Consider the following 101,726-nt stretch of genomic DNA (forward strand, 5'->3'; position numbering starts at 1 on the left):
TAAAAATTAGTGCACTTTATCTTATATAAATTACTTCCCTATAAAGTTTACATTAAAGTTTTTTTAAGAAACTACATAGACTCTCAAATGCAGTGCTCAAGACTCCAATCACTTGTTCATTTCTTCACTCAATAAATATATTGAGTGTCTACCATGGTTTAGCCTCTGTGCTGGGAGACAAGGATACAGTGGTCACAAGGATAGTTCTTGAGGGCCTGGATCCATTGTCCAGTCTGGAGGAGAGTTTGTTTAATCAAATCATCAAACAGAAAATGGCATCATTACAACTGTAAAAATGTTACAAATAAAATTATGTGGGATTATGAGTGTTTAAAATAGAAGTTGAGGGGCCTCCTCGGTGGTGCAAGGGGTTAAGGCGAAGCACTGTGAAGCTATCCACAGCCACTGCAGCACGAGTCCGATCCCCATTGAGGAAGTAGACCCACATAGCGCAACAGACCTCTCCTGTCTCTCCTGCTGCTCCATCAGCAGTGTATTTCAGTTGATCTGCCTGTTCTGCTCCCCACTCTGACTCTGGTGAATCCTCTCACCCCCACACCTCTGACATGCACCCCGGTTCTTGTATGCATACATAAATCTTTAAAAAAAATAAAATAAAATAGAAGTTGATCTACTTGACACCTAGGTTATTGATGACAGTTTAGTTCTAAGATCTGAAAAACAAAGAGGAGTTCATTTGGGGGTGTTCCCTATAAAGAGGGAAAAGCATGTGCGAAGAGACTATTCAAGGATCTTAAGGCACAGCAACATGGGCAGAGCAGCTTGACCAAGGGTGTGGATGAACAAGATGGAAAGACTGTGAGCACTTTCCCACAGAGCCCAGGATCTTGGTTACCCTCTGAGCAAAGGGACGGTAAGAACGTCTTGAAGCTGATCCTATTAACTCCTCTATAATAGGATCAGCTTCAAGACGTTCTTACCATCTCTCTGGCGGCATTGTGGAGAGTGGTTTGGAAGAGAAAAGTAACAAGTTGCAAAGGGATAAGCTAAGAGGTTACTGCCAGAGAGTGAGAGAGAGGCAGGGCTGTGTTCTCTCTTCTTTGGGTGGCAGAGGAGCAGGGGGGGGACAAATCCTACAGATATAAGAGGCTAAATCTGGAGAAGAGCGATGAAGGCAAGGAAGTAGAGGAAGTTGGGTCGTCTGGAAGACCATGAGTGCCGTTTCAGATATAAGAAACTTGAGGCTTTTGAACCATCAAGCTCTTTCAGACTTTCTGGTCTCTGAAGTGGCCTCCCTCCCTCTAAAGTGGCAGTTTCTGAGGGGAAACCTGCATATCTCCAAGGAAATCCAGTTCAGATACTATTGTCTCCCTGCTTCCTCACTTCAGATTTCATCATTTTTTCTGTATTACCTGCACACCCAGGACAAAGGCCTCTCTTAACATGGAATTATAAAACTCTACCTCCACACTTGTGTCCCCCACTGAGTTGTTAGCTCTCTGTGGGCAGGGCTGTGAATTCATCTTTGCACCACCATTACTAGTACATTATCACCCATGAATAGCTGCTCTATAAATACCTGAGGAACTGAGGTGTATAAAACATTTCATCTATAAAACATTTCAGATTTCTATGGTACCTTTCTCCTAGAGAATTCAGTAAACCACAGCAGACATAAATATATGTTTACAAGTCAAATGTGTGAGCTATTGCAGGCATTTGATGAGCAGTGGGAGAAGAGAAATTTGCCCTTTACCCAGTCACAGTATCAGTTAGGAGCACATTTGGCCACAAGGAACAGAAATCGATTTCCAGTGGCTAAAACAAATGGATTATTTTTTTCACATAGCAAAGAGTTTGAGGTGGGCTGTTGCTGGCTTTCGTTTGAAGGCCCAGCAGCACTTAACGGATGCTATTCTCCATTCGGGCATCCTGATTACATTGCTTTTTTGGCTTCATGTTCATTGTCTTTTGGTTGCAAGCTGGTTACAACATCACTAGGCATCTCATTTGCATTCAAGTCACAAAGAAAGTGGGTAAAGGAAGGGCAGAGCCAGCAAAAGTTTTCTCAGAAGACACCAGTCAATTCTCTTTCCACTTATCAGCAAGAACTGGATCAAAGTCCTCCTTAGCTGCAAGACAGGCTGGGAAATCATGAATGGGATTGTCATGATAGTGTTGGGTCAGTCACGATCTCAGTTTTATTAATAGGAAGCAAAAGGAGAATGATTTGGTTACTGGGAAAGCTACACACGATGTCTGCCACTAACCAGCTGTCATCTCCCTGTCCGGCAGTTACGTACATCCTGGCGGAGCTAGGTGGGAACAGATTCTTCTCTAGTGTCCATAGAAACAACACACCAATGACTGAGTCACTTCATGTGGATATGTGACATTGGACACCCAAAGTTTTCATCCCCAAATGTCCCCCATTTTCCAAACAGTTCCTTCATTCATCATTTCCCATTCCTTCCAACCAGTAGCATTTTTTCACAAATTATTTCTACCAAGCCACACATATCTGTCCCTTAAGATGAATAACAACCTTTCCATTCAACTAGCTCCTGCTTGGGCCATTCAGCACATGACATGATGGGAACTCTCTGAACTCATGAAAATGTGCACAATTTATCTTCATTTCCTTTTTGTATTAGAATACTGGTAGTATTGTGTTTAATGAGAACAAGCATTAGGAGTCCAGAAAAGGAGAGAGTCTGGGTAACTCTCCAAAAAAAATTTTTTTTGGAAGTAATCACCCACGCCAACTGGTTTATGAATTTCTGGTTGAACAGTTTTTTAGGTTTCATGCCCATGATCATATATTACGGTTTGAAAGGAGGAAAAGTCAGGAGGAGCACAGGACAAACACATAGGAAGCAAGTTCCTCGTGACCACACATATACCCTCGTCACTTAAATCGAAATCAAAACCACATGATCTTGATAAAACAGGAGTGAAAGACATCAGTAGTAAATTATTTATCCTTGCTATAAACATGACTATCCTTGTCAGGATATAAGTATGATTAATTAAAAAACCAGCTAAATGCTATTTGGGAACATGCTTTGACAGCACCTGCTACAGAATCTGAATCTAGGGACAGATTGCAGCCCAGCAACTCCTTGCCATTAACTGCTCCCTCACCTGTGTTCCCTGCCTTTGCACAAGCTTCCCACAGTGCTGAGAACAGGTCTCTTTTCCAGGCTAGGCAGTCGTTCTTGGAGAGCCTGCCTCCCTCATCAGCACACCTGAAGGCCCTGCAGAGCCCCTACCCTAGGAGATACTCAAACATGGCAGGACTGCCTGTCCAGGAGTCTCCTCTTAGCTCCTCCACTACCAAGAATGCCCAGCACCTGGGAGACACAGAAGCCCCACCAAATCCCCATCACTGCACCCAAGGGGATACATCCAGCCTGCAAATACTCTGTTCCCCCAAAGGGCTTGAACATGAGGTGCAGCAGGAATGTGTCGGTCACATCATGCCTTTCTGGCTCCTCAAACTTACTTCAGTATTCAGTCTCCTTTCTTTCACTTTCAGCTCCACCTGGGACTCGCTAGCTCCCCTAGGCAACTTGTCACCAGGAAATTCATGCTCCTCCTTCAGTTTCTTTGAGACTTCAGCTTCTTAAAAAGCCTTCCTGGACTTCCTTCAAATCTGAATCAGGTATACTCTCTAGGATCACCCCCCCGCCCCCTCCTTGGTTCTGGATTCTGATTGCCCACCAGCCAGTTTCCTTTTCTGGACAGTGAACTAGAGCTCGAGAGGCTGTAGTTTTCTTTTATCCCCATTGCTATGCCACAGCCTGGAGCAATGGGAGGGGTTCAAAATATTTTGCACTGAAGGACGAAGGGGTGAAGTACCCCCACAGTAACGGTGCTGGACGGAGCGCGGCCCGCCCCACAGCCCCTCTGATCTGGGAGACTTCAGCCCCAGGCCCCGCTCTCCGGGCGCGCAGACTTGGGACTCTCCGCCCGGGAGGCGCGCCCGGCGCGCAGGACCCGCCTTCCCGGTGCCCGGGCGCCCCCGCCCGCCGGCCGCGTCCCTGCGCGCTGGGCGGCGGCGGCTCCCGGCAGGAGCCGGCGGAGCAGGTGGGGGCGGCGGCCCCGCCTCCGCGTCCCGGCAGCACCAGAGCTGGCGGCCGGGAGCAAGCGGGGCGCACGGAGCGCAGCGCCCAGGGTAGCGCGGCCGCCGCGGAGCCGCCTGGAGCCCCGGCGCGGTGGGGCGAAGTCCGGAGCCGGGCGGCGGCGCGAAGGGGAGTCCACCCGAGCTCGGACCCCGGCTCGGCCCGGGACCGGCCAGCGACAGGTAGCGGCTCTGCGCGCGTGTCCCGGCGGGTGCCTGATGGGGGGAAAGGGACTGTGGCCGCGGCCGCTGGAGCCCACGCTGGGGTGCAGAGGCCCCGGGCCGGGCCGGGGGTGCTGTGCGCGCGCCCGGATCGGGGGGCTCCTCGCCCAGGGCAGGCGCCCCGGCGCTGCGCTGTCCTAGCGCCGCTCCCCGCCGCCCGCCGCGCCGCGCCGCGCCTCCCTGGCCGGGCCGGAGCGGGACCGCGCTGGGAACGCGGTCGCCGCGGGGTTTCCCGGTGACTTCCCGGGACCTGACTCTCCAATGAGCTGCCCCTGGCGCCCCGGCAGCCGGGGCCTGGGCCTCGGAGAAGCTCCCCCTGCCGCTCTTCCCTGCTTCACCCCCAGAACAAAAGGCTGGGGTCTCGCTGAGGAGGGGGCTGACGCGGGAAGAGCTGGGGCGGAGTAAAGAAGAGCTAGGAAATTGCAGAGCTGGAGATGGCTTTGGGGGTGCCGCAGCAGCCCCCAGGGAGGAAACCAATTTCGGAGATGTGAAGTGACTTGCCCAAGGTCACACGGCTTGCGGTGACCGCCTGGGGCAGGAGTGTAGGTCTCCGGACTCCCTTATTTGTGCTCATCTCCTCGTTCGAGGGTAGTAGCCACAAATGGGCTTTAAAGACACAAATGGGCTTTAAAGTCCTTGGATGTCCTGGACAAGGTAGCAGAACCTACTATGACACCCTCCCCCTTTCCGCAGTACACAGCAGAGGCTGGACTGGGGCAGGAAGGGACAGGATTGGGGAAGGGGGCGCGCACTTGGGGGTGGGGAGAGTAGGGGGGGGCCCGTCCTGCCCTGGTGGACAAGCGGGCATTGACTTGCAGGAACAGCGCCTTCTAAGCGTGGCGTGCCAGCCGCGTGGGTGTGCCCACGTAGGAGCGGGGGCGGTGTGGGGACTGGGTGTGCGCAGCTTCCTGGAGGTGCCGGGTGGAGGGGTGAGAGTCCCCGGGGCCCTGGGACACACTGGCACCTTCCTGGATGCTTGGGATGTTTTGCTGACCAACTACGTTTAAAAGGAAAGTTGCTGTGTAAGAAGTTGGACTGTCACTGCCTTCCTGAGCCTCGGGATACAAAAATGAGGATCTTGTTGGGCAAGACCTGTGTGAATTGAAAAAAAAAAAAAAAAAACCTGTGTGAATTGGTCCTTCTCCTTTTCATAGTCTTTGATCTCTTCAGAGGGAGGTTTGAGAGTACATTTCTTGTGGTCAGTAATAGTTATCACTGCAGCCTTCCCAGAAAATTGTTTAACTTTAGCAAAGCTGGTCTTGGTGATAGAAAAAGGGGTTGCCTTTGGGCCTCGTCTCGGTGGACAGGGCATAAGGGGGGTTTCTGGGGAGCTGGTAGTGCTCCACATCTTACCTAAGTAGTGGTTACACAGGTGCACTCATATTGAAATCTACCAACTTATTCATAGAATAACGTTCTTGAAATTTGTACACTTGACTTAGATCTAAGTTTTACCTCATTTGAAAAGAAATAAAAATTTAATGTCAAAATCCACTTACTGTGGTAGTATACAAATTAGTGACATTTTCCAGTTAATGCATTTTAGATACACATTTAAAAAAAAAAAACCACAAAAACAAAACCCTGGAAAAAGGGGCAGGAGAGCAAGAGAAAGTTGAGAAATAAATGGGAATGAAATAAACACTATGGAGAGCTTTACCAAATGCCTTTACATGCATGGCCTACTATGAGTCACAACAATTCTTTAAGGGAGATAATGTTGTGACTTTTTCAAGATGAGAAAATAAATGGTCACAGAGGTTAAATACCTATTTATGGCAGCCAGAGTGAAGAACTGGTGCACAGACTTCAAGTTCTGGACATATAACCATAAATGGCAATTTTCAGCCACTGAAATCAGGGCAGGTGACAGATTCTTAATGCTGGCTTCTTTGTGCACCTCTTTTTTTGTTCCTTTCCAGGAGTTTCTGTTATCTTCATATAATTGTGAGTGTGTGTCACAGACTGAAGTTAGCCAGCAGCAGAAGGGCTGGAGGAAGCGTATGTGTGTCTAAGAACATACAGTTATAGGCACAGGAGAAAGCCAGCTGGCCCAGCCTGGCAGCACTCTTTTTAGATTTATTGTTCAGAAGCTTTGTAGTACAGGTTGTGATTTTGCAGTCATTCAGACACACAGAGAGAGCATTTTTTAAAAAAAAGAAAACCTAGAAAAGATTTGAGGAGTCAAATATAATATAGAATGTATGGAATTTTCACATGTTGACATGTCAGCTTTTTCCTACATTCTGGAACTTATATGTTTATTCATACTTTAAAAAAACCTACAGAAACAACTCATCAGAAAGGAAATGTGTTTTCCAGCAAATGTTTTATAAATATACATTAAATTTGATGCAAAAATAGGTGAAATGTTAGGGTACAATAATATTATATGTAAAAGAAACTCTGAGAAATTTGTCCTGGTGTGTGGCCTTTTGTGATTTTATACTTCTGCGTAAAATTCAGAACTTAGAAAAGTAAAATGTGTTTGTTTTCCAGTCCAGATTTATATTGCTTCTTGGAATCATGAAGTCTTGGTTTATAAACCTAAGTTAAGTTGGGCAGCTGAAGAGGTGTCTCTGGGTGCCTGTGCTCAGCCAAGTGCCATCAAACATGACCATGCATCACCGAGTTATCTTTAGGCAAGTTTTGCCTTGTCACAGTGGTGTTCCTGCCATCTAGCTGCTGGAATATTTAGAAAGGAATTGTAATGTTTGACTGACTTTGCTGATAGAATGGCAAAACAGACTGGGAGAGAAACTATTAAATATGAGTTAGGATTGTGAGAAAGGGATTAATTACTTCTTATAACCACTGCCCCAAACTCTGAAGAGACGCAGCTCCAGCTGAGGCTGTGCAGTGAAGCACATTTTCTCAGTAGCTTCAACTAGCAGTGCATTTGAAATCCCCCTCGCCCTCTTTGCAGTTCTGGTTGGGTCTTTCCTTAACCTGTTCAAGCGGGAACCAGAACTGTTGCGCAGCAGTGGAACTCGGTGGTGAACTGCCATGTTTCAGTAAAGCAAAGCAAATGTGACAAAAATGCCAGTGGGCATTGTGTGGTCCAGGCCCTGGAGGAAGCTTTTCAAGTGCATCTTTAAGGAATAGCCATCCAGTGTGGGCCATGTGTCCAGTGAGATTGAATCTAAGATGGTGGCATCCAGAACACAGTACGAGGCCTGCCCATGGACTGTAAGTTAATCAGCTCCTAGGGGAGACTAGGAGACAGTAGCCAGCCTCAAGTCTTGAGATTCTGAGGACATGTATCCAGATGCCAGAACAAGGTGCCCAGGCTACCGCCCACTGTGCCTGAATGAGCCACTCAGTGTGCCTGACTAGGCCAAGAGATTCATCACAATAGCCCTAGCAGGGAGCTGAGGCTTCTTACTTCCATTATCAAATGGGACACAGAGGCCAAGGGCAAAGTTCCTCTCAGAATGATCTTGTCACACCAAATTCTGCTCTCCTATCAACCCAATCATAACTCGTTGGTGCCCTTTACCTGCCTGACTGTCCCTTATTGCACCTGAGCTCCTGGAAACCAGCAGTGTTGCTTCATCTGTATTCCCAGCACCTGTACCATGCATGACACATATGGGTGCTGAATGAATGAACAAATGAATGAATGAAAACCTTTATGTTCCTAGGTCAAGAGTCAATTACTTTTGGATTATCTGTTAGTTTGACTCTTTTCCATCTAGTTTCTCTTTGCTGATATAAATCACCAGGCATGATTGTGTGAACAAGATAACAGATCTCATTTAAACTAATGAATGCTGAATTCAGTATATAAAGTCACTAGGGCTCTGCTTCTTTTAGAAATTACATATTATTAGTCTTTTGTATAACATAATTCAGAATACATGGGATTGAATCTTCCATTTGTTACTCTGTGCCTGAGTATTTTCATCTGTAAAATGGGCATAATAACAGTACTTCACTCATATTTAGGTTAAATAAAATAGGTTCAGAACTCAGGACAGGCAGGGCTTCACTCATAGCAATGTTCAATATATTGACTATTATTAATACTACTATTATTATAATTATCCCATGCTTTTAAATATTTCTTGATTTAAGTGCCCCCTGTACCATAAAGCATTTGCAGAGTTTATAAAAATAGATAGTAAACAACACAAAAATAATAGGTAATGAAATTGGGGTAAAGAGACCATACTGATTAAAAGTAAGGTAAGATCAGAGATAAAATTGAGAGAACAAGAATGTATCATACTTTTCATGTGCTTTCTAGAGATGTAAGGTCTAGAGTAGTTTCTGGAGATTGGACTAAAAATTATCCGAGCTTCCCAATAGCCAAAACAAAGAGGAAAACACAAATAGTTGTCTGATCCACAGTGACCGTGAGATCAGTTATACAACTTTTCCTGGTCTTGGAACCTGGGATAACTTTCTCCTGGCGGGTCTTCAAAGCTGTCACTGTTGCCATAGAAATCTGTCTTCGCTCTGGTCCCTGCCTTGAAGACAATGGCAGTTTTGTGGTAGAAGGCAATAATAAGTGTTTCCTAGAATGTGTCTGACTGCAGTTCCGGAGACATAATCCCAGAGGCCAGCCCAGCAAAAGGTCTTCTGTGAAGGGACAGTACACTATGGTTCATGATGTTATTTCCTTAGCTACATTTACTGAGTGCCTGGGAGAGTAGAATGATTCTGTTTTCCAAAGATATAATTCTTGTGATAGTCGGGTGAACAGTTCCATCTTTTAAGACTATTCATTCTGATGGAAGCTAATTAAATGATTCAGATCAGTTTACCTCATCCAGAATAGTCTGAAGAATATCGTCAGGCACATATACTCATTAAGAGTTGCAAGTGTATTTATGAATTTTGTTAGTAGTGGTATTCCCATCATCTCCCTTTAGCTGCAAAATTTAGCTTACTGTTTGGAAAAAAGAAAAATCCAGTCTCTCTTACTAATCCATTCTACTCTTAAAGCTCCTTCTTTCAGTCCTTGTTGGTAATCAGAATAAAAGATATTTTATTCTTAAGTAATGATTTTTTTTAAAAGTAATTGCAATAATAGTCATATATTTTTAGTTTTGTAATATATATATACACATATATATATACACACACAGATATATATATATATATATATATATATATATATACACACACACACACACATTGGAATCTGATTGAAACAGATACAAGTTCATTTGTCTTATGAAACTGGACTCTAAAGCCCATCTTTCCACTCTTTATGAGACTGTGAAATAAAGTTCAAACTCCTTGCAGGAGCTCCTACTTTGGTATCAGAGAATTAACATCTTCTCTCTTCCTTCTTTGCTGTCCTTAGTCTGCAGGTCCTTCCTCATCCTGAACCTGGCTGCCACATGGTTACAAAATGGCTGCTGCAGCACTGGGCTTTCATCTGTAGTACAGGCAGGAAGAAATGAAAAATGTAACTAGCTAGAATGACGACGACGCTTCTATCAGAGGTTTGCCTTTTTATTCAGAAAAGTGATGCTTTTCCCAGGGAATTCCAGTAACATCTCATTGGCGGGAATGGTGTCACAGAGTTGCTCTAAAGGTGAAAGAGTCTGAAAAACCAAACATTTTAACTGAGCAAGTTGCAACTTCCACTGTCCTCTCAAATTGGGAGTTAGCTATGAAGAGGGAATGGTTACTGAGGAGGACACTAGTGGTACGACTCACCTAACTTATTTCTATCACTAGCCATGTCCCTGTCTCAATTTGAAACTGCAGACTGCAATTCAGTAATTTAAAATGTTATATAATTTTAGTTCTTTGTACAATTATTATTAGAAAATGGAATACACCCAGATGTCTTATGAAAAGAGTCCTAAATGCTATGAATTTAGGACCAGTTCTGCTTCTTTCCCTATTTCATATCTAATTTTCCATTTGCCAAAAGCATGTCATATGCTTCAAATTAAATTCTTATCTCCTTACCCTTCCCCCACCACATACACACACACACACTCTCTCTCTCTCTCTCTCTCTCTCTCATTTTCTCTCTCTCTCTCTCTCTCTCTCCCTCTCTCGCTCTCTTTTCTGCCTTCCTTGTTTAACACAGTTGCCTTGACAAGAAACCTTGGGATTATTATATTATGGTCTCTTTCTAATCCCCCACCCCAGCCTTCCAATATAGTATCTTCCTTGGTTCTATCCTATTCCTATTCTTCTAATCCTATTCTATTCAAATAAATATTCATCCTCACTCACGTGGATGCTCAAATTGTTCTGTTTGCTACTTCTTGTTATAATTCATGTTCCACATATGGCCTCCAGGGTGCTGCTTTTAAGACACAAATGTCTAGCATCTTCCTTCCCTTTAAAAGTCTACAAAATGAAGCTCAGACTCCTTGATAACGTGGCTCCGTGAGCATTACACTCACCGTGACTCGTTGCCAGCCCCCTCAAGTGCACACAACAGCACTTGAGTCAGACCATCCCCACTCCTTCAATCCTCAAAATCCTAGCTAAGAGACTTCTTTCTTATGGTCTATAATAGTTCATTAGCCAAGAGAACTGTTAAATGCCTTTCCATTCAAGTTTCCAAAACATTTGATATTTCTGTTAACATTTTTTGCTTTGAATTCTGTTTTGTCTGTTTTTAATCATGCTGCACCACTTTTAGTTTAATAACAGCCAGATTGAGATAGAGTTCACATACATAAAATTCACTCTTTTAAAGTCAATAGGTAAGTGGTTTCTTTGATATTCAGTCACACTACCATTATCATCTCATTCCTGAACATTTTCATCACCCCCCAAAGAAACCCACTCACAGCCACTTCCCAACCCCTTTTTCCTCAGCCCTGACAACCACTCCTCTACTTCTTCTATGAATTTACCTAGTCTGGGCATTTTATATAAACAGAAGCCCTCAGAATATGACTTTTGTATCGACTTCTTCCACTTAGCGTATTTCTGGTGTTCACCAATGCTGGAGCATGCACCAGTACTTCATTCCTTTTTATTGCTAAATAGTATTTCATGTGTGGCCACACTGTGTGTTTTTCCATTCATAAGTTGATGGGCATTTGGATTATTTCCATAGTTTGGCTCTTATAAACAGGGCTACTGTAAGCATCTGTATGTAAGTTTTCATTCGAGGTTGTATTTTTATTTCTCTTGGATGAGTATCTTGGAGTGGAATGACTAAGTCTTGGAGATAATTGTTTAACAATTCAAGTCATTTCTAAATTTTTCCAAAGTGGCTACATCATTACACATTCTCGCTACATATGAGGGGTCTGTGCCAGTTTTTAGTGTCCATTTCAGGTATTGCTCGCTTTCTTCTATTTCAAAGTTTGAAGCATCATTTTGCTTTAGCTGCATTTCTTTTTTAGAAGATAAAGTTGATTTTTTCAAATATCTCTATCTTTTAGTGTGGGAATTTAATAATCATTTATGGTTATTGTGATGACTTATATGTTAGAAGTGATCTTCTGTTTTTTAAATATGCCATAGACTTTATTGCTACCTCTTTCTCCTTTTCTGCCCCTTCCTAGGAAAGTGTCTGGCAATAGCCCCCTTCAATAAATTTGTCAGCATTACTGTAAGCTATCATATGTGAATAGGAGCTTTTATTTACAGGTTTATTCATGAAGTATTTATTGAATACATGCTATCCATGTTACAGGTTTGCTTTATTTGTGTTATTGTTTTGCTCATAGTATACCACCTAGTATATACATGAAGCTCAGTAAGTATTTGCTGCATTTCGTTGCTGTGGGATCAGCTCATTTGAGGTGGGTGTGGTCTGTTCACATCCTAGCTATTTGATCTTGGGCTGATGAATTTACATCTTTGAGTCTTTGTTTCCTCATCTGTGAAATGGGGATAGTAACATCTGTTGTATAAAGTTGTTTGGGTGGCAGGAGGTATGAAAGGTAATTATGAAAATAATAATTAGCGTAGTTAGTATAGGGAATTCGAATCACTCACCCAGCCATATATGTCTTAAAACATTAGCCATGTGTGTCTAGTGAATAAACTTAAAATCAAAATTAAATTGGCCCTGTGTACAGTATAAATTATTACTGCCCTAATAGAGCAGGGGCTATTTTTCCCCTCATGTTAGAACCAAGGAAAAGGGTCAAGGATATACTTTGTACTTCCTTTTAATGACAGAGAAATAGGATTTAAGTTCTAGTATTTCTTATTGTTTATTTTAACACTCTTAAAATTTTGAATAAAACATTTTTGTTCAATAATACTACTCTCTTAAAAGTCAGAGGAAAAATAAAGTAATTTCAGAAAGAGGTAAGATTACTGCCTAAAATGAGACAAACAGGCAGTGTTCCTGAATTTAAATCAGTTTCCGCCCACATCTTCGCAACTTTTGACTTCTTTTTTCCTGGTTTATATACCTAAATGTTTATGTTTACGGTTCTAGAAATTCATCTGCACATTTTTAAAAGGAAAGCTAAAGAGAGACTGGGTTTATGACTGGGATTGAGGCTTGCTGGCATTCATGATGCTCTGTGGGTTTTAAATGATGATGTTTGACCTGTAGTCATTTTGACATTATCCATATAAACAACATATGCCTAAAAATTATGGGCCAGGATCCTTGTCCAGAGGGTTGGTGCTGCAATGTTTTATGACTTCGGAAAGCTTCCAGTTGTTATTTCAGATCTGTGCAACCTAGCCCCAGCGCTCTTTTGTCTTCTCACATTTAATGAATATTGGGGATCAGTTACAACTGGAACCAACTCACAAATGATTCATGCCGAGCAGATAATCATGTCTTAAAACTGTTCCTCATTGTACTTTAACCTCATGTTAAAAGAACTTGAGGGAATGAATTGGTTTATTTTATTCTACTCTTGCCTATTTTGCTAGCACACCTGCTCCGTCACCTTTGACCCTTGAGAATGCTATAGGGATGGCTTCAGCTGGAGTGGAAGTTTGCATGCCTGGCCAGTCTATCAAAGCCATGGTCAGTCTATGGTCAGCTCTCTATACTGCTGTTCTGTATGGACTTGGGAACTGCTCACGTGGACCAAATTATGAAATTACTTATTTTCTTTATTTACTTATATTTACCTTTTAGATGTAGAGCAGTCCCCTAATTCAGGGAGTACAGAACATTTTAAAAATATACTTCATTATCAGTGAAGGCAATCCAGAACTTTTTGATTTTTAATTAAAAATTAATTTAATTAATTTTTGAACAGGTAATAATGCACATAAAACATACTTCAAAACATGTGCAAAGGATGTGCAGCGGGAAGTAAGTCTTTCGATCACTCCATTCTCAAACCACCTAGTTGTTATACATGCTTTCAGAGATATTTTATACATATGTACATATAAGTGTGTATATGTGTATGTATAAGTGTGTATATGTACATGTATACACACCTCTGTATATATCTATAAATTTATGTTTACACATAAAATACAAATTTTGCACCTAACATAACTTGGAGATCATCCCATATTGACACATATAGGGCTGCCATATTCATTTAATCACTTTAGCAACTACCTAGCACATCGTGGTATGGTAGACCATTCCCCTTGAGTAGGCATATAGTTTATTTTCAGCCTTTTGCTATTAAAAACCAGTGCTGTGATGAATGCCCTGTACAAGTTATTTCTTACAGTGTGAGTATTTTAGTAAGATAAATTCCAGGAATTAGAAACTGTATTTAAAAAGTTGCAACGGGGCTCCATGGTGGTGCAAGGGGTTGAGCACAGCGCTGTGAAGCTGTTCACAGCCACTGCAGCATGAGTTTGATCCCCAGCCAGGGAGCTACCCACATGGAGCAGCAGACCTCTCCTGACTTGCCTGCTGCTCCCCTCAGCAGTGTACTTCAGTTTGTCTGCCTGTTCTCTTCCCTGCTCTGTCTCTGGTAAATCCTCTCACCTCCTGAACCTCTGGCCTGTACCCCAGTTCTTGTAATCATAAATAAATGAATCTTAAAAAAAAAAATTGAAACATGGTTCATTGCCTTTACTGAAAGTTGTACCTATGTTTCCACCAGTCACCAACATTGCCACACTCTCTCCAGTACCCGTTTATTGAGCTTTGGATCTTTGCTAATCTGCTAAGTGAAAAATGGCATCTTAGGGTAGTTTTGACTTGCATTTTTTCATTATGAATAAGGTGGAGCATTTTCAAATGTATTTGAAATGCCATTTGTTTTCTTTATCTGTGAACTGTTTGACCCATTGTTCATTTTCCTGTTTATTGGGTTATTGATCGTTATTATGAGTATATGGGATCACCTTTCATAGAAAATAAAGGAAAACCTCCATTATACTGTCATGTTTTATAATAACTTTCCCCCAGTCTATAGTATGGCTTTTTTGTTTTAGTGTCATTTTTCTTCAATGTATAGTATGATGTATGACTTTTTATTGTGGGTTTATGTGTGTACTTATTTTGTAGAAGACTTCTATAGCTTTTAGAAAAAATTTTTTGACTTTGAGATTTTTTTAAAATTCTCCCATATTTTGTTTTAGTATGTGTAAAATTTCCTTTTTTAAAAAGTTTAGGGCCTCCCCTGGTGGCGCAGCAGTTGAGTGCTGGGCTACGAAGCTGCCCGCAGCCTCTGCAGCGCCGGTTCGATCCCCGGTCCCTGGAGAGGGTCCCACATGGCGCAACAGACCTCTCCTGCCACGCCCACTGCTCCCCTCAGCAGTGTACTTTGTCAGTCTGCCTGTTCTGTTCCCTGCTCTGGCTCTGGTGAATTCTCTCACCCTCCCGGGCTTCTGACTGTACCCAGTGCTTGTATAAATAAATAAATAAATCTTTAAAAAAAAAAAAGTTTAAGAGGGGCCTCCCTAGTGGTGTAAGCTATTGGCAGCCACTGTATCATGAGTTCGATCCCAGGCCAGGGAGCTAACCACAAGGCACGGCAGACCACTCCTGTCTTGCCTGCTGCCCCCCTCATCAGAGTATTTTAGTCAATCTGCCTGTTCGGTTCCCCACTCTGTCTCTGGTGAATCCTGTCAGCACCCACCCACACACACACACTTCTGGCCTAAACCCAGTTCTAATATGCATAAGTAAATAAAATAAATCTTTTAAAAAAATTAAAATTAAAGGTTTGATCTATTTCAAATTTATTTTAAAGTAAAGTGTGAGATCCTTTCATGATTACCTAATTATATATTTTCCCATTTTGATACCCAAATTTCTCAATCATTTTAGTAGCTAATCTTTTCCCCACCGATAAGCATCATCTTTCTTTTTTACCGGAGTCAAAATTTCCTAAAATATTTAGGTCTATTTTTGGATCTCATTTCCATTTCTATTTATAACTTTTTTTTCTCCATTTACCAGTAGTAAATTGTTCTAATGAATATGGTCTATAATTTATAATCCAGTAATTTTAGTTTTTCTCTGTCTTCATTGTTTCTCAGTAATGTTTTTAAAGTGTTTTTCATGCCTTTCAGTGCTTTGTTAAATTTATACTTAAATATCCTTTTTTAAAATTGCTATTCTGGGCCTCCCCGGTGGCGAAGCGGTTGAGCACTGGGTTGCGAAGCTGCCCTCAGCCTCTGCAGCACCTGTTCGATACCCGGCTGCTCCCCGGCTGCTCCCCGGCTGCTCCCCGGTCACCGAAGGAGGGTCCCACATGGCGCGCAGACCTTTCCTGCCGCCTGCTGCTCCCCTCAGCAGTGTACTTGGGTCCTTCTGCCTGCTCTGCTCCCCGCTCTAGCTCTGGTGAATTCTCTCACCCTCCCGCGCTTCTGACTGTACCCAGTGCTTATATAAGTAAATAAAAATAAATCTTTTAAAAAACAAAAAGTTGCTATTGTGAGCACCATTACTTCATAAAGTTTTCTAACACATATTGTTTATATACAGGACTAGTTTTACATTTATTTATTTAGTTAGTTTGTAAGTCATCTTTTATTTATTTATTTATTTATTTATTTATTAGAAGATTATTTATTTTATACAAGAACCGGGGTACAGGCCAGATAAGTGGGTGGGTGAGAGGATTCACCAGAGACAGAGCGGGGAACAGAACAGGCAGACCGACGAAATACACTGTTGATGGGAGCAGAGGCCGCGACAGGAGAGGTCTGCCGTGCCATGTGGGACCGTTGCCGGCAGGCCGGGATTGAACCGCAGAGGCTGCTGACAGCTTCACAGTGCAGCGCTCAACCACCTGCGCCACCAGGGGAGGCCCTTATTTATTTTTTTAAATTAAACTTTTTTGACATTGTATTGGTTTATAACAGATGTAAAGCTTTAGTTCAGCATCTGTATATGCTACATCACGATTACCAAGAAGCCTGGTTTCTACCAGACTCTGTATCTGATTCACTCATCTCCTAGCCCCCTTCTACTCAGGTAAATATTATTCAATTCTTTGTATCTAAGATTTGTTTTTGTTTGTTCTTTTGCTTTATTTCTTTTTTCTTTTTTTTTTTTTTTAAAGATTTATTTATTTATTTATACAAGCACTGGGTACAGTCAGAAGCACGGGACGGTAAGAGAATTCACCAGAGCCAGAGCAGAGAACAGAACAGGCAGACTGACGAAATATACTGCTGAGGGGAGCAATGGGTGCAGCAGGAGAGGTCTGTGCGCCATGTGGGAACCTCCTCTGGTGGCCAGGAAGCAGCCAGGGATCGAACCCGTGCTGCAGAGACTGCGGACAGCTTCGCAACCCAGCGCTCAACCACTGCACCACTGGGGAGGCCCTGCTTTATTTCTTTATGTTCCACACACGAGTGAAATCATATGCTATTTGACTCTCAAAGCATCATTTTAAAATTTCTGTTTGAAATACGTTTTCTATTTATTCTCTTAAGTTTTCCTTGTATGTTTTACCATATCATCCTGGGGTGGTGGTGGTGGGGGAATGTTAATTGAATTCCCTTCTTTCCAACTGTAATATATTTTGTTTCTTACTTTTAGCTAATTCAATTGACTACTGATTCTAACATCATAATAAATACTACTTGATATTGTGGACATTCTTGTCTTGTAACTGACTTTAATTGGAAATTTTCGGTCTTTCCCCATTTATCATGATTCATTTTAAATTATGTTATAAATATTTGGGGGCAACTATAGAGATATCTTATGACTTTCTTCATTTATGCTCCTAATATGGTTAATTAGAGCAACAGATTTTCTAGCTTTGGAATATCCTTGCATTTAAAATCTACACAATTGATGTGTATTATTTTTGTGTTTGCGGAATTCTGTTTATTTATGCTAATTTTTTCCTCAATATTCATAAATGAGACTGGTCAGTCGTTTTGATTTTTGCATTGTGTCTTCCTCAGGTTTGAGTCTCTCTGCTCCTAAGAGGCTGAGTGGAATTCAATCCACAATTGTCTAGCCTTCAGGCTTCTTGCTGCTGATCTTTCAAAATTTTCTTCATTGTTTCTGTTTAGATTTTTCTGCTTAGAGTTCTTGCTTTGTTCAGTTTAATAATTCATATTTTCCTAGAAAGTTGTTCATTTAAATCTCAGTTTTTTATTTTCTTTCCCTTGACCCGAGTACAATCCTTTAGTGTATTCTGTATCTGTTGTTAGTTTCTCTTTCTCATGTCCTATTTTGTGTAAGGTGCTGCCTTCTGTACTCACCCCCTTTTTTGGTTGACTTAGATAATTATCTTCTTGTTTTTATTTTTGAAAGAATAACCTTTTGGATTTGTTAGTGCTATCATTTATCTTTTTTTAATGCCTAAATATCTGTTTTTAAATTCATAAATAAATGTTGAGATTTCCTTTGAATTTATATTGTTGTTTTTCCTGCTTGTGAGTTCTTTATTCAGTTGTATAAATGTAATTACTTCTAGCCATGACCCTGATATACAACTTCTTGGTGGTCTTGGCTCCCTCCTGATGCTGTCCTTTGCCATTATTCTAAATACATACTGGTGACTTTTCCTTGGTGAAAGGCCAGTGCTTCATATTTTGGAGAATCATACCATTTGGGTGTCATCTGAGGTCCACAGCCACAGGCATACCCTCTACCACATCTTACCCATCCCTGTATTAGGTCATCCTGGATATTATGCTGTTCTGCCTCATTTACTGAACTTCAACGCTGCAGAAACCTAGTTTTACTTTTAAAATGAGTTTATATTTCTGAATTTCCTTTTCATTCTTATTTTTAAATGGTTTCCAAGAAAAGGATGGAAAAAAGACATTTCATTGAACCATCTTAAAATTAGAAGACCTTCTTGAACTCAAATTTAATTTTGAAAAGTATGTTTCCTAATTTAAGATTGAAACTTCCTCTGCTGCTCTTGAGAAAATGTTTCCATTTCCAAGAAATCTTTTTGCTGAAGAAAATTATATTTGCACAACTTTTGGAGAGGATCATATACTATTTTTAATTTAATATTAATCTCAAAGCAGTGCTTCTTTTTATCCTCACATTTTTACAAATCGAGAAAGAAGGAATATTCCTTTTATTCATTGGGCTGCAATGTCAAAACTGGAGCCCAGTTCTGTAACTCTCAAACTATTGGGTTGTCAGAAAGGCCATGTCATATTTTTTCTGTTTTTCAAGCAAAAATGCATCATGGCTTTTCCAACAACCCAATATTTCTCTTTGATTTTATTGTTTATAATATGTCACATGAAGCTTTTCTAATGGACACTGTAAACTTTGAGAACACAACATCCAGAATATACTTTACTCCCACACTAAAAAATTCTACAGTTGGACCGGGATTTCCCCCACTCTTTTTTTCCCTTCCTGTTTTAGTTTCTAATATTTTTCTTTAATAACCATCAAAATGGTTATTTTATCCTCAAACTCATAAAGAACTCTCCTAGTGTGCTGTTGGCAAGGTGTCTCATCTTTGTCTTGAGTGATTATCTCAGCCTTTGTATTTTCTTTGTATGTGCAAAATGACTATTTTATAACATTATTATGGGTTTCCATTGACTAATATACTCCTGTTTTATGCTTAAGTTATGCCTCATTTCCCAGAAGTGGAGCTGCCATTTTTCAGAAGTATAGTTGTTATATAAAATAAGGCTGACTTATAAATGTGTGATTAATATCATGTTTTTTTAATAAGCTTAGTTCTTCTTTTAGTGAATTCAAAGGCAGCAAAAACAACAACAGGAAATCAATATTTTCTCCTTTCACCCTTGGGAACCGTACGCACTATTTTTATGGCATTTAGCCATTTAACCTGATTCGATGACAAATATTATTAATATCTACATTTTCCCCTTCACCAAATACTATTCAAATATCATAATGAATTTAATGAATCATCTGGGAAGCAATTTGTATTTCAGTAAGAGTCTTATAAAAAGAGAGCAATTTAGGAGCTCGTTGTGGGTGTGACTTACTAAGCTTCATATTAGATTGTGGTTAAAGTATGTCTTCATTTTAGAACTCACATAGACAAGTATGTGTTAATCCTTTAAACATTTCAGCAGGTAATTAACTATAATATCTGGTTAAGGCTAAGCAGACTCCGTTTCAGGAGCTGTTTTCTGGGCAGATGATTCTCAGGTGTCAAAAATCCTTCATATCACCTTGTGAGAGGTGAATGGACACCTGACTTGGTTTCTCTTTCACTTTTGCATATCAACTCCATTTCTAAGGACAGTGTGCCATTTCCATGGACTCAGTCTGCTGAAATTCAATGAATCCAAAGAAAATGGGTCTTTTCAGTAAAGGACATAATTTCTAACTGTATCAGCCACTGAGTTTCATCATCACCCTCAATATTCTAGAACATGACTTTTCAAACTTTAGAAGGCATAAAAATCACTTGTGATAAGATACTCCCAAAGATTCTGATTCATCAGGTCTGAGGTGGAGACTGGGCCTTTCTAACAAGCCTCCACATTCGAGAGCTACTCCCCATGTGGTTCCAGACCAGCAGTGTTGGTCTCACTGGGGAGCTTTGTCAGAAATACAGATATTCTCAGTGCAGCCCAGACCTAGTGAGACAAAAATCTACATTTTTGGTAAGACTCCCAGTGATTTGCCTTCCATTAAAGTTTGGAAACATTGTTTTAGGTCACTGCTCCCCAAAAGTCAGAGACTAGTATCACCACGGAAGCCTGAAATGAGTTTAGATGGTACATAAGCCAACATTTTAATTTTAATAATGATTAAATGATTTTATCATTACCTTCTATGAATGGCAAGTGATGTTAGTTTTCCACTCATTGTAATACTTTGCAAAATCAACTTATTTAACTAAAAGTATGTTCAAGTGGTTTGTGAATGTGACAAAAATTATAAAGCTCATATGTGTACAGGTAACTTGTTAGTAAGGTGCTTAAGAGCATGGATTGGGAAGCCAAATACCCTAGCTTTAAATGCCAAATCCTCCACTAATTCCTTGTGTGTCTTTTTACAGGATTCTTATCCTCTTTCCACCTCAGTTACCTTATCTGAAGAATGGAGATAGTAACACTGTTGGTCTGAATGGGGTGTTACTGAGCTTAAATGGTTTGGTATATGAAAAGCTCTAAGAATATAGTGCCCACACATAGGAAGAACTGCATCAGGTCTAATTCACTTTAGTATTATCTAGAACACAAGTGTTTGAGGACATTTTATCCTGTGTTTTTTCTTTCTCTCTATCCTAGCCTTTGTTTCCCTGCTTACTCAGGCCAACATGCTCCAGCTCCCCGCAAAAGCTAAATATTCCACAAATTTTGTACCATTGAGGAAAGAGAGAGCAGCAACTTTGATTTGGCCAATAAGAGACTGACCTGAATGGAGAGGTGGGAGTCGAGAAGGTGACCTTTAGGTGGGGATTCCCAAGAGACAGCTGTGTCCAGAGAATTGGCTCACTAAAGTGATAGCAGGAAGTGGCCAGTCATAATTTTCACTGTTACCTGGCAAGAAGCTTTTTTTTTTTTAAAAAAGATTTATTTATTTATTTATACAAGCACTGGCTACAGTCAGAAGCGCAGGAGGGTGAGAGAATTCACCAGAGCCAGAGTGGGGAACAGAGCAGGCAAAAGGACTGAAGTACACTGCTGAGGGGAGCAGCGGGCGGCAGGAGAGGTCTGCGCGCCATGTGGGACCCTCCTCCAGTGGCCGGGCAGCAGCTGGGGATCGAACCAGCACTGTAGAGGCTGCCGGCAGCCTCGCAACCCAGCGCTCAACCACTGCGCCACCAGGGAGGCCCTGGCAAGAAGCTTTTTAACATTTCTTCATTACTTTACTTATAGCTTTAGAAACTTTACTACATGTTTTTTGAGAATTTTCTTATGTGGGCCTTACATGCTCGTGGGCTTTTGGGTTGTGATTTTCTGGCCATAGAGCAGTCTTGACAAATACATGACTGCTCTGTAGAGGCCTTGGAGCGACCATCATGTGAGAGTAGGTTGTTTCATAGAGTTCATTCTCATTTATTAGTTCAGAGGGGAGAAACCTCTGTTCTTTTCTCCCTGATGTTTTAGCCAAAGAAACAAGGGACTCAGTGGGGCAGTCAAAACATAAAGCTATATGTGCACAGAGAACCTTATTTTCAGATTTCTATTTAAATGTATTTTTAGAGCCAGCAAAAGATGCCTTTGTCAAATAGTAACAGCAATTCTTCTTGCTTGTATTTTAAAAATAGGCCTGCTTTCTGTATGTGAACAGTTGTCATCTGACAGAGTATTCTTGGGGGAAAAAAGTGAGTATATAGTTTTGTCAAGAGCAACTGGTGTGTAAAATCCTTTGCCATGAGTTATTTCTGAAATAACTCACAAAGCTCAGTTGGTATACACACAAATATAACCTATATCAAGATACGCAAACCCAGACCACACCCATATCTGAAGGGTGGAAAAGGCAGCCGCAGAGGGTAAGAGTTCAGTAATGAGGTTGTTCTTATCACCCTGGGTCCTCTATGACCTGCAAACATGTTCTCTTGGCTCCTGATTTTTAAAAACATGTTTTGAATTAATTACCCACATTTCAGAACTGGATTTCATGTGAAAATCTAGATTTGCAGCCTTTGGGGGGCAGAAGTGGGGAGATCTGGCCAGTACCTGGCTTACATTCCCTCTGAATATCAATTGGCCAGAAGTGAGAGGAGGCCTCCCACCCCATAGCCAGGCTTGGTCTCCGTCAGCCCTCCATGCAGTGTTCATCTGCTGTTTCCTTACCTCTGAATTCCCTGCCTTCAAAGGGATGCCGGAGAAAGGAGTTCCTGACTTCTGGCTGGAGGAGGTGGCCTTACCATGTGAGAAGTTCCTCAGGCATGAGAAAGTATTCAAAGAACACAGGTCCCAGTAAGACAGAGGCCCACCCCTCAGCAGGGACGGGAACACTTGAGGAATAACACGATGCCATAAGCCCCTCTGTGGGGCAATCTGCAGCTACTGTAGCATAAGTTTGATCCCCGGCCAGGGAGCTACCCACATGGCACAGCAGACCTCTCCTGTCACGCCCGCTGCTCCCCTCAGCAGTATATGTCAGTAGACCTGTTCTGCTCCCCACCCTGTCTCTGGTGAATCCCTTCACCCCCCACACCTCTGGCCTATACCCCAGTTCTTATATGCATAAATAAATCTTTTAAAAAGAAAAGCCCCTCTGTGATTCCAGCCTTTCTCTCTTCTCTCCTATGTGTACAGAGCCTCCTGGCTTCTTATGTTCTTCCACTTTTGCATTTCAGTCTCTGTGCTACTCCTTTTCATTAGAATGGACTCCTATAGTCACCTTTCCACCGTGTTGAAAAATGCAATTGCTACCAACCGTGTATGTATTGTCCCCTCCTCCTGGTCGCATTAGCATCTCAAGCATACCACAGCATACTACTCCTCTTTGGAGGGCATTTATCCCTCTGCACCTTTTATTACAGTTGTAGCAATGGAAATGGTGGTGGTAATTATGATAAAAATGGTTTCTATTAATGCCTGCTGTGTGTAAGGACCCATTTTATATTCTTTATATATATAGTCTTTGTTTTAATCCTGATAATGAAGTGAAAATTACACATTATAGCTATTTTGCAGATAAAGAAAATGGGGCTCACTGAAGTTGAGTGACTTGACCAAGGTCACACAGCTGGTAAAAAGCGGAGGCTGAAGTGAAACAGGTCTGCCTGACTCTAACCCAGCATCCTGCCCTGTGTCATGTCTCACGTGGCAGAGCACTAGGTCTGTTCCCCTTGTTACCCTTCGCAGATGCTTGAATATATTGAACCTGTGTTTCCATGCTGTGTTTGAAATTTATTTCATGATTTGAGGGAAAATATAAAAAGCTTTTGAGAATCTGGGTTTTTTTAATCTTAAACATTTTTTAATACATCACAGGGCAAAATAACCTTTTTACATGTGTTGGGAGAGCACAAAGCATCAAAGAACCCCTGGGTACAGCCTGCGACTTCCTGGAGCTCTGCATTCAGAGCTGTCAGATTTTAACAAATAGCTCTCTAGATAATTGCTTAATTATTATATCTGTCAAGAAAAAGCCTTCACAGCCGTCAAGTGCTGCATTTAAAAATATCATTTAATTCTAAAGTTTGAAAAAAATCTCTCCTGTGATGTCAGCAAGACAGGAGAAGCCCACTGGCACCTGATCATTCTCAGATTTATAAGCATAAAAACAGACACAGAGAGTGGAAGCTCAGGTGAGGGGAGAGCAAGGGGAAGCATTGTATTTTCTTCCATGAACACCCCCTTCACTTGATTATCTTTCAAATATCTTTTAAATCTCCAAGATTCTATTTGACATGAAAAAAGTTCTGAAAGTACATTGTGATGATAGGTGCACAACATTATGAATATACTTAATGCCATTGAATTGTATACTTTAAAATTGTTAAAATGATAAATGTCACATGTATTTTGCCACACTTAAAAAAAAATCAGATTGAAGAGAAGCTGGACTTTTGAACCTGATAAAGCCTGGCTTCTAATCTCACATCTTCCAGTTACCAGCTGAGAAACTACTTAGTGTTTCTAAATGTCATTTTCCTTACCTGTAAAACTGGTAATAAACTACTGACATTAGATGATTGTTGTATAAATTAATGTGATTAGTCTGTCACATGTAGTCATTATGTAAAAAGGTGAAGAGAATGAGCATATATTAAATAAGGAAAAGCCAGTGGACTATATTAAGAATAAAGTACCATATTGCATAATTGCTTTTTGCCTCTAGGAAATAAGAATATTGACATGGAATAATAATATAAGCGCCAGAGGGTTTTAACTTTGAAGAAACAGAGGCACAGGCCTTCCATTGACTTTCCAGTGATTAAGAGGCTAAAAGGAATGCAAAATCACTACTGCCTGAATCTGATGTTAAGTTCTGTTTCTTTTGTTCTGCTTCCTCGTTCTTGTAAATTGTGGGATTTTTCTTTGATATTAGTTTTAAGTCTTTGGAACACATCTTGATATGGATTCTCAGACACACATACGTGTGTGCTCACATGCTTTGTATTTATCTGGAGATCAGACATCCTACAATATTAGCTATTTGAAACATAATCCTGTTTGCAGAATCATACCCCAGACCACTCTGTATAGCAAATACCAGATAGAAGTCTGTAGAGATGTGTCCTGCCCCCACCAAGATGTTGGTACAAAAACAGCAACACAAGAAGAACAAGAAAAATAAGAGGTGACAGTAGAGAAAGAAGCAGGAAAGTGACTAATGCCCTTTGTGAGTCTTGCTTTCGGCTGGCGTCATGTGTAACGTTGAGTCTTCATTGTTCAGAAAAGGCTAAATTTCATCCCTTTGCTCTTCTTAGGAAAATGGAGTTGTGTGCAAAATATTTTTGAAATGTATGGGAAATGATGAAACTAGAAGTTTAATGCTGGAGAGGTAGAATTCAGTTATTTGGAAAAATCATTCTGGAGTGAAGTATTGCTATGTTTACGTATTCTATTTATATTGAGACATGAATAGCTGAATTTTGTTTGTTTTATCACCCAATCTCTTTTTTCAGATTCCAGGACTTGACACAATGCCTGCCTCACCACCGTGAGCACGCAGTATTTATTGAAAGAATGAAACGCTCTATAATATGAACTTGTCTGCTTGCGTGAATAAGGACATGCATGTTTAAAACTATTCCTTTTCTATTTTTCAGAGCAGAAACCATTCTCTCGGGACCATTCTCAGATAAGAGACACCAAAGCTGTGACCTATGCCAGTGCCACCACCACCACCACCACCACCACCACCACCTCCACCTCCCCCGCCTCTGGGGGCTCCGCCCCCTCCACCACCATCAGCACCCCCGGTAAGACCTGTTTTTCAGGCGGGTTTACTGTCAAGTATAAGCGACCTTGAGTATACCTGAGCAGAAGGTTTTAAATGTCCAGAACCTGCCACCATCTCACTCCCCTATGGCAAGTTAGGTAACTGGCTCTGGAGCTGCAGAGTGATTCCGATGCAGTCTGGCCCAGATATTTCTCTCCCCATTCCTTAGCAGCTCTATCCTCCACCTCATTGTTGCCTGCAGAGATCTACTTAGTTTCTCTTGTAATTCCTGCTGCTGGTACAGGCTGCTCTGATGGACTCTTCCCTCTCACTGCACTGCACTGTCAGGTTCCAGTGTGTGACTAGGCCGTGCTAATGACAGCGTGGACTTCAGTCCCTATTTCCAGCTCAAGGTAAAGAAGTGTCCTCTGGAATACCACAAGGAAATATCACTCTCTAAATGAAACCTCTGTATCTCCACAAAACTGAATTCCATCTATTTCACTTTGTTTTTCCATAGCACTTTCTCTGGGTTGAATAGTTTGGTTAGGTTCTAGGGAAGGTGGTTATTTTGTTTTATAACAAGGATTCTCAACCTCAACACCCCTGGCATCAGAAGCCAGATCACGTTGGTCGTTGAGGGCTGTCCTGTACATTGCAGGCTGCTTAGCAACAAGCTCCCCTCTTGTACTCTGTTCCACATGCCACCTTAGGGAGCGCGGTCTAGCACAAAACTGGAACAGCAGCTCCTGTTATCCGTGGAAGATGAAAGATACTGGCAGTAAGGCGATGGTGCACACAGAGCTAGGGCTACCCAGGGAAGAAGCCAGCAGTAGAGGTCCTGCCAGCCTTCCCCAGGCACCCTCCTCTCAGATGCAGGGGTGACATGGTGGTTGTGAAGAGAGGGCCTGACACCGCCTGCATGGTACAGGTCACAGTGTGAGTGAGAGTCTGCCTAGGATGTCACTGAACGCACAACGTTAGCTTTGCTGCAAGCCCACCCTATCCCGTAGGCAGAGAGCTCCCGGAAACGTGGCCCTTACCCTTCAAGACAGTTGAAGAAAACATCAGCATGAATTTCCTCTGAAAACTATAGAATACACACAGACACAGACACACACACACATATGTATGTACTAATGTTCTTACTATATAGAAAGAATAGAAATGAATATTGAAGTCCCACTGCTGAACTTGACTCCACAAGGAATAAAGGGGATGAACGATTTATAAATAAAGGGAAGACCCGTAAAATTGAGAAGGGCAGCTTTGTAACCTCAGATAGCATGAATTCAGACACCGTAAACTTAGTCTGAGTAAATAAGTTTATCAAAGTCAGTGTTGTTGGAGATTTGGGGAACTAAGTCCTTTTAAACACTGCTGGTAACATGCAAACACCTGGGACTTGATAACTTAGGGAGGCTTTCTATATTGTTCTCTGGTAATGGAGTAGTTTTAATTTTGAGACTGATTTAAGAATTTTGTTTTAAAGGAACCAAAAGAGTTTATACAAGAATGTGCATAGCAGTGCTGTTTATTCTAGTAAAAGATTAGATCTTAAATGATTTATGAAAATAAATGAAATGTATATCATCCTGTTTATTAAAAATTGTGTTATGCCATAGTGTTAATTAAAAATTTTTATTTCTACCTACCCTGTTTCTATAAAAGTAAATATGAAATGATGGAATAAAAACAGTACTCACTTTTCACTTAATGGAATCAGCTACATAATATATGTGATTAATAGAAAAAGTTTGCCAACACCTATTTATAAGACTACTGGCTTCATTTGGCCTTCCTGCCTTCCCAGCAGCTGTGATCTTGTGTATTCACTCAGGTTGTGTCCTCCCCTGACCACCTCTTAACTGTGGGTGCTCCACCTACAATATCTGGCCCCTGCCTGCCTCTCAGACCTCAAGATATGTGTCTCTCCCCATGTCTCCCTGGCACAGCTGTTCTTTCTACCCGGAAAGCTCTCTCTGCTCAGCTCACCTCCTGGAGACATCATTGCATCATACCCCACTCTGGTTTTTATAACACACTTTTAAACCCCTCCTTCATGTCAGATTTTAATTTTGCTTACATTTGACTGGGGTTCACATTTTATGTTTTGTGGAATGGATGAATGGATGGACAAGTGAGTGGACAGATGGAACGACGGACAGACAGATAAATGGATGGATGATATATCTGTGTAAATAAGATTAAGAAATGCAGTTAAGTCTCTTATTAACCAGTGTTCAGGATTTTGAACATCTATATTCATGGGCGAGCATGTCCAGTTTCATTACATTTTGTGGGTTACATCTGATGCTCTAATGAAAAGCAGCCTATCAGACTTTATCTGAGCTCTGAAAGATCTGAGGATTAGACCAGGGCCACCTTTTTTTATTTCTCCATCCTGCCTCTCAACCATCCCATCCTGCTCCTTCTCATTCCCATCTCCTCTTTTCTGAAACAGGGGAGTGGGTCAGAGACACAGCTGATGGTGATGGCTGGACCAGGCTTTACTGAAAGCAGACCACATCCTCCAGCCTGTCTCCAAATTGTCACGTGCCTCTGCCTTTGGAGTTCTGTGACTTTGTTTCATCCCATCAACATCAAAATTGCCCACGTGGTGCCTTGGCCCACTTTTAATTAAATTTTTATTGCTTTGGTTGCAAGAGGTAACTTTTTAAAAAAAATCTAAAGTAAGTACAATAGATTTGGAGACATAAAATGCAGCCGAATTTTATCAAAATTTTGTTTTCAAATCTTTGCTAGATTTGATAGTATTTTAGATGACAGAATAAATGCCTTGAGAGCCTAAACTTTCGGTTTTCACAATCCCATCAAACTACACAGGAGGAAGGAAATCATGTGTCTCTGAGTGGCAGATAAATTCTTTGGTGTTGGGTGTCCGGACAAAGCCTGACAATAGGGTTCATGGCCACAGCTTGTGTGTTTATTTAAAAAGTACCCTTGTAAAGCTTTGTAACATTATTTTTTAATGTTGCTAGTCAAGCTTAAACTTAAGGAGGAAACAGTTCAGCCATGGGAGGCTGTATGGTACTTTAAAAACAAAAAGGAAACTGGTTTGATAATAAATGATAATCATTTATTTGCCCTGAAAAGCAAAACTGTAACTAGGAAGACACCATGGTGCCATATATTTCTGCCTTCCTGTTCCAGGGTTAACATTTAATAAACTATTGAAGGGAAATTACAGAGAGAACCCTATTGTGGCTCCTCACTGTTCTGTTCCCTCATTACTGTTTGCCAGAGTCTTTGCATTCAGGAAACTCGGTGAGATAATTGTTCTCCTTGTAGTCTAAGGATTGCTTGATTCGGGGAGGAGGTAGACTTTCCAGTGTCAGGAAACATCAGCTGTGGCTTACAACGGGAAGTTTTCCCACCATCTGTAGCGCACAGGGGCTCTCATGGCATAGAAAAGCACGTCAATCTGTGAAAGGAAACATGGAAAATGGGGTGGTATCTGAAGTCCCATGAGACCCTCTTTTGGAGTTTTGTGTTTGCTGTGCTTAAATAAAGCAAGCAGGAGTGAGGAGGCTTAGTGGAATTGCATGTTACCCTATATTCTAGAAAAAAAGTAATTTGCATCTTTACTGGTACATTTGGAATAATGAGAGGCTTAAAAAATCTTAAACTCTGTCACTCACTTAGGTTCTCCTGACACTGGTGCTTTGATTAGTGTTGTTAATGAGGGATGGAGGACAGTTCCCTGGGGTTGACCTGGCCAGTGGCACAAGGAGAAGGCTGTTGCATGTGGCCAACTTTATGAGGATGGTATTAAATTGACATTTCGTCTCTGCTTAACAGTTTGCAAAACTATCCCTCTGTCTTCAATTAACTTATAAAACTCGATTCTCCCTCTCTTTGCCCATTTGTACCCACCAGCGGTAACACTGCTTCAGTGTGAAAAGACAAGCTAGTCTTTGCTGCAGATGTACTTGGTCTGTAAGAGAGAGAGGTGTGGCAGGACCTGCCACTCATGTTTCCAAAGGGCCATTCAGGACCGTATTTAAATGTGTTTCTTTTTTCACAGCTGTTTGGTGGGAGGGGTGGCGGGAACAAAAAGGAAAAGGCTGGCCGTGGTGTGCTGCAGACAGCGATTATGCACTAATAATGCCCAGAACTTGGCAAGAAAAGCCTGCCAGGGCTTGTTAAAGGCCTTTATCAAATTTCATAGGAGTCCATGAGTGTCAGCCACTCTCACACTGAGTCTGAGCCAAGGGGCATGGCAGGAAGGTGTTGTGGGGTATGAGGCCGTGGGTGACCCTCCAAAGCCGCAGCCATCTCTGTTGCAATGATTACTGCTCCAAGCTTTATTTTACTCTGGAATCTGCTGGCTCTTAGGCTTTGTAAGCTTACAGTCATGGTGTAATGAAGGATTCCTAGAAATTGCCTGAGAACATTCCCTTAGGTTTGTCCTTTCATACAGACACTGTTGTAACTGGGGGGGCCCACCATGGTTTGGGATCTTTGAGGCCCTGTACACCTTTCCCAAATTGCTCTTTTCTGCCATAAAAATGAAAAAGCCCACCAAGGTCAGATGGATGTTGGCAAGGAGATATCCAGTCCTGACAGGGTAGACAAAGCTACAGGGGTGGGGAGGGTGTTTGGGGAGAGGGTAGGGCAGACAGTAGCAGCTGTGTTTCCTAGAATGTTGAATATGAAAGGACAGGTTAGAGGAAGTGAAAAGAGCAGGCTCACATAGGTGTACTATATAAAACTATATAAAACCAGCTGTATAAAACAAAGCTGTGTCTAGAAGCTTGCTCCTACATGCTGAGATAAAGGAAAAGAAATAAAAAACATACCTGTCCTCGGTTACTGGGGGCAGGATGTTGTCTTTTATGTATGATTCTGTGTTTTTTTTCAAAAATCTATATGGGGCATATGCACTTTTATTATTAGAAGAAAGGTCTTAAAATTTAAGAGAAAAGAGTGAGTGATCACTTACCAATGGACCAAGCTGGTCATATAGTGATTCTGTACAATGATGAGAGCAGACATCTACTGAATAGCTCTAATTCACATTTTCAACAATGCAATGAGGTAAGTGCCAATGATGTCATTTTATAGACGAGGAAATGGAGGCAGGATTGGTTGCTGAGATGCCCAGTGTTGTATAACCAGTGAGTGGCGGAGACTGGTTTCCTCACCAGGTTCTTTGGGATCCTAGCTCTTCTGTGCTCCGCTGCTTCCAAATGTGTGTACAGGTGGAATGAGGGCTACTAATGACTCCAGCATGAGATGCTTATGTAGTGCTTACTGTAAGCTTTGCATTTTTTCAAGTGCTTGACATATAATTGAGTTCATCCCTACAATAACCCTCTGTTATTCTTGTTTTATGTTTGAATTAACTGGGGCAGGAAGGAGGAGGTGATGGACCAGGATTCACACAGCTGGTCACCAGCGTGGTTTGAATGCTAGTAGAATGGCACCAGGGTAACTGCTCTGAACCACTAAGCCACTACCCTGTGATCTAGGCCTTCTCGGGGCTTGCCCTTCCTCTTAAATCTAAAAGCCAGAAAGGTGATGGCTTCCCCCTTCCCACATCTAGGACAGAACTTCCAGATTCCTTCCTGTATCACCATATCTCCTCCTATGATTGCGCTTTCATTTTTCTCTTTCGTTCTTTTTTCCTCTGTCGTTCCATCATTTTTACTTAATTGCTTGTTGATATTGATCTCTGTTTAATAGAAAATGCATTTTTTGAGTTGGCACCCTCTGAATAAAACTTATAGTTCGACAGCAGAGAATCAGCACTTAAAAAGTAGGCATAATACAAGAACTCAGTTTTGTCTTGTCTTTAGTTTACAGTTTGGCTGTAGATGGGCTGTGGAGGGAAAAAACAGGGTCTCTTCTACTAGATATTTGGGCCCACAGTGTGGACAAGAGATGCTTCTGATTTCAGTGACCACAAACCATGCCCTTATCCTTGGTCAAGCCTTCATGCAGATTTTCTGAGCCTTATCAACACAGAATTATTGGCACAGAATTTGCCTCTGAAGAGTTTAGAATATGAATCCAAAGCAGCCTGACCTCGTCACTGATGGCTACTCAGTCATGGGAGACTGAGAGGGAGAACAGCAGGGTTATTCCCAAAGCAGAACTCTGTCCCAGGGGTTGCTTCTGCATTATGTATTTCCTGCAGATGAGATCCTTGAAGTCTCATCCTTAAAGAGCCCTGTGGCCTCTGAATTAGTCACCTCTCATCTTGCTAAGCCTGCTTCTCCAAGCATAAGGCGCTGCATGCTTCTTGCTGATACTTGGAGTGCCCTCCTGGCCAGTGGCGGTGAGAGAGGAACAGCACAGCCATTGAGTACCTTGTTGGTGACTGGGACAGGCAGCGTCTGCCTAGGTCCGTCTTCAGCACATAGCCCACGCTCAGGCCTACCACACTTCCTGAACTAGTGAGTTTAGCAAGGACACTCTGCTTCACAAGGCAACCCCTGTGAGCTCACAGGCGCTGTTAATATCTTCCCCCTGCCTAAGCCTGGAGAGCCAGAACACGTGTCTTGCTTCCTGTCAGAACAACTGCACCACCTTCAAATCTTGTGAGAATATTTTCTAAAGCAAACGCAATTACCTGACAAGTAACACATTTAGTGATAGAAAAGGTTCACACCTGGGTGTCGTTTTAAATGCCATGCAGTGTCCTTTAGTACAGCCCTTCCAGTTCTAGTTTGTTATTATTGTCAATGAGAATAAGCCCTGTGCTTTTGCTTCGCAAAAATGAAAAGCTCATGGAAAGCAACATAGTGTTGTACATGGTAGCCATAGATTTCCATTTTAATAAAATTTGTTTACAAAAGGGTTTAAGATATGTTTTCAGGTTGCTGAAAGAAGGCTTCTACTTGTTCCATATTCAGTATTTAAAACACAAAGGTGTGAAAGATGTCTGTGTCCTGTGTTACCCAGTCAGCACTCATGCCAAATTGTCCATTTCTTTCAGTGGGGACCACAGTGGAGTGTGGAATCACACAGACTAAAAACTGAATCCCCAGGGATCTCCCCTAGTGGCGCAGCGCTTGAGCGCTGGGCTGAAGCTGCCTGCAGCCTCTGCAGCGCTGGTTCGATCCCCGGCCACCGGCGAGGGTCCCACATGGCGCGCAGACCTCTCCTGCCGCGCCCGCTGCTCCCCTCAGCAGTGTACTTCAGTCCTTCTGCCTGTTCTGCTCCCTGCTCTGGCTCTGGTGAATTCTCTCACCCTCCCACACTTCTGACTGTACCCAGTGCTTGTATAAATAAATAAATAAATCTAAAAAAAAAAAAAACTGAATCCCCAAAGGGCCACTGATCAACTAGATGATGGCATGCATTCACTTCATGGCTCTAAGGCTATTCCTCATCTGTCCATGGGAATAGTAACTGCAGCTTCCTCGGGCACACTGCTCCTAGAATAGAAACTCCACGAAGGAAGAGATCTTTGTGTGTTACACTCACAGTGCAACCTCAGTATCTGAGCAGGGCCTGGCACACAGTAGGTATTCAGTTAATACATGTTTGCCTAATGCATAAATCATCAGGTTGTAGTGAGTATCTGTAAGATAACAATAGATGCTCTAGTTTACTAAGTGCCTGCTTAGTCAGTGGTAGCCTTGTGTTATTTCAGGGCCCCCTACCCCACAACTGGGCAAATAACCAAATCTGGAAATAAGTTGAGGGCACAGAGCCCCCCTGCAGTAATGCAGGGCAGGAGGTAAGACCCCAGAAGTCAAGATCAACATTGGAAACGTGAATTATTCAAAGTGGGCACTCAGGCCAACAGTCTGAAAATAGCTCAGGAGAAGGCTTTCAGGGTGTCCAAATCCACTGTGCCAGTACCTACGCCTGTGGCACGATTCTGAGGAAATAAGTGATTTGCCTTCTCTCCTTTCGTGACTTGTTCTAAGCTGGGTCTAGCGGGCGTAGTGGGAGTTCCTGGCTCAGCCCCAGATTGGAGTCGCGCGGGCTCAGCTGCAGGACTGAAGCTGTGAGCCAGGAGTCCGTGGAGATGGGGGTGTCCCTTAGGATTCACTCTGAAATGGAACCGGGTTCAAGTATTTCAAACATTTAGAGGAGGTTTTGTTTTCTCAGCTGTTGTTTAGTTTGTCATTCTGCAAGCGCCTTCAGCAGACCAAGAGGCTGCCTAGGGTAAGGGTGCGTGTCCCTGGGAGGTTTCATTATGATGCTCGAACAAGAATTCTGAATGGCTGACCCTGAACATCATCTAATGCAGGGAGGATGTTCTTTGGACCTGGAGGCAACTCCAGGATGCTGGCATCAAAGTGCTGCTATGGCTTCTTTCTCTGCTTGCCCCACACTATCATTTAAAACTCAATTGACCAGGGAGGTTTAAACACTGATGGAATATGGGTTGACAGAAATTACAGTTAATTTTACTGTTAGTTTTAATTTAATTTAATTTAATTTTAATTTTATTTAAAAGTGGGTTGGAATAAAGAGAGATTAGCTGTCAACAGATAATTGTTTAAGTTGGATGGTGACGCCTGTGAAGTCACTATACTATTCAGCTTTCGAATGTATAACAATTGCTCTTAACAAAGAAATTGTTAGTGCACATCAGCAGTCTGAAAATATGTAAAATTGGGGCCTCCCCTGGTGGTGCAGGCGGTTGAGCACCATGCTGTGAAGCTATCTGCAGCCTCTGCAGCGCAGGTTCGATCCCGGCCAGTGAGGGTCCCCCATGGCACGGCAGACCTTCCTGTCTCACCCGCTGCTCCCCTCAGCAGTGTATTTTGTCAGTCTGCCTGTTCTGTTCCCTGCTCTGTCTCTAGTGCATCCTCTCACTCTCCCGTACATCTGGCCTGTACCCTGGTTCTTGTATAAATAAATAAATAAATCTTTTTAAAAAATAAATAAATAAAATAAAAATATGTAAAATCGGAGTGATTTAGCAAAACCAGGGAAGGAGTTATGTAGCATGCTTTCACTAATTCAGAAGTATGCTTCAAAGCAAATATTACTACATGCCTTTTAATTTGAAAAAGTAAGACCCATGTAGATATAGGATGTCTGCTTGAAATCCCCTATATCACTGTGAGTTGTCACCTCCTCCTCCTTTGTGATCTAGCTCCTGTTTTTCTAGGGATTAGTGTTAAGATCTTTAGCACTGCTTCCTATAGCCAAGGTGACTTGTCTAATCATTGAGTGATTTATGGGATGGTTAGGGTTTTTTTTTTCCTGGTAAGCAGAGAATTGATACAAGTGCCTTAGAATGGGAATGTCAAGGAAGCTGTGAGACAGGCTATCACAATCTCTTGCTACTATTTTTCTTTGAATAAACCTTAAACCAGGTCTGAACACCAGATAATAAGCAATGTTTTATGAAATTGTTGCATTTCTTGTTCTCTGCCCCTTGGTACAAGGACATCTAGTTCTAGTTGGTGTTTTTCTCAGAGAAAACACAGAGAACGTTGTGAGAATTATTGAAACCAAACTTTCCCAGCTGACCACTCTTCTCAATGCCAAGGTCACCCAGATATGGAAGAATTTTCACCTTCAGCGTACTCTCCTCTCTGAGGAAATGCCTCTTGTGACTGCATTGTTAAAAGATTTCAAAATGTGGTGAGGGGAAAGGCGCTTTAAGATCAACTCAGACAAAACCTTTGGGCACGGAAATGGCTTGAAAAGTGAATTCAGTTAATTTTTTCAGGTGATAACAGTGTATTATGGTTGTAGAAGAACATCATCTGGACTATTTGAAACAGTCCCTGGCTGTGCTAGCATAGGTTAATATATGTTCCAGAACAGAGAAATGACAGCTGATGGAGTTCTTCAGGAAATCAAATCTAAGACAATGGCCGATTATTATGTAGGAGCTAAAGGACAGCAGAGGAATGGTTTTTATTTTCTTCTAGATTTTTAGGGCTTGTTTTTTGTCAGAAGAAAAGATATGTCTTTAAGGGTAAAGAAATAATTACCTGGAAATTAAAAATTTCTCAGGAAACACGTTCATATTCCAGCCCTCAGAAACTATGTCTGTAGTAGAGTTTGCTCAGATGGTTATGCTTCAAAGAAACTTGTTTTCCTGTTAATGTGAAAATGTTAGTTTAGTAGAAAGTACCATGTTTCTCCCCATAAATTTTATCTAGCATTTTTGTTGTTCTAAAAAAATTATTATTCATAGGAAATTTCCTAAAGAAAGAAAAAAAATAAATGCAATGATTAAATTAAAGAGGTTGGTTTTGGAGAATAGAGGAGAAAGTTTGGAAGCATCGCTCAGGGGGTTTCCAAAAGAGCACATCAGAGCTGGGCTCTGTCAGGTTCATGGGTAGATAAGCAACAGATCTCAGAAGGTCATGTCACAGCCTCTGGGGTCTTCCTCAAGCCTCACAGCCATCATGGAGATTGAGACCCACCCAAAGGAGCATGCTACCCCTCTTTTCCCCTTGAGAATCACTGTGGAGAGAGAAGGTTGGGACTGGGAGAAGTAAAGACCCACAACCAGTAATTATAGTGACTCCAGGGAGGCCGAGGGCACTGGACACACACACACCACCCCTGTGTGCAGGGAGGACTTCTGGACTGGGGAGAAAAGGATTCCATGTCAGTGGACCTTAGTGGTTGCTGGAACCTGGAAAATTCCTTTTCTATGGGAAAATCTCATTTTCTCACCAGTGACGTGGAAGTAATAATACCTTTGGAGTGGTTCATTCTTATGAATTGAAGCAGTGCTTTGGAAACATTAGCACAGTGCCTGACAAGACAAGTGGCAGCCCCCTCGCAGCCCCCAGTCAGTCCTCCTGAATTTCACACCTTCTCGAGTCACATTCAGCTACTACCAGGTCCTGCCTTGTCTGTACCACTCACCTTCATGGGATTTGATCAAGGATCTTTCTGTTTTTGTCCCAGGGGAAGAGCCACCCCTGGAAGATATAGAGAGTGGGTTTGGAGGACAGAGGTCAGCAATTTGCCTTTTCCCTGCTGCTCTCAGAGTGCAGAGTGAGGGTCATGTCTTGGTGGCCAAGATTTTCTCTTTGCCACACTGGTTTTCCCATTTTCCATTCCAGTAATGTCTCACCAAACTCACACATCAGCTCCTCTTAACCTTCTTGGGGTTGTCCTTAGTCCAATCTCCTCTTCCTTTCTTTGATGAGATATTTTCATTGAATCATCAATTCTTGACCCTCTTTTGTGAAAAACCATGGCTGCTTCTCATCGGGACCATTCAAGACCCTCCCACCCTCCATCAGCTTATATTAACATGAATAGTTCAGTTTTGTATTCATGACTTTTTCATTAGTTGACAGCACCAGACTTGGCCTGTTAGGCTTGGATAAGAGCAGGAGTCATGTCATTGACTTGGAAGGCTCCTTAAACCCTACAAAGTTCAATGGTGTTTCTCCCTGCCGCACTTTGAAATGTGGAGGTCTGTTGTGAGACCAGGTGTAAGTGCAGGGTGCACTGGCTCCGAACAGGAGCCCCAGGAGCTTAGCTGTCTTTACACCTGCCTCCCTAGGTGTGTCCTCTGTGGCACCTTGGACTTCTCTACCCTTCACCTCTCATGCCACCCTACAGAGGCCTCCCTATAGGAAGAGGTAGGGAGGGGAGCATTGTGCATTTTCCTTCTATTTCGTTTTGCCTTTATTTCACTTCATTTTAATCATTACTAGGGAATGCCTGAAGAGAAAACTATTCTAAAGCTTTAAAAATCTTCTTCAAAGGCTGAATTCTTGAGTGCAAAATGGGATGGGTGGGGGCAGGTACGGGGAAAAGGGGGGATAGGGCCAAACCACACCAGCCTCTTGGGGTAGATATGAGGAACCAATGAGATCTTACATGAAAAATCTAAAATTCACACAAAATCACACACATCCTTGTCTTAGCTCTCAGGTGAAATGGCAGCTCTGTTGGGACACATTATTCTGGAATATGTTAGTTTAAGGCCAAGACCCCAGGAAGAACTAAGACCAGCAAGAATCGCCCAAGCACCTAGTTCCCTGATTCTCTGCTTTGACATCCAGAGTACTAACCTTCAGCCCCCTGAGCCCCGCCTGCTGTCACTTCTGTGTGTCTCTTTCCTGGAGATGGACACTTCATCCTCTTTACTTGAGGAATCAGTGCATTTCACTGAACCTCTGGTTCTCTTTGCTGCCACTATGCCAGACTTGGACTTTTTAGCACAGACCTGGGATGTCTGTCCACCAGCTGCTGTCTCTCTCCAGCACTTGCAGCAGTCCTGCAGGGGAGTGTTTTCCCATTTGAGAAGTTCCCTCTGGCAGAAACCAACAAGCAGTTAGTACCTCCAGCACCTGCTGTAGTTATACTTATCACTCATTCATGCAAGAAAAAACTGAGGTACAGATGCCTTAAGTCCTTGCTCAGAGACATTCTGTAAAGTCTCTGGACTCCTTCACCTGCATTCTGTCTGTGGCACCACATCTTTTCCAGGCCTGTGGTCATGGCAGAGATGACAGGGTCTCCCCAGTACTGAAGAAGCCAAGGCGCAAGGCCTGAGAGCAAGAGTGGTAACAATGGCCTTTTCTGATAGTGCTTCTCACATTTTGATGTCTACAGAGACTTTTGTATGACTGATGTGGCCCCTTCTTTAAGAGGCAATATAACATGGTGGCTAAGACGTAACAGCCAAACTTCCTGTGTATCCATCCTTGAAATGGTGTGGTCTTGGCCAAATTAAACTTTCTGTGCCTCAGTTTCATTCTCTATTAAAATACCATCTGCATCATGATAATTGATGTGAAACCTAAAGGAGATAATACACACAAAGTACTTAGCATGGAATAACAACCATTAAAGTTAAGTTGGTGTTATTGTACATCGCGATGTTGTTTATCCTTTTATTAACATTGTCCTGACTTAAAACTCATGTGAACTCTCTGCAAAACAAAGGTCCAATTTCATCACTGTGTTCATGACTGGGAAGCATCTTAGCACCTTTAAACACTACTGTACTTCAGATGATTTGTTTACTGCCATCTTCTCTGCGCGTTGATAAAACTCCTTAAGGATGGAGATCGTGCCAGCCTTGCCCTTCAGGAAATGATCAGGCAGAATGCAATGCAGGACCTGGAGAACTGCTCAGGAAATTCGTGTTTGATGAATGAGTGCACACCCTCTCTGGGAATCTCTGGTGACATCAAAGCTCATGTAACATAGCCAGGCCACCTGCCGGAGCACCACAGACATGCTCCTCCAAGAATTTTCTCTATATTTATAGAACACTATTCTGAGGCCCTCAAAAAGATTTTTCAGCTGTGGCTTAGTTCTTTAATCCTCAGTGAGATGAAATTGGAAGCTAAAATATGGAGTGTGGCATTCCTGTATGCAGTATTAATATCCATTTAATTATTAGCATTGCTGTGTTATTATGAATAACATAATGTGGTAACAGATGGACTAATTTTAATATCTATTTGACCTTGACACCCTTATAAAATGGGTTGGGATCAAATTAGGTGCCCTATTTTACAGATTAAGAACTCAGGCCCACTGATTGGTGCAGAGGACCCCCGGGAGAACTGACCTAAGTTGGTCTTGTTTTTGTTTTCACAGTCACCAAGTTCTTTTTCAGTAAATGTCAGAGGCATTAGTCATGGAAGGTGGTGGGTGATGGCTATGTAACCTTGTCACACCAAGTCACATATTCAACCCATTATGGGCTGAGTTATGTTCCCCTCCCCTCCATTCATATATTGAAGTCCTAACCCCAAGACCTCAGAATTTGGCTGCTGAAGTCTTTCAAGAGGACAGTAAGGTTAAATGAGGTCATTAGGATGGGCCCTAATCCAATTGGTGTCTTCTTCACAAGAGGAAATTAGGACTCACGTGCCAGTAGACCTCATGAGAACAGCTGGCCATTTGCAAGTGAAAGAGAAAAGCTCAGAAGAAACCATTCTGCTGACACCTTGATTTTGATCTTCAAACTTCCAGGAGGCTGGAGAAATAAATTTCTATTGATTAGCTGCACCTCCCCCCCACCAGGCTATGGCTATGGCAACCCCAACAAATAAATACACACCACTCACACCATCAGCTCAGTGCTGTCCTTGCTTCCAACACACAGTGAGGAAAGGTCACTGGGGCAAATATATTTCCAGGGTCAACTTCAAATACAAAATAGGTAGGCATCTCCTATATTCATGCCACTACTACATATGTGCATTCTTTCCCCCAAGTTTTTGTGCCTAATTCGTTTTGTTCTTCTTACTTGTTCTGTTTTCTCTTATTTTGTCTGCTGTTTGGAAAAACAGAATCTCTGACTGAAAGGGGATTTCTGCCTCCAGGACTTTGTTTAAAGGCCACTGAGGACTTTGCCTCTGATGACGTAAACTGTTGAGTATGCTGTAGGAGTAATGGATTTCAGAATCAATGGGCAGACAACTTCTATTTCTAGACGCTCATAGAGAGTTGTGTTTACAATCTAGGTGGTTTCGGCACCAGTGTAGGAGGGTCACTCAGTTATCACACAGCAAATTGCCCTGCTCACATGCTACGTGATAGCAGTTGACTCTCTTTTTGGGACCTGGTAGTGAGGAATGGATTCTTACGGAAATGGTGGAGCCCAGTTCTGACAGGTGTGGAAGGGAGACTCAGGGTAAGCCTCAGGAAAAGCTAGGACAGAACTGTGGTTGTAGACATACCATAAAACACAGAAGTGAGTATTATCCCTTTCTTCCCCTTTGCAAGTCATCTTACTCCTTTCCTTGTTTTAGGTTCCTTCACTTTTTTCACCCTTCATTCCCATTATAACTTTATCTCTGTTGCTGGAGTTAGCAAATAAAAATACAAGATGCACAGTTTAACTTGAATTTCTATTATATAACTAAGCAACTAAACTAATTAATCAACTAAAGCAAATCACTGTTTAATCAAATAGGTAGCAAATGTGGGCACGATTGCACTAAAAAGTTATTTATTGCTTATCTGAAAATCACATGTAACAGGACATTCGCATTTTTTTATTTTTTAAATATTTTATTTTATATAATTCTTACATCATTTTTAATTTTTGCACAATGTATGCATTTTCATTTTGGTTATATTCCCAATACAATTGCACCCCCCTCCCCGCCTTATTTTGACCCTAGTGCTTCCTCTCCCCACCTCTCCACCCCTCCCCCATAGTGTGTCTCTGGTTTATAGTTTATTGTTGATTTTGATTTTTACTTTGTATTAATTAGTCTTTTTCCTGGTCCCTTATATAGGTTTTCTAAATTCCTGCAATGAGTGAGAACATCCGGTATTTTTATTTTTATTTCTGACTTATTTCACTGAGCATGATCCCTTCTAGCTCCATCATGTTGCTGCAAATTGCATGTGTTTATCTTTTTTGATTGTTGAGTAAGGACATTCGTATTTTGATCTGGAAACCCTATCTCTGTCTCTCAATATGACTGCCTTTGTTTCTCATCTGTGTATGTAAGTAGGTGCAAATGCAGGCTATATAGACAGGTGTATGCTGCTCTTTTCCACTATAAATCACACACACACACACACACACTATATTAATCTATATGTACAGTGGTAGTTGCACATACTTCTTCCTCCTTTGTTCATTCTTCTACATCCCTTGCAATCTCATAAATCTTTCTTCTCTATCCTTAAAAACCATAGTTACCCTCCCCCTTAAATATTTTCATACTTAAAAACTTTTAAGTTTCCCTCCTACTTTAATATTCTGAGAAGTAAAGCACTTGACAGTATTATTTTTAAAAGAACACTAATATAATGTCTTTGTCAGCCTTGATATTCTAATTTACTTTATGCTATTCATATTTATTTATATATATTTGCCTTGATGGATCACTGACTCTTAATAGAACATGGGTCAGACCCTCAGGCAGAAGGTTGATGACAGAATACCCTGGTCACTGAAGGTTTACATGTCCTGTAAGAACCTCATGGGCATAAGAACTTTGAAGAATTTTTTTTTAACTTCTATCACTCTCAGTCATAAATCTTAAAATCTACTGATCAAGAGATAGAAATTACCCCAGAACCTATCTGGTGGTTGCTTGTTTGCTTGTTTGGAACTTTTTTTTGGTCCACAGACTGACTATGTTAGGCTTAAATTTTCAAATCAGTGAAGCATATTGTTTTCTACTCTTAGTAAGACACATGAGAAGATGAGAATACAAAGAAATATGTATTCATTGCAGCCAAAAATAAAAAGTGCCAGTGGGCCCTGAGCTGAGTGACAGCAGAACTTAGTCTGGGTTAAATGAGTGCCTTCCACCCAGGGCAGAGGCACTTAGGACACTGCTCTGGGTATTTATACACCTCAGTTTTGTGCCTTAGAAACTTCCCTTGCCACACCCTCACCCCTGCCCCGGTGATACAGTACAGCTAAACTTCGCTCCCTTGTGACCTCGCTCCCATTGCAGAAGCTAAACTAAGTTTTTTCTCTTTCAAAAAAGGACGATACCATTATTTAAGAAAAACATAATAAATGACTTCTTTTTCTTGAATGCAGTGTTCTCCACTGCATTTTACAAAGAGTTAACACAGCCGTTTTCTAAAATTTTGCTTCCACAAATATTTCCCAAAAGCTTTATATAGTATTTGATTTCTGCAGATTTTTTTTCTGGTTAATCAGGTGACTAATTCATTTTTTAACAAAACAAATCAAAAGGCTCAGTGCAGTTTACCACACATTCAGTGACAAACAGCCCTCTCCAGATGCCCAGCCTCTGGGGCCAGCTGTGGGTCCATGGTGTTTTCTATGCCTTCTACCACTCCTCAAATCCACCCTGTGCTTTTTTTTTTTTTTAAAGATTTATTTATTTATTTATACAAGCACTGGGTACAGTCAGAAGCACAGGAGGGTGAGAGAATTCACCAGAGCCAGAGCGGGGAGCAGAACAGCAGACTGACGAAATACACTGCCGAGGGGAGCAGCGGGCGCAGGAGAGGTCTGCACGCCATGTGGGACCCTCGCCAGTGGCTAGGGATCGAACCAGTGCTGCAGAGGCTGCATGCAGCTTTGCAGCCCAGTGCTCAACTGCTGTACCACCAGGGAGGCCCCACCCTGTGCTTTTAATGAACACCATGCCTTAATATCATGATTTCCCTTAATGCATTTCCATGTAAACCCGGGAATGTATCTCTGTGCATATGTGAATTGATATTTTTAAATAGGTTTTATTTTTAAAGCAGTCTTTGGTCCACAGCAAAATTAAGCAAAAGTACAGAAAATTCCCATGAACCCCTGTCCTTGCACATGCATGGCCTCCCCTACCGTTAACATCAGGTTTTTCATGAAGACTTAAACTCTGTACTTTGGTGCAGATTCATCAACTTTAAAACCATCCCTTTAAAAAAGAAAAATACTGGATGGTCTCACTCATAGCAGGAATCTAGAAAACCTAAATAAGGGACCAGGAAAAAGAATAACTGTAAGAAAGTAAAAATCAAAATCAACAAACAACTATGAACCAGAAACACTCTATGGGGGGTGGGGTGTGGGGAGGGGAAGGATTGGGGTCAAAATAAGGGGGTCACAATTGTATGGGGAATATAAAAATTTTTTAAAATTAAAAAAAAAAACCACAGATTCTAACTTAAAAAAAAAAAAACCCCCTTTAATGGTGCCATTACTTAAAAAGGAATAAAATAAGTACAAAAGCTTATTAGGACTTTTTCAATGTGATTTTTTAAAATGTTTATGTATTAAATTTTTGCACTTATCTTACAGTCACATACCATAGGCATATCTTCTGCCAGCATGAGTATCAATATTATTGGTGCAGGGAATGAAATTAAATGTAATAGAGATCAGAGTATTAGCTGGCAAATATGAGTCTTATGACTCCAGGTGCTTCGTCATCTGAATAGTCTTTAACCTGAGAGAACAGCTGGCAGCACTTTTGCCAGTAACCTGGTGTTCTTAAAATGGCCTTTCCCTGAGCATTACTGTGGCCTCCTCCTGAGGGAGGTGACTTCACTGAGATGCCAAAGAAACAGAGCTCCACCAGTGCAATGGGGGAACAGTGAATGGGGATGTATCTTAGTTTGCAGGAGCAATGGTTGCATCAGCCTACACGCTCTGATTACATGTAGCCTCAATCAGCAAGTCTAATTTTAGGAGGTGTAAGACAAAAATACAGTTGAGAAGTGAACTAAAAATAGCCACCCCCCCTTCTATTACAATTCACTTCCTCAGATGATAACTCTATTTCATTTAAGCAAAATTCTTTCCCTGTCAAAATTGTCATAAAGATATCTTGATGGTTACTAAGAACAATGAAAGCCTGCATTTTATTTTGATTCATTGCAGCTGTCATGACCTTCAATTTATTTCTGCTCTCCCCTAGCATTGCTGGCATTCAGTTCAGCAGATGCTACTGTTTTTCAGGGAGTGTTTGAGGTGGCCCATTTGATTAAAAATATACAAGAGTGCCATTCATGGGAGTATGCTGTATGAGTCACACGTAGGGGCTCTGGTGAGTCCTTTCTGCAATTCTTAGGGCAAAATTACTTGCTTTTCTTTTCAATTCACACTGTATTTTCACATTAAATAACTAATTTTATATCCATGAATTTTTTTGAGTGTTTATTATATATTAGACATTGTGCTGAACACCGGAAGTGTTGATTTAGACATCATTTCTGCCTCAAAGAACTTACTTGGGCAAGACAGATGCACATCAAGATGTGAAACATATTATTTCAGCAGCTGGCACTGGAATTATTCTTGAGAGACCTGTCTTTGGGAACAGATCTTGATAAAATATGCAGGAGTAGGGGGGTAATTTGAAAGCAGGGAAAAGACCAAAAAAAAAAAAAAAAAAGCCTGAACTACAGGCCACAAAGCAAGGAAAAGGCTTGCTGTTTTCCTAGGAGCTTGGGTAGAGCTTGGGTAGAGCTCTTCCATGTTGGGATGATCAAAGATCATTTGAGGCCAGGAATGGCCAGCCTCAGTGGGAGGTTCTTGATGATACTTAGGGTGGAAGGCCCTCTTGTTCTGCATCCACATTTCAATAGTTTACTGTGCTCATGAATGCTTAATATTTTGAGAGTTGTTTTAAGGGGGGTGAAGGAAGAAGGGGAAGGATCAGAGAAGGCTTTGACCTGTGGTTTTTTTTTTTTTTTTACTTTTACAATTTATATTTTTTTATTAATTAAATTTTTTTCTTACATTGGTGTAGTCCCCATAGTTCTCCCGCCACCATTTAACTGTGTTTCTGTATCCAAGAGTAGAGAAGAGAGAGGATGTATGAAAGTAGGAACCTGGAGCAAATATGCCCATGTGTCATAAACTCCCCCGAAATTACAGTCATTTCTGGGAGACTTTGGGCTTCCCAAGGGCATCAAGTAGGCCCTGGGCCAGGCTCCTCTAGATATGAAGGACTCAGGAAATCCTGGCTGATATCTGCTTATCTGGGTTGGTTTTCTGCATATATGGCTCTTACACAATGAGTGGGTAAGAGCTGAAGTGCAAAGAAGAATGCAAGGTTTAATTCTAACCCTTGAATTAATTAGAGCTAGGCCTTCAAAGGTGAGTGTGGCTTTATTTGGCAGAACTGGAGGAAAAGATGCATTTCAGAAGAGGGAAAGCTTGAGACTTGACTGTGATACACGGTAACATATAAACATGTGGGTAGAGGTGGAACCATGAACTATGATCAGATTCTGGAAGGCCTTAAACTTCATGCCAAGTGAATTTTGTTCTAATTCTGTGAATGTCTCACCATGAAAGTTTAACCGAGTGGGGATTTTGAAAGCAAGAGGCCTGTTAGGAAATCATTTAAATCTGTGACTCTGAGACTTCCCGCTTCCTCCTACACACCTGAGAGTTGACCTGCTCCCACTGCTAAGAATGGAGACTGGTTTAAGTAGTGTGGGTGCCAAGGGAAGAGAATGTGAACACAGAAAGTGATGGAACTCGTGAAGGAGGTGGGAATTAGAGATATGCTATGGAAGTAGAGTTGATAGACGATGGTAAAATTGACCGACAATTGGATGATGAGAGTGTGAATTCTTGGTTTTGAACCTGGTTGACTTGAAAGATAATGTTGAGATCCATTTAAAAAATGTCAGGTGTGCAAGTGGGTTGTGTGTGTGTGTGTGTGTGTGTGTGTGTGTGTAAAGTATAACCCGGGACTGCAAAATTGACTCCTCCTAAAGTGACCTAGCTAGGTTGCTTAAATGCCAGCCAGGCCCAAAATTCAGGAGATCTTTCTGCCCTGCATACACATTCTTGAGTTTTGCACAATAGGTAATAGGTGGCAGGGTGGCTCTATAGCCCCCCACCCTCTTGCCCCAACTCTGTCCTTTCCTGTAGGTGATGCTTGTGGAATATTTGTTGTTGAATAAACAACAGCAACAACCTCCATTTTGCAATGCCAGGACTAGGAGACCAGTTCGTACTTTTCTTGCAAGTTATGGCCAGGAAGTCCTGATTTCCTATATTTACGTAAACTTATCTGTCACCGAAATATATGGAGGTATAACAAGTATTTTCCTAATAAGAGAACTAAAACTTTACAAAAGAGATTTTAAAAATGTGGAAGTAAAGAGGCAAATGGGTGGGGAATGCATCATATAGTCTTAGTCCTGCCTTCCTGCTTTATTTCCCTTTTTCTTTGTCTTGACTTATTAGTGTAATGTTTTATACTATTTTCCGTAGGTCATTTATTTCAAATATTGCTTAGCTAGTTTTATTCACTGGAGATATTGCCTCTCCCTCCCAAAGTGGGTATATTTAAGAGATCAAGAAAGTCAAATGTGAATTGAATTCCTGGTATTCCTGTGATCCTGGATTTATTTGATGAAAAACGAAGGAACTAACATTGACCCACAGGGTTACTGTGAGCACCCACATCATCATGTTTGTGGAAAGACTTGTAAGCTGACAATGTTTGCTGTCATGAGACTGCAATGTTGTTATAATGATTTTGAAAGGCCAGGTAGGCAAGAAGATGACCTGTTAGGGTTTTCAGAAAGTGCTTCACGGAGATGGTGTATTTGAACCAGCAGAGCCTTTGTACATTCTTACCAGAGGAGGAACTGATGAAAGTGATATTTGGACAGGACTTGTCTGGCTGGAGAGTATGGGATGATAGGACTGGACGGAGAATACCTGGATGTGTTTTGCAGTGAATCAGTCACGTAGTGAAGGCCCCGCGTCACTCTGTCCCCAGAGGTTGTACTCAGCGCAGTTAATTCTTACCAGAACATGCTCATGTTAACTTCTTTGTCCACAGTAACTCCTGACCCACTAACCTTGCTGCAGATCTTCAAACTTCCTCATATTGTGAAAGGCTCACTCTAGGGCCGTGAAGTGATAAAGGGTCAGAGAGACCCTGGGGCAGTAGACAAGGATGGCCACTTGGACAGGGGAGGACCTGATCATTTGTTGCCCTCAGGATTTGTTAGAATCTTGGCAAGCGACACAGAGGGCTTATCACCTCAATGCAAGCCTGTGGTTAAAAAATGAGCTAGTAAAAAGTCAATAAAGAGAGCCGCAGCGAGAGTTGAGGTTCAGTTTTAATGGTGTTCACTTTTTCAATCAAGGTTGTAGAAGAGATGAGAAATTTGCCCAGGTGTATTAAATTTATGGTGCAATCTCTAAATAGTAGGGTAATACTGTTTTTTCTTTATGTATTACAAGGAGAAATCATCTGCTGGCATATTGTGATGAGAGATGAGGACTTGGCTCCTTTACATCACTCCTCACTTCCTCTTCCCCTACCCTTCACTTTATTTTTGATATGTGTATCATTATCTTCACTGCCTTTTGTGGTTACCTTTGAGTATTACTCAGGGTTCTCCACAGAAATAGAATCAACAGGATATATATTTGAGGAGAATTTTTGTAGGAATTGGCCCACACAATTATGGAGGCAGAGAATCACAATTTGCAAGTTGAAAACCCAGGAAAGCCACTGGTATAATTCATTCTAAGAGCAAAGACATGCGAACTCATGTCCAGTGGCAGAAGAAGATGGCTGTCTCAGCTCAAGAAGAGAGCAAATTTGGGCCTCCCCGGTGGTGCAGCGGTTGAGCACTGGGCTATAAAGCTGCCCGCAGCCTCTGCAGCTCCGGTTCGATCCCCGGCCACCGGGCAAGGGTCCCACATGGCGCGCAGACCTCTCCTGCCACCTGCTGCTCCCCTCAGCAGTGTATTTCGTCCTTCTGCCTGTTCTGTTCCCTGCTCTGGCTCTGGTGAGTTCTCTCACCTCCCTGCACTTCTGACTGTGCCCAGTGCTTGTATAAATAAATAAATCTTTTTTAAAAAATGATTTAAAAAAAAGAAGAGAGCAAATTCAACCCTCTTTTGCCATCTTTGGTCTACTCAGACCCTCAGTGGATTAGAGAGGTCCACTCACATTGGTGAGGGTAACCTTTACTCAGTGTACTGATGCAAATGCCGGTCTCATCAGAAACACCCATACAGACACACCCAGAAATCATGTTTTACCAACTATCTGGGCATCCCTAAGCCAAACAAGTTGATGCCTGGAATTGACCAGCACACTATGTAACTGTAGAGAGTGTGTTTAAATTCCTTTTGTTTTGGTCAACATTTGACATTATGCTTGGACCCTTTGCTCTCTCTCTCTTTTCTATCTTGCACTTCCCAAATGTTCTCAGCTGTATTTATTTTTACTTTTTAATTAACATAACAGCAAGATTGACTTTTACAGGAGAGGAAACAACTCTATGAGTTGTAGCACACATAGGAATTTATGTTACCAGCATAAGTATGGTTTCATCACCTCCAAACCTCGCTGGCGTCACCCAGTTGTAGTCACACCCAATCCCATCCTTAACCCTTGACAGCCAATGATCTGTCTATTCTCTATCACTCTAGTTTCACCTTTTCCAGAATGTCTTATACATGTAATCACGCAGTGTGTGACCTCATGAGCCTAGCTTCTGTCACCTTAGCATAATGCATGTGAGATTCTTCCATATCGTTGTATATATCAAGTGTTGTTCTTTATATTTTCTTCTTACTCCACTGCTGAGTAATATTCCACAGTTTGTTAATCTCTTTACCCATTGAAGGACATTTGGTTCATTTAATGACTTAGTGATTATGGATAAAGCTGATTAAACTTTTATGTACCTGTCTTGTATGACCATAAGTCTTTATTTTTCTAGGGTAAATACCCAGGAGTGTGATTACTGGGTCATATGTTAAGTGTATGTGTGTGTGTCTGACTTTATGTGAACTGCCAGTTTGCTAAAGTATCTGTACCATTTCACAATCCCATCAACAATGTTTGAGGTTCCATTTGTTCCACATTTTCTCCAGCATATAGGTTTGTCAGATTTTTGTTTTGTTCTACTTAGCTGTTCTGAAAGGTATGTGGTGGTAACTCATCATAGTTTTAATTTGCATTTTCCTAGTGGTTAATGTTACTGGACATCTGTGCTCAAATCTGCCTTCTATATATCCTTTTTAGTGAAATATCTGTTTAAGTCTTTTCCCTTTTTATTTTAAACTGGGGTTTTTGATTACTAACTATTGAATTTTGAGTTCTTTATATATTTGGGATACACATTCCTTGTTGCATGTGCAGTTTGAAAATATTTTCTCCCAGTATGTAGTTTGTCTATTCACTGTTTTGACAGCATCTTTCCCGAAACAAAAGCTTAACATTTTTGACAAAGTCCAACTTAGTAATTTTTTTTTCTTTTATGGGTTGTTCTTGAGGTGTCTTGCCTAAGAACTCTTTGCTTAACCCCAGGTTTTAAAAATGGCATAGTTTGGGCAGCTCTTCTGCCCTCTGTGACTATGCGGGTGTTTCTTTTCACAAACCTTTTCCCTTTTCAAAAAAAGCAGCGGCAGCTCTTTCAACCTGGAGTGCTGTACAATTGTCTATTCTTTCCTTTTCCTTATAAGCCTGTCCTTTTAAAATTTAAAAAAAAAAAGTTATAGTTTTAGGTTTAGGTTGGAATGTATGGTTCATTTTGAGTTAATTTATTATGAAATATGAGGCTGCGCATTAATGGTGGTGTGATTGGCTTATGGATGTTGAATTGTTCCATAAGCCTTTCTTCACTAAATTGCTTCTGCAGTTTTGTCAAAAATCAATTGACTGTGGTTGTGTGGGTTTACTTTGAACTCTCGTCTATTCCATTGATCTGTGTATCTATCCCTTTGTCAATATAACACCGTCTTGATTAATGTAGCTTATAGTGAATCTTAAATCAGTTTGAGTACTTCAGCTTCATTTTTGCAAAATTATTTTGGTTATTCTGGTTCCTTTGTCTTTCCATATAAATTTTATTATCAGCGTAACTATATTTAAAACTCTATTATAATCTTGATTGAAATTGCGTTGAATTTGTATATAAGTTGGAGACTCCTCACCTTTACTCTGTAGAGTTCTCTGATTCATGAACACAGTATCTTTTCATTTATTCAGGTTTTCTTTCTTTCGTCAGCATTTTAGTATCCATCTCCTGTACATATTTTGTTTGATTTATGCATAAGTATTTCGTTTGTACTTGGAGCTATTTTAAGGTATTGCGGAGCTTTTAAAATTCCGGATTGCAGTTATTTATTGCTAGTATGTAGAAATATGATTGATTTTTGTGTGTTGACTTTGTATCCTGTGACCTTACGAAACTCACTTATATTTGTTCTCGGAGTTTTGGGGTCTTGAGATTGTCTACCTAGAATATCATGTTGTTTATGAAAAGGACAACTTTATTTCTTTCTTGCCAATCTGTATGCCATTTATTTCTTTGCTTACCTTATCATACTTGCTAGGGCTTCTACTATGGTGTTGAATAAGAGTATTAAGTAGGAATATCCTTGCATTGTCTCTAATCTTAGGGGGGAACTATTTCATCATTAAGTACAGTGTGGGAAATAAGGGCACTGACCCCACACACAGTTGAAAATCGATATATAACTTTGACTCCCCCAAATATAACTACTAATAGTCTGCTATTGATCAGAAGCCTTATTAATGACATAAACAGTTAGTTAATATGTATTTTGTATTTACTCATCAAGTGGAAGTGGATAATCATAGAAGTCTTCATCCTTGTCTTCTTGTTGAGTAGACAGAGGAAGAAAAGAGGAGGGCTTGGTCTTGTGGTCTCAGAGAAGGAAGAAGGGGTGACAGGAGAGGCAGAAATATATCACTATTTCTGTGGGATACCTTTACTTTTTCATTTCTCTGAAAGTGTTTATATACAGTTCCAATCTTTCTTCACAGTTTGTTTTAGTTCCAGTGCCCATATCCCAGAAAGGTCCATATTGTAAAAGAAATCAAAAGCAGTCTTGAATCATCAGAAATCTACTAGATTGTCTAATGTCAATTGTTATCAGCTGGCATTGCTTCTTCTATTTTCATCCTCGTCACCTGGCACTGGTTCAGAGCACTATTTTGCATTAAGTCATCTACTGTTAATTGCTCTGCAGTGATGTCTACCCACTTCTAAGTGGACACAGGAATTCCAAATCCTTGTTATTCAAAGGTCAGTTGTTCAACTGTTAGCAGTAGTGTCCTGTTGATGACCTTTATTAGGCCGATATTTCCTTCTTTTCCTACTAAGATGAGAGTTTTTATCATGAATGGATGCTGAATTTTATCAGATGTTTTTTCTGCATCAATTGATGTGATTGTATAGTCTTTCGTCTCTAAACTGTGAGAATGGTGCGTTTTCCTGCTTGCTTTTCCTATATTGTTTTTTTTTTTTTTAATAAATTTTATTGTTATATTCCCCATACAATTGCAGCCCCCCATTCTGACCCCAATCCCTCCCCTCCCACCCCCTAAAAGTGTCTCTGGTTCATAGTTTTTTGTTGATTTGATTTCACTTTCTTATAGTTATTCATTTTCCTGGTCCCTTATTTAAGTTTCTAGATTCCTGCTATGAGTGAGACCATCCGGTATTTTTCTTTTTCTTTTTGGCTTATTTCGCTGAGCATGATCCCTTCCAGCGCCATCCATGTTGCTGCAAATTGCATGTGTTTATCTTTTTGAATGCTGAGTAATATTCCATGGTATATATGTACCACATCTTCTTGATCCAGTCATCTATTTTTGGCATTTGGGTGTTTTCCAAAGCTTAGCTATTGTAAACAGTGCTGCTATAAACATAGGGGTGCAGGTGTTCTTTGGAATTGATGTTTCTGTGTCCTTTGGGTAAATACCTAGGAGTGGAATTGCTGGATCATATGGAAGCTCTATGTTTAGTAGGTCCAGAAATCTCCATACAGCTTTCCACAGTGGTTGGACCAGTTTGCACTCCCACCAACAGTGCAGAAGAGTTCCTTTTTCTCCACATCCTCGCCAACATTTCTTTTTGCTAGTTTTTTAATATGTGCCATTCTCACTGGTGTAAGATGGTATCTCATGGTAGTTTTGATTTGCATTTCCCTGATGACAAGTGATGTTGAACATTTTTTCATATGCCTGTTGGCCATTGCATTTCCTCTTCAGAGAAGTTTCTTTTAAGCTCTTCTGCCCATTCTTTTTTTTTGACTGGATTATTTTCTTTGTTGTTGTTGAGTCTCATCAGCTCTTTGCAGATTTTTGTGATCAGTCCTTTATCATTAGTGTTGGGTGCAAAAATGTCTCTCCCAGTTGGTGGGGTTTCTCTTTGTTTTTGTTATTGTCTCTTTTGCTGTGCAAAAGCTCTTTAATTTGATGTAGTCCCAGCTGTTTATCTTTGCCTTCACTATCACTGCTTTGGGTGATGTGTCTGTAAAGATGTCTTTGATGTGCAAATCACGTAGTGTTTCGCCTATATTTCCTTCTATATATTTTATGGTTTCAGGTCTTATGTCTAGTTCTTTAATCCATTTGAGTTGATTTTTGTGTATGGTGTGTGTGGTGGTGGTCAAGCTTCAAGCTTCTTCTTTGCATGTAGCGACCCAGTTTTCCCAGCACCATTTATTGAACAAAACTTTCTTTGCTCCAATGCATATTCTTTGCTCCTTTGTCAAAAGATTAGTGACCATAAATCTGTGGGTTTATTTCTGGATTTTCTATTCGATTCCATTGGTCTGTATGTCTGTTCTTGTTCCAATACCATGCAGTTTTGATGATTATGGCTTTGTAGTATAGTTTGAAGTCTGGGAGTCTGATGCCTCCATTCCCTTCTTTTTTTTTCAGGAGAGCTTTGGCTATTCGGGGTTTTTGGTGATTCCATATGAATTTCATCAATAATTGTTCTATTTCTTTGAAGAATGACATTGAAATTTTGATTGGAATAGCATTGAATCTGTATATTGCTTTTGGTAGGATGGCCATTTTAATAATGTTATTCTTCCAATCCATGAGCAGGGATGTCTCTCCATCTCTTTGTGTCTTCTTCTATTTCTTTTAACAGTGTTTTATAGTTTTCTTTGTATAGGTCCTTTACCTCTTTTGTTAGATTTATTCCCAAATATTTGATTCTTTTGTTTCAATAACAAAAGGGATGTCTCTTTTGATTTCTTCTTCTTCAGATTTATTGTTTGTGTATAGAAGTCTACTGACTTTTGCGTGTTGATTTGTATCCTGCCACTTTACTGAACTGATTGATGAGTTGAATTAGCTTTTCTGTGGAGTTTTTGGGTTCTCTATGTATAATATCATTATCGTCTGCAAATAGTGATAGTTTGACTTCTTCTTTTCCTATTTGGATTCCTTGGATGTCTTTCTCTTGTCTTATTGCCCTGGCTAGGACTTCCAGTATTATATTGAAAAGCAATGGTGAGTGGGCCTCCCCGGTGGCGCAGCGGTTGAGCGCTGGGTTGCGAAACTGCGCGCGGCCTCTGCGGCGCCGGTTCGATCCCCGGCTGCTCCCGCCACCGAGGAGAGGGTCCCACATGGCGTGCAGACCTCTCCTGCCGCCCGCTGCTCCCCTCAGCAGTGTACTTCGGTCCTTCTGCCTGCTCTGCTCCCCGCTCTGGCTCTGGTGAATTCTCTCACCCTCCCGCACTTCTGACTGTACCCAGTGCATGTATAAACAAACAAACCAGCAAACAAATAAAGCATGCCTCTATAAAAAAAAAAAAAAAAAAAAAAAAAAAAAAAAAAAGAAAAAAAGCAATGGTGAGAGTGGACATCCTTGTCTGTTCCAGATCTTAATGGAATTGCTTTCAGCTTTCACCATTGAGAATGATACTGGCTGTTGGCTTGTCATAGATGGCCTTTATGATGTTGTATGGTATGTTCTTGTATCCCCAGAATTTCAAGGCTTTTATCATGAATGGGTGTTGCACTTTGTCGAAAGCTTCTCAGCATCTATTGATATTATCATGGTGGTTTTATATTTCTTTTTGTTGATGTGTTGGATAACGTTGATTGATTTTCGGATGTTAAACCATCCTTGTGCCCCTGGAATGAATCCAACTTGGTCGTGGTGAATTATCTTATGGATACATTGTGGATTCTGATAGCTAAAATTTTATTGAGGATTTTTGCATCAGTGTTCATTAGGGAGATTGGCCTGTAGTTTTCCTTTGTGTTGTCCTTGTTCGGTTTGGTATTAGTGTAATGTTGGCTTCATAAAACGTGTTTGGTATTGTCCCTTCCTCTCTCATTTTTTGGAGAGTTTGTGAAGGATAGCACTAATTCGTCTCTGAATGTTTGGTAGAATTCATTTGTAAATCCATCAGTCCTGGGCTTTTGTTTTGGGGAGGTTTTTGATTACCATTTCAATTTCGCTAATTGTAATTGGTCTGTTTAGGTGTTCTATTTCTTCTTTATCTAGCTTTGGGTGATTGTAGAGTTTAGGAATTTGTCCATCTCCTCTAGATTGTTAAACTTTTTCCATATAACTGTTCATAGTAGTTACTGATTATTCTTTTGATTTCTGCTGTGTCCGTTGTGATTTCTCCTCTTTCATTGATGATCCTGTTTATTTGTGCTTTCTCCCTTTTTTCCTTTGTGAGCCTGGCTAGGGGTTTGTCTATTTTATTGATTTTTCAAAAAACCAGCTCTTGGTTTCATTGATCTTTGGATTGTTTTTTTATTTTCATTTCATTTATTCTGCTTTGGTTTTTATTATTTCTTTTTCTTCTACTGGTTTTGGGGTTTTTTTGTTGTTCTTTTTCTAGATCTTTGAGCTTCGAGATGAGGTTGTTTCTTTGCGTTCTTTCTTGTTTCTTGATGTGAGCTTCTATTGCTATATATTTTCCTCTTATTACTGCTTTTGCTGCATCCCATACATTTAGGATATTAGTGTCCTCCTTGTCGTTCAATTCAAAAAATTTTTTAATTTCTCTTTGATCTCCTCATTAGTCCAATGGTCTTCCAGTAGTGTGGTTTTTAATCTCCATGAGGTAGGAAAGTTCCTCGCCTTCTTTTTATGGTTTATTCTAGTTTGATGCCTTCATGGTCAGAAAAGATGGTTGATATGATTTCAATCTTGGTGTATCTGTTGATGTTTGTCTTGTGCCCCAGTATGTGATCAATCCTGGAGAATGATCCGTGTGCGCTTGAGAAAAATGTGTACTCCGTTTTTTTGGGGTTTAGTGTTCTATAGATGTCTGTTAAGCCCAATTGCTCTAGGTCCTTATTTAGAGCTTTGGTTTCTTTACTTATTTTTGTCTTGTTGATCTATCCATTGTTTGATAGTGGTGTGTTGAAGTCTCCCACGTACGTATGTGTTTCTCTGATGTCTGTTTTCAGAGAGGACAACAGTTGTCTGATATATTTTGGTGCTCCTTCGTTTGTGAGTATATGTTAATGAGTGTTATTTCTTCTTGAAGTATTGTCCCCTTGATCATAATGTAGTGACCATTGGGGTCTCTTTTTATCTTTTTGAGTTTGAAATCTGTTTTATCTGATATAAGTATAGCTGTTCCTCCTTTTCTTTTTTGGTCCATTTTGCTTGTAGGATTGTTTTCCATCCTTTAACTTTGAGCCTATTTTTATCTTTTGTAGCTAAATGTGTTTCCTGGAGACAGCAAAAGGTTGGGTTTTGTTTCTTAATCCAGGCTGCCACTCTGTGTCTTTTTATTGAAGAGTTTAGTCCATTTACATTTAGAGTTAATATTGATATGTTAACATCTGTATTTGCCATTGTGTTTGTCTTTCCTTTGATTTTATTTATTTATTCTTTTAATAACTTTTTTTTTTTTTTGGCCTTCTTTCATTGTTATTCGTCCCTCTGAGGTTCTGGCTTTAGGACTCCTTGTAGTATTTTTTGGAGTGGGGGTTTAGTTGCAATGAAATTCCGGAGTTTCTGTTTGTCTGGGAAGGTCCATATTCTTTCTTCAAAGAGTAAGGAGAGCTTTGCGGGATAGAGTATTCTTGGTTGGCATCTGTTTTCTTGGAGCTGTTGACTATGTCCCTCCACTCTCTCCTTGCCCGTAGTGTTTCTTCGGAGAAGTCTGATGTCAGCCTGATTGGTTTTCCTTTGAATGTTATCTGTTTCTTCCCTCTTGCCAGCTTCATTATTTTTTCCTTGTCCTGGATTCTTGGGAGCTTTACTATTATGTGTCTTGCTGTATTTTTCCTTTCGTCGTGGAAGTTTGGTGTTCTTCTTGCTTCTTGTATATCATTTTCAGCTCCTTCTTCACATTTGGGAAGTTCTCTTCAATTATCTCTTTGAATATTTTCTCTGTTCCTACATCTCTCTCCTCTCCTTCTGGTATTCCTATAACTCTTATATTTCCTTTCCTCATGGAGTCAGATAGTTCCCGAAGTCTTTCTTCGTTCTTTTTCCTTCGTACTTCTCTTTCCTTTTTGTTTTTGGTTCTTTTTATTTCTGTGTCTTCAAGATTACTTATTCGTTCTTCCATTTCATCTATTCTGCTTTCATTGCTTTTTCCCGGAGTTCTTTAGTTCTTCCATTAATTCTTTGATCTCCTGCATTTCTTTTACTTCCCTCTTTAGGGACTCAATTTCTTTCTTCTGACCATTGTTTTCCCTCTCTAGGGACTCAATTGCATTCTTCTGATCGTTGATTATTTTTCCCTTATCATTGTTTTCCTTTATGACTTCTGTCAGTTTTTTAATTACGGCAATTTTAAATTCTCTTTCTGGAAGGCTCAGAAATTCTTCCAAGTTATTGTCTTTGCAATCTGGGGGCTGGCTTTCTTTTTGTGGTGTGCTTTTTCTCTGGAGAGTTGCTAGGTTGCGTGTGGTTCTTCTCCTCCCTACTGTCTGTTTTTCTAATTTGCTGTATGCGTTGGGACACTGTGTTGTTGGGACTGGCCGGCATCTTGGGTGGGCTTCTCTGTTCCCCTCTGGTTCTTCCAGGAGTCATCTGTCAGTTTCAAGCAGCCTTTAATGGAGAAAGGTCCCTGTTCTAAAATGCCGATGTGGGGACACACTCCCCTGTGCGCCTGGTCTGCCCCGGCGGTGGGTTCCTGCTCCCCTCTGGGCTTGGACTGCAGGCCAGAGGGGGTCTGGCGTGGGCGAACTTCCCCCGCTCACCTCTGGCTCCTGAGGAAGCCTTCTGCAGGTAGTCTTTACTGAAGAAATGTCCCTCTTCTAAAATGGTGATGTGGGACACACTCCCTGCGCGTCTGGTCTCAGGCACACTCTTCTGCGCGCCTGGTCTGCCCCGGCTGTGGGTGCTCGCTCTCCCTGTGGGCTCAGACTACTTGCGGAAGGAGCCAGGTGTGGGCTAACTCCCCAGCTGGCCACTAGCTGCTTCAGGAGCCTGTGCTGGGTCAAGTCGCTAGGTGGCGCCAGAGATCTCTCCTAGAGCCCTTGGGGAGCTGATTTTCCACCCCGAGGGACAGGGAGCAGAGCGGGGATGGTAGGGTACACCTCAACGGCGTTGGGGTGCTATGTCTGCCTTGTGCCCCACCGTCGTGGGGAACCCACGCCCCTAATTTCGTGCCCCGGGTCTCAGTTCCAAAGCCCTCAGTTCCAGGACGCGGGCTGTAGCCCAGATCAGTGGCGCGGGAATGGCGCCTTTTGAATCCCGCTCCCCTGCCTGGGCGCCTTGTTCCTGCTCACTCAGGGAGGGCCTCCGCCGTCTCCCCGCAAGCCTAGGTCGCAGGCGCGGGGACCTGGGCAGCTGCGATCCGGTCTGGATCCGCGCCACTTTCCGCGCAGGCTTACCGGGCGGCCGGGGCTGTGTGCTGGGGCTGGTCTCCTCCTGGGGGGCGGGGCTCTCTTCAATGGCGCCTGGAGCTCACCTCCGCGGCGGATCCTGCAGGGTTCGCCTCAGCTCCCGTTCACGGGGTGTGGTGGCTGCAATAGTTCCTTTCCACTCACAGTCCCGCTTGCTGCGTCCTTTGTTCTTGTTGGCAGTTTAGTTTGTGTTTTTTCTCCTCTCTGCCGGTCGGAGAGTGCCGCCTCTGTGGGCGGGGGAGGGGAGCAGGGTTCTGCGCTTCCCTCCCTTCTCGTCCTCTTTTATGGCAACTTTCTTCTTCGGGCAGTTTGCTGGAGTCGTCCGTTTATCTTCCGTGTCCCAGTTCTCACTGGGACCTGCCGCTTTTCCTCCCTATTAACTTTTTTTAATGGGAGATCTTACTCGCAGCGTCTCCTCGCCGCCATGTTGCTCCGCCCCCCTCTCGCTTTTCCTATATTGAACCTGCCTTGCATTCCCAAAATAAGATATATCTATCATACTCTGTAGAGTTCTCTGATCCATGAACACAATATCTTTTCATTTATTCAGGTCTTCTTTCTTTCATCAGCATTTTAGTGTCCATATCCTGTACATGTTTTGTTTGATTGATGCATAAATTTGATTTATGCATATCTTATATTGCATGATACAGTCAGGCAATTCCTTTCTATTATGTTACCACAGTTAAGGATTTCCTGTTTTGCTTCTAAATAGTCTCTAAAAATATAGACCTATAGAGGTGAATAAACTTGCTAAAGTTATGCCACTAATAAATGGCACATCTGGGATCCCATTCAAGATGATGGGATTTGATCCCTCCTTTTACTTGCAAGGAAGTGTTTTTTCTCACTGATGGAAAGCTGATGTGCCTCTCCAGTTGTGACATACTCTACCAAGACCACTTGCAAACTGCCCACTAGAAAACTGTTCCTAGATGCTTCCTTAAGGGAAGATCCAGCTAAAACAGAATTGTAAATTGTAAAACTAACCCTTGAGTTCAACTTTTTCCTCTACACCACACTTCTTAACAATTGGTCAGGAAATATGTTTTTGGCATCCCAACTTTTGGTATCCCAAAAGATGTCTAGGGAAAAACAAATGATGTCAAGATCATGGACCTACAGAGATGTTAGGTGGGGCAAAGCAGACCCACTGCAGACCAAAGGACTCTTTATGTGCCAGATAGTGAAGGGAGAATCTGCCACTCTCATCTATAGGGTCCAGACCTGGGTTGAATCCAAGGGGAATGATGACTTACAGAGCATATATGTTTAGCAGAAACGGTCTGGTAAATTAGGGTCCCAAAGCAGAGAGGGTTGGAATCCAATCCAAGTCCAACCCAGAGGTTTCTATTGTCCTCTCCACTGTTCCCCTGCAAAAGACCTAGAAAAGCAACTATGAGACTAGAAAGCCTGGATCCAATTACATTATCCTCTATAATAGGTGCAGTATTTTGAAAACATCTTGAACTTCCTAGAAATTTTGGAATTTTCCCCTTTTGGTTATTTTTGTTACCTTTGCCTCCTTTCATATTTAAGTACTGTTCATAATTCTTATCTCCATCAGAGTCAACAAAGAGAGGCCAAATGCTGAAAAGCCTGCATTTTACCCTGCAGCCAGCAGGGAGATGTGAAAGGAGAGTAGGGGGCCGTGGACCAGCAGGGTTGGCCCAGGGGAGGTTCTGTGTTACCTGACAAGGGAGTTTCAGCTACAAGCTATTTGCATTTGAGGGTATCAGCCCCACAGCATAGGGTTACTCTGCACAGTTTCCATTTTAAGTGCTCTCAGTCTTCCCCTGCCAAGACGGCTGCTGGCTCACGTTTAATGCACTAATCAGGCTGTTCTCAGAGTCCATCATTCAACCTTGGCCATCCTTTCTGACCCTGGCAAAGTCCGGCACTTTGTTCCTCAGGCCCCAGCTTTCTTAGAAATGACAACCTCTGCCCTCCTGTTCTCCTCTTCCTCACTCCCCTCCTCTTCTTTTCATCCTGACATCCCTTCCCTGCCCCCTCTGTGCTGTCTGACTGTCACACTCGTTATGAAGCAACATCTACTTTGGTTTGCACATATTTCCTAGGGGTTTTGCCTTCACTGTTTCCCTGACTGATGTCATTCCTGAGTTGCTGTGCAATGTGGTGGTATGAGAGCTGGGCTCACCTCTTCGCGCTCCACTTACTGGCCATGATCACTTGCTTCCCCTCCTTGCATGTCTGTAAACTAGACATAATACAACACCATGGGGTTGTTCAAGTGCCCTTTAAATGAACTAATACATGTAAAGTGTCTTCCCATTTCTTTCTGTTATTGAAATTGTCACCTTTTGCATGTTACAGCACCATCACTCACACTCCAAAATTATTTCCGTGTGAGTACTAAAGAGGAGCCAGGTCTCAGGGAAAGTTGCTGTTTCAAATGAAAGTGAGGCTGGAGCCTTTGGGAGCTTTGAAGTTCCAGGCTGGGATGAATGAGAGAAAGCCTTTCACGGAAAGAAGAATGTGGGTCTGATAAGTGTTATCTCATTAGTTTGCAAATTCATTTGCTGGGTTGCATGGCATGCTTCTTCTTGGTAGTAATTTTTGTCTAAAAGCAACAGAAGATATGAAACTTCAACCCGTTTTTGAGACACTGTTCGAAGTATATGTTATTTATCAGCAATTTCTAGTGTCAGGACCTACATTTGCAGGGCTGGCCTCTTTTGTTGTTATTGTTGAATTTACAGGCTATTTCCATGTCCAATGTAAGTTTTAAAATAAGGTTTTCTGAATTTAAATTTTCATCTTAAAGGCTTGGGAATAATGGCAGCATCCAAAAAGAGAGAGTGTGGAATGAGATTCCCATATCTAGTGAGAGAGTAACCCAGGGATAAAAATCGGGAAGAGGGTTTGTAGAACCAGGGCTGTGGGGTAACCTTCAAAGGTAGCAACTTCTCTTCCCACACCAGCAGGTTTTGTCAGAGCAGGCAGATGTCAAAGATTTAGGGATTAAGGTTTAGATGGAGTTTACTTCAACAAAGCACTGATAGATTACTCACATGATTTAAAAAAAAAAATTAAAAGTTACATATGCTGGTACAAGGAAAGGGCATGTCTCCAATATTGGATACTAAGAGCTCCCACTCAAAATGAAAGGCCAATAAATACATAAAAGCCACAATATTTGGTGAGGTGTGTAGTGGTGCAGAGAACTACAAACATCTTGTTTGGAGGGGCTGCACAACGCACGAGGAAAAGATGAGTTAAAGAAGTTTTAGAAAAACCAAGAGATGATTTTGTAAATCAAACTTTTTTTTATGTCGAGCTTAAAAGAAAAATTTGGCAGATATGGGGGATTGGGTGGGGTGGGGCATTCTAAACGAGGCAGAAGCATGATTACAGGCTTGGAAGTAAAGAAATACAGGAGAAATCTAGAGCAAATCTCATCAAGAAATAGAAAACAAGTTTGCAGAATTCCTTGTGGTAGTTGGGCTGGATTCCTCGATGGGTACAGAGTTCTGAAGGGTCACTTAGAGCATTTTGAGAAGGAAGTCAGATAATGAGGGTGGCCTCAAAGATATAGTAGGAACTTAGTTTGGGAGACAGCCTGGAGGGGCCCATCCAGAAAATAACGATATAGAGATATAGATACAGATACAGATGTAGGTACAGATATTGATGCTATAGGTCTGTATATATACACACACGATATACAGAGCACACACACTCCCTAAGAATAGGATCCTGGCAGTCTTGCCCACATGGGAGACCACACTCCCAACCCTATGCCAATAACCCAAATAACCATTGGATTATGTTAACCAATGGGGTTGCTCTTCCAATTTTTTATCTTTTCAGGCCTTCTCTCCAGCAGTTACAAATTACAAATTCATGTTACTGTGGCACAGATGCAAAAAAAACCCCACATGCATTTACTTAAAGATATGTTTTTGTCCAGTGTCTGATCTACTATTTATACAGTGACTGCCGTATTCATTTTTTGTCCCTGAAGTAACTAACTCTCTAATCCCCGCCTCTAAAACCTGTGCTGTCAGCCCGTGAGATGTGTGCGCACATCTCAGAATTCTCTCTCTCTCCCATATGTCTTCATTTCTACTCTTTTCATTCACATCTTGTATTCCTTTTTTTTTCTTCTGATTTTTCCTTTGCAAAGGAATTCATGTTGGAATCAAAATTCTCTCTGGTGCTAAAATGAGTGCCAGAAATCTAGCTTGTTGTTAGGAAAAGATCACCAGACAGTAGAACTGCTTTATTACGCTGCTGTGGGCAGAAAAAGGCTGGCATTTATCGGTAAAATTAGAGTAATAGGTAAAATCAGAGTACTGTACAGAAATGTGGTCAAGCCCAACAGACCATATTAATGAGGACTTTGAGTTTCTTTTTCTAAGACAGCTAGAAAATCACTGAAGTTTTTTTTTTTAAAGATTTATTTTTATTTATTTATGCATACAAGAACTGGGATGTAGGCCAGAGGTGAGGGAGGAGGGAAGATTCACCAGAGATAGAGTGGGGAGCACGACAGGCAAATCCACTGAAACACACTGCTGAGGGGAGCATCAGGTAAGACAGGAGAGGTCTGCTGCGCCATGTGGTCAGCTCCCTGGCCGGGGATCAAACTCAGGCCACAGTGGCTGGTAATAGCTTGGTAGCTATGAGACTTAACCCCTGTACTACCAGGGAGGCCCACCCACTGCAGATTTTGAGAGGAGTGATCTGATCTGGGTGGCAGGTGCTCTGCTAAAGATAAGTATGTTGCTCTAGGAACAAAAAAGAGCTCCTCACCTTGCCTTCCAGGATCAGGAGGCTTCCTGGAAAACAACCAAGAAAGAGCAGAAAGATTAGCTGGAGCTTAGGTCCAGACCTGTGCCCTGGTAGGGAATGCCCAAGGACTAGTTGCCAGTCTGGCCTCGTCCCTAAGGGCCTTCTGCCGTGTGAAGGGATTTGAGCTTGATCCAGAGGCAATCGGGATCAACAAGAGTTTCACAACCGGGAGTGGCGTGACTTTACACAGATCACTCTGGTGTGGTGAGGGCAAGAAGGCAGGAAGTCCAGGTGATGGAATCCAGAGGTAATGTCGCCTACGTTGAGGGGGCATCGCAAGGGCGGAATAAAGGAGCCCAATTCCAAGGAAATTACTCACTCAGGAAAAACCAACAGAAGTTTGTGATGGAGAGGCTGCTGGGAATGCAGGAGCGCAAAGAGACTGAAATGACCTCCAGGTCCTTGGGCAAGAGGTGGCTGCTAGCATGTTGTAGCAAAGGCCGTGTCAGCAGATGAAATGACACCCTGATGGGTGGACTTCTTCATGGATGTAGAAAATAGTACCAGACTCAACAATGGTCTGTAGCTCCAACAAAAATGTCCCTCAATCCACTTGACCCCCAGATAAGAGAAGTGGCACCCTATATGGCAACTCTGTGTTCCATCTGCGTGATCACAGTCTGTATACAGTTGTTTAAGACACCGGGCTTTAGAGAAGGAGATTGGAGGAACCATTCTTTTAGCCCGCAGAGCCTAATTCCTATCTGGATTTCTAAAAATGAGACATAAAGTGGTACATGCCACTATTTCTTATTCTGGAACAGCTTGATTTATTATATACACGTGGGGTACAGGAACACCTTATCAGGCCTGATAGAGGAGAGTTATTCTGAAAATATTTCCTGTCTCTCTTTTGGATCCCAGGCCATCTGTGTTGGCCTACATAAAGATAGCAGTGTTAGGATTCAGATGTTGGGGTTTGGTGCATGCCGTTCTCAGGTCCTTCTGAGAAAAATTTCTGCAGTTTCCCCTTTGGTGGCATAAGGTGAGTTTTTTTTTTTGGTTTTTTTTTAAGGAAAAAGATGTTTCCATGGGCATGAATAGGCAAAGCATGCATTTTTTTAAAATAAATTTTTCTATTTTTTTTTAATTTGATTTTTTTTTTAAAGATTTATTTATACAAGCACTGGGTACAGTCAGAAGTGCAGGAGGGCGAGAGAATTCACCAGAGCCAGAGCAGGGAGCAGAGCAGGCAGAAGTGTTATAGGACAGGGAGAGGGGCAGCCCAAACCCCGCAAACCTGCCTATTCTAAATGGGTTCTGCCATCCGCCGCATCAACACAAAACACATGAGACTAATGGGAAGGATCTTTAATAAAACTAGGAAACAATACAGATAAGGCAAAGAGTCTAGTTTCTAAATCAAGCACCCAAAGTTATCCGTCCCCTCGTGGGTAAAAGTCCATCCATATGGGATCGGCCCAGAACAAGGCCCCAAAGCCTGCCACAAGTCTAAAGCACCTTCCAGTGGGGACCCACAGAAAAGGCTCACAAACAACCAGACAAGCCCGGAAGGAAAAGAGCAAAATCAACATCAAGATAAAAGCTGCCATTGTCACCTCCCCATGGGTCTCACCCACATCTGTGTCACCCAGTCTACGACCAAAAGACAAGCGCAGTTTCTTCACGTATCTCTAGGCTCCATGCGCCTCCTCCAGGTCTCCTTCTGGCTCCATCCTGCTTCCTTCCTCAGTCTCTTCTGCAGCTTCTCCTCTTCCTGCTCAGCTCCACCCTCCCTTGGGTGGGCCAGGGAACCTCCCCCTTTCCTGGGACCACCCTGTTACAGAAGGACTGAAGTACACTGCTGAGGGGAGCAGCGGGCTGCAGGAGAGGTCTGCGCGCCATGTGGAACCCTTGCCCCGCAGCGGGGGGGAGGGGGGGGGTGGATCAAACCAGCACCGCAGAGGCCATGGGCAGCCTCGCAACCCAGCACTCAATCTCTGTGCCACTGGGGAGGCCCAAAACATGCATTTTAAAGGTTTATTATGGTAAAGAAAAGAAAATGCCACCTGCATAGATACTGGCAGGCATGGATTTGCATTTGAAAGGGACAGTTTAAGAAAGACACCAGGAGAGACACAGTGCACAGCCTTAAAGGACTAGATCTGGTTTTGCCAGAGCAAGAGGAATCCTTCTACAATGTTCTTTGAGGAAATTACAGTGAAATTAGCTGGCTTGGAGTCAGGTTGGGTTGGTCTTAAGTGACTGATAATCCTCTCTGTCCCTACCACAGATTTCCTGGAAACTTCCATAACCTGTTTTTGTTAATCATCCCTACCCCACTCATTTTTCGTCCTTGTAATAACTTCCATCCCGGATTTTTCTACTCTAGGTTTCCATGAGTAGCTGCAGTGATATAGCAACAAAGTATGTCTTTCTCTGTCCCACCAGATATACTCTCCCGTTTCTTTCATTTTTCCTCTAGGCTAATAAACCCTGCCTAATAAACCCTGCCTTTTTACATTCCAAGGGAAAGGAGCTTCACTACAAAGTTAGCATCAGAATTCCTGACCCCAGGAATTGATGGCGAAAGTAAGCTGGTGTCAAACAAAATCACCAGATGCTTGTGTCGCAAGAATGAACACACTGAGCCCTGCCCACTCCTCCCTTTGCTCCCTTCTAACTCTAGAAAATACCCCTGCCCTCTGCCAAAGTGCAGGATGGTTGGTCGTTCAGATAATAGTCTGCTGCCATCCTCAATTTGTCGACACATTTAACTACTTTCCTTCTCATCAAACTTCGTTTCCTTTTATTGGCCAAGGGAACTAAGACCTCTGGCATCCTGGAATCAGCAGGATGGAGGCAATACCATTTTGGCTGTCCTTAGAATTCAGAATCGGTAATGAGATGGGAGTACCTGGATTGCTGATACCTGTCTGCCCCCAAGTTTGGAGGAGACAGGAGGAAGCTGAGGGCTGGAGTATTGAGCAGGCTGGAAACCTGGGTATTTCTTTTTGGTTTTACAGGCACATTGGAGAAGCCTCCTTTAGGAGACTGCAAAGCTGAATTTTTTTTTCATTTATTTTATTTTATTTTATTTTTAAACAATATTTGCTTCTCCCCACCCCCTCAGATTGAGTCCCCACAGAATTTCCTTCCCCAAGGCACCCGTGCACCATCACCACAGTCCCCTGTGCTCCTCCCTCTCCCCCTTTCATCCCTCTCCCTTCTCCCCTGCAGTATGTCTCTGGTTTATAATTGTCTGTTTTTGCTTTGTTGTGTATTGTACTGTTATTTTTTTTACACTGATGTCTTATTTGGTTCCCCTATATTCCTGTTATAAGTGAAACCATCCAATATTTTTCTTTTTCCTTCTGGCTTATTTCACTGCACATAATTCCTTCTAGCTCCATCCATGTTGCTGCGAATGGCATGAGTTTATCTTTTTTGATCTCTGAGTAATATTCCATTTTGTATATATATACCAAGTCTGTGAAGCTGAAATACTGGAATACGATTTAGATCATTCTTGAGAGAGACAACCTGCTAGAGTTGTATGGACAGGATAGATTTTTATTAGTGACAGGGTGACAAATAGCAGGACATGCATTTCAAAGATTTGATCTGGGCTGGACTGCCACCCTGGATCCCCCAAATTATACATGGAAAGCTTGTCTAATTTATCCAGACAAGATGGAATCCTCACCCTGCTTGACTAGGTGAGGACTGCCTTTTAGTTTTTGCCCTTCTAATCTTACTGGTTCGCTTGTTTTTCAGTCTTTGCTTGACTAGGAAATCTCCTGCTTTGCATCTTTATAGGGTCAGGGTTATTCCACTTGAAGCTTGCTGTAGAACTGAGTCAACAAAAAATTGTGTGTGGAACCTAACAAATTGTCACACAACAATCATGTTAGCCAGAAAGAATAAGAGCAAACTTTGAAAGAATGTTTTGGTTCCGTGTGTGTGTGTGTGTGTGTGTATGTGTGTGTGTGTATGTGTGTGTGTAGTGTGGAGGTTGGTGGAATATGCCGTGAGAAATGTGTCTAGGAGTGACTGCCTCTCCCATCATATTTTTAGTAAAGCTGCCCATAATCAGGATTTTCATAGAATAAAAAGATCTAATGAATTTTGGAAATCTGTCCTGTTTCTGTATCCGTGACCATGGTAACAAGATTTCTTAGGATTGTAGATTTTTAGGAAAGCAAATTTTGGATGGTTTGTTAACAAATATTGCAGATGGAGAGTAGAAACAACTGTCATTTTGTAATACGACCTTCAATGTGCAAATGAATGGATGTGTCCTTACATGTCCTTTTGTATGAAAACCATTTAACCTAAGTATATCTGGTCACCATAACCATGAACTGTTCTGCCTTACAGAAGATTAAAGGATACCATATTAACATCAGGGGAGGGAGAGCCCTCTAGTGGAAATCACCAAGCAGACAGTGTCACCGCAAAGAAAGCCATAAAGTCAGAGAAGGAATGTGAGATTTAGTCCAGAGAATTGAACTGCATCATGTAAATGTGATGTGACTCTTCGCATCCTCCTGCTGATTTGGAAGCTATTGATCAACCATTCAGTCATGTGGAATCTCAAGAATATATTGAGGGCTATGCTAAGTAGATACTAAGATGAAAATCAATATTCCAAGGACATGAAATGTTCTTCGTAGCCTCACCAGAAAAGCCTGGAATGGGCAAGGTCAGGGAGTGGGGATGCATTTTGGCAATAAATAAAAAAGTTGTGTCTTAATTAGATACGATGACCACCACCCACTGCTCCCAGGGATCATAACAGATGGATTTGCTCACCATTCTATTTGCTTCTTTAAACAGAAAAATGCCATTTTAACCCTCATCTTCTGCAAGGTTAGCCCCGATTTAGACTTTGACTATCATAATTCACTGTGCTATTTATCTTGTAACTAGGAAGATTATAAAGCACTTTCCCTCCCACAAATCCCTGGATATCAAACATGCTAGATTTTTACAAAAAATTCATACCCTCTTGGTTATATTTCTGTTGGTCCCTTATTCCTGTCATTAATTATTTATAAATAAAATGAGAGGAGACTTTAATAATCTGAAAACTTACAGCTTAAGATGAGTTATTGATATTAATGGCTTACACAGTCTTCTTAAAACATGCAGTATAGGAAATCCCTGGGTATACACTAAAAACACAGATGTAACATTAGGGTCAGGGCTCTTGCTCATAGTTCTGTTGTTGACTCTCATCCATGAGCCCTTCCAGGGGGTTGAAAAGCATGTTTCCAGACAATAGAAATCTGATGTTGAAGCTTGTACCCTTCCAAGCTTGTGTAACATGCACCACCAGTCCCGTAGAGTCAGCCAGTGAAAATGCACACTCAGCTAAAACCACAATTCCCTTTGTTTCTAGTCTGTGACTGTCTAGTCAGCAAACCTGGTTTATCATTTTCTCAACAGAAATGGCTGTAGCGTGGGTTGTAAACCTTCTATACTTCAAGGACTATCTAAGGTTTCATATCTTCTTTGCAGTCTGTTCAGCCTGGCAAATATGGCCATTTCTGAACTCCCAGAGGTCTCCCTCCTTGTGGGACTCACATGGACATTCAGTCAAATGCTGCATTGTATAAGTGGCTTCACTCTTTGCATGTATGTCCTGTCCCGCAGGACACACACATGCTTTTGAGGACAAGACCAGTGCACTGTACATTCTGGGTCTAGTTCAGCCATTCATTGTTCACTCACTCATTCACTCACCCAGGAAATAGTTACTAAATCTATCTGAGTGTCACTGCACAAGGGGAAGGGACCCAGAGGTCCCTTAGTCCAATTCCATCCCCAACCCGGACAGTAGATAAGCTGGTAATGAACCAGCCACTCTACGCTGCCCCACATGCTAGGAACCAAGGGGCTCTCCTCCCAAAGCCAGGAGAGAGCTCTTGAGACTCTGATCTAGATTGAAAAGAGGACCTTACAGACACCGCAGGGAGGGCAGACAAGGAGTTGGTGTTTACTAATCAGTAAAACAACAAGGAAAGAACTCCAGGGAGACCTCTCTGGTTATAAGAGACTCTCTGAGTTGCCAGAATGAGAGGTCTTTATAGGTTTTAGGGCTTGGATTTGAGAAGAGAGGAATTAAACTTTTTGCCCGAGAAAGCAAGGAACATGCGCTTGGTCCAAAGTCCATTTGTTCATCCGAGTGTGGTCCATTCGTTGTTGCTAATTGTGGGCACCCATCAGCTGTGACTTGGAGGCTGTGTGGCGCCCAGCACCATGTCACAGGGGATGTGCATTATGTATGCCCTCAGCCCCAGTGTGAACTGGCCTGATCTCAGGGTCCGTCATTCCCTTCTGTGGCAGTCAGGGGACTCGATAGGCTATGAGGAGATAGCTCAGGAATGCACAGTCTCAGGGGAAAAAATAGCAATAAAAACAATGAGCCAGGGCCTCCCCGGTGGCGCAGCAGTTGAGCGCTGGGTTGTGGGGCTACCCGCAGCCTCTGCAGTGCCAGTTTGACCCCCGGCCGCTGGGCAAAGGTCCCACATGGCACGCGGACCTCTCCTGCAGCCCGCTGCTCCCGTCAGCAGTGTACTTCATCCGTCTGCCTGTTCTGCTCCCTGCTCTGGCTCTGGTGAATTCTCTCACCCTCCTGAGCTTCTGACTGTACCCAGTGCTTGTATAAATAAATAAATAAATAAATAAATTAAATAAATAAATAAATAAATAAATAAATAAATAAATCCTTTAAAAAAAAACAAAAAACAATGAGCCAAAGAGATTTAAGGCAGCAGGTGTCTGGGCTTAGAGTTATCATATCTGTTAACCTCATGTTTACCAACTTAGCCCATAGGAACAGCAAAGTTCTGTCCTTGTCCTGGGACCCTTCCCTTCCTGTCTCATGGAGACATGTCCTGCTCTACTCTCTGGAGGTATATTATTAGTGAGCAGAACCTACAGGACTCTTTATGATAAAGAGAAATGTAGGCTGATAAACCTTAACCTCATAACCACAGGTAAGAATTTTCCACAATGGAAAATTATGCCTTGTACTGAAAACTACAAAGGAAAAGAGAATATCGTGTCCCAAGGGAGACCAGTGGGTGTTGTTATTTAGATTTGGGTTTAGCAAAGGCCTTCAAAGCGATGATGTTTAAGCTGAAAACACCTGGTATTCCCTATACAGCAGGTGCTAGGAAGTATTTCTTGCCATGAGAAATGTTTATCCAGCTCTCAGATCATGTAGTATAAACCTACATGATAAGGATCCTTCTGGTTGTGTCTTCCAGTGCAAGCCCATCCCTCTTCTTATTTGCCACCAACTCAGATGTTCTGTCTGGTGCTCCCTACTTCTGATAATGAATGGGGACAAGTGTCGGCTCAAGTTATAATGAAAGTGAAGCATTTGGACTTCTGTGCTGCTTACAGAGTTAGGACAAAGATTAGTCTCGACTGCATGGATGGCGTATTTTAGTAGTCCATGGACTACTTATTTTGGCCATAGCACATTGCTTCAAAGTGAGAAAGCATGCAGCCTTTGGAACTGAGCAATTGAATCTGGGTTTGAACCTAGTATTGTGATCTTGAGCAATTTCAGTCTCCGTTTCCTCATCTGTAAAAATCAGGGCAAGCTCACAAAGTTTCATGAGCATTAATGTAACACACCCAGGCACAGAGGCTAGGCAGTCATTAAATTTCTGACCTTCCTTCCCCACCCCCAGTTTTCTGATCTCTCTGGGCTCCAGTTTCCTTTGAACCTCCCAGTTCAGTTCTCTGCTCTATGTTTGCATGATCACTACCCCTCCCTTTAAACCAGTTCCTGCAGGCTGAATCTGCTTCAGTTATAAGACAGCAGGGAGGATATGAGAACTGGGGTCTGAGCCCCACTTAGAGCCACTCAGGAGGATAGCGCAGAGCATGACAGGGCAACATTACCAACTCCTGTCATCAAACTGGGGGCAGCAAAGGATGTGGTCCAAGAGGGGACCTGGGGACACCAGGAAGGGTGATGGTTCAGAACTGGAACAAGAGTCAGGACAGACAGAAGTCCTGTCTCGTAGGTGGTGAGGACAGTGCAGAAAGGGGCTGTGATTCAGGGCACTTTAAGACTGGAAGGCTGAGCACAGCAGAGAGCCCATTCTAGGTCCCTAGGGAGACAGTTGTGAGCAGGGAGGAAGTAAGTCTCCAAGACTGGTGGGCAAGTCACTCACTGGTCAGATCAACCTGAGGAACTGTGCTGGGAGGCTGACAAGGAAGAGGAAGAGCATGGGAGAACTTTACAGCAGACAGAAGTTTTGGCTTATCTGCAAATTATTATCAATTATGCCATTATAATCAAATTCCTCTGCTTCCCTTACAGCTAAGTGCAGATCCTCCCAGCTTGAGGAAGGTAGATCCCAAAGGTCGGAGTGCACTGTTGGCCGACATCCAGCAAGGAACTCGCCTACGCAAAGTCACGCAGATCAATGACCGCAGTGCCCCACAAATCGAGAGTAAGTGAGCAGCCAGATCAGCCTGCTGTGAGCCAAGTCCAGGCTGCCTGAGGCTCAGCCAGATATCCCAGCTTGCTCAGGGCAGGAGCCACGCTACTACCCAGAAAACACAGCAGGCCCTCTCAGACCTGCTTAATGTCCGGTCCACATGGGTGAGCAAGTCAGGGGCTTCCTGTCTGGTCCACAGACAGTTTGTAGCATCTCTTCCATCTTTTTCAATTACTTTTCATGGTGAGATAACTTTTTTAATTGTGATAAAATGCACATAATATAAAATCCACCATTTCAACCATTTTAAAATACTTAGTTTTGTGGCATTTATATATTCACACTATTGTTGAACTATTACCTCTATCTGATTCTGGAACATTCCCATCAGCCCAAAGGGAAACTCTGTATGCATTAGTAACCACTCCCCATGACTCCATCCCCCAGTCCTTTCTATCTCTGTGGTTGTACATATTTTGGGTATTGCATATAAGTGGACTCACAATATTTGTCCTTTTGTGTCTGGCTCCTTCCACTCAGCATACTGTTTTCAGAGTTCACCCACGTTGTAGTATGTGACAGTACTCCAGTCCATTTTATTGTTAAAGAATACCTGCTAACCCTTGAATGAGTTTAAACTGTGAGAGTCCACTTACATGCAGATTTTTTCAATAATTACATTGGAAAGCTTTTTGGAGATTATCAGTGCATGAGTCATTATGGATGAGTAAATACGGGTTTATTTTTCACATTATCTTTCATTCTGATGTCTAGTGTTAGTAAAGCATATAACAGTTACAGTGTTTATATCCTATCAGGCAGTATTGATAAAGTTGCTGATAAAGATGATTCATCTTGTAAATAGATTATGTAAACTTAGGGTATCGATAAACACAGTTAAGTACTATATGATTTTAATAACATCATCTCTTATTTTGTTACAATACAATATATAACACACAGGAATACAGGGTGTGTGTTCATCAATTGTTTATGTTATCAGTAAGGCTTCCAGTCAATATCAGGCAATTCATAGTTATGTTTTGTGGGAGTCAAAAATCATACCCAAATTTTTGAATCCTCTAGGGTAGTTGGGGTGTCAGCACCCCAACCCCCATGTTGTTCAACCGTGTTTTGTTATGTAGGCATACCACATTGTACCTACCCACTGGGAGGTAACATTTAAAGACCATGTACACTGTGTCAACATAGTCCTCACACTCAATGAGAGAAAAATTAAAACAGCAATAAAAAATATAGCTTTGATCTTCACAAGGAAAAAGAAATTCAGAGTTCTCTTACAGGAGCATAGACTGCAGCTTCTCTGTCTTCCAGAGTATAACAGAATAGAGGTCGCACTGTGCTTGGGCCAGATGGCCCATGCTGAGCCCTGATTCTGCTCCCAAACAATTCTGGGAACCTTGCTGAGGCTGTTCATCTACAAAACAGGGGAGATAATAATACCTGCTCTTTTGTATTCGTTCAAAATTGTCAGAGGTTGAAATAACAAACTATTTATCAATATCCTCATGTATTTTAAAATGACACACGCGGTAAGTCTCTAAGATAGTCCTAAAAATATTCACACAGTATCTGCAATTACATGTTAATACACAGGAATACACAAATTATTTTAAGAAGTATTCTCAACATTGATAATTTTAAAAAAATGAGTTTCTGGTTAGACTCGCTATCTACTTGATTAAGCCCAATGAACAGATAAGTCCATTTTATTAGAACACTTACTTCTAATCATTGCAGTAAATATGAATGTATTATTGTTCCGAATATTAATGTTCCGAATCAGCTTGCCATGTCCACCCACCAGTGGGCACTGCGCCCTGAGTATCTTTGCATATTAGCTTCAGCTGGAACATTTTCTGCCAGGAATTCTCGTAAGCCAGACTTTGTCTCATTTTGCGTAGTTGGTACTCACACACATCTGGAAGGCTGGAATGAGGGACACCTCCTCGGGAGCTCAGAGAGGAAGAGGAGCAGGGAAGCGTGCGGGGCTCTGGGAGTGAGAGCTGAGGGCCAGAGCAGGAAGTGATGCCGAAGCACAAATCTCTGAAGACCTTGCTCTGCTTACAGTTTTGGGCCCGGCTCTGGGGGGGTAGAGGGAGGTGGAATAGTTAAAATTGCTGACTGAATTAAATCTGTGGGTTTTCTCTGTCTAGCCTTCTGGGGCCAACTCTACATCAATAGTGTTCGGGTTTTATAATTTGCAAGGTGCCACCGGATATCCCCACTGGCATCTACTAAATGGCAATGTTTAGGTCTCTTTGTTTTGGTCACTTTGCAGAGCAGTCTGCTGATGGTGAGTTCTTGAGTAGACCCCACAGGGGGTAGCAGACCAGCCGGCACATGAGTCTTCAGGGTGTCAAGGCCGGGGGTGTTTGGAAAGACATTGAGTAGAAGGGTAGGATGGGAGGTGGAGATCCAGAAGGCTGCCGTGGGGCATGTCAGGTCACAGCCCAGGGTGAGCACTCGTTGGCTGCTCAGTATTGCTCACAAGCCCTCTCCTTGCTTCTTCTCTCTAAAGGTTCTAAAGGAACCAACAAAGAAGGTGGAGGCCCTGCAAATTCCCGAGGTGGGAGCACGCCCCCAGCCCTGGGGGATCTGTTTGCCGGTGGCTTTCCTGTGCTGCGACCAGCTGGCCAGAGGGATGCAGCAGGTAAGGAAGCATTTAGACTGGCTGCCTTGTGAGCCTCTTAACTTTAGAACCAACTGTGTGATCCTCACATGCCAGTAGGACATGTTCTTAGTGAACAATCATGTAGTAGAGAATCACATATTTAAGAGCCTGACTACTGGGGAGTTCCGAAACACAAAATTGTTCTCATGGGGTCTTTTAAGTCATCATTCTATTTAAGTCATTCTTTTGTATTGATAGTAACCTAAGAATGATTTGCCATAGCATGTAGTGTCTAGCAGTGGTCTATTCACAGCTCAAACTGCAAAGTATAGACAGAGGCATAAATCATAATAGTAGATTTTAGTGATATCACACACTGGCAATGTGTGGATTGTAATTGTTCTCAGCCATCATATCAGGTAGGTACAGCCGTGTAACCAAACACCCTAAGACATAGGAGGTTCAGATAACATTTATTTAGCTTATAATTCTCTGGGTTGGCAGTTTAAGGTAATCTGATCTGGACTTCCTCTAGTACCCACAGGGTGGTAGGTGGCATTGCTGATGCTATCTTTCTCAAATCTCTGGGGCCTCAGCTGGGGCAACTGACTTGACAGAGCCATAGGGTCCCTCAAAATCTAGCAGATTCTTCAGGTTTTTTCTCATGGCAGTGGCAGGGTTCCGGCAGAGAGGACAGAAGTATATAAAGTCTCTTGAGACTTAATCTTAGAATTGGCAATTATTACTTCCTCCCACATCCTTCTGTCCAAAACAAGTCACGAGGCCAATCCAGAAACAAGGTTGGGGACAGATTTCACCTCTGGTGCAGTATGGAATCAGGAATAAGTAGATAATCGAGGCTATTTTTGCAACTCTACCACAGTCACTTGTGTTTTAGTAGGTGCTAGATATTTTGAAAGCATTGCATTAAAATTAGGCAAATATATATTTATTGTTTGCTGGAAAGTGTTATTCCTATTACTATGCTCTTTAGCCAGCAAGCTGAATAAACTCCAGAAATTTCACTACCCCAGAGAATATCAACCCCCAAACATTCCAGTTATAGAATCTTCTACCATGGGATTTTGCTGCCCTTCTCAATGGTTTCTTTGACTGTGACATGATGGGATACATTTTCTGCTGTTACCTACTGATAAAGTCCAGTAAAGATAGGGGTTCTAGAATGCTTTGAGATCTAGCTTGCACCTTCTCAGAGGCCATTGTCATGTCCTTGTTTTTTTTCCTGAAGTTTTGTCAGGAAAGACAGTGCTGAGTTCTTTCTTAATAATGAGAGCTGGTATTTGTTCAGCTCCTTCTTCAGAATTCCTTAGTGGTATCAAAGAAACATCGTTGGAGATATAAAACTTCCACTAGCTTCTCTTCACAGAAATAAGGATAGGAGAGATAATCTTCAGTCAGGTTTTAATGACAACTAGCTAAAGTTAGTCATCAGTATTCTTACTGGTCTCCAGTAGGACAATGTCAGATGTTTGTGAAGACAAGAATTGGTCCCTTTAGAGGGGATCAGATTCCATGTGGAAGTGACTAATAAGGGCTGTCACAGGATAGAAACTCAACACGGGAGTAAGACCACAGCTCCCCTCTTGCAGAGCTCTCCCATCCACCCCCTTGTTATTTATTTATTTATTTTTAAAGATTTATTTATTTATACAAGCACTGGGTACAGTCAGAAGTGTGGGAGGGTGAGAGAATTCACCAGAGCCAGAGCAGAGAGCAGAACAGGCAGACTGACGAAGTACACTGCTGAGGGGAGCAGCGGGCGGCAGGAGAGGTCTGTGCGCCATGTGAGACCCTCGCCGGCGGCCGGGGATCGAACTGACGCTGCAGAGGCTGCAGGCAGCATCGCAGCCCAGCGCTTAACCGCTGCGCCACCAGGGGAGGCCCCCCCTTGTTATTTAGAGAAAGGACACCTGTTGGCTCACACCCTCTGTTCTGGCCATGCTGCTGTCCTTGTTCTTACACCCATCAGGCAAGTGGTAGCCATAGGGCCTTTACTGACTGCTCCCTTGGACTAAACACTCTTCCCTCAGGTGTCCACCTGGCTCCCTCTCTCCTTTCCCTCAGGTCCCTGCTCAAGTAGCACCTGGTGAACCTATCAGTGAGGATTTACTCATCACCCCACACAAAATATAAGTTCCACTCCTCACTCCATATCCCCTCTACCTCCATTTAGCATTTTTGCCATCTGGCATATTACATACTTATTGTCTGTCATTACATACTGTCATTACATACTTATTGTCAGTTTATTGTCTGTCCACTTCATCCAAATATCAGCTCCATGAAAGCAGGAACTGTGTCTTGTCCACTGCCTTAAAAATACCTGTCACATAGTAGATGCTAAGTTAACATCTATGAGTAGAAGGTGTTTATGGGCAATATGGTTGCTTGAGCCATTTAGCACAGAAAGCACTAGCTCTGTTGCTCACAATACTTTTAGGGGCCCATGAAAATGTTTAAATTTCTTTTAAGTTCAGGGGAAAAACCCATGCATTTTTAGAGTCAAAGAATATATTTGTCCTTATACAAAGGCACTCATAAAATTTATTTTTAAATGATTTTTTAAGGAGGAAGAAGCCCACAAAAGCCAAAGTGCCCTGGGTCTTTAAAAAAAAAGAAAGAAAGAAAGAAAGAAAGATATAATGAGGCTTTGGTGCAGAGGTCCAAAGTGATGATCCTTAACATAATATGACTGGTAGATGCTGCCAGTTATTAGAAAATGTATGAGGAGACTGCCATGCAATTCATGGTCCTTTAGAAACATAAACAGATGGAGGGAAGAAGAGACATTTTAGGTGTTGATAACCCGTAGGCCCTAGAGTGGATTCCTTTCACATCAGCAATCCTCCTTGATAACCTGAGCTGGCCTCTCTCCACCCACTTCATGGCTTCCTTTTTCTTCTAGTTGAATTTCTAGGCTTAGCACTTTTGTTATGAAGGAAAGCCTCCTCCCTTTCTTCCTTCCCAGGGCACTCACTCTGGGCTTTCTGTGCCTGCCTGTTGGCCTGCCTGCATTCACACCACCAGCTCCTCTGTCTGTGGGTCCCGCCTTTAACACATGCTGCCAGCTCTCTGCTTCATCTCCTATTGGGCATGACCATAAGTCGTATGAGGTCTCCTGCCATCCATGCCCCTGTGCTCATATATTATGATCAAAATGGGTTTGCCCATTTCTCCTTCAGTTGGTGGTTAGCAAGCAGCGCCTTCTTTAATGGAGTCACTTTAAGGGTTTTGAATCTGCATACATGGTTTATTCCCAGTTAGGATTATAAAGTTAGGATTGGTGATTCACTGTCAATTTCTGTCTCTTTAAAGTACATGTAGTAACTGGGCAAATAGGTAGGCCTCTCCTTGTTTAGGGAGCTGCCTGGGTACCCCATCTTCATCTGTGTGCACTATGGGGACATGTGCGAAGACATGTAGGCAAGAGTCCTTGTGCCTGACCTAAATATCCTGTAAAATATCTAATGTTGGAGTTGCAGGTGGTAGATCCTGCCACTGGAAAGGCAGGTGGAGGCCTTCCAGTCCTGCTCATGTTCAGCCAGCTGCTTTGGCAGCGGCTGTTTTTGACACCCATGGGGATCAGGTGAGCAGGGAGGTGTGTATAGAATTATCTTCTAGAACCACCTCAAAGACAATCATCAACAGAAGAACAGCACCACCCCTGCCCTGCCTTGAGAATAGACAGTCCTAGCTGAGACTTTAAGGAGTCATGTGATCTGAGTGACTGACATCAGAGCAAGAGGAGGGTCACCCACTTGGACAGTCAGATGCCACAGTCCTGCCTATTCACTTTCAGCCCTAGTTTCCTCTCTGCCCCCCCCCCACCCCTTGCTTTGAATGGCCTTGCTTTGGGCATCAAGTACTTTAGGGTACAGTTTAGCACCTGGTTGGGTAGACACCCTGCAGACTCAGCACTCAGAAAGCTCAGAACCTCTAACAGATGCTGCAGTTCATGAGCTGGGCTTGTCTTGGAGGAGGATAGTATGGTTAATGCTGCAGGGACCTTGGGGCTGGTCCAGTGAGCCCTCTCATGTGATGGCCCGAGACTTCTCAGTGGACATACATCCCGACATGCAGTTTACTGGCACCAACTTAAGAGCCTGGGATGGTTGTTGCTTCCCACAGGGCTTTTCCTTTCTCTATGGCTGACTAAATCAGAACTATCTTCCTTCCAGGTGGCAAGACAGGGCAGGCCCCTGGCTCCCGAGCACCTTCTCCCCGGCTTCCCATCAAAGCCATCGGCGGCCCGCTCAATGCCCCTGCATCTCCCAGACTAGGCAATGCCCCCGAAGTGGCACATGGCGCCGGCAGGACAATCCCTCCTCGCCCCAGCATGCCTGCTCCACCACCTCCCACCCCACCCCCACCGCCCCCACCCTTACCCCCAACCCTGCCCTCGCCATCCCCTCTAAAATCTCCCCTGGTGTCCCCATCTGGCCCACCGACCAAAGGGACTCCCCCAGTGGTCGCACCACCTCTCCCCAGTGTACCTCCCCCACCTCCTCCTCCACCACCACCACCTCCCTCAACCCCAGCCCCACCACCCCCAACCTCTCTTCTCAGTGACAAGGCAGCGAAACCCCAGCTAGCCCCCTTGCACCTGCCGCCCATCCCACCTCCACTCCCCCTTCTGCCACCTTGTGGGTATCCGGGGCTCAACTCAGATTCTGCCAGCCCTAACCAAGATGTCCGGGAGCCTCCCGCCCCACCGCCTCCACCACCCCCACCACCTCCTCTCCCCCTTTATGCCTCATGCACCCCAAGATCCTCTGTGGCTATGTCCCCGTTGTCAGGCTCTAACAACATCAATGAAGCCCCACCCCCACTACCCCCCAAGTCCCCCAACTTCCAGGTCCAGCCATTGAAGCCCAGTGGGCCGGCACCGCCTGCACCCCCTGGATCTCAGGTGTTCCTGCAGAAGAAGCGTCCTGGCAGAGGCCCAGGTAAGCTCTGCCTTTGTGGCCCAGGTTGTCAATATCACAGGGTCATTTGACTGCTGCCTGCAGTTACGGGGGTGCTAGGGACACCATCAGCGACCTGCTGCTATGAGCCACTTGAGAACATCTTGGATTATCTCAAGCCTTGGATTTTGTTTTAGAACAGACCTAGTTGATACCCATTCTGGAACTTTGTTTGTATGGGACTTTATGTTGGAAGACAGAAAACCAAGGATAAAGGAGGATAGAAAATGTATCCAAGAGCATGCAAACCATAAACCAGGACTTCTGGCCTTGATCACTTTGCCTTTACTAGCTGTGTGACCCTAGGCAATCATTTAGCTTCTCTGTGCTTCCTTTTCCTCAGCTGTAAATTGCAGTAGCAGTTGTTCTGCCCTCGGGCACTCATTGGACTAGCCGGGCAACAGTGAGCTTTAGAGACAGCTATGTATTCTTACTATCATAGTGTGGACTCTATAGATCCCCTACTTCATCCAGATGTTGGAGACTCTGGATGCTGTTTGTTTCCAGAAATGTGTCTCCTGTTTAATTTTTGCCAATGTTGTTCCAGTCTAGCTCTCAGTAACTGGGCCTCAGTAGCTTGGATTAGCATTCTGCCTTATTTTTGGCACGTTCTCAAGCTGACTCAAGAAGACTGAGGGTCTATATTTTGAGCCAAATATTAAAAATGATTCCTTTACCTATCCAGCAGAGGTGATTTGGGATTGAGTATTTATTCCCTGTGACACTGATTTCTGTGTAGTGGTGAGCCTTCTTTCGCCTTCAGTGCATTTCTAAATGGAAAGTACAATCACACACACACACACATTCATTCATGAATGTAAACACACTCAAACATATGTACGCACATTAACACCCACATCTATATACATACCCAAACACACACACACACACACTTACTCCTTGGTGTTTCAGAAACACTTTCAATACAGAAAGGTTCTTAAATGTGTTTCCTTGAATAAAAATAATACGAGCTCATTGCTGAGCAAATAGGAGAATTGGCATAGAAATCACCCATAATAATGTCACCCAGAAATAAAGAGTGCCATCCTTGGACATGTTGCTTTTCATTTTTACCCCTAGAATGTTGCTACAGGTTTACATGTTTAATACTATTTTGTATATACTATTTTTTGTTTTTTTTTTTTACTTACTATAATAGTAAAATTGATTTTATCAAATCTTAAAATATGTTTTAGGCAAATTATATATTGATAGTTTTGCATATATTTTATAAGCAGCTTATTATACACTATAGTTACATATCTCTAGTGTTAGATATTTATTTCTTTTGAACTTATTACAAATAATATTTACAAATAACATTTTATAAACTATGTTCAGTCTATTTCTTTAGATATATATTTTTTAAAGATAGGTTCCTTAGAGGAAATTCCTAGTTCAAAGGGCAAGAATATTTTAAAGGCACTTGGTCACAAGAAATAAGGTTTCACTCATTCTCTTTTCAGCTGTGTGGTCACCATGTGAACCAGCCCTAGCACTAGTGAGCCTCTTCTGGCTCGTGATTCTTAAGTATTCGTGGTGAAATGTCCATGCACCCGGGCTCAGCATGGTTATTTCCTTTCCTCTTCCTTGTCAAGTGGCAGAACCGCTCTTCATTTAGAGGAGGGGTCAGCAGCCCCCTGAGCTCCTTGAATCTGCTGCTAGGAGCAGGTAAATCCCCAGTGAGCCTTGGTAGGGAGGAACAGGAGACCAGAAGGCACAGAAAGGAGGCTGGGAAAGGAGAAGGGAAGATGGCAGGAGCTGCAGGGAGTGGGGAGCTCCAATGGTAGGGGTGATAGAGAAGTAGCTGGCTGCCTCACCTGCCCCCCAGCAGTAAACTCAAGGCCAGGAACCAAGGCTTGCTTGTCTGGCCTCTATCATTGTGTCTTTGCACATGTATCTTTGTTTTTCCATATATAAAATGAGAGTAATTTCTGCTTCAGGCCAACTGTGGGGGGAAGGAGCAAATGGTTGTAACTGTGAACATCTTAACAAGATAATAGAGGTGCAATTGTCATCATTTAAGAAGGGGGTATAGAGTAGGATGCCTGCATTGATGTGCCAAAACAGTGGGTTATGAATTGCCAAATGAGTCACACAAAACAATATTGGCAAAGGACAGCATGAGCCTCCCACAGAGGTCACCAGGGAAGGATTGATAAAACAGGTGGGCTTTGAGTTGGGCCCGTTGTGTCGGGAACATTAAGAATGACTGAAGGAGAAAAGAGAGAGCTGCAACACAGGGGTAGCAGTGTGAGCAGAAACATGGGGGCAGGAGCAAGCCCTCGGCAGGCTGCTCACCTGCCCTCCCTCCGAGCCTCCCTCCAGATGGCTCCGCCCTCTCTTAGGGCCCTGCTGCCATTCTGCTTTTTGGGGCTGATGATGTGGTTGCCATCATCATTAATATTATTACAGCTGCTCACATTTATTGAGTCATTTAAGTTCCTGCCACCTGACTTAAATCAACTCACTAAGCCTTCTCAGCAGCCCTAGGAGGTGTGCATATTATTATTATTCCCATTTTACAGATGAGGAAACTGAAGCACAAAGAGCTAGTGCTGTTATCCCAGCAAGAGAGCTGGATTCCATGCCAAGCAGGTTGGCTCCAGAGACTGGCTGCCCATTCACTTCCTGTGTCATATTATATGCAAAGATCTCATCAACTCCCCTCTCACAGAAGGGAGTGTCCCCATTCCTGTGCCTGAATACACTATCATCTTCTCTGTAAGGCACCAGTGGGGGGAAGCTAAATCCTCCCCCAGCACCTCCTGCGAGATCACCCACCACAGAGCTTTCAAGCAAGAGCCAGCAGGCCCCCGCCTGGACCCCAACACAGCAGCTGGGAGGTCAGCTTCGAAATGGAAGCCTGAACATCATGGGTAAGTGGTAAGCGGGGCCCACCGATTTGGTGCTGGCTGCCGGCAAAGAAGTGGTTTTCCCTAGCCTCTGAGGGGTTTGCCAGCCCCATAATGCTGTCATTGCCTGTGCAGAACAACTACAGTTTGGGTTAAATAGGGTTCCTCCCAAGACTTTCTGGAGGATTCTAGAACCTAGACTCCAATCTTCTGATTGAGATTAGAGAAAGGGAAGAAAGACAGCATTTAGACTGTGTGGGCTAAATGGTTGTCAGGCTTTTCTGCCCTCCCACCATTAGGATTGATGATGGATCTGCGGTCCTGCATGCATGCCTGATGGCGGGCACCTGGAGTAGGGTGTGGGCATGCGTAAGTGGGTCTGAGGATGGGCTTATAGGGGCGGCATCACGGGGACACCAGCAGAGCCAAAGAGCAGAGCCATGAGAAGGAGAACAGTTTGAGAGCAGCACCATCAGAGAAGCAGAGACCACGATAACAGCGGAGAGCCCAGGAAGAATGAAGATTTACCAGGGGCCGGCACCCCTGCCTGCCGTGTACCTGGTAAATCCCAATTAAAGCCTGAAAAAGCCACTGAGGGCTCCAGGACTCCTCCTTCATCTGTCTGTTCGATCATAGAAAACCTTCTCTGTGCCTGTCCTGCCATTACAGACTGGATGTGTATGTGTCTGTCTGTCTCCATGGAGAAACCCATGGACAAGCATGAAGCACTAGAGTGACAAGGTGAAAGGACGATGGACGGCCCACCAGCCAGGGGAACAGGGCAAAAATATGGAAATAGGAAGGAAAGTCACTTGGGGTCAGATGTGACCACAAAATCTTTGGATTCCTCCAGGTGCTGAGCTACTAGCCCAGATCCCAAAGCAGGGAATCAGCTCATGAGAGGGTCACAATACCTCTCTCCACTTGGCATCTGGCACTCAAGGTAGAATCTGTTTTGAGGAGCCCAGGTCCCCAGCTGGATACAGCCATGCTCTTCAGCCAAGCTGAGGACTCCTGTTCTGCCCACTCCTCCCAGTAAAACCCTCTCCAGGAGCTGGGGGGGATAAGGAGGGGGAGCTTTAGGCCATGGGACTTTGCTGGCTCTTTGTTGCTGCCAGGTGGCTTCCTGAGTATGGAGTCTGGATGCCCCTGTGACACTCCTGCTACCTTGAGGAGCTTCCTTAGAATGTTAGTTGACATGAGCTGGGGAGGATCTGTTGATTCCCTTTCCTGATAGGCCTTGTCCCAGCTGCACAGTACAAATTGAGAGGTGGATGGGAGTCTTAGGGAGAACAGCCCTGCCATTCAAACCCTTGCGGTTGCCAGCAAATAGAAAACAGTGTATTCAGCTGGAGCAACCTGTGTGCTCCTGGAAGTTATCAAAACTTCGGTCATTACTGTAACCAGATTAACTTTGCCATTTCCCTTGTGTGCAGATGACTTTGAGTCTAAATTCACCTTCCATTCTGTGGAAGACTTTCCTCCTCCCGATGAATATAAACCATGCCAGAAGATTTACCCCAGCAAGATCCCCAGAAGTAAGTATCACTTTGGTAAGACCCTGGGTTTTCCCTGAGTCTCTGGAATGTATGCTCAGGGTGCACTGACTGCATAGTTTGTCTAAAGAACGGTGTCATGATTTCACTGTATTCCTGCAAGGATGCAGTACTGTTCATATTTCTAGAAGTTGCAGAACATTTATTTATCCCAATTCAATCCAAGGGTTCATTTATAGGATTTTTATCAAACACCAGGGTTAATTATTTGGCATAAAACAAAATTTGGATGCCTGAATTTACCACTCATATCTCTGCTCCCTGGAGCTTTTTACAAGGGAGCCAAACACCCCAAGATAAGAAAAATGGAATTCAAGAGCCTTGCATTAATATGTAGGGAAGAAGCTGAACACCGCCCCCCTAATTCAGAACTGCTGCAGTATGTGAAAGAGAGAATACCTTAGGTAAGTGGTTCTTGACCTTGGCTATACAATAGAATGTCCTAGAGCTTTAAAGCCCAAAGGTCAGGCTGCACCTAAAGCAACAAAATCAGAATATCCAGTTGGGACCCAGGTGTCAGTACTTTTGAAAATTGCCTGGTAATTCCAATGTTCAGCCAAGGTTAAGAACCTCACATTAGTGGCAATGCCCCACCTCTTGATTGCATTGTGCAGCTAGGCTCCAGGAGAAGCCTCATGTTAGCTTACCTATTTAGTCCTAAGAGTGGAAGAGGAAGAGAGGGCTGGCCTGCTCCTTCAAGTCCAAAGGGCAGAGAGCCAAGTACCTCAGGAACACAGAAAGCAAAGCAAAGTGAGGTGGGCTCTTGGCTGCACAGCGATGCTGTCTGTTAGTTGACATGAGTCAGTTCTTAGCCAGTACTGAGCCAGTCTGACTGGGGAGGAGCTGCTAACAGGTAGCAGAGTAATAGGGATTGAAGGTCAGATATGGTTTCCCACCCTACAACCTGAGTAAGGTCCCAATCCCAGATGTCTGTGGACCAGCATGGAAAATCACCAGGGCACAGGGTTAGCCATAGACCAAGAACTGGGCTTTTTGACCCTCTCCTTTCAGGATCTTGTGACGACGTCTCTGCTCAGGTCACAGGCCTCCGGGAATCCGCCTGGGCAGATCGTTTTCTGCTGGACTGTGGGGTTGCACCTTTAGAGCGAAGTGACCTTGTATGCTTTTTTAATAATATGTAAATATTACTTATTTGAATTGGAGGGCAATCAGGCCCACCACCAAAACCCGTACAGTAAGTAAACTTGCCGGACATCCTTGCAAGTGCTGGCACGGCTCTAGGTTCTGTGCGTGCCTCACCAAAGTCTTTTAACACAACAAATTTACACAGGGGAAAAGTGGTCCAGAGAGGCCAAGTAACTTACCCAAGGTCTCACAACAAGACACAGGAAGAGCCAGGAATTTGTAATTCAGATGTGTCTAGACCAGACCCAACACTGCTCCCACTCACCATGTGAGCCCTGAGGAATGTGATTAGATCTAGGTTGAGACAGAAAACTGGTGGCTTGAGTAGAGAAGGTAGAGACCAAGTCAAGAAGGAAGCAGGGTGGATGGAAGTGAGAATGTCCAAGGTTTGGGGATACAGGCCATGAGAGGAACAAGGGAAGTCGAGGAGCAGAGGATTCCCCAAGTCTCTTCCTTGGGCGTGGTTCCTTGATGTAGAGCCAAGAAGGAGCAAGAGGAGCAAGAGGGGACTGTTTTTAGGAGGTGGTGGTTTATCTATCAGTCATGGTAAGAGAGGCACCTGGAGGACTGCATGGAGGAGATGTCCTGGGGCAGATGGAACAGCAAGTATACAAGTCTGGGACTGAGATACAAGGTCAGGAGTGGCAACTGGATTTGCTAGTTATTATTTTGGAGATGGAACTAAAGATCAGAGCAGGGCCAATTGGGGCGAGTGACAGAACACTGTCCACTGTGCTCAGGAATCTAAAAACTGTTAGTGAACAGGGTCAGCTGGGTACCTCCCAACACCCAGGACCCTGGAGGCATTTAGCAAATTGATCCTTGTGACAGACAGCTTGGGGGATTAAGGAATTCCTTGTGCTGTACTCTCACCATTATATATCAAGAAAATATTGCCTATTTTTCTTTTATTCCCTTCAGCTTGTTTGTGGTGTTGAGATACACAGTTACGCAGGCTCGTTTCCTTCCCAAAGCCTGGGCTTGCTAACTGGCCACTCTCATGCCAAAAACACCACTGCAACACGTGAAATGTCCACCTGCCCCCTGGGGCTTCTCAAATTGGTGACCCCACCCTGAGCCAAAGGGGTGGGCAAATGTTTACTCTCAAGGGCCGGAGAGGATGGATTTGAAACTGCAGGCCATATGGTATCTGTCACAACTACTCAGTTCTGCTGTTTTAACATGAAAGCAGCCATAAATAACACATCACCAAATGGGCAGGCTGTCTTCCAGTAAAACTTTATTTACAATAGCAGGTGCTGGCTGGATTTGGCCATTCAAAAAGAGCCAATTCTTAAAAACCTCTTTCTGTTACATTTCTTTCTCAGATTGTGCTACAGAGTCCTTCAGGCTTCAGACCCAGTAAATTCTACTCTCTGGCTAGCTGTGTTTTGAATCCCGGTGCCCAGTCTCATTCCTGCAATAAGGAAACCTCTCTATCCGGCTCCCCAGCTGATTGCTCTAAGCAGTTTCTGCTGCGTGCCCCTCCTCTTGGAGAAATGCCTAAATACCTCCTCAGTGCCTCCACCAAGAAATAATCCCTGATGCTTGTGAAGGAGTAAAAGAAAAAAAAAATTATTAATGAACAGACATCCTACAGACCAGGAAGGGCATTGGCAGTTTCAAAATGAAGACAGGGTTTTGATTGCTGTGGCATCAGTGAATATAAAATACTTCAATAACCTCCTGTACAATTAAATTAGCATGTTCCCTGTTAGCCATCCCTGGTAGCCGGAGTGGAGAACCTTGTTAATTATATTAGTGATTCTCACAGGGTCATGCCTGTCAGGTTACATATCTACTTACAGTTTCCCCTGCTCGTGGTTGACCTGGCTGGGTTCAAGGTCTGGACACACTGCTGGTTCTGTCAGGTGACAGTGTCCTCACGCCCTGTGCTAGCAGTTCTGTCTCTCTCTCCCTTCTCTTGTTTTCTCTCTCCTTCCATGTACGCAGATACCCTAATGTGTTACTCTCCTATTTGCCTTGTCTCTACACTGCAGGTATTAGCCATTTTCTTTCTTTGGTAGGATGATTTTATCTAGTTCTTAAAATGTTTTTAAAGGCATCACGTTCCTCAATAAGTGAAACATAGAATTACTATATGACCCGTAAATTCCACTCTTGGGGGTATACCCCAAAGAATTGATAACAGGCACTCAAATGAAAACTCACCCATTTTCACAGTGCTCTATTCATAATGGCTGAAAGGTGGAAACAATCCAAATGTCCATTAGCAGGTGAATGGACAAACAGCATGTGGTGTATCCGTACAATGGAATATTACTCAGCCATAGAAAGTAATGAAGTACTGAGGCGTGCTGCAGCTGGCATGAACCCTGAAAACATTGTGCTGAGAGACACAGAAGGCTACATATTCCATGATTCCGTGTACATGAACTATCCAGAACAGGTCAAGCCAGAGAGACAGAATATAGACTTAACAGTGGCCAAAGGCTGGGGTAAGAACAGGAGTGACTGCTGTGGATACAGGTTTCCTTTTGGGGTGATGAAATGTTATGGAACTAGACAGTGATAATGGTTCCCCAACATTGTGAATGTACTAAATGTCATCAGTGCTAATTTTTATGATATGTGCATTTACCACAATAAAAAGGAAGTTTTTTTTTTTTTAAAGATTTATTTATTTATACAAGCACTGGGTACAGTCAGAAGTGCGGGAGGGTGAGAGAATTCACCAGAGCCAGAGCGGGGAGCAGAGCAGGCAGAAGGACCGAATTACACTGCTGAGGGGAGCAGCGGGCGGCAGGAGAGGTCTGCGCACCATGCGGGACCCTCCTTCGGTGGCTGGGGAGCAGCCGAGGATCGAACTAGAGCCGCGGAGGCTTCAGGCAGCTTCGCAACCCAGCGCTCAACCGCTGAGCCACCGGGGAGGCCCAAAAAAGGAAGTTTTTAAAACCCCTATCTGTAGGAATCTTTGGAGAGAATGCAGGGGTCACAAATACTTTTTAGCATCCTGATGCCAGAAAGAATGAAGTCATTATCATATTGTCAGATACTTATTTGGGCCCTTAGTCACTGAAGAGATTTAGATAAAGGAGTCCCATGACATCCCTTCAGATATTTGCATTTTGGTGGAAGAAAGTAGGAGAGACAGAAACCCAGCAAAACCATCCTTATCATCTTAGTTCAGTGGGAAATTGGCTGGTTAGAACTTTGATTGTGTTTATATCCCAACTCATCTTTTTTTTTTTTTTTGTGGTTAAAAGAATACATGACATGAATTTATCATCTTAACCATTTTTAAGTCTGCAGCTCAGTAGTGCTAAGTAGATTCACATTGTGATGCAATCAATCTTGAAAATACTTTTCCCCTTGCAAAATTAACACTACATTCACACAACAATAACTCTCTCCCCTCTACACTGCAGCCCCTGGCCACCACCATTCTGTTTCCTATATGAGTTTCACTCTTCTTGGTACCTCATGTAAGTGGAATCACATACAATTTGACTTTTTGAACTTAATGGTGCATTTCACTAAGTTAATCTATGTTGTAGCATTTTCCTTCTTTTTTTAAGTATGAATATTTATTATATCTGTATATCACATCTAGTTATCTGTCCATCAGTGGACACTTGGGTTGCTTCAACCTTCTGGCAATTGTGAGTACTGCTGCTGTGAGCGTGAGTTCATAGCAAGTATCTCTTTGAGACCCTCTTTTCAGTAATTTTATGTCTATACCCAGAAGTAGAATGGCTGGATCACATAGTAACATTATATTTTTAATGTCTAAGTAACCATACAATTTTCTAGTTCTACCATTTCCATTCCCATCAACCATGCACAGGGGTTCTAGTTTCCCTACATCCTTGCCAAAACTTATTATTTTATGAGTTGTTGTGGTTTTTTTTTTTTTAAGTTAGCTTTTTTTTTATTTTATTTTTATATTCCCCATACAATTGCAGCCCCCTTATTTTGAACCCAAGCCCTCCTTTCCCCCGTCACCCCCCATAGAGTGTCTCTGGTTCATAGTTTGTTGATACTGATATTTTCTTTCTTATAGTTATTCATTTTCCTGGTCCCTTATTTAAGTTTTCTAGATTCCTGCTATGAGTGAGACCATCTGGTATTTTTCTTTTTCTTTCTGGCTTATTTCGCTGAGCATGATCCCTTCCAGCGCCATCCATGTTGCTGCAAATTGCATTATCTTTTTTGAATGCTGAGTAATATTCCATGGTGTATATGTACCACATCTTCTTGATCCAGTCATCTATTTTTGGGCATTTGGGTTGTTTCCAAAGCTTAGCTATTATAAACAGCGCTGCTATAAACATAGGGGTGCAAGTGTTCTTTGGAATTGATGTTTCTGTGTCCTTTGGGTAAATACCTAGGAGTGGAATTGCTGGATCATATGGAAGCTCTATGTTTAGTAGGTCCAGAAATCTCCACACAGCTCTGCATAGTGGTTGGACCAGTTGGCACTCCCACCAGCAGTGCAGGAGAGTTCCTTTTTCTCCACATCCTCGCCAACATTTGTTGTTGCTAGTTTTTTTAATATGTGCCATTCTCACTGGTGTAAGATGGTATCTCATGGTAGTTTTGATTTGCATTTCCCTGATGACAAGTGATGTTGAACATTTTTTCATATGCCTGTTGGCCATTTGCATTTCCTCTTCAGAGAAGTTTCTTTTTAGCTCTTCTGCCCATTTTTTGATTGGATTATTTTCTTTGTTTTTGTTGAGTCTCATCAGCTCTTTGTAGATTTTTGTGATCAGTCCTTTATCATTAGTGTTGTGTGCAAAAATGTTCTCCCAGTCGGTGGGGTTTCTCTTTGTTTTTGTTATTGTATCTTTTGCTGTGCAGAAGCTCTTTAATTTAATGTAGTCCCAGCTGTTTATCTTTGCCTTCACTATCACTGCTTTGGGTGATATGTCTGTAAAGATGTCTTTGATGTGCATATCATGTAGTGTTTCGCCTCTATTTCCTTCTATGTATTTTATGGTTTCAGGTCTTATGTCTAGTTCTTTAATCCATTTTGAGTTGTGCATAGTGTGAGGTAGTGGTCACGCTTCATTCTTTTGCATGTAGCGACCCAGTTTTCCCAGCACCATTTATTGAACAAACTTTCTTTGCTCCAATGTATATTCTTTGCTCCTTTGTCAAAGATTAGTTGACCATAAATATGTGGGTTTATTTCTGGATTTTCTATTTGGTTCCATTGGTCTGTGTGTCTGTTCTTGTTCCAATACCATGCAGTTTTGATGATTATGGCTTTGTAGTATAGTTTGAAGTCTGGGCGTGTGATGCCTCCATTTCCTTCTTTTTTTTTTCGGGAGAGCTTTGGCTATTCAGGGGTTTTGGTGATTCCATATGAATTTCATTAATAATTGTTCTATTTCTTTGAAGAATGATATTGAAATTTTTATTGGAATAGCATTGAGTCTGTATATTGCTTTTGGTAGGATGGCCATTTTAATAATGTTTATTCTTCCAATCCATGAGCAGGGGATGTCTTTCCATTTCTTTGTGTCTTCTTCTATTTCTTTTAACAGTGTTTTATAGTTTTCTTTGAATAGGTCCTTTACCTCTTTTGTTAGGTTTATTCTCAAGTATTTGATTTTTTTTTTGTTTTGATAATAAAAGGGATTTTTTTTTTATTTCTTCTTCTTCAGATTTATCGTTTGTATATAGGAAGGCTACTGATTTTTGCGTGTTGATTTTGTATCCTGCCACTTTACTGAACTGATTAGTTGAATTAGTTTTTATGTGGAGTTTTTGGGGTTCTCTATGTATATTATCATATCATCTGCAAATAGTGATAGTTTGACTTCTTATTTTCCTATTTGGATTCCTTGTATGTCTTTCTTGTGTCTTATTGCTCTGGCAAGGACTTCCAGTATTATAGCCTTTATGATGTTGAGGTATGTTCCTTGTATCCCAAGAATTTCAAGGGCTTTTATCATGAATGGGTGTTGCACTTTGTTGAAAGCTTTCTCGACATCTATTGATATTATCATATGGTTTTTATATTTCTTTTTGTTGATGTGTTGGATAATGTTGATTGATTTTCAGATGTTGAACCATCCTTGTGTCCCTGGAATGAATACTACTTGGTCATGGTGAATTATCTTATGGATGCATTGTTGGATTCTGATAGCTAAAATTTTTTTGAGGATTTTTGCAGCAGTGTTCAATAGGGAGATTGGCCTGTAGTTTTCTTTTTTTGTGTTGTCCTTGTTCGGTTTTGGTATTAGCATAATGTTGGCTTCATAGAACGTGTTTGGTATTATCCCTTCCTTCTCAATTTTTTGGAAGAGTTTGTGAAGGACAGGCACTAATTCGTCTCTGAATGTTTGGTAGAATTCATTTGTAAATCCATCAGGTCCTGGGCTTTTGTTTTGGGGGAGGTTTTTGATTACCATTTCAATTTCGCTGCTTGTAATTGGTCTGTTTAGGTGTTCTATTTCTTCTTTATCTAGCTTTGGGTGATTGTAGAGTTGTAGGAATTTGTCCATCCCCTCTAGATTGTTGAACTTGTTTCCATATAACTGTTCATAGTAGTTACTGATTATTCTTTTGATTTCTGCTGTGTCCATTGTAATTTCTCCTCTTTTCATTTATGATCCTGTTTATTTGTGCTTTCTCCTTTTTTTCCTTTGTGAGCCTGGCTAGGGGTTTGTCTATTTTGTTGATTTTTTCGAAGAACCAGCTCTTGGTTTCATTATCTTTTGGATTGTTTTTTTAGTTTCGATTTCATTTATTTCTGCTTTGGTTTTTATTATTTCTTTTCTTCTATTGGTTTTGTGGGTTTTTTTTTTTGTTGTTGTTCTTTTTCTAGATCTTTGAGCTTCGAGATTAGGTTGTTTCATTGAGTTCTTTCTTGTTTCTTGATGTGAGCCTCTATTGCTATATATTTTCCTCTTATTACTGCTTTTGCTGCATCCCTTACATTTAGGAAATTGGTATCCTCCTTGTCATTCAATTCAAAGAATTTTTTAATTTCTTCTTTGATCTCCTCATTAGTCCAGTGGTCTTCCAGTAGTGTGGGTTTCAATCTCCATGAGGTTGGAGAGTTCCTTGCCTTCTTTTTATGGTTTATTTCTAGTTTGATGCCTTCATGGTCAGAAAAGATGGTTGGTATGATTTCGATCTTGGTGTATCTGTTGATGTTGTCTTGTGTCCCAGATCCTGGAGAATGATCCGTGTGCGCTTGATAAAAATGTGTACTCAGATTTTTTTGGGTTTAGTGTTCTATAGATGTCTGTTAAGCCCAAGCGCTCTAGATCCTTATTTAGAGCTTTAGTGTCTTTACTTATTTTTTGTCTCGTTGATCTATCCATTGTAGATAGTGGTGTGTTGAAGTCTCCTAGTATGTATGTGTTTTCTCTGATGTCTGTTTTCAAGGATGACAATAGTTGTCTGATATATTCTGGTGCTCTTAAGGTAGCTTTTTTTAAAAATAATATGTTTGGTGTGAAGTGGTATCTCATTGTGGTACAAGTCCTATTTTAAAAAGGAGTTGCTTTATCCTTAAAGTAAAACTAACCACCATCATCTCCATAAACCAGGAAACTTTTCCCTCAGATGTCGCAGTCACATGAACTGAACTGGGTAGTTCATGTCATAAAAATCAACCAATAGGGCTTCCCTGGTGGCACAAGGGATTAAATGTCAGTGCTATCAAGCTGTTGGTAGCCACTGTAGCACAAGTTCGATCCCCAGCCAGGGAGGAGACCCACATGGCGCAGCAGAACTCTACTGACTCTCCTGCTGCTCCCCTCAGCAGTGTATTTCAATCTGCCTGTTCTGCTCTCCACTCTGTCTCTGGTGAATCCTCTCACCCTCCACACCTCTGGCCTGTACCCCAGTTCTTGTATGCATAAATAAGTAAATCTTTAAAAAAAATCAATGCAATAGCTGTCCCAAGATTGAGAGAATCAGTTCACAGTGCTGGTGATGGTCTTTATTTCTACTTTCATGAGGGTAGCTGAGAAGAAAGAATCTCTGCCCCAGGCTGCTTACCTCAGCATGATCAGTACCATCAGCTACACCCCTTCATAAGCTGCTTCCAGCATCCCGGTCTCTTTCCAACATTCCTTGTCTTTCCAGGTTATTTCTAACCCACAAAAATACTGCAATATCTATAAAATACCCCCCTTGACCTCCTCTGACCCCTGGGCCATTTCTCCACTCCTCTTTACAGTCAGCAGCCTCCACGGCCTCTCCTCCTGTCCTCTTAGGTGCCATGGACCCACACTGCCAGATTAAGGGGTCTTAGCCACAGTCCATTCTGCCGCCTTTTTTTTTTTCCTTCTATTTTTTTTGTTGTTGTTGTTGTTGTTGTTTCATGCTTTGTTTTTTTTTTTAATTTATTTATATTTTTATATCACTGTTCCTTTTTAAACAACATTTGCTTTTCCCCGCCCAGGGATAGGTCCACAGAATTTCCTCCATCAATTACCTGTGCATCATCACCACAGTCCCCTGTGCTCCTCCCTTCCCTCCTTCTGATCCTGAAGCAATTCTTCACTTAGATTTTTCTGACAGTCCTGCCTCCTCTCTCCTTCCACCACATGCTCACTGCTCCTGCATTTTTGTTACACTTCAAACCTTGGAGTCACCCTTGACATCTTTCTTTCTCTTCTGTTCCGCATCCAATTTATCAATTAACTCTGGAGCCTCTTCCTTTGAAAAGCATCCCCAATGTGATCTCTCTGCCCTCTGCTGCCACTGTCACTCTGGCCTAAGCCACTGTCATTGCTCATCTGGATTCTGCAGAAACCTTCCAGCAGGCTGCTCTGGTCTGCACCGCAGCCAGAGTCATCCATCTAAGGCCCAGTCCAGTCAGGGCTCCCAACGCTCAGAATCCTCCAGTGAATTAATAAGCAAAATGTCCATATATATTTTTTATATATATATATTGCTTACCAGGTAAAAAATTTGGAAGCAACACACATCTCCAACCATCATGTTAAATAAATTAAGGCAGAATGAAATGTTATGCAACTATTAAAAACATGTTGAGTATTTAGTGACATAGGGAAATGTTAATGTTACCTTGAGAAGTATAAAGAAAAGTACACTAAAATTTAGTACACTGAATTTTGTGGGGGAAAATGATTTTGTGAATCTATGTGGCAAAGGGGACAGAAAAGCTGACCAAATAAAGAGAATAGAGAAGGGGTAGAAATACATCCAACTAAAGTAGTAAACATGGTTGTCACTCAGACATGGGATGCCAAGTGATTTTTATCTTATTTATGCTTTATTATTATGTCCAGGTTTTCTATAATAAGCATAAATTACTTTTTTTTTAAGATTTATTTGTTTATTTATATAAGCACTGAGTATAGTCAGAAGCACGAGACAGTGAGAGATTTCATCAGAGTCAGAGCGGAGAGCAGAACGGGCAGAGTAACAAAGTACACTGCTGAGGGGAGCAGCAGGCGGCAAGAGAGGTCTGCGCGCCATGTGGGACCCTTGCCCGGCAGCCGGGGATCGAACTGGCGCTGCAGAGGCTGCGGGCAGCTTCGCAACCCAGCGCTCAACGGCTGTGCCACCAGGGAGGCCCAAGTATAAATTACTTTTAATGGTCACAAAAACTAATTATAAAATTCCAAATGACTGGGGGAGAAAATATGCTAGTCTGAGCATCCGTGGAGGGGAGGGGAGGGCCCGTGGTCTGTAGATGCCCTCTCTGAGTTCTCTGCAAGTAGGATGTGGCTGAGGAAGGAATGTGGGTTCTCATACCACCCTCAACTCTGACAGTGACCGTGGAGAAGGAGAAGGAAGGCCTGATATGTAATTTCTAAGGTTTAGTTCTGGCAGCTACTCGAATCACCATTTCCAGGAAACCTGTTATTTCCTGTACTAAGAGATTATGAGAGGCCTCTCGGTGTTAGAGTTGGAAGGTCCTTTGAGGTTACCCAGCCCAACCCTTTCATGTACAGCTGAAGAAACCAAAGCAGAAGTAGCATGGCCTGCCTTGGTCACAGCTGGTTGGCAAAGCTGAGGCTGGAGCTGAGGTTCTTTGCTCCAAGTCTGGTGCTCTCTGCTTCTTACCTTGCTGCTCTCCATCTTATGTTTATGGAAGACATCTTGGAGCGACCCAGGTGTAAGCCCAAAGGCTGACCCAGAGGCAACAGTGCTGGTCCTTCTCAGAGTCCATCTGTCTCCTCACCCAGACCCGCCACAGCCCACAGGGACTGCACTCCAAGGCAGGCAGGAGTTCTGGGAGACTCACAAAGAGACCCAGCTTTAATGGGGGCCAAGTCTGTGATTCCTTTTTGGACATTCTCCAAGTCCTGAAGAATTTATCCTCTTGGCTGCAGAGTAGACTTTCTTTTCTGACATGAAAATATCTTTGTTCCTGGGAAAAGGTACAGGACTGACTTGGCTTACAAATGACAGAAAAATAAAGTTGGAAGCCAACTTAGCTCCCGGGCCTCTCTCTGTTTCTTCTTCAGGCGCCTTGGTTCAGAGCAGGCTCTCATGTCAGGTTTGCTCCATGGCATCACCTGGCTGCACTGTGAATGCAATAGGTACCTGTGATTGGGCAGAAGTGCAAGAGAGATTTCTTACTAACCTTGCACTATTTTTAGTGATCTGGAATGCTCTTCTATGGGAAGCCATTCCATGTGAGAACTATTTCAACATATTCAAAAATACTTTTTGAATTCTAAGAGATTGTCTTGGCATCTCGTAAAGGAAAATTTTCTAAGGAGATAATTGGATTAAAATCACTCTGGGTAACCCTCGCTAAATCTTGGCTATTCACTTCTAGAAGCAGTGAAATTTCTTCAATATCAAGATGCAGAGCTTGCCTTTCTATTTTATGAAGAAATTATTCTCCTTTATCTCAGCAGTGATTTCCAGTCATATTTCTGAACACTAGTAGGAACTGCTTACCTATGAAGATGCCTATTTTATTGCCTAGTAACTCTCAAATAGGGGCAGATTTGCCCCTCAGGGGACATTTGGCATTGTCTGGAGACCTTTCTGTTGTTACAAAGAGTCTGGGACTTGGGGGTGTACTACTAGCTCTTAAATAGCCTGCAACACACGCAGCCCCACTACAAAGAATTACCCAGCCCAAAATGTTAACAAAACCCAATTAGGAAATTCTAGCCTAAAGGGGGTCTTCTGTGTAGCAGACAGAACTTTCTTAAATCTAAGAACAGTAATTTCAAGGCCATACTGCCACATGGAATTAGATATTTCAGTGTCTTTTTACATAAGTAATAAACTTACAGAAAATTCACCACTCCTCATGTCATTTGCCTGAAAATATCTTTATCCTAGAGCAATTGCACTCATTAATTTTAAAAGTGTTTTAATGAAGATTACTGTGCCCACTTGGTTAATGCTTTATAAGTCAAAGTTTTATAAGTTACTTCTATGTGGTAGTTCATTTTAAAAACTGTCCCTTATTTTAAAATATTCTTAAGATGATTTATATGTTCATAGTAGAAAACTTGTAAAGTATTTGTTGAGGTTTAAAAAAATAGTAATCCTATCATCTGGGAGGAAACAATTCCATATATATATATATTATTGCCATTTTTAATGAATTTTGAGAGTACTTGAGGTCATTCTATTTATATAATTTCTAGCCAGCTTTGTTCTTCTACATTACAAACAACCCAAATTGAGTTTTTATAAACCTTCAAACAACTGTTTAGTACTCTATCATATGATAGTGAACCCTAGATTTCCTCAACACTTTTGTTGAACACAGGTGGTTTCAGTTTTTCAGTTATAAATAATCTCTGATGAATATTTCTGCTTTCATTTTGCTTTATAAGTAACACAGCAGTCCTAATTGTTCAGAGGGTTTGGGGAAGAAGTTCTTGAATAACTAGCTCATGACAGAGACAGGGCAGAAAAGTCTAGTGCCAAATGCAACAGAGAAAGAGACTCCAGGGACCTCATGATGACCTCACTCAGGAAAGGTTCTGGGATGCGTGAGGATGTGGATTTAAAACTTGGCTCTACCAACCAAAGCACATATCTGAGTATACATACATAGATGTAAGTAAATGTCAAAAAGAAAACATCTAGGTGAATAAACACAAGTGGTATTTATTAACAGGTGATGAGGTTGGAGGGGTATGGAATGGGGGTTAGAAGGAAGGATAGACAGAGAAGAGGCACATTAGGTGCAGTGATTATCCCCTGTGGTCTTCTGTGTTTTTGTTGTTGTTGTTATTTTTTTATTATTATTATTTTTATTTTATATGTTTTTTACATCATTTTTCATTTTTGCACAATGAATGCATTTTAATCTTGGTTATAGTCCCCATACAATTCCCACCCCCACTTGCTTTGATCCCACTCCCTCCTCCCCCCTCCACAGTGCATCTCTGGTTTATAGTTGCTTGTTGATTTTGATTTTTACTTTATTATAATTAGTCTTTTTCCTGGTCCCTTATTTAGGTTTTCTAAATTCCTGCTATGAGTGAGACCATCTGGTATTTTTCTTTACATTTTTAGTGAGAATATACTTAAATGTAACCTGTGTAATATTTTAACAGATTAGGGAAGGAGTTGACTCATCATGGACAGAGCCTAATTTAAGTCAGCAGTTACTTATTCTTCACTCCTTTTTAACCAGCTCCTGCAGGGTGGTTGGCATATCTGGGTGCTGGATTAAGTGAGGTGTCTGGAGACGGTTATGTTTTGCGCTAAGAAGCTCCCACACGTGTTTAGGTGACAGCCCTCAGACCTGTGCTCCTCCCCAGTGATGTGCCCACACCTGTGTAGCCACCGCCTGTGACACAGAAATGGTGGGTGGAAAGAAATGGCCTCAGGCCAGGAGCCTGATGGTCTCAGGTTGACGGGCTCATGTTCCCCTGGGCTCTGTGCTGTGCCTCTCATTGCCTGTCCAGCCAGAATTTCTCGTGACGTGTGCACAGCCAGTCCACAGCCAGTCGATAGTGAGAGTGTTCCTATTTCTTTCAGGCCGTGCACCTGGTCCCTGGCTCCAAGCCGAGGCCACTGGGCCCAGCTCCGATGACATCAAAGGCAGAAATTCTCAGGTAATGTGTCCCTCGGGTGTCTGAATGTAAAACCAGGAATCTCCTCAGGGAGCACAGACCTGTTGAGTGTACGCGTTCTCCTTTAGCCACTTAACATTTCTCCTCAGACTCTTTTTTTCCTCAGGGAAAGCCATTTTGGTGTACTTTGTTTCTAGTCAGAATGAAACAGTCACAGCTTCAAAATCCAAAGAGTGAAAGGGGGGCTCCTCTGGAATCACCACCAATTCCAAAAGTTGGCAACTCAGTACCCCTTTGGGATGGATCAACAACAGTCACCCCATTTACTTCCCATTCTTTCCTTGCTGTGATGATTTGAGAAGCCTGAGAGAAAAATTCTCAGTTGAGTGTTCTCTCTCATCTAGAGAATACATGATTTCTCATAGCACCCTTGAGGTTTTTTTCTCCCCATCAATATTATAATTTATTTTGGTTAAATTTAGTCATAGTTCGAGTCCTGGTGGTTAGAGGAGATTGACAGAACTGGGAGGGAAGCCAGATGGGTGCCTGTGTGACAAGTCAGTCTTTGATGAAACACCCCCCAGCCGCGGGTGCTGTGTTTCCTCACCTGGGCGGGGATAACATCTCTCCCATGTCTCTCACTGTGCATCGTAGTCTCATCTTTAAAGGCCCTTTTTTCTTTGAAAACAAAACATTTTGTCCTCGTCTGGCTCTGTTTCAGTGTTCATTTGGGCCATTCTGGGGGTCTATGGATCCTCAAGGCAAGTGCCATAAATAGGGAGGTGACTAGCACACACACCTCCTTTTCTAACCATGACTAATTCAAAAGTTGCAGAGGCCATTCTCATCATCACAGGTTCAAACTGAGTGCCTAACAGCAGGTAAGGAGGAAGTGTATGTGCACAGGAAAAAGAAGGCAGGACGAATATGCAAAGAATTGTTGACAGGCAGTCTCTCTGGGAGATTATAAATGATTTTTACATTCATCCTAATGCATTTCTGAAACTTCTGAATTTTCTACAATGAATACATTATTCCTGTGATCAGGAAAATACAGAAATAATCCTAACAATGGTCCCTACATTATGTGACTATGTTTTTCAGATAACTTGCATATGTTCTCTCATTTGATCCTTTAGTAGCCCTGTTATATAAACTAGAGAGATACATTTCCTGCCACTTTTTTGGAAGAGAAAACCAGGATCCAGGGGTGACCCATGGTCACATGCCCAAACCTCTGACTTCTTGTCCAGTGCTAAGTCCACGCTACCTCACTGCTTTTCCTGACATGTTAGAAGCTATAGGCCAGGAGTCACCCTCACCTTCAAACGTGACAAGCATGTTGAAATTGGGTCTGGTCCTTCACTTCCTAGCAAACACATACTCCAAATCACCTACAATTGGCATTTGTTATCCCTGCCCATAAATGTCTGGTCAAGGATGGATTGTAAGGTCTCTCTTGGGCATTCCATAGTCAAGATCTTCTTTTTGTCTAACTGGATACCATCTCCATTCATCTTCCCTTTGTGGCACCAGGAACAACTGCCCAGAGAAATCAATAGGTCATACAGATGGCAAACAGAGGAGCTCTCGTCTTTACGGTCCCAAGGAATCGGTGCCTGGTGGGAGCCCTGAGCTGCAGACCTGGGGCCCTTCTCTTTTCTCCATTGCCTTGTCTTAGCATCTCCAGCAAGTTCTTTGCATTACCTGGGCTTTCTGCCACGTGAATCTACTGGTATTCAGTGCTATAAATGTTTATAATATGCCATGAGGGCCCACATTCACCAACTACATGTCCCATTTCATCCCCTCTTTACCCATGACCCCCTGGAAAAAAATCAGCAACTTACACCTGATGGCACCATCGGCCCTGGCAGCCTTCTGCTGAGGGTGGATTGTTGACGTGCAAGGAGTCTTCTCACCCCGCCTGGCAATGTTGTCGTGTTTCCACAGTTATGTCTAAAGACACTCCGGTGAGAAGACAGATGAAGCCAAGGCCCTGGGGGCACCTGGGTTGCGGTACAGGATGGGCATCCCTGGGAAGACGTGTCTGGACCCACCATACTCAACGTGTGATTCAGCTGACATGCAGGCTCTGCATGGAGCTTTTATTTATTGTAAATACGTGGTTTGCACAGGCTTTAAATCAGTATTCTAGTCGACTTTAAGTAATTTTTGAAAAGATACCATTTCTCCATTTTTTAAGTGCATCTTGACATTTGTCTGTCAATACATACAGAGCCCTGTCCCCACTGGGAGTCCACTCCAAGACTGTATATACACGTGCGGGCTGGCCCTTCCTAGATACTGAACCATTCTGAGAAGAGCTCTTAGTTTGCAGGTAATCCCAAAGTCATAGTATCCACGACGGCTTCTTATTGGCATGATTTTATATTCTCATTGCACCAACCACAAAGTCAAACCAAATAATGCCTTATAATGACGCAGCTCAGAGAGTAGTGTGTCCCCACACCCTGAAAGCCACGCAGCCTCCAGTGAACGAGATGCCAAGTCTCGCTTCCTTTTTGCAGTACAGGGATTTTTTTTCTTGCTGCCTAATGTAAATATAGTACAGAACAAAGGCAAGGACGGGCTTGGTCCCTCCAGTGCTGACCACAAGACCCCTTTTGTAACTGAATGATCCTACAAGTAGCCAATGCTCTTACTGTTTACAGTGCCCCTCGGGCCCAAGTCTCCGTGACTTCCTCCTGTCCCCTCTGAGCCTCCAGCCCCAGCCCAGCTAGCTGAGGTGAGATTTATGAGATTTTGGCATTTTCCTTGCAAGTTAGAAATATACACAACTCCTTTTCATAGTAAATTACTAACTCTATCTCAGAGGTCTTTTTTTCTCCTGAATGCAGGATTTCTGTAAAAATATGGCATGAAAAAGATATAGCAAAATATATTGTGAAATATCTGCCTCAAATATCTGGTTTCTTACCCCCTTCCTTAGGAAGCCAGGAACCACCTGTCAGGCAAAACCTAGTTCCTCTCTGTGCTAACCAGCACCTTAGGGATCTGAGAGCTCCCACTCCTGGTGGGGTAGGGGGGGCAAATTCAGCCCCCCTGAATGTGGAGGGTCAGGACTGACTGCGACTGTGCTCACACACTGTCTTTCTTGCACTGGCAAGGGAATGGAAGTGTGTGTTTTCTTGCATCTCACCCCAGATACTCTCCATCCCAGGAGGGCAAGGTGGTAACAGAGAAACAGAGAAAACAAGGAAACAGTAATCCCTGGGCTATGTTCAGAATAGCTGCAGATAAAAGGAAATTAGGGAGGAAGTGCAGTGAAGAGTATGTTTCCCTTGGAATGTGTTCACACCTGAGTGACATGCCCAGACCGAGTTACCAAGCCCAGGGTGACAACTGGGAGGGTTTTATAAATATTACTGCTTCCGCCTCGCTGCTCTGCAGAGGAAAGATGAAGGTGGCGTCCTGCATTCACATTCCAGACAGAAGTGACTGTGCCAGGTCAAATCCCTTCCCAGGGGAATAAATCAGCAGAAATAGCTAAATCAATTGAAAAGAAGCATTTGCAGATCATCAGCTCTGGGCATAACTGACATTTTCTTTTTTTTATTGGTTCTAGAAGGTTCTGAAAGGTCAGGATTTCTTTATGCTAACGTATCTATTCTAACTCCCAATTGTATAAAATAATTATGGAGTTTTAATTATCGTGATTTAGAAGCTCCAAGCAGAGGCCATCCCACCTTCAGAGTAGATCCTGTGCCCTGATGAGATGTTTATAAATTCATGTTCCACACCCCTGGGATAGAAATTAAAAATAAAACTGTTCAGGGACAGAGGGAAGAAATGAGAAGAAACCAAAAATCACAATTAGGGAAAAATCTCAGGAATCTGGCTCCATATCTCTCCTCCAGACCATCACTGGATTCACGCCCTTTGATCGTGTTCCTCTGGCAGGACAAAGATTTAACCCCTTGACCATGAACTCCTATGTAGAGGCAGCAAGTCACGGCGCCCCTACTCTCTCCCCCATTCTCAGTCACACTGTCGTCTGTGAGTTTCACTTGTATTTCATATTTATTGATGCTCCCTCCGCAGATTCATTTCTTTGTACCTAATAAACTTTAGTAAGTGGAGATATTTCCGGTCGTGTCCTTGTTAAAACCCATCGGCGGTCACCAGTGCAGTGTAAACCAACCATTTTTAAGGATTAGAAGGACTTCTGAGACTGACATTCAAAGGTGTGCCTTAACATGCTGTGTTACATTCAAGGGCTTTCTTTTTTGAGTTCATTTCTAACTGCATGTTTTCCTGGGTTTACCCCATTAGTTTAGGATATTTTAAGAAATGGGTATTTAAGAGGAAGAGGGGGAAACTTCCACACTCATTATTTAAAAGTACTTAACACTCTATTCAGTTTTATCACTATAAAATAAGCAGAGAGGGTTGCTTATAAAAACCTCTAACTTGTTTAACATTGAAACAACTTTCAACCTAAAGGGCACTTAGCAAGCCCCCCACCCCCCCACACACACACACACAATTTAGCAGCCCCCTCCGAAAAATCACCTATATGGAGCAGTGTTATCTTGATCTCCATTGCAGTGTTTTTAGGTGCTCTCTTTGGAATATGGTTTGGGATGGTACAGGAGGTTTGCTTGCTAAGTAAACAGACTTAGGGGCAAACAGAGATCTAAGTCTCTGTTTTGCCTCTGACATGTTTGGGGAAGAAAATTAACCAATTTGTGCCTCATTTATAAATCGGCATCCTTCATGAGTGGGGGCATAAATAATGTACCCAAGCACACAGTGGTGACGGTTCAGTGACAAAACACTGAGGCAAGCCCTTCACCTTATGGTCACAGCAGCCCTACGTGCTGGCCCAGCCACCCTCTGGTCCACCCTGTGCTCAGCTGCTAGCAGAGCTCGTGCCAGCTGCATCCGGGCACTTAGGTGTTTGCTGAGCTGCTCAGGCCTCACTCTACTAGCTCCTTTGTTGGATAGCAAGGAGAGAGCAGTAATTAAGATTCATA

The 101,726-nt window shown here is 42.5% G+C and overlaps 1 protein-coding gene across 2 annotated transcripts; it reads left to right on the forward strand.

Moving 5' to 3' along the window:
- Positions 1-4,208: 4,208 nt before the first annotated feature.
- WIPF3 (WAS/WASL interacting protein family member 3) lies at positions 4,209-100,874 on the forward strand. Of its 2 annotated transcripts, none has more exons than XM_037509751.2 (9): positions 4,209-4,267; positions 25,294-25,446; positions 70,473-70,605; positions 73,136-73,267; positions 77,428-78,195; positions 80,943-81,092; positions 82,505-82,606; positions 96,692-96,768; positions 98,680-100,874. In XM_037509751.2, the coding sequence occupies exons 2-9, from the start codon at positions 25,351-25,353 to the stop codon at positions 98,701-98,703; spliced, it is 1,482 nt and encodes a 493-aa protein (XP_037365648.1). In that variant the 5' UTR covers positions 4,209-4,267; positions 25,294-25,350; the 3' UTR covers positions 98,704-100,874. The 2 variants fall into 2 exon arrangements, with proteins under 2 accessions (XP_037365648.1, XP_037365652.1); XM_037509755.2 differs by lacking the exon at positions 4,209-4,267 and adding an exon at positions 23,321-23,353.
- Positions 100,875-101,726: the final 852 nt, after the last annotated feature.

Source organism: Talpa occidentalis, unplaced genomic scaffold, assembly GCF_014898055.3.
Source record: "Talpa occidentalis isolate TD23 unplaced genomic scaffold, MPIMG_talOcc4v2.1, whole genome shotgun sequence".
Taxonomy (NCBI): domain Eukaryota; kingdom Metazoa; phylum Chordata; class Mammalia; order Eulipotyphla; family Talpidae; genus Talpa; species Talpa occidentalis.

What these genes read in the sequence shown, in the direction of transcription:
- WIPF3 (XM_037509751.2), top strand. Translation starts at nt 25,351, where the DNA reads ATGCCAGTGCCACCACCACCACCACCACCACCACCACCACCTCCACCT. An exon ending in CAGTGCCCCACAAATCGAGA is followed by an intron (nt 70,606 to 73,135) that starts GTAAGTGAGCAG and finishes TTCTCTCTAAAG; the next exon opens with GTTCTAAAGGAACCAACAAA. An exon ending in TGGCCAGAGGGATGCAGCAG is followed by an intron (nt 73,268 to 77,427) that starts GTAAGGAAGCAT and finishes TCTTCCTTCCAG; the next exon opens with GTGGCAAGACAGGGCAGGCC.